General features: G+C 36.7%; 8 protein-coding genes across 11 annotated transcripts; 6 read left to right on the top strand and 2 right to left on the bottom strand.

Annotated features, from left to right (window-relative positions):
• The first annotated feature begins 10,690 nt into the window (after nucleotides 1-10,690).
• Nucleotides 10,691-20,797, top strand: nmur1a (neuromedin U receptor 1a). Of its 2 annotated transcripts, XM_028026922.1 has the most exons (3): nucleotides 10,691-10,786; nucleotides 16,904-17,845; nucleotides 19,563-20,797. In XM_028026922.1, exons 2-3 carry the CDS (start codon nucleotides 16,930-16,932, stop codon nucleotides 19,949-19,951), a joined length of 1,305 nt encoding a protein of 434 aa, XP_027882723.1. In that variant the 5' UTR covers nucleotides 10,691-10,786; nucleotides 16,904-16,929; the 3' UTR covers nucleotides 19,952-20,797. The 2 variants fall into 2 exon arrangements, with proteins under 2 accessions (XP_027882723.1, XP_027882722.1); XM_028026921.1 differs by lacking the exon at nucleotides 10,691-10,786 and having other exon boundaries at nucleotides 16,636-17,845.
• Nucleotides 20,798-31,663: 10,866 nt separating this feature from the next.
• dynlt2b (dynein light chain Tctex-type 2B) lies at nucleotides 31,664-36,051 on the bottom strand. Its single transcript, XM_028028983.1, has 5 exons — nucleotides 35,892-36,051; nucleotides 35,049-35,182; nucleotides 34,492-34,561; nucleotides 32,762-32,825; nucleotides 31,664-32,672 (listed from the first exon to the last, which is right to left on the bottom strand). The coding sequence occupies exons 1-5, from the start codon at nucleotides 35,939-35,941 to the stop codon at nucleotides 32,625-32,627; spliced, it is 366 nt and encodes a 121-aa protein (XP_027884784.1). The 5' UTR covers nucleotides 35,942-36,051; the 3' UTR covers nucleotides 31,664-32,624.
• A 664-nt stretch (nucleotides 36,052-36,715) lies between these two features.
• Nucleotides 36,716-38,230, top strand: LOC114150424 (receptor-transporting protein 3-like). Its single transcript, XM_028026808.1, has 2 exons — nucleotides 36,716-36,963; nucleotides 37,521-38,230. Exons 1-2 carry the CDS (start codon nucleotides 36,812-36,814, stop codon nucleotides 37,849-37,851), a joined length of 483 nt encoding a protein of 160 aa, XP_027882609.1. The 5' UTR covers nucleotides 36,716-36,811; the 3' UTR covers nucleotides 37,852-38,230.
• Nucleotides 38,231-40,994: 2,764 nt separating this feature from the next.
• Nucleotides 40,995-43,773, top strand: LOC114151000 (5-hydroxytryptamine receptor 3A-like). The gene is made up of 6 exons (XM_028027875.1): nucleotides 40,995-41,091; nucleotides 41,365-41,534; nucleotides 41,754-41,917; nucleotides 42,024-42,234; nucleotides 42,538-42,869; nucleotides 43,465-43,773. The coding sequence occupies exons 2-6, from the start codon at nucleotides 41,366-41,368 to the stop codon at nucleotides 43,771-43,773; spliced, it is 1,185 nt and encodes a 394-aa protein (XP_027883676.1). The 5' UTR covers nucleotides 40,995-41,091; nucleotide 41,365.
• Nucleotides 43,774-45,551: 1,778 nt separating this feature from the next.
• Nucleotides 45,552-49,463, top strand: LOC114151001 (5-hydroxytryptamine receptor 3C-like). Its single transcript, XM_028027876.1, has 8 exons — nucleotides 45,552-45,585; nucleotides 45,780-45,943; nucleotides 46,040-46,084; nucleotides 46,217-46,323; nucleotides 46,587-46,756; nucleotides 48,585-48,748; nucleotides 48,849-49,059; nucleotides 49,264-49,463. Exons 1-8 carry the CDS (start codon nucleotides 45,552-45,554, stop codon nucleotides 49,461-49,463), a joined length of 1,095 nt encoding a protein of 364 aa, XP_027883677.1.
• Nucleotides 49,464-49,545: 82 nt separating this feature from the next.
• Nucleotides 49,546-52,358, top strand: LOC114150326 (5-hydroxytryptamine receptor 3A-like). The gene is made up of 2 exons (XM_028026675.1): nucleotides 49,546-49,808; nucleotides 52,232-52,358. The coding sequence occupies exons 1-2, from the start codon at nucleotides 49,546-49,548 to the stop codon at nucleotides 52,263-52,265; spliced, it is 297 nt and encodes a 98-aa protein (XP_027882476.1). The 3' UTR covers nucleotides 52,266-52,358.
• An 18,984-nt stretch (nucleotides 52,359-71,342) lies between these two features.
• Nucleotides 71,343-77,456, top strand: LOC114150353 (5-hydroxytryptamine receptor 3A-like). Its single transcript, XM_028026707.1, has 9 exons — nucleotides 71,343-71,469; nucleotides 71,621-71,781; nucleotides 72,134-72,178; nucleotides 72,375-72,481; nucleotides 72,662-72,831; nucleotides 73,021-73,181; nucleotides 73,852-74,062; nucleotides 74,765-74,971; nucleotides 75,635-77,456. The coding sequence occupies exons 1-9, from the start codon at nucleotides 71,409-71,411 to the stop codon at nucleotides 75,952-75,954; spliced, it is 1,443 nt and encodes a 480-aa protein (XP_027882508.1). The 5' UTR covers nucleotides 71,343-71,408; the 3' UTR covers nucleotides 75,955-77,456.
• Nucleotides 77,457-77,906: 450 nt separating this feature from the next.
• On the bottom strand, nucleotides 77,907-101,761 carry rubcn (rubicon autophagy regulator). 3 transcript variants are annotated; one of them, XM_028027792.1, is made up of 22 exons: nucleotides 101,479-101,761; nucleotides 99,107-99,260; nucleotides 98,563-98,646; nucleotides 97,433-97,592; nucleotides 97,211-97,317; nucleotides 96,813-97,062; nucleotides 95,117-95,539; nucleotides 94,529-94,576; nucleotides 93,201-93,296; nucleotides 92,338-92,453; nucleotides 92,034-92,232; nucleotides 91,683-91,790; nucleotides 90,877-90,951; nucleotides 87,589-87,649; nucleotides 87,091-87,223; nucleotides 86,814-86,959; nucleotides 86,372-86,436; nucleotides 85,678-85,916; nucleotides 84,397-84,458; nucleotides 84,145-84,298; nucleotides 83,375-83,468; nucleotides 77,907-80,029 (listed from the first exon to the last, which is right to left on the bottom strand). In XM_028027792.1, the coding sequence occupies exons 1-22, from the start codon at nucleotides 101,517-101,519 to the stop codon at nucleotides 79,893-79,895; spliced, it is 2,952 nt and encodes a 983-aa protein (XP_027883593.1). In that variant the 5' UTR covers nucleotides 101,520-101,761; the 3' UTR covers nucleotides 77,907-79,892. The 3 variants fall into 3 exon arrangements, with proteins under 3 accessions (XP_027883593.1, XP_027883595.1, XP_027883594.1); XM_028027794.1 differs by lacking the exon at nucleotides 90,877-90,951; XM_028027793.1 differs by lacking the exon at nucleotides 94,529-94,576 and having other exon boundaries at nucleotides 101,479-101,760.
• Nucleotides 101,762-104,855: the final 3,094 nt, after the last annotated feature.

Raw genomic sequence — 104,855 nt, forward strand, 5'->3', positions numbered from 1 at the left:
GTTTACGTTTATGATACTTTCCAATTATTCAATTTCTACATATTTATTGGTTCTCAGCCATCCAAGGACATGAAACATGAAAAAATTTTTAAACCATATTTTACGTTACATTTGACTGTAACTTTGCCGACCCCCCCAAAAATTGTTCTTAAAAAATGTCCCTGTTTATGGTTTCCCCCAATAATGAGATGGGATTTACGCCCTTGACTTCATCTTTGAATTTTTAAAGTGTACATAAAAAAAAATCTATCCTTTGTGGCATATAGACAGATATACTCTTATTGTGCTGCAATGCATGGATGGTTTTAAACAATGAATTTATTTATGTTCAAACTTAACTTTACAGTTTTAATTTATCCTTATTAATTTCTGGCTAAAATAACTTTTTAACACTGTAGCAGCAGGCCCTTTCCTGCTGCTACTTGCCCAGCATGCAATAAGTTAAAGTGGCTGCCTCTGATATAATCAGAGACAGTGTTCTTTAGTTTGATGAATCTGCTTTATGGTACTGGGGTGACATTATAATTTGCTGCTATAATCACAAACCCAGCAAGTATGCTGCTTGTGACAAGCGGCACAAGAGGCACATTAAGATGGAAATTGGATGAGAGCAGTCCAGCTCACATTTAATTATATTTTAAAAATCTGATTGCGTTTTCACAAACTGTTAAGGCATCACAAATGATGAAAAGGTTTTAGCAAATGATACAGTGGTTTATGTTTACTTATAGCTAAATAAAAGGTAGCTTTGTGAAATAGAGGCAATTTTATTGGTCTAACTCATTCACAAGCTCTTCCACCACAAAGGGAAATAGCTTAAAACATCTTGCCTGTGCATAACAGTGAGTCTTGTCTTTGGCTGTGTGTGTCTACATCTTTTGAAGTGCTTTGCCAGATTTGGGTAGGGTGTGTATGCATGTCATGCACATTTCAGTGATTGGCAATGAGGTTCATTGCCCGCAGTCATCTTCGACAACCTGTCACAAAGCATTCTTCCTGAACAACAAGAGGCGAGGCTCGAAAACTGCGTCAGTTGGTTAGGTCGAGCTGGAGCTTTTCTGGCAAAGCACAAGTCTACAGTTCATGCCACTGAGGAAGAAACCTTCATTTGGGAAACATAAACAATGTTGCAATTTCTGAATGAAGACGGATTAATTTTTCAGTTCTAACGACACTAACAAAGTTTTGACAAGACCTTAATTTATTGTTTATGTTGTTGCTGTTTGCACCACTTAGATGCTACTGTGATGAAATAATGTGAGCCTTTAATGCTCATTTTTATCTTGCTTTTATAAAAATGAAAGTTTAGTGGACTGCTCTTTGTAATTGAACCCCCTCACAGAGAAAAGAGATGTGCTCATAATTAACATGCAATGTGTCTCTAGACTCCATCTGCCTTCTTCTCCATATTTATGAAATGGCCTTTGGCTTGTCTATCCAGCCCCATTATACTCTCTCTTCTGCTCATGACTTGATCAAACACGGCATGAGCAACACACGTCTAAGTTGGTAATTGTAAAACAGACACCGCTGAAAATCAACTTTGGTCTCTTGCACATTAATTTGTTCCAGTAATAAACAAAAGCAGAACATTGATCGTATTTCTTGACATCGAGGATATAGCTTACATTCTGCCATGCCTAATTTAGTGCAGCTTCAGCAACGTTTCCACAAGTAATATGACCCACACCTCAATTAAAAAATCTCTAGATTTTCATTTTCAAGTTTTCTTTAAAGCATTTTTCTGCTTCCCAACAGGTAAGATACATAAAAAACAGTCACCAAGTTAAATTGAATGTTAAGCAAACAGGAAGATATTACTTGCTCTGAAAATCAAAGTTCCCTGCCACTGATGAAAATTGCTTGTTTTAATAGGTCACCTCCACAAGCCCAATTAATAAGTTCAACCATTTCCAGGAAATAGATTTTCTCTAATGTTCAGCTCTTGCACCAAAACATAATTTCTGCAACACAAAACCTGTCTCTTTACTAAGAACTGTGATGGCTGAACACCAGTGCGGTCAGGGGAGGCAGAGCCTCACCTGTTATCATGGAAAAATAATATATAATGATAAAATAATTTATATTGCTCTTTTCACCCTGTGCTTTGCACTATAAAGCACCTATTTTTTATTTACCTTAACCAATTCTGATTATTTTTTCTTCAAAATCGCCAAATTTTCGCATTTTCCCATTCAAATGCTCAGAAGCACAGCCGGTGGGATGTTAGCTGTAGCACTGAGCTGAGCCTGACCTGAACCTCTCGCTAACTGCACTGGCTGCCATTCTATGAGAACATGTTCCTCCTGTCTGTATGCCGCCAATAAAATTGTTAAAAAACTTTTAATGTATGAACTGATTTCACATAATTTAGCTTATGTATATAATGTACAGTGTTTTTTTGTCACTAACTGTGTGTGTAACGTGTTTCGTGTGCTGAGGAGTGATCAGAAACGGCAGAGAACAGATTCGAGGTGAGGCAGGCAGTTCTCTTCTCTGTTTTCTGTTCTCACTGTGCTGTAACTTGAGTGTTGAAATCAAAGGCACATTTTGGAGCAAGAAATAACCAACACTGATTGACATAGCTGGGAGCACTTACACTTAATCAAACAAAATGCACTTTGATAAATTCGTACATATATCTCATCTTCCCTTAACCGCAAGTCCAGACCATTTTTCCCTATATTTATTTTTATTTACATCTGCAATGGTAAAATATGTTTTTCTGATGTGGCACCGGCCTGCAATAGAGGATTTTGTAAAGAACGACCCAGGGCTGAACCCAAGAATTGTCTGTTCTAATTTGGTGTGAATATGACACTGACCCAGAAAGCCCAACGCCATGGAAACAGCTCCAAATGCTGTTAGAGATATTTTGATTGCTCCGCTTGAGCTTTTTTTGCTGAAACTGAAACGTAAACATTTCATAAATCTAGCTTGTTTCGCAGCTAGCTGCTTGTTTCAAATTGAAAACGACAAAGTCTTTTAAACCTGCATAGAAAATTCCTAAAACTGTTTTCACAGTCATTTTTATATTCCGTATAGCATCCACTCTGCTTTTGCAATAAGCCTGAAATAACTACACCTTTTCTGTCAAACACCGCTCAAGCTTATGTGAACTAACTAACGTGACTGTGGCAGTTAAATTGCTCCTGCTCACAAAGAATTGATGAGAATGTATGAAAGAAATACGATTAATCTGAAGTGCATCTCAAATAAAAATGTCAATGCACTTGCTTCTAGCTACAAAACTAAACGTGAGGAGATAAATTATAAATTAATATTTTCTTCAAAACAGAAAACTGTTGATTTCTAAAATGTGTCAGTTATTTCTGTTCGTTGTATTTGTTAGAAACACATTAAGAATATACATATCACCTGAATACAACTTCTGACTTTACCTAGACTTTGCAACAAGTCAAATGCATGTTCATCCCACATCAGAACAGTATGGCCACAGGGACAAGACTCAAAGCATAATAATAGCAGCTGCAGGTCACTAGCTATAACGACTAATAGGTGCTGCCAGATATATTTCAAGGGTTATGGAGGCTGCTGTTCATCAAATCACTTGCATGGCGTACATGGCTTGGTTCAGCTTGTACTGCCTCTGATGCGGTTATTGAAACTGGTAAAAGCTACCAGGAGCTGCTAAAAGAGACAAATCTGGTCATGGTCGACTGAGGCAGAACCAGTAAAAGCCGCTCCTGTGGAGCAGTGGCTAAATTCATATGGTCTGCAACAATGCTTTGATCAGTGGTACATGTCATATATATATATAGAGAGAATATATATATATATGGGCTTGTTATATATATATATATATATAACACGCCCAGGTGTTACAATTGCGAGGAGTGTGCAAACAATTGATTGGTGAAATCAGCATTGTTTTTGACAAATTTTCCAAAGCTGAAGTGTGGTTGCGTTAGCAAAAACATTTTGTAATGTTATTTCAAATTTCAGCCTTTCCTTTCTGTTTTCTGGCATTCAAACAACCTGGCCTGTAGAGGGCCTAATATTTATAGAAACAGCTCAGTAGTTATTAATTAAATCAACAATCCCATTGTTGTATTAATTGGTGTACCTATAAGAACTATAGGTAACAAAACATATAAAAGGCGTGACGATAATGAGGTGTGGGCTGGCAGTAGGTCCATGGTGATGCTTCTCACTGATTAGCCACTAGAGATGGGCGCCAGTGGCACTGGTGACCTTGACAGAATTAAGCAGGTACAAAAAATGAATGAATAATTTAGTTGTGGCAGCAGTAGTGTCAGCAGATATGAGCTGAACAATTTAAATGGCTTTGCTTGATTCGATGGTATTTGTGCCAAATAATTTCGTATTCTTGTCTGAAACCACATTATTATCCCCATTTATTGCGCTGCCATTCTTATGCTAGATTATGAGACTCTCACGCAAGATTATTGCCTTATCAGTTCTATATAAATCTACCACACAATCCAGTTCTGAAGAAAAGGTAAAAACATGAAGTATTCACAAAATGAGTTTGAAATGAAATGGGATGTGGTTGGATCGAGGGCACCACAATGTGCCATGCATTGTGAAACCATCATTCACTGAAAACGATGAGTGTAAGAAGAAGAAAAGAAGGGTGATCGTGTATTAACATCCATCAGGGCTATGGAGCTTTGGTTATTTTCTGTTCCAGAAAAGCATGAATGCCATTTCATACCTTTATATCAGGAATATTATTCACTTCTTTTGTCTGCCTGTGTCTGACCTGAAATGAGGACCACCACGTTGTTAAAATATAAAATTGTAGGATTATTGCCAAACAATCTGGTCCTATCATGATGTGTGACTGCAGATATACATTTATGAAAGTAATGTGTGACATGCATTGTGTATATCTCTATTGTAAAATCCTCTAAGCTGTTTTCCTTTCAGAACGTTCATATTTTGTGCAGACAGTTTAATCAATTGAACTGATCTTAAGATGAAGAATCACACTTGAAGGATGGAATTAAAACTGGAATCTTGAATTATATTTCATGTTTGCAGTAATAAAAATGTAATTTTTATATTTATACTTAATGTAGTTCAGTAGCCTGATGTTGGCAGTAGATATATCAGCTTTTTTCTCCCTTCTCACAGTAGGATATCAACAAGTCATTTATTGCAAAGTGCTGATTCAGCCCATCACTTTGTGTTATTTAAAGTGATGGGCTCTGGCACTCGAACCAAGCTAAGTTAAACGTTTTCTTGTTAATCCGTATCAGAATCTACCAACTATAAATGCACCCTATCACTGAAATTACACACCTAACTCATTCAGCCTGTGTGTGAAATTTGTATTTTTCATCCTTTTGGTAAACATTACAACATGCAACATCACTTTACAACGCCTAGCAAATGTATTCATACCTTAAACATTTTATGAACAACACAAAGTGAAATGTTTTGTAAACAAAAAGCTTTAAAAGTGGCGTAAATGAGAAAATGTATATCAAACTTGATATCCGATGATATTCTTAATAAAATTCAGTGCAACATGTGGTCTTCAGAAGTCACAGAACTTGTCTATCTGTATGTAACTTAGGCCAGTATAAAGGTAGCTGTTCTATGAAGGCCTTGGAGGTTTCCTGGAGAACATTAAATAATAAACAGCAAAGAAACACTACAAGCAGGTCAGGAATAATGTTTGGATAAGGAGTCGCCCAAGTGGGACAACTGCAAACCTACTAAGACCTGGTCATCCAGCTAAAATGACTGGGAAAGATTTTTACATTACAGCCAACATTGACCAAAACTCACAAACACATGACTACAAATGTTCCAAACTTGAGTAGAAGAAGACAACAGAAGTCAACACTATCAAAATCATATTTACCTGTGGTTCAAATTTAGATAATTTTAATTTGCATTTCTTTTTTTATGGCGATGTGGGACAGAACAGAAATATGAAATGTCCAAATTATGAGAAGATATGCAATCACCCCCAGTTGGTTCTTCAAATTGTCAATTTTGGATGTTTCCATGAGAGTTTGAATGGCTTAGCTTGCTTTAGTTGTCTTGAAATATTCTGTGAGCATTACCTACGTAAATTAACATTGTCCAACGAAAACATTAAACTGTTGACTGATGTACTTCTCTTCTAACCCAGCAAATATAATGTCTTTAAAAAATCTTGAAAACCGCAGTGCTGGACATTGTGAGAAATACGTTGCATTTGCGATGAAAAACAACTGTCTGTGCACGTGCAAAGTATTCTGACAACATTCTGAGCAAAATCTGCAGTAGTTGTGTCGGTTTTAGAGCAGAGACATCAGGAGACAGATGAGAGCTGAATGATTTAGAATTTAAACCTGATTCCATCATATTGCTTTTCTCAACAAGTAATTGCATTTCTATTGTCTGCATGACTTCACATCACATAATGACTGATACACACAAGGATAAGTATGGGGAGAAATCAGTAAAAACATGTCACTACAAACTCTAGCCCTTATTTTCAACAGTTTGTTCTTGGAAGTAAGTTACAAGGTTGACAGGAAAAACAGTGTGATTATCTCTGTTGTGAGACATCATTGCCTGAAGATGCTGCCAACAAAGACAGAAAAATGAAATAGGTTCTGAAAATGTGAGCCAAATTAAAGATACATCAGACAGAGACACGTATCAAGGTTCAAGAGTCTTCTGGAGAAAACAAATGAGAGCTGAAAGTAGTTTGTCACATACATTCAATTTTGATCACAAAATATTGGCTACACAATGTCCCTGTTACTTGCCTTTAATGGAGCAAAAATGAAAACAATGCTTTTATTGAGGGGTGGCGTGATGAGGGGATTCTCCCCATGACTGTGTGGATTACTCCAGTGTTCTCCTGCAGTCAAAAGCATTCATGCTAAGTTCATTGATATTTCTAAATGGACATTACTAGGGTATGAATACATGTATGTTTGTGAGTTTCTTTTGCTGTATCCAGCTTCTACTATCAGCTTGGAAAAACTTAAATAATTGAATATAAATTAACTGTATGCTTTCAAAATATTTATAAATGATGATGATTTATAAAGTATCTTAGACTCTGGTAAATTCTGAAGTCTTTCCTTAAATCTACTGTGCCAAGTCAAAAATGCAGAATTCAGTCCAGAAATGAAACTTTAGAAACTATAAAATGAATGTCCTTTCTAACAGAGTCTGATGCATTTAGGAGGAAAAAGAAAAATCAACATCTATGTAACTCATAATTTATACACTTGATGTGTAAAATTACAACATTAGAAGTAAAAGCCCTGACAAACCTGGTTATGTGTTAGATATTCGCAAAATCTAACACATGAATTGCCAAAGTAAAAGTACTGGCTTGTGTCCTGAACTATGCAATCATATAACATTAGAAGATGATTCATAGTGAAGCATTCGTGTGAAAATAGTACGTTACTGACACTGGCAATGAAGTTAGTTTAAAAAAATACACCATTTGTACTCTTGACTAAAAAATAATGAAGCAAAAAGACATTTTTCCTGTAGCCACTGTGCCTTGCTAATGTATTCATGTTCTTTCTACATTTTATGACATTACAAACACAAGTTCCAATTTACAGGACAAAATTATGAAACAAAAGGAAAATGATATAGCGTTTTCAATATATATATGGGGGTTTTTTTCAACTAAAATGTAGAAATTGTGCCAGTTTCCACATTATACTTCCATTTATTCTAGTACCACAAAAGAAGATGATCATCTTCAGAGATCACCCAATTAATATTTCATGTGTAATAGAATCTCAGTATAGATTAAGTTTTTCTCTTAAGATTTTTTTAGAAAACAATGGTGAATAAATTGCACCATTAAGACCAAGGAACGCAGCAGACAGATTATCCCACAATTGATGAGCAGCAGTAGAGAAACCTCTGCTCCCTCTGAGCTTCCTCTGAGAGGAAGCTCAGCTCCTGCAGGAACTGCTGTTCATCTGTACTGGTGGGCCAAAAAGGTAAAAAGGGGTGAAGAAGTTCAGGAGGTAAGGCGGGACAAGGTCATTCAAACACTTATAAGCAAAAACAAGAATTTTAAAATGAACTCTAAAATGCACAGGCACCTAGTGAAGTGAGGTCAGAACAGCAGGGATGTTTCCACCAGTCAAAAGGCGTGCAGCAGCGTTTTGACAGTCATTGCTCTCTCGTCTGTGGATGGGAGAGCAATGACCGACTCACTCCAGCATGAAGTTCATCACAATAATCTAAGTGAGATGAAATAAGAGCAGGGATCACTGTTTCAAAGAGAAACATGTCAGTTTTGCCAGCTGTCTTAAGTGATAAAAATAGGATGTTACCACTACTTGCCATTTCAATAGAAGATCAGTGTCTAACTTAAAGGGGCGGTGTATAGATACATAGTTCTATAGTCAAGATTATTTGTATAGCACATTTTGTATGACACATTCTCATGTGTTTTTATGACTTTGTATTTTTGTGTTTTTGAACGGCCTTTTTTGCTGAAATGGTGTATACCAATAACCTTGATTGTTTGATTGAAGAGGAGCAGCAGCGTTTTGGATCAGCTGCAACTGTCTGATTATTCTTTTAGGCAGACCTGTGAGGACACTGTTGCAGTAATAAATGCAACTTAAGACAAAAGCATGAATAAATGTCTCTAGATCTTCCTGGGATATTAGTCCTTTAATCTTGGAAATGTTCTTCAGGTGGTAGAAGACCAACTTTGTAATTGTCTTTTTGTGTCTCTGAAGGTTCAGGTCTGAGCTTCCAGGCCTGATTACTAGTATCTCGCTGTAATAGCTGAAGCTGTGTGCTGACTCTTGATTGTTCCTCTTTATGTCCACAGATAATTACTTCAGTTTTCTCTCTGTTCAGTTTGAAAAAGTTATAGCCATGCCTTGATATGTTCTAAGCATCTATTCAGTGCTCAGATGGGTTGAGTCACCTGGTGACATTGTAATGTAGAGCTGTTTATAATCTGCACAGCTATGGTAGCTAACCTTATTACTTGTTATAACTTCAATGGTATAACTTCAATGAAGTGAACATTATTGTGTCAACTGTGTTAACTTATCTAACTTTAGCAAGGAATGTGAGCACATAACAGGAACCACAAATAGAAGAATCCAACAAAGAGTGAAAGAGAAAGAAACAGTACAAACTGAGAGAGTGATTAGTGGAACAATAAACAGGGGAGTTTGATTGTCTGAATGTGTTTTATCTGTGACAATGCATGAATAGTTTTTCATCATGTTGTCATAATATCATCTGACTACAATGCACATCGAATTAAATTAATCTGAGAATGCCATTTTGAAAACCACACAGTTTGTTAAAAAATAATTAAATTCAGACTTGGTTTTATTCTTATTTACACCCTATTGAAACTTCTCATGACTCCTGTTTTTCCTGACTGGTTCTTATAGCCTTTAGTCTGTAAATCTGTAAAATTCTGTTACTTTTTGCCCTGCTATTCACACACTCAAATTTCCCCATTGTGCGACAATAAAGCATTTTATTGTTATTTTGTTCTATTATAGCTTCGTACTGACTACTGACTAGGTTGAAATATATTTCATCGTTTTAAGATTTAGAATTCACTCCAACTCTTGCCAAGAGAATCAATTATGACTGAGCTGTGACCTTTAGAGCTCTCTGATTACAAACAAGTATTGTGTTTCCAGCATAAACTGCCAATAAGGGAAAATAACAAGCACAACAACCATCTCTACCTCCTCAGCTGGATCACCCATCTGTTTGTCACCAGTACAGAAAGATTTGCAGCAGCGCACGACACATCCTGCCACACAGCTCTTTTTTCAGCCACATTGACCGACTCTTCACTCAATCAGCGCAAATCTTAAGAGAGATTTGTGTGACAGTTCCTCTGCTTGTAATTTGTTGATGGTTGCATGCATATTTAGTTTGAAAGCTCACCTAACGCTGACATACTTACACTTCCAAAGTCCACTTTTTGCTCTTTCATCGTAAAACACACACAACAGTGAGAAGGAGGTGTTGATGGTGAAAGCCACAGAGCAGCAGGGTTTGGGTGTAAAGCTTGAAAGGCCAAAGGCATTCCAACAGCAGGAAGTAAATAAATAAAAGGTGCATGCAAATAAAAACAAATGAACCACCGATTTTGATTTTGAGTGGCAGGCGGATCCACTCGGGGGGTCTGTCACCTTGCTGTTATGAGTCGCTTGCGCAGTTGTTCCTGAAGCACCATGTTCCCAGTTATGGGAACAAGCCTCTGTCCTCTGCAGGGGAGACATACTCACCTCGGTAGGAGCAAAACTCCTGCACCGTAGGAGCTTCTTCTGCTTCCTTCCTGCAGCAGGCGAGTAAAACACTGCCCAAATCCCACATCAAGGAATAAAGAAAATTCCACTCCACATGTGGTGGAACAGAATAAAGTGGTAAAATATACTTTTTAGAAAAGCATTAAAACCTGATGCATCGGGGATTTCTGACATGACAAGAAGTGCCGATCAAAATATCATATTCTCACTTATAACTTCAGTAATCGCCTAAAGCTGCAGAGGAAGTGTAGTAAGAATTGAACATGTAGGTTTAAATTCACGTGTGTGTGAGAAAGAGAGAGAGAGAAGGAGAGAGAGAGAGAGAGAGAGAGAGAGAGGGTGAGGGATAAAAGAGAGGGTGTGTGTATGTGTGTGTGTATTTTATGTATGTGCATGATTTGCAGTCAGGCTTGAGGAGAGAGCAACAGACGAGGTGGAGAGTGGACTCAGATGACACCACACCACAGCCTCTAATCTCTGTTTACAGCAAGGACCCTCAGCAAAGCAACTCATTGCAGGTAAGGAGATTTATGTTTTCTGAAAAACATACATTCTGAGTTCTGGGATGAGTTACTGTAATGGATAGCCAAAATCTACAAAAGATATATATATATATATTTCAACCTTTCAGTTGATATCCTTCGTTGATGTGTGGCATATAGAACCTTGTGTCTATCACATTATAATTGAGCAAATAATATCCAAAAACCACATTTACAAGTCACAATTTACCATATTCCTGCTATATGATAAAATTACTAAGTCAAAATTCTGGTTTCCTTTGGTGTATTTAAATTGATTTATTGCACTATTTTAAAGTTAGAATGAATTTACTTGGGTTTATACAAAGACAAACTGACATTTTATCTTTTTTATTCATAAAGTAATAGGTTGAGACATTATATAGGTTCAACAATAGGGTTGTAATATAATGCCTGCCAAGTCTGTATATCAATAATATGAACAGTGGTATTATGTTAAAGTCAACCATTAAAGCCCACAGAAATCTCTTGAATAGCATATAAGCATGATTTTGCGATTAAAAACTGGATTTTATTTTTGTCTCTGTACCTTATTTTGATGTTGCTGACTATAATTGCATTATCGAACAAATTAACATTAAAATAAGATGTATTTGTATTATGTTTTTTCCTATGTAGTTGTCCTGCTTTAGAGTAAGGTGCTTTGGAAGAAAAAATTATAATGAGCAGTGAAGCTGTCAGAAAAGCCTCGCTTTCTGTTTGAGAACAAGAAAACTGGAAATATCTAAAGAAAAAATATATATGTGGTTCTATTATTTCTAAATAGAGAGGTAGATCTGTGCTGTGTCCTCCGCATGCTTAACGGACAAGAACTGCTTCTCATGCAAATGAGTTCTTAAAATGAACCACCATAAAAATGGAAACTTCCTGTTTGGAGTAATGTCCTAAATCTATTTTGACCCTGAACAATGGACACTGTTAAAGAGACAGGTTACTTTTATATTTTATGATGGGTTCACTTCTTTCAAGGCAGTCAATTATAATTTCAACTGCTGATTTTGATTATTCATAACTGGATGTGAGAGAAAGAATGAAGACAAAATGCATAAAACGTTCAAACTTAAATGGATTAAATACTAACAGTTACATTGTTATGTATAATTGCAAAAGAGAAAATGTTGCTTTAGAGGATATCAGATTTTCTTTTCTCTGGTCTTCTCCCAAACTAGGAAATCAGTTTCCTTTTAAAAATCATTAAAACGGGGTAAAGGTTGGTTTGTTGGAAAAATATTCACCATCGGCAGATCAGGTGTGGCAGCTGCTTCATGTTTTTTCAGAAAATATTAACTTTCTTTAATCATTCTTGGTTACTGATCAGGTTTTCCTGGACTTGATTTAGGTAAAATGACTCTTAGGGGGAAAAGAAAATTATTGTCATTAAACATGCTGGCTTGCTATAAGCCCAAAGTAATTTTTTTTGTTCTTTCAAGTTAATATACTTATTTAAATGTTACAATGTTACAATGAGTAACTGAAATTTTAATCCTTTCACAGACTGCTGTTTTATGCAGAATTTCAAACCTGCCCACAGGCCATCTTGGTAATTACAATCTAAACAAATTAAAATGTTTTGCTAACTAAATACACTGCTCAAAAAAATAAAGGGAACACTTTAAGTGTTAAACACCTGTTTAAGTGTTCCCTTTATTTTTTTGAGCAGTATATATTCCTTCTATAAAATGCTACAAGACATTATCCTATTTGCTTCACACAAACACATAACTGACCTCTTCCTTTCCCAATTTCATGCTCATGCAATTTCAACCTCCGCAGAGTGGATGCTGTCATATCAACCCTTAGCTTGTGCCAATGTGCTCTGCCAAACAATATCAGTTTATTGTTCTTGGTAATTGAATCTTTTTGTTTAACTATGAAGATAAAACAATCATAACACTGCTGAAATTATATGCAAAACTGTATTTATTCTTTGTTACTTTTGAAGATTTTATAGAGTACCATAACACTATTAATTGTAATTTTGTTTTCTGAAATATGACCGATTATGCAGGATGACTATGTTCTCATTCCACACCAAGGGCTTTAGTCAACAAGAACACACTGTTCCAACATTATAAGGCTAATGGAAAGAAAAAAATCCTCAAACACATGAAAATGAAAGGAAACTGTATTCCTGCTATATGATAAAATTACACTTTTCTGTTGTTTACAAGTAAAATATTTATTGAATTCCTTTTAAACTAGAAAAAGTAAATGCTATCTATGCCACCAATCCAGAAAAGTGAAAATGTTCATGTTAATATTTCCATATTTGTATTAAAAAAACTCAAAAATCTGTACAAAAGAAAAAAATGAAAGAAATTGTTACCTGTTCATATGAAGAATCGAACATCTTTTTAATTCTTTCCAAAATCATTTTCTTATATAGATGACCAATTTTCCAGTGATTCACATCCAAATATCAACCATTATTTGTACTCAGTAATTAAAAGTTCATTTTTCAATCTTTATTTGTGCATTTTCAATTAGATTGTTTTTTGTCAAAGATTTCCAGATCATGCAGTAAATTTCATTCATTCATCTGTTGTCTATACTCACTTTTCCATGCAGGGTCACAGTGGGGCTGCGGGAAGAAGCTGGAGTACCCAGAGAAAACCCATCCACATTAAGAACATGCAAACTCAAGGCTGGGAGTTGAACCCAGGACTTTGTGCTACTGTGCAGACCCATGCAACAAAACAGAAACTTTCTTCATAAGTGTCTCTTTTTGAAAATAAAGAAATAGAGTAAGAAATAAATGCTTATTTTAGGTTTTAAAAAAATCTCTAATTTCAGTAACAAGAACTGAATTGGGATTGCCCCGTGCTGTAGCTGGTGGCTCTGTTACCTTGCAGCATGAAGGTCCTGGGTTTGAATCCAAGCATAAAGTCTTTCTGAATGGAGTTTACAAATTCTCCCCATCCACGTAAAGCTTCTTTCCAGGAACTCCTTCTTCTTCCCACAGTTCAAAAACATGACTGCTCAGTTAATTGGTCTCTCTAAATTACTGTTAGGCATAATTGCGTACATGCATGGTTGACTGTCCTGTGATGGACTGGCGACCTGTTCAGGGTGTACCCTGCCTCTTGCCTGATGACTGCTGGAGAAAGCAGCTCTTGTATAAACAACAGATGGATGGATAAATAAATTGAACTGGAATGAACCCGCTCCAATTTTTATGATGGGACTTGCGAAACACGCTGAACAGCTCAGTGTGCCAGGAAAACCTGCTCTCTTAATGATAACACTGACAAAGAGTTCTGGACGTCATAAATAAGGACACAAACAACTGAGAGGAGGTTGGATGTATGGAATAATAATACAAAATTATATAAATCATTGTTTAGACTTAACAGCTTTTTAAAGTAACAAAATTTTCTGTCCTCTACTGTCCAGCAAGCTTAGATAGTTTGTTCACTTTCAAACTATAAAAGTAGATCCTGCTGAGATAGTGGCAGCTCAGGTGTGACGTCAATACCCTTCCCCACCGTTGACTTCTGGAGTAAACAGATCCCAGTATGAGTCCGTATTTAGAAATGAAGTCAGATGGTCCATTTATTAAATAACCTTACATGCCATTTGCACAGGTGATGGTAGACCGGCATTGTCATTAATACACTGATCTTCAAAGGCCGTCTGTGTGTAATGGAAACAAGCACAAAATCTCTCTAAGAGCTCTTTTTGCAAACCCATCAAAAGTTTCCACCAGTAAAATATTTCCATTAATGCTTTCAGTTCAAAGAGGTAGCAAACAGATATGTTTGTTATTGCATATGTTTTAGATCTAAAAAAAAATAAATAAATCCCATTAACTGACCAAAGTTAAAGTAAAGCACAATTTTTGCCTTTTCTTGTTCAGTCACACTTAAAATCAAATATTTACATATTTATACCCAGTGAGTGAATGCATTCATGTTTTTGTTCTCACAGACATTAAAAACTTTTCATGTTTTAGGTTTGTTTGAATTACAGGTATTACTTCTATTTAGTAAAAGACAGAATATTGAGAGATGGAACATTTTATTATTTTGCATATAATCAAAAGTTTACAAAGTTATTATCCCTCCAAGCAATTTGAAAAGTACAAGAATATAAACACAATATGCACAAGATCTTGTGAAGAGGATGGCAGAAGCAGCTGAAGTCAATGTCCACAGTTAAGTGACTAATTTACTGATTTTGTCTGAAAGGGCACTCTGTGAGGCAGAAGCCATGACTCTTAAAGAAATTGAAAAACTCAAATCCTACATTTTTGGTGAGATGTCCTGTCTGTCCAAAATTTGACAGAGAAACAAACTGAGACAAAACTGAATGCTAAATCTGATAAAATTACCGAAACATTTTATCTGGAAAAAAAAAAGGTTCTATTCATTATTACTTAAAAAATATATATTTTTAAAAACAGCATCTTTTAGAAAATATCAGATTTGAGTCTCTTCTTGCATCCCTTAAATGTTTACATCACATCCACTGACATCAACCAAACAATGACTCCCATCAACTTCCTGTGCAAATGAGCTATGAATATGCTTGTGCTCACTGAATTGTAGTCTCAAATTAGTAAGATTTCTGAACCATATGGCTTCCTAAACTAATTCAATCACTCACTGTCAGGAGTGAACCCCCTGATCAGAGTAGACAACAGTGGATGCTGATCAAATTCAAAATATGGAGAATAACATAATGAAAAGAGTAGAAAGATGCAAATCAACCAATTTCTCAATGCAGTGATGGTTGAAACCTGTTAAATTCTAATTGTGACTCTATTTTTGTCATTACCAGTTATTCTTTATTCTTAATCAAGCATGTTAAAAATACCTCTGATGAGAAGTGATGCAATTAGTTTTAATGAATCATTAGTTTCTTAATTCGTTCACAGTAGAGGAAGCGGTACAGCACACTGAGCAATATCTCAATTTTCCCTTTTTTTCATAATGAGTTTAATGCACAAGCTTAATGAGACCTTCACTGGTTACACACAGTTCACAGTTACAGTTGGGACAAGAAAACAGTGGGATTTTAAATAAAATCAACAAATATAATTAAATCTATGTCTCAGTTTGTAGTATTGCTTGACCTGTGTATGACCAATTTCCCTTAGGTTTGTGGTTCTTGAAGTTTTTTGATGTCCTTTTGTAGCGTTAAGAATATTAAAAAGATAGATTTGATAGGCTTTTTTCAATAATTTTTCTACTTAAAAACCAAAGATGCTACAGAATCTTTAAAGAAAATATGAAAAAATGTGGTTAGTCTTGATTTTCAGCTGCATCGAGTTAATGAACCAGCCTTTCCACTTCATATTTTCAGATATGCAGAAATTTGCATTTCTAGTTATTTACATTTTTGCCCCTTTCTCTTTGCAAAACAGCTCAATCTGAAACCTAACTTACTCTTTTTATATCTTGCCACTGATTTTCAATTCAGCCCACTCTTGTATTTTGATCTGGCCATTATGAAGATGTTTTGAGTGAAATAATTGCAAACTAACTTCCTTGTACCCGGAGAAGGAAAGCTTTCCCATGGTACAATGCTACCACCACCGATGACAGGTTTGATGTGTGCATCCCACATGGGGCTTTTCTTGTAGGCCTAAAAGTTTAATAATATCATAATCTTCTATGAGCTCGCTTCAATCTGTACATGTGTCAAAATTTAGACTTCTTGAATTCTACTTAAGCTTATTACTAAAGATATGCATTTCAGATTGGTAGTTGTAAAAAATATAGAAAACAATTTAAACCTTTTGTTTTTTACTTAGCAGACAGACATTTCTTGGTGTTGATCTGTCACACAAAGTTCCAATAAATTACATTTGAAGTTTGCAGATGCATTGTGTAAAAATGTAGGAAAGTAGCATAAAAGCATCGACGCAAGTGCAGTCTTGAAACAAGTTACCACTCTGTGACATTTGATTCCCGCTTTCCATCTCTGCACAAACACAATATCTCCCCATCTACAATATTATTTATGTATCTGTCAAACTGATTTGTGACTTATGATTGTTCCTGTTTCCATATCGTCAGACTTGTTGTTTTATAATCTATTGTGAAGTAATGCAAATGTCACGCTTTTACTTTTGCTTTTCCTGTTTTCCAGATCCTGAGTCCGATCACATCCTCACCATGTCAGATAACTGCTCTTTTGATCTAATGCCTGGGAATGAAGAGTGGCTTTGTCCTCCAGGACAGCAGTGTGTAAATATGACTACTGGCATGAATGGCAGCCATATTGGCATGGAGGATTCATGTTTGACAGAGGAAGGATATCTAGAAAAATATCTGGGGCCTCGTCGATCATCTGTGTTTGTGCCTGTTTGCCTCACTTATTTGCTCATCTTCTTGGTTGGCGTTATGGGGAATGTGCTGACGTGCACCGTCATTGCACGCAACAAGGTCATGTGGACACCAACAAACTACTACTTGTTCAGCTTGGCGGTGTCAGACCTGTTGGTGCTAATGCTTGGTATGCCACTGGAGCTGTATGAACTTTGGCAAAACTACCCATTTCTCCTGGGAAAGGGAGGCTGCTACTTCAAAACCTTCCTGTTTGAGATGGTCTGCTTGGCATCCATCCTCAACGTGACTGCGCTGAGCATCGAACGATACATTGCTGTGGTGCACCCACTGAGAGCAAAGTATGTAGTAACACGTACTCATGCCAAAAGGGTCATCCTCACTGTGTGGGGCATGTCGGTGCTGTGCGCTGTGCCAAACACAAGCTTGCATGGGCTCTTCACCCTCCATATTCACTCTGCCGGTCCTGCTGGCGACATAAGCCTGGAGATTCCTGACTCAGCAATCTGTACGGTGGTGAAGCCACGTTGGATGTACAACCTAACCATCCAGGTAACCACCTTCGTGTTTTTCATTCTGCCCATGATCACGATCAGCGTTCTCTACATGCTCATCGGGCTGCAGCTGAAGCGTGAAAAGATGCGACAGGCACTGGAAGCCAAGTCTGGCTTTGGAAACGACAGTTTCTGCAACATCCGCACTCAGCAGCAGAAAGCACGACGCCGACAGGTCACAAAAATGTTGTGTGAGTTCACGTTCTGTCTAATAGATGACATTTTTAACTTTTTGAAACATCTTTATACTGGGTCATTTTCAGTTTTTCTTGTTTTTGTTACACTTTAAGATGCCACTTGAAATTGATTTCTTCTTTTATAAATATAATGAAAGAAGGTGCATACACAGCCTTTAAAACATGTTGTCTAGCCTTTCAGCCATAAGCAGAGATTATTTATTTTTATCAGGGGAGAAGATAACACCAGCTAATGTGTGTGCAAGTCGTAAAATATGATTTCACAGCTTTAATTAAAACAGAGAAAATATAATTACGGTGTTAACAATGTAAGCTGTTTTTAGCTTCTGACAGTTAAGCTGAAAATGATTCCAACCCCTGGAAGATTTAGATTTACATCTGCTAGAGTAATTAATCATTAGCCTGGCAGATTTAATTAAACATGCTGGTAATTGATAATTATACCAACTTGTTTCTCCTGACTAACCGACCCAGACTTGAAGCTGCTCGATAATTTGTGTAGGAAGCTAAAATTAGGGTGATGGTAACAAGACCTTCCAACCTCACAGACTTGGAGTTCATCACCAAAGATAAATTGTCCAAATACCTGTAGAAACTATTGAAGGGTTTTGATTGTTGAAATGCAGGCAGGCCAAAATTGTTTCACCAAATATCAAGTTGGGTAAATAATTTTCAGCATGCCATGTTTTCCATAAAATGTAAATAAAACAGATAACCTTATATTCCTTAAATCTGTTGAATTTTAGATTTCTTTTAAATTGATGTAGTTTTGTACAGACATTGACTTCCTCACCTAAGCTACTTCTTGAGTCTGAAGGTTTTCTTAGTAGCAAATTTTGTTTTGCTTTATAACAAAATTTGGTGAGTTTTCAATTAAACTAAATCTCCAAATTGTAGTATTTTGAATTTTAAAAATGGTGGATTCGTATGGTCTCTAAACCGGAATTATGGAGAATTCTCATTGCTTTTTTTAAGTTGAAAATTATATCTAAATTACATTTATATATATAATCTCAGACCTGAGTTCGATAGCAAATGTATGTGAACATATGTAAGAGAGAAGTATACAAAGTACAAGAAATTATGACGTAAAATATCTTTTTTATTTCCCCATTATAGAAATGCTTCTGGCAATCTTGTATTATGAACTAACAATATCATGTTTCCAGTAACATTTATGATCAAGTGTTTGTGCTTAGTGACTCTTTCTAGAAGAATATTATCAATTGCAATCTTTAATTTGATTTTGGTTTCATGTTTTCCAAATTCTTTTAATCTGTTAAACAAAGCCAGCATTCAGAAAGACTTTAAAAGTGCATCGGTAAAGGTGCAACATGAGGATAGCAGCTGTTCTGTTGTTAGTCAGCTTTTGGTTTTTAAAGCTTTCCAGTCCTGATGTGATTTAATCCTTCTGCTGAGCTCTTGTACGAGAGCTTCTCTAAAACCACAGGAGGGTTTGAGGAAGAGCTCTAGGGCCTCCATGAGAGGGATAAAGTGCACATTGATGCACTTTCTGTTCTTAGACATCTTTTACTCTGATGTGAGGGATTAAAACAAGTCCAGAAAAATAATAAAATGTTTCATCATGGAAGCAAAAGCCTCAGAGAGGCTTCATATTTGAGGCAAAATATGCTGGCAGCATTAATCATTGACTTACTTTCAAGATCCTTGCCACACACGTCTAATACTCTTTCTCTTCCCTTTCTTTCAGCTGTCTTAGTGGTGGTTTTTGGGATCTGCTGGGCCCCGTTTCATACGGACCGCCTCATGTGGAGCTTCATCAGTGACTGGACTGATAGCCATCATAAAATCTTTGAGTACGTGCATATCATCTCCGGCGTGTTTTTCTACCTCAGCTCAGCAGTCAACCCGATCCTTTACAACCTCATGTCCACCCGCTTTAGAGAAATGTTCAAAGAGGTCATGTGCCATCGGCCGCATCATATCAATCCGAGAAAACACTCTCTGAGTGTGACCCGGGTGACGCTGCGCAGCACCCTGAGTGATGCACCACTCAGCAACGGCGCTGTTGTTGCTGAGGCTGACATGGTGGCAGATGGGGAAGGAAAACAGAAAGATGAGACCAGTTTTTCATGTTGAAGAAAATCCTGTGGGGCCATGTGAAAAGGGAAGAGCCTGTTGTTTAGAAAAACAAGCTTGTTCTTAATCAATGCCTCCATTATCCACCATCAGCAGCAACGTTTCATGAATATGACAGGAAAATGTTGTCTGTGGAGAGGAATTATGTGAAAACAGCACAACTTTCTGCTAACTGATGGAAAAAATTCCTAAAATGTGCTAAATGTGTTGTCATGCTAAAATGTAAAGAGTTGATCAGTAACTCATCTATCACCTATACGACCGCTAAGCTCATCTGAACACATCAAGACATGAAGAACCATGAATGTATTTTAGAATGTCTGTTTCAGGTTCCCCAGATTGAAGCCTGTCTAAAATCAGTTTCACAGCACTTTAAAAGAATAGTTTGTCTTATTTTAAATTTCTTTCTTTTCATAAGTTGAAAGAACTTGAAAGTATTGTTCAGGATTTCTGAAGTGCAGCTATAATATGAACTGCACATCAGAAAACCTGGACTATCCCTTTAATGCTGTTGGAAGTGTAACAAATGTTTAAATGGGACACTTATTGAAAATGTTGTATTCTACAGCTTCTATAAATGGGGTGAAACAATGATTAGCAAGAACTCATTTGAAACTGTGACACTGTATTTTCTCTGCATCTCTGTATATGCCGGTGTAATAATTCTCATTATTATTAAAATACCAACAACCATGACAGATTAGTAGTATTAGTAGTATCAGTAGTGTCAGTACAAAATAGTGAAATATTATGGATGTTATTGTGGAGGATTAATCATCAAATTTGTGCCTGTATCCAATCAGTTGTTGATATGTGATGGTGTTGTTTGGTTCTTCTTTTAATCATTTCTGCTAATGTTTTAATCTTTTTAATTGTTTGTATCTTTACTTTAACAAATTAAAATGTGATCATTTTAATCATTATTGTGTTTTTTCTATCGGAATAACCTTCTGTTATACATTATATATATATATATATATATATATGAATATATATATATATACAGTACAGACCAAAAGTTTGGACACACCTTTCTAATTCAATGGGTTTTCTTTATTTTCATGACTATTTATAAGGCAAGAAATCCCACTTATTAACCTGGCAGGGCACAGCTATGAAGTGAAAACCATTTCAGGTGACGACCTCTTGAAGCTCATCAAGAAAATGCAGAGTGTGTGCAAAGCAGTAATCCCAGCAAGAGGTTACTACTTTGAAGAAACTAGAATATAAGGGGTATTTTCAGTTGTTTTACACTTTTTTGTTTAGTGCATATTTCCACATGTGTTATTCATAGTTTTGATGCCTTCAGTGTGAATCTACAATGTCAATAGTCATGAAAATAAAAAAAAACTCATTGAATTAAAAGGTGTGTCCAAACTTTTGGTCTGTACTGTATATGAATGATTTTGATCTGGTTTCATTAAAAGTATATTTAATATGGAGGTTGTAGGTCAAATACAGACTCAAATAAGAAAAGAATACTGTTTACTAAAAGCCCAATATGAAGCCATTATGAATGTAAGAACACTTACTGAGTTAACATTCAAAAGAAATGAAATCTCCTGAAGATCTTTTACAGAAACTGGAGTCAAATAACTTAAACCTGTTAGGCATTTTCTAATGAAAAAATGAATAAATTCAGCTGCCTTGACCTGCAATCATTCCTCAGGCCACAGACAGTCAACAAAAACACTTAGTAGGAGTCTCCACAAATTCTAGGAAATACAATTTCTGCTGCTTCCTCCTTGAAATAAGGGCATCAATTGAGGGTCTCAGCTATACTCCATATAAGTGCAATGCAGCACAGCCAAGGCTTCATTGCAAATTCAATCCTCAACAAAAATCTTGTGTAATAATATAATTACTGAGGTGGTTTTACATAGAAAAGCTGGAGAATTTATTCCATCCGCCTGTCTGAAGCCGCTTATCTTTGCTGGGTCATGATGGTGAGGCGATCAGGAAGGCCTGGTGACTAACTCAAGGAAAACTTCAGACTCAGAGTGGATTAGCTGTTCTCACAACAATATTTTTATTCATAAATGTCTTTTTGTGATTAATTAAGGATTAAAAGAAAACAACAGCTCATCAAGACATTAATAAGCATGGTCAGTGTGGAGGAGAGAGACAGGGGAGGATTTCGCTGCAGCGACGCCAGCAGCAAGAGGGCGAGAGGAGCGAAAAGAGACATTTAAGATAAGTTATACACACACACACAGCTCTGACACACACACACACACCAAAATTGCCACTGCACTGAAGACTGCTTGAACTAACCCTGTTAGACCATTCTAAGCAAAAATATTGTTTTGAAATAAAAGTTTTAAAATAAATAAATAATTAAAAAGCTGAACCATTATAGGTTCATTTGACCTCTACCTAAATGCAGTGTGTGAAGTCTTCAATCTTATCAAATCATCTGAAGACTGCTGCACCGCGACCATGTGTTAAACCATGTGAGCCTTCCATGTGAATGGAAGGCTCCTCCCCATGTAATTCATGACACTGTTTCTCAAAACCAGTATCCACAATAAGAAGCTATAAAAATTTAAGCGGTGCGCATAATACAGATTAGAGATTAATCTAATTTTCCTAGGAAAATGGGATTTTGCAAAGTAAAAATCTCTTTAATCTTACATATCAGAGAAAAGCGTTTGGAACAGCTGCAGTTCATGTTCTCTCTCCTTTCTGTACTGCATGCTGTGTTCTACTTTGTTCATTTTGTAGATGTGTCCAGCAAAGGGTCCAGCTCAAAGCACTTAGATAAGGTGCTGAGAAAAACACTGCAATTTCAGCAGGCGAGCCTGCATCAAGTGCCATCTTGCAGCATTTCCAGCAGTGACAAAACACCTGAAGATAATTTCCTGTTGTGGAGTGCTGGTGTCAAAAGTTCATGGAAAAAAAAAAGAAGCTTCAGTACTATAGAAAAGTGAAGGTAAAACTAAAATACCTTGCCTAAGTTATCATTTCCTTTTTTACATTTTGCTAGATTGCAACTTCAAACTTCAGTTTTTGGAATTTGATTGATTTTAGGTTTTTAAATGATGACCAACACAAAGCAGTGCAGAATTTAGAAGTGAAAGGAAACTCATAAATGGATTTCAATCATTTTATTTGCAAGATGAAATGTGTGGTGCATATGTGCAAAGACACTTGACTCAATACTTTGTAGACCTGCTGTGATTACAGCATTTTACAGCCTCCAGCAGGTGTTTCTCCAGGATTTACAGGTACATCTGTTTACCATGGGTATCACAGAGTATCAAAGGCATTGAACAGATTTTACATTGTTTAAAAAAAATCATGAACGCTGTGTATCATGTTCCTTCCACTTCCAAATTAGTCACTACTATGTGTTGTAAAATATAAAATAAATAAAATAGAGTTTGGGTTGTGATTTCACAGTAGTAATGTGAAAAGAAAACATTTATGAGGCAATGAAAACATTCATTTCTGATTATTTGTACTGGAGATTCTGGGACCTGCACACTCCTCAAATGAACAACACTAATCCTTTTGCAAACACATTTATTTTTCTTCCTTATAAATTTGGGGTATTACAGCTGCCAGCCTCTTAAAGAAATGCTGAAACATGCAGCAGGAAATTGAAAATTCATCTCAAAATCCAACCATGGTGTCTCCATGCTCAGGGTCAAATAATTAGATTAATTACAGTGACGCTTGACTAAAACTTTCACCTTTTGTGATTGCTTAAAACCCTCAAATTACACCTTTTAGATTAATGAGACTTTAAGTTCTCTCTCCAACAAAATCTTATGGTTTGAATATGAAAACCGGGTGTGAAATGGTACTGAATAGGGAGCTGACTGCATCCATCTTTAAGATGAAAAGACCATCTATTCACCTTTGACTTCGCTTGACAGGACTATTGTCTGTGCTTCTCGTGTTCCAGTGAGCAACTGCTCAATTTCTGTGCTCACGTGAATTTAATCTACATGAAGAAACCAAACATTCTGAGCTGAAAAATAACTTATTTTGCAAGTAAATTATGTCCTTGAGAACTAGAAATTCAGGTTTAGGCTGTGGAAAGTGACAAAAAGAAAAAACAGTAACCCATTTACCTCCTTACACACACAGCTTTCTTATACATACACCCTCCATACCTATAAGCACCCCTGGCTATGTGAATGAATTAATTGATTGTTTTGCGGGAGGGAGATTATTAATTGATTTTTACATTGAACAGTCATTGGCCTCCTTAACCATTTCTTTGTTTATATTTGTCACACTTAAATGTTTGTGATCACCAATTTTTTTTCTCTGGACAAAGAAAACCAAGTACATGGAAAAAGTAACTTTACAATTATTTCTTAATTCAGAATAAATCACATATTTAACCCAAACATTATGATGTATGAAAACTGTATCAGAGTAGAACATTTTTTTATAAGTATTGCACTTTTAGCAGGCTGGTATTCAGGGAGTTCAAGACCTGCTAAAAAAAAATTATTTTCATTTTTGTGCTCATTGTTTCCTTCTAAGGTAGAACACAAGGGTATATGGTGCCTATTTGGTGAAGCTGGTGTTTGACATTTGGATTTATTTGTAAAATTAACATACATATTAATAACAGCCTTGTTATCACAAAATGATCAACTGTATGCAGCAAAAACAGTTTTATGAGACTTCTTAAATAAACATCTTTAAGTCACACAATCTCTGGCTCTGCATTATCACTCTTGTAATTATAATGTAAATACTGCACCCAAAGAATAATTAAAATACCATTAAAACACACAAAAAATTAGTTTTAACTTACAAAAATGTAAAATAGCGTATGAAAAATGGAAAATTATTTGAACCGTTCATTACTACTGTCTGCACATTTTTTAAGGCTCCTCAGTTTGCTGAGATGATTCAAAGGCTTGCATGTTAGTTTAATTGGTGATTCACAACTGATTGCAGTTGTCAGGAAGAGTGTGTATGGTTGTTTTTCTGCCTGAACCAGCTCTGCGTTGAACTGGCAATCTGTGCCTGGCAAACTTTCCCTTCATTTAACATTGGTTCTTACATTCTCCATCGTCCAGTGATGCTGGATAAGAAAAAAAATTATGAATTCATGCTTGGGTTGTTTTGCGCTTAGATTCCTTCATCAATGCACATCTTTTCAGGACATCATGTGATTAGAGTGGAAATGTCCACTCTGAAAGCCTGCAACCACTGTAACCCACTCACGCAGGATGAATGTCATTAATAGGCCATCAGATACAACGGACTGAACCATAATCACAACCAAGATGTCAGAACAATACTGGCAGAGTGATATGTTAAATTTTCTAGATTAGCAGGGTGGTGGTGTCCTCCTGGATGCTTTCACATGCAATTTTTTACACATTCTCAAAAATTAAGTGCCACTATCGTGTTGGGTAGAATAATGTGTGCAATAGAGTAAGAAGTGACTCGATGACATGGTAACTTACAAACAAAAAAAATATAACTATTGGTGTTGATTCTAGAAGATCACTATTATTGTTTTTAAGGTAAGCATAAATATGTTTAGAAAGTTCTGGACATATTAACGGTGTGCATAATGAAAGTAACAAAGTTTATTGAAATGACTTACAAAATGGGACTTAGCTACAGTCCTGCCATAAAGACAACACACCCTATGTTAATCCTAGGATTCAAAATAGAAATAATCTGGTTTTAGTGGCTGCACAGAGCAGCAGCTGCTCGCCTTGCAACAAGGAGGTCCTTGATTTTTAATCCTGACTTGAGGTCAGGATTCTAAAAGTCATGTTAAAAAAATTAAGAAATTCAATTCAATTTATGTAATTTTAGACATAAGAAATAATCTGACCATAGAAGCTTCAAAATTATACATAAACGCCACAATTTTTTTATACAGCTTATTAGCAAACTGGTTTGATTTTGAAGTGAAAGGCAGTAATGCCTTTAACACTAACTCATCCTTTATTAGACAATGGAAATAACTGTCAAAGTCTGAACTTAAGTTATGAGTGATTTTAGATGATAATTTCTAATTCAGGACCACTAGAAACCATTATGCTTTAGACAAGCATCACAAGCGCTCAAACAATTACTCGAGGATCTCAAATCTGAAGCCGACAATTTGTGATGATGTGAAGAGTGACCATGTTTCACAAGTACCGATAAGCACACAAAATGCGACACTAAACATCAAATAATTGACTTTCTCAGAGGATCCAGCGAGACTTGTTGTCACATACGGTGATTGCTGATGAACAAAGAGCAGCGACAGACCCACAGTGTTCAATATCTGATAACAAAAGCAGAGAAATCACTTTTAAAGGGCCAATTACCATGCTATGAAATCCTATAGAACAAAGGGAACAACACACTCAAAGAACACACACACTGCAACCAGCCATTTTCTCTAATTACACTGACAGCTATCTATTAATGGCCAGCTTGGCAATTATGGTACCACTTTAGGGATTGTGAATCATACAGTTCAACAATTATAGTTAATTTATAAATATAATTAGAGATCAATTTATAGTGGCAGCTGGATTCCTTGCATCACATGAGAATGAGTGAGTCCTATAGATATTTTTATGAAATCCAAAAATTGCCTTTTTGTGGTCATTTTGTTTTTTCATAAATGGATCTGCTTAATCACTACAAAATTTTATGGGAACTACTAGCATATGATATGATAAATGATATAATAACTACGGACATTTGTAGTTTGCTTGTAAACTTCAAATAGCAAAAAGGGGAAAAAAGGCAAACTAACTCAGTTTTCTTTATAAGTTTGATAGCATCTCATATTACAAGTGACAGGCGCTTGCATTTAAAATCTTTCTGTTTTCATATTGGTATTGTGCCTAATAGTATTAGTTTAAATTCTACAAAATAAATGTAAACATTCTTGCTAGATAAGAATTGCAATGCCTTGAAACTGCTTTGAGTAAAGCTCATAAAAAAAAGGTTAAAGAAAAGCATAACTATGATTTCCTCTTGATTTTTAACTTGCACCTACACATTTTCATTCTCCAACTATTTGCAGTCTAATGTTACTAAAGATGGCTCTCCATGTCTTCTATGTTATTCAAGTAGTAATAAATAATAGTATGGATAGCATGGAACTCTGTTTGTGACAGCTACTGATTGTATGAATAGCATGTAGCAGGTCATGTGGATCCATCAACTTTTGGAGTTCTAGATGAATTTAAACTAAATAGGCCCAAAACAACACATGTAACACACAGGACAAAAAGCTCACAGAAATGGGCTGATTACGTTCCTCATCTGTTGCATGAACACAAGCATTGCACAAAAACACAGCTTTACAAATTTGAAAGAGTGCCCATTTTTGTTTTTAACTATAAAGCTCTAGTGTAAATTGAATACTACTTTTGGTCTAAACGTTTGGGGAAAAGAGGATATAATATCAAAGCTTTACACAGAGAAAAGCATGTTTCTTTTTATATCTGCATATCAGATTATTCCAATTTTTAGGTGTATCTATAGACGCAGGCATACGGTAATATTGCTTCCAAAAAACTTAAAAAGGAAAGATTGAGCAGGATATGACAGAGGCAGCTGTTGCCATGATAACAGACCCAAGTGGAGCAGGACCCAAATGTCAGCATCTGTAATCATGTATTCACAAGGAAACACATCTAAAGCCCTGCTTAAAATGTAAAGAGCTGTTTTTGAGACTCAACAACGAAGTTCTAAAAGAACTTAGGAATTAAAAATACATATAAGAGATTTTTTTTTTCCTTTTTATTGACAAATGACAGAATTCAATGGGCTTACTTCAACATAACCCTATAGGATTACAGGACTATTTTTATTTATTTATCATCTCTATGTTTGTTATTTTTTTACCATTCAAAGAGAATAAAAATTTTGTTTTTTTTAAATATTTGTCATCAATTAAATTTTCCAACTATATATATTTATTTCTCAATATTTAGACAGTTTTAATGGGGAGTGTTTTGTTCTTTTCTTTTTCAAAGAAAAGAGAATAATTACAAATTCAATTTTCAATTGCATTTATATTTGGATTCAACCAATAAAAGCTTTGAAATATTTATATCTGTACTATGCATCATCTACATTTATGTTTCCGTATAAAAAAGTATTTAACAGATTAGACGTTCATTTCTACTTGTTAGTCATCACACCTCCCCTCATATCATTTTCTTCATTTGGGTTTCCTGCAACGACCCTGGATTTATTACACCTCAGTTCACTGAGCTGTTTTGATGGTTGTTGAGGCCTTTTAGATCTGGAAGAAATTATTTCAGGTTAATTTATTTTGCTTGTCTCCATGACTGCACCAAAGAAATGTATGCCCATGTCATAATTGTCATCCCAGGGTGTCATAAGGAAATTAGTCCCAATGTTATCAAGCAATCAGCACAGTATTACAACATCAAAACAATTTTCTGAAGAGGAATATTATCAATATTTTATTTATAGTTTCTATAAATGTCCAACGAAACCTATAGAAGAAAAATCACCTTTCAGTCAAGTTTCAGAATCCAGAAATAAACCTGCAAGATCCTCCTCAGGCAATGTGTATATGTAATGAGCATATAGGTAATTTGCCTAATTGACTCTGGGGGTTTCATCACTTCACTTGCTCAGTTCTCCTGTCTTGTTACACTTCATTCTCAAATGCTGCTAGATTTTCCGCAGGGGCACTTTTCTGAAGTCAGGCAGAGAAGTTTATGCATAAACACAAAAACAGAAATGTCTGAAAGGTACTCTACATCTGATTTAAGACAAGTCTGTTTCCTGAACAAATTAGGAAAAGAAAGTTGACAAACTGCTGGACTGTGATCCACAGATAGGTTACTGAAGTTCAAGTTCAAGGACAGGCTTGATTTCTGGATACAAGTGTGGATGAGGATTAGGATTGTTTATTTTGTATATATATATATATATACATACACACACACAAAATAAATACAATATATATTGTATATATATATACAGTATATATACTGTATATATATATATACAGTATATATCTATGTGTGTTCTTATAGATATATATACTGTATATATACATACATATACATGTATACACACACACACACACACAAAATAAACAATCCTAATCCTCACCCACATTTGTATCCAGAAATAAATAAATAAATAAATAAATAAATATATATATATATAGAGAGGGCATTTGACTTGGCATGTTTTACAGATGAGTATCGAGCCAGCAACAAATTAAATTGACTACATGACAGTATGCTTATCATCAGCTTTCTCACATTATTTAATAGAAATATTACTTCCTAAAAGGTAAACTAAGATTTTTTTCATTACTTAATTTCCATAGTAACTGCCGTCATAGCAACTGAACAGGCTTTTGTATGGATTCAGGGAGAAGAAACCATGGGAGACTTTGCTTTTATTGGCCTGCAGGAAAATGTTGTCCTAGCTCAGAGTCAAGCAGCTGAAATGAGTACATTTTAAATGATCATAAAATGATATATTTCACTTTAAAATTGTACATCTCAATAATTTGGAGTATCAGATTTAATTTAATCATTAATTTCATTTAAAATGTGTACCACTTTGATAGATTGATATATTCCTAGCAGTTATTTCTGTTTGTTATAATTATGGCTTTCAGCAAAGGGGAACATAAAATTTAGCTGGATTGACCAATTTTTAGTACATGAATATGTCACAAAGTTTATATTCTGACTTGAAATTAGTCCAGCCATGAAGGTAAGCCTCAATAGGTTGATGGTAAAAGATGATGGCTGTTCAGAGTAATGTATGCAAGAGCAATTAAGTGGAAGGAAAAAGTGATGTGGAGAAAGATGCATGAGAACTTTTTATTATTCTTATTTTATTGTTCTGACCAATTTTTGCATATTTATGAGCTGTAAGCAGCTGTTATGAAATAATTAATTGAAATAGTATTAGCTTCACTTTCAAATTTTACTACTGAAATAATAAAGTTTTAATGATTAATTATATCATCTATTTATATGCAAAGCACATGAAGTAAAGCATGGCGCAATAATGTCAGATCCTCAGTGTAAATTATAAACAAATATAGAATGATGTCATAACCAAAAGCTAAATGTAGTCCTTACAGCACTGGACATATTAATAGAAAATAATCCAAGATGCAGTGTGTTCTTAAAGCTCTCAAAATGTTTTAGGAAATACAAAAAACGTTGGTTCTGAAAATAACTGCACTTCACTGAGTAAACTAGGACAAGTAGTAACATAGGAGAACCAATATGAAAACTAAACATTTGGCCAATTACTGCTCTGGAGCCTTCAGGTGTGTGATAAAATAATGACAGCACCAGCTGCAATTACTGACAAAACCAAAATACCTCCCCCTCTACTTAAAAAGGTTTTTAAGGTCATTTTAAAACTATTTGAAATCTGTTTTTCTACTATAAGACGGATTACTCACAAGCAGAAATGTTTAGGACGTAATTTTCTCAAGAGACCACATAAGACATAGTCCACCTATATGTCAGTCCATATAATGCAGCAAAAATATTGTCCATAACCTCAGAGTCTGCAGGTCTCAGTTAGAGCTTTAAATGATATGATTGAGGACAGTTAGAGGAAAACTGAACAAGTGAGGCTGGACATTTAAATAGGGACACTGTCTGCCTTCAAAGATCAACAAAAGACCATTTTAAAGAGCTGCTGCACATGTAAAAACTTAAAATGAAAAACATTGTTTGAACAGACAGAAAGTAAGATGTAAATACTGTAATAGAAATATTACAACAGAAGACACATAAGGTATTGAAAGAATAACAGTGAAGAATGTTTAGAAACTATGAAATGGAGAATCACTGAACAGCAATTTATCCTGGAATAAAATTAAAGGCCCTAAGGTTCAATAACACCAACTAGTTCAATAGCACCAACTAAACCGTACATGCATTACGACAGTGGCCAGAAGCACAGCAGTAAACAACAAAATCTGCTGAATAAACATAACCCGGGGATATATGCACAAAATTATTTGCCAGTGTTTCTAATTTTGAAACTGTTGATTTGATCTGCTCCTACCTTAGCCTGACCAAAAAACATCCCTATGTGCTGATGTGGTTTGCTCACATTTAAATGGGTGATTATGCATTTAATGTAAACATATTAAATGACTGATAGCAGATTACTGGGAATTCTCCTAGACCAGGGCTGTTTACATTATGTAGTCTGCTAAAAAATAGAAGTAATATAAGTAGAGGAGAAGAACATTTCTACAAGCTCGGGGAATCCTACCTACCCACAAACCACTGAGTTATAGTGATGTTTTTGCTGCAGCAGACATCCTTCATTATGGAGCAGTCTTAGCCAAAGGTATGGTCATGACCAAAGAATGATTGGGATATTGTTCTGTCGCCAGACTCTGTGCTTACATCAGCAGATAAGGTATCAGTGACAAACACAGCATCCAGATCAAAGCCAAGAGATAACAGAATGTGCAGAGATAAAGAAGACAGGAAAACAAATTAATCAGTGAGTTGGATTTTTAAAACATTAACTAAGAAGACAATTGATTTAAAGCTTCGCTGTGAACGAGAAGACAACAAAATGTGTATTTTCATTTTAACAAATGATTACAATAGAAGAGTATTTTGTAATTTCCACATTAAGCAAACCTTCAGTTGAACTCCAGGCACTCAATTTGACAGCAACTATCTGTAAAATATGAAGTTTATGTGGAAGTTTAGGAAATGAAATGGTTAAAAAAAGTAGATGTTGAATTTTATTGGATTAATTTAGAGGGAAATGTGAGACAACTCAGACATTGTAGGTAGAAGATGTGAGTCATTTTGTAGGAACAAAAACCTCTTTTCAGTCATAAAAAAATGAAAAGTCCCATGTGTTTAGCCTACTCTATTTTGTCAGCAGCATGTAAGGATATAGTTTCATTTTTCATCATTAACATCTTCACTTGGCTATTTTTTTCAGCTTAAATTTGATGACACTATTATTTTCCAAATATGAACAGTTTCTTTAACCCGTTATAGAAGCTGTCTGTGTAGCTCTAAACATTTAAATTGCTTAGACATAGAGAGTCCAAAAGGACATTTGAATATTCCCAAAAAACTAAGCTAACGCATAACTGTGAAGGAAGTACTAAAATTTGTAGAATACAGAATAAAATAAAGTGGTAATAATTGTAATGCTATCCAGATATGTCCAAATATCCAGATTTGTGTTGTCTTGTTCTATAATTATAAAAGTTGATTATCATTTCTGTCATGATTCTGACATTTTCTGATACAGCAGCTCCAAAACATAAACAATAACATGTGTTGGTTAAGATAATTTATTTTTATTGAATTATCCTTTAAAATAAAATGAATTTGGGAAAGTTCCTTTGCCCAGCTGAGCTGACACCATCTTTTCAGCACCTGGGAGTCCAGGCTGGCACATCATTAGGTGCAATCCAGAATTAGCTGTTCAAACAGCTTCTGTCATCAATCTCTATCTTGTCAAGTCAGGAAATTACATTGAGAGCATTCATTATATTATCACTACATCAGCAAAGGTCCTATACAGGATGTGTGAGAATCATACTTCTGAAAGAGACAGAAATGACATATTTCCACTCTCCAGAAGCTGAAGAGCTGGCAGTGTGCCGTCTCAGAAATGTTCATTTCATAACTCTATATATAAAAGGATTTGAGGTCATCCATGCTTCAAGTCTTCAGTAATAATAGCTTCCAAAAACTGTCACCACACAGAACAAGCTGTCCTATGGGATAGAAACACATGGTTTAAAAAAAAAAGAAACATTCTCAAAGAAACCTTTATTGTGTTGATTAAATCTGACGGAGTGCTTACATTCATGAAAACATCTTCTGCATAGTTGTCCGTGTCTGCGTCCCACAAACACCTAGCAGACATCCTGAAAAAAAATTTATCAGGAAAGTACATTCAAAGCTGCAGAAGGTAACTTTTATGTTTTAACATATTTATTAAAACTGTCATTCTGTCCTAATAGTATGAGACGGATAATTTTTGAAAAGCTTGAGCTCCTTGTTACAAATTCTGATGAGATGCTAGATGCTGACTGTCACTTAAAGACTTCCCTTCCCTTCTTATGTACCATTTACTTACATAGATACCCTGGAACTTTTAAATGACAGCCGTAACATCAGTTTTATTGAAATCTTTTGTAAAAGGCATCATTGAGAAGTGGAAGAAAAGTGATTTGTGATTTTAACCGTTTTTAAACAAATAACATTCTGAAAAGTGTGGCATGCATTTATTTTCAGCCACCTTGAGTCTTTACTTTGTAGAATCTCATTTTGTTCCAATTACAGCTTTTAGCTCAGATTTTTTTCAGAACAGGCTTGTAATTAACTCAGCCTCTTTCCTTATCCTTCTCCCAACTGAAGAGCAGTACCGCCACAGCATGATACTGCCACTTTTACAACAACAATTGCATTTTCAGGATCATATGCAGTGTTAGTTTTCTGCATAGATAGTGTTCTACATGTAGGCTAAAACATTTTATTTTGTTGCCATCTGCAAGGAACCTTCTTCCACATGTTCACTTTGTCACCTACATGACTAATACCAAACTGTGAATTGGATTTTCTGATTACTTTCTTTTAAAATATATTTCTTCTTGTCTCCCTGTCACAAATTTCTGAAGTCCACAACTATTCAGCCTGAGCTGTGGATCTCTGCTCGTCTTCCTGCATTAATGATCTTTTTGCTGGCAGGCACATTAGATGATTAGCCATGCTTTTGTTGGCTTGTCAAATTTTGGGATATTTTTCAGATGCTTCTTTGCATAAAAAAAGAAAATCACATATCCATTTTTTTTCACCTCAGAGTTATGTGATGTGTAAGTAAATCAATTAGATTTCCTACTTGTAATATGATAAAAAGTGAAAAAACCACCCAGAGAAAGGAACGGAAATAATATGACAAGCATTTTTTTACATTTCCCTGGAACACAATTAATTTAAAAATACAATTAGAATATATTTTACTTTGAAAACTTTGCAGTGGTATTAAAGTGTTTGTGTCACTTTGGTGGCACCAAGTTTAAGTTAAGTACTCAAAATCAAAAAAATGTGCAGAATATGTGCAAATGTTTGACAGTCTGTCAGACACTGCTTAGCTAGTAGTCTGTTTTCTTTTACTCCAGTTAAAGAGTCTATGACTCCCGCTAAATACATATATTCTATAATTTTCTTCTATTTATTGCTCTTTGCAGAAGGCAAAGTGATGGCCTTCCCATCACTTTGCTATATAAGGCAATATTTTCAATGATGACAAATATTGTATCTCTTAAATGAAGGGAGAAAAACATAGAAAAGATACAATAAATGTCTTTTACCATAAACTTTTACCATTCTCGCTCCATTGCTCTGTTATGATATAGATTCAAAGTTGATGACAGGCACTTTATAGTAACACGTGTTTGTTTAGCGTTGTGCTTTATTCCATTCCTTCCTAATGTTTTTCTTTTAAGAATTAAGGGCTTTCTAAATTGACTGCATGGTTTTTAACAAACAACTCAGTCTGTTTTTTGTTTATGAGTAATGGATACAACTTACTTTACTCCTTGTCCTCGTTGTTCTCCAATGAGCACCTGCACAACAATCTTGTATCTGTCAAATTCTGCAGCTGTGCACAAAACAAAACGAAGTTTATTTTAGTGGTTTATAAAGTACAAGCCATAAATTAAATAAAAATAAAGTATGTCAGAGCTTGTATTACATTTATAAGATGCACAGACATAATATTACAATGTTGCATGACTATTTTTCTTTTTCATGATAGATATTTTGCCGGTGATGTAAGTTGTAGGCTACAAAAAGTAAGCTAGTATATTCATTTTGATTTTATTTATTTGTATCTACTGTTGTCTTCTCTCAGTTAAATAAATTGAAAGCATGAGCGGAATATTTGGTTTACATTTTATTTTGCTTGTTGTGTGTTGACACTGCAGAAATGTCACATCTTGCTGAAGTTCAAAACATTTTAAGAAAATATCAACTCATGTTGTGGCTTCAGTGATAAGACAAACACTACTGGTTAGGAAATTGGTCTGAACATTGTATTTTTCACAGCGTGCTCAGGGTAAAGCCCAGGAGGATAATGCAGAACTAACTCTTCACTTTGTCCTTTACGCTCTCTGCCAGTGAACGGGTCAGCTCTGCGACAGTCTCTGGTTCGTACTGCACATCAGAAAGACGCTCCCTCACAATATTACGGATGTATCCCTTTACGACGGCTGGTTTAAACCTGAAAATTTAACAATTCATAGAAACACAAGAAAAGAAACTTTAGTCTCAGCAGAGGTCAAATATTAGCATCTATTTTTACCTACTATCCAACATATAACTAATCTATTTGCCCCAAGTAACATTAATATAATATTATTGTGTATATTGAGTTTGACATGATTGTGAATTCATCAACTTAGTGAAACTCTCATTCATGGTGACACAGTGAACACTAAACTCTATTCTTCATACACAGAACTAATTGCAAGCAAAGACCAAAAGCTTGTCAAATGCTTTGATTCAGATCAAAAGGCAAATTAGCTAACAGTATTAATTTAAAACGTCCTTCAAAATTACCCAGTTGTTTAACTATTACTTGTGCTCTGATAAGCTGCTTGCTTAAGAGCGTATAAATATCAATTTACTCAAATAACTGTACATAAATATTCCAGTAAATACACATACAAAGGAAAAGAATGAAACTAAATGGAAGTTTATTTATTTACAAAATTGTAAGCACTATCGCTTTACCGAATGTAACCTGCGATGCAATAAGTGTTATCTTAAATTAGCACAACCAGGTTATATAGTAAGGTAAACTTTGTACAACAACTGGTTTATCAATGGTCCGACTTCGAAAAGCTGTCGTTAGCCAAAATCTCGCTAGCAATGCTTGATATTTCAAAAAGAAAAAAAACAACAACATGAAACTACTTCAGCAAACTCACTTGAACCGATGGTTAGGTCGGATGTGGTACGTATCTGATTCCTCCATCATGTTTGACTGAGATATAGGGTCACGAATATAAAAAAACAGGCGAATGTGTTCACACGCTAACTTACAAGATTACATCCGTTGCTATAGTGACGATTGACGCCCATTTCCGGTTTCAAAATAAGAGCACGTACCAGCGTCATAGAAATGGAAAAAGAAAATAAAGCTAGCAGGCTTTAGGGTGCTTTTTTTTATTATTGAATCCATACTCAAGTTTTTGCCCTCCACTTTTCTATGGAATCAGTAAGCACTACTCCAGTTTGGTTAAAATCACATAACTGTAAATAAAAAAACCATCAATTATCAGTTGTTGTTACCTTCAAAAGTAATGATGCTCTTTGATTTTGTGTATGCGTTTCACTAAACATATACATTATACCACTCTTTTAAGGTTGTATAACATGCCAACACAAAGTTGCACAACTGTGAAGTGGAAGATAAAGGCCACAAGGTTTTCCAAAACAGTCAGAAATAAAAATCTGGAGAGTGCGGCATGCTTATTCATTCAACCCGAGTGAATATTTGAAACACTGTTTTTCTGTAATCACAGCTGTGAGTATTTTGTGGTATGTAGGTTTCCAACTGTATGTTATTCTAATACATGTAGTTATCACTTTGACCAGCAGGTGGAAGTGTTTCTCTCAGTTTTATCACCTTTCAGTTTCGTTTCTGTATCTACATTTCATAAATTGTCTTATTCTGAATAACTGAAACTTAACGCAGTGTTTGCCCACTTTTAAGTTTCGTTTTCCTGAGTGGCGCATCCCTCCCTCTGGACAATGCTGAGTCACATTCACAAGCTGTTTGACAACTGTGCAGATCAGTTGTTCCAGCTCTGACTCTTCTTCAATCATCTACTTTTAAAAGATAAAGATGGAAGAACAGGAATGGATCCGCATCTTTCAGATGGAAATTGAAACACTTAACCGAAAAGAACACACTTGGCATTTGGAGTTTGATGAAAATATTGACCCTGATAATCCAAACATGGGCTGGAAGAAGTACTTCAAGAAAACAAGTGCAAGGTTAGAACTATACTGTTGATTAATTTCTTCTGCTAAATTTTGGATTTCCAAAAAATTGTAGTAAATTTATCTATCTAAATGTTCACACATTACATACATGTTGAAAGTATTTTGCACTAGATCCATAGACAAGTGCTTAGACAATTCTTACCTCATTTTTGTATGATGAATTACTGTCTTTAGAAAGTTAAACATCTTATTGTCTGGCATAAGTAATTTACTCTGCTATAAAATCTCACTGTCTAAAGATCATTCTAGCATTTTCACTCAGAAATTGAACCTGTTGATCCAGTGAAATCAGATAGTGGTTAGTGAGGAAGATAAAAATAGATTTACCATAAAAATCCACAATCACATGCCTTGTAAATCAACATAGCGCAGCAACAGTTGTAGCCTCCAGTTAAAAATGACAGATCTTTCTGATTTCGAAATCAGAACAAATGGCTCTGTTTATATATATATATACATACAGTATATGGCTGGAGGAACAGCATGCATGCTCATCTGGCTTCAAAAGTGTAAACTTCTTATTGAAGTGTCTTTTTTTTCCCTTAAAGATTCAGCTGTACCTCATGCAGGAGAAGTTGGCCTTCAAACCGGGTCATGGTGGTTTTCCACATGCGTCTTATGAACGGGCGGGGCACCGTCAAGGTGAGGCCTTTGCGCCAAAACTGCAAGACATGTTCCAATGCACAGATGGTGAAACCAAGTGTGGAGTCCGACAACATTCAAGTCCTCATGGAGACCCTGATGGAGAAAATAAGAATTAAGTGCTACCAAGAAGATCTTGGAGAACAGAACAGGAGGCCCAGAAGCCTTGATGTGAAGAGTCCCCATGAGCCTGCTCATTGTGAGGGATGCAGGCTAGGAATTTGTACAAAACAATGACCTAAACACAAGTTCTCTCTTTCTCTTTCTCTCTCTCTTTTGCTTTCCCTCATATTCAAATGAAATGTGTTTCTTAATATATTAATATATGTAAATATTACTATATACATTATATTAAACACATTTTTGTAAAGGCATGTGTCAGTGACTTGTCACTGTGGTAAACTGAAGAATAAATAAACATAAACATAAGAATTTTTTTTTTTGCCTAGATGAACATTAAAACAAAATTTTAAACATTTGATTTCTATATATTGTAAAAAAGAAACAATTTCAGAAAACTTGTAATGCATTGTGTACACAAATACGTAAATTTGTCTGGATTATTGTTAATGTGGTGAAACATGCAAATAAAAAGATGCTGATTTTAAAAATGAAATAGTCACATTTACTTTTGTCAACAAAATGTGTGCAGGATTTTAGGTAATTATAAGCCTTTGGTGCAGGCCCCTTGTTGTCTTAATTATATATAAAATGTGTATTTAAGAAAAAAAATTATTTTACCCTTTTCTTTTAAAAATACATAAACATTTTAACAGAAAGCTTTTTGAGGCAAAGCTATCAGGGTCCCAAATACTGTTAAAAGATTTATTATCTTTTGGCATTTGAAGATCTATTATTCTTTCCAGCCTCACCTGCATTATGCAATCTCAGCGTCATGCACCTCAGGTGCAGCACATCAGCATGAGACCACGCCTCATTGTAACCACTCAAGTTTTAACTCCAACTCCTACGCGCCTTCTCCACCCTCCTTCTCACGGCTCCATCAGGCATCCACCCACCACTAGTTTATGAGCCCCGGGGGAAAGACATCTCTAATCCTCATCCTAAACTCCCTATCCATGTTTATCGCAATTTGCAGCCTCTACGTGTGGTGCCTGTCCATAAGCTTTTTCAGTTGCTTTTTTGCCTTTATGAGTTTCTTCAATTTGAATTAATAAAAGCTACAGTTTTTATCCCTGTACACGTCCTCAAAGAAAGCATCATCTTGAGAATTAATTCGAAAAGCAAATTTCAGCGATGACAGCCTCGTATACATGGGTAATCCATTCAACCCAGCAAGACCCTCACCTAATTTGTTTGTTAAATCTATAAAATGTTGGTCTGTAATTATTTCATGCTTTTATTGTGACACCTAATAATAGGTGTCTCTGCAAGATTTCTTTTTTGAAGCTTTTTGCATTAGAAAAACTGATATATCAGAAAGAAAATGCATTAGACAAAGGTTGACGAATTGGAAAAATATTGATCTTTCAAGTGGAAATTCCTCAGTTAGCTGAATGGAAGCTGCTAGCTTTGCCTCTTTGCTTTTACATCCAAGCACTTGAGACCTCATAACCCAGAGAGGTCCTGACCCTTACAATGGAAAGCAGCACTCTAAGGCATCATTATTTAGAATATTTATTAAAGAACAAAGCTAATGAATCACATCTAAATAAGGATAGATGATTAACATGTGACATAATGTGCAAGATGTTTGTTAAATTAATGAAATGGTGCAGAAAGGTTGCATGTTTGGCCAGAAGCCAGACACTTCTCACATTCTGTCTGCTGTTTATTTGCCTATAACCAGCAGCGCTGGTGTCTGACAGCGCTGTGGTCAGTCTTAATGTCATGCGAGTCGAAAACCAAGGGGCATCATGTTAACTGTGGTTTTTGTTTGCTCGTCCTTGAGTTTGGTCTCTCCAACATTATTTGTATAGATGACCATCCCCTACTCTGGTTTTACATGATGTTTCAATTTGTTTTCCTATTCCAAGATAGATAAGAGGAGAAGAAGCTTCATCCACCTGACAGCTACTAAAATTCAAGCGTCATGGCGTCAAAGGAAACTACACTCAAGGTAAAGCATATTCTCCTCCTGCACAATCTGGATATCACAATTTGTCAGAAAATAACTTTTTAACATTGATTTACTCTCAGATAGTAAATATCAATCAATCAATCAGTCAATTAATCAAATTTGATCTGTATAGCACCTTTGAAAGCAACACGGCATTTCAAAGTAATATACATAAAATACAAAATTACAAAGTCATAGAACACACAGTCAACATTACGTTTTGCACATCAGATTATTGATTAATGTTTCATGATTAGGTTTCAAAAGCAACTCTAAACAGCTGAGTTTTTAGTCTAGATGTAAAGGAACTCAGTGTTTCAGCTGTTTTGCAGTTTTCTGGAAGATTGTTCCAGATTTGTGGTGCATAGAAGCTGAATGCTGCTTCAATTCTCTATTGAATTCTTTTCTCTTTTTTAGTGGGTTTTCCCATCAGCCACTCTGGTTTTTCTCGTTCTTATGATGCCAGGTGAGTCTTTTAATGACAAGTGTCAAAGTTAGTTTTTTGGGGGGGTTTTGTGAGAGCAGTTTAGAATCTGAGACAATCCAAAATTAGTAGTGCTAATTTCAGATGTATTCATATTTTGGAAAAATTTAACATATGCATGTTTAAATGTTCTGTTTTTGCACAGTTGTAATGACTATAACACAGCCTACAAATGTGGCCTCACTTGCCTATGAATTGTCCTCATCAGGTTTGTGCAGCTCATTTAAGGTTAACTGCTCCAAACCAGACCAACCGAGCCTGCTGGCAGCTCTGAGCCCTGTCTTTGACCTGATGGCTATCCGGCCCGTAATGAACCAAACCACACACACAACCATCACCATGTACTTCACTCTGTACGGGATATTAGGAGTGGTATGTTCAGTGTCATATTATTTCTAATATAAAATATGTACTGAAGGATTCATTTTATAAAAAGAAAAAATGCCAGGCTCCAAGTTAAAACCAAAGTAATTTTATAATGATTGCATCATTCAATATAATATATTTACTCATCAATGTCTAGTTTACTTTTAGTGAGGTCTTAATTTTGGTGTCTATTTTCAAAAATGCACAAATAGAAAAAATTCTATTTCAACAATTTAATGTTTTGTCTTTCAGGATGAAAAGTCTCAAGTCCTCATCACTTACCTTTGGATGCACTTCGTAAGCAGAACACTATCAATATCATAATCAACCAGCTTGATTTTTATAGTAGTAGATTTGATTTCCTTACTCATTTTATTTGTGACAGAGATTTCATGAGCCACTCTGCGTACTACTATCATCGCTCTTTTCTTTTCTTGCAGTGGTGGACGAGTGAGTTTAGCAGGTGGGACCCAGTTCAGTGTGGCACGAACAACATTTCAATTCCCAAAGAGAAGATCTGGCTTCCAGATATTGTCATCAATGAGTTGTGAGTTGATTCCTAATAATCAATACACTTGCAAGACACCTCTTTGAAAACGTGGATGACTTTCTAAATTTGTTTGTATGACCACACGTGTTTACTCACCCTGTGCTATTGGGAATGCACAATAATATAAACTTACTGAAATACTTATCTTTTTAATGAAATATGAGCTGTCTTGAGCAATATTTACCCACAGAAAAGCTTAAATCAGTCAGAATTATTGCTTTTTATAAAGATTGTAATTATAATTCATATTTGCATGCTTTGCTCTTTTAGCATGGAGGAAAACAAAGCACCGTCTATACCATACATGTACCTGTTCAGTGATGGTAGGGTACACGAAGCTCTTCCACTCAGAGTTGTTAGCTCCTGTAATCTCGACATCTATGCCTTTCCCTTCGACATACAGAACTGTTCCCTAACTTTCAACTCCTACATCTACTATGGTGAGTCACTGCAACAAAATGTTGCATCTTCTATAAAAAAAGGAACCAAACCAACTCTTTAATTATTAAACCAAAATTTAATCTACTAATTATTTCCAATAATGCTGCCCTATTTCATTCTAAGTTCACATGGTCTGAATCATTTCATAATATTTAAATTATACTGTTTCTCTTTGTGGGTTTTCACTGATCTTGGTTGTTTGTGTTGTTTGCTCCCAGCGATTGAGCTTAAAATAATTCTTGGACGAGACGCAGAATTAATGACCGTATTCTCTAAGGACGTAATGACCACCATGGGTGAATGGACACTGGTGGACATCACTGCACAGAAAATAGAGATAAATGACAAGTCGGGTCTTTACCCAGACATGCTTGCATTTTACGTAAGTTTTTAGCATGTAAAAAAAAAGAACTGTTAATTATATTTAAATCTTCAAGGTGTGCAAAAGTATCCACCCTGGATGAATCCTGATTATGATCACTCTTCAGATCCGAGTGCAGCGCCGCTCCATCATGTACGTAGTGACCCTGCTGCTGCCCAGCTGCTTCCTCATCACGTTGGACCTCTTCAGCTTCCTGCTGCCTCCTGAGAGCACAGACAGGTCCTCCTTCAAGATGACCATCATCTTCGGCTACACGGTGTTCCTGCTCATGATGAACGACCTGCTGCCCATCACCGGAAACACCATACCTCTGATAAGTCAGTCTGAGCTTCAGATAATTACTGTACAGTGCACAAGGGATGTCCTCTAGGGTCCTTGAACCGTTATATGCATCTCTATTTCAACAAATCAAATGTAATTTAAATAACTTTATCTATTTAAGCACAAGTAAAACAAGTATGTTCAGGTAATTCTAGCTAAATTACTTTTGATTCAGGCATGCTGAATCAGGGAAACTTCTAAAAATTACAGCATATTTTCAACACTCTTTCTCTAATGTATAAAGAAGTCCTGTTATAAGTCTTAGCTAAAATGTTGACATCACAGTTTTCTGTTCCTAGATGTGTTCTTCTCTCTTTGCCTGGTCCTGATGGTGGCCAGTTTGCTGGAGACCATCTTCATCACCAACATATTGATCAACTCATCCGACTTCTCTCCCGTCCCTCGATGGATTCGGATTCTTGTTCTGAATGTCCTTGGCTGTCTCGTTTGCATGCTGCGAAGGAGAGAGAAACCAGAGGGTTCAGGTACAGAAGCTGCAGTGGCTAAGGCAGCTCCATTTGTACGCAGGATAATTCAAACTGAAAAATTGAGCAACAAAATACATGGAAAACATAATACACATTACATAAAAGCAAATACCAGAAGACATAATCACAAAAGAAAGATATGGTAACGTAAACAAATAAAACACAAAGACAATTTAGAAATAATAAATCAATTTTTGGCCTTTATGGATATGCTGCAGCACAAAGGCAAGGTTTTCGGTCCTGATTTAAACAGCCAACAGCTAATCTAGAGTATAAAAAATAAATGTTGCCTCCCCTGGTCTTCACTTTGTTTCTGGAATAATCCAGGAACAAAGTGAAGACGTTTCTGGTGACCTGAGGGGTCAACATGATTCACACCTGACCAGCAACTCTGAGTTTGATTTAGGTCCAAAACCTTTACAGGAAATTAACAAGATTTAAGCTTTATCCTTGGACAAACAGAGAAGCAGTGCAATGATCTAACGCTGGTTTGATGATCTAGTTTTCTATTAGTCAAAACTCTGGAAGCTGTATTTTAGATCCACCTACATTTTTGGTTGGTCTGTGTTCCTTAGCCAAATGAAATCTATTTAGAGTTAGATTTTAACCTTGCATTTTCAGGACCAAATCCGTTCTAGTTAAGTGATTTAAAAGAGAATAATCTTCGTTCTAGTTCAATAAATATCAATAAGAAGGAAAGTAAATTAATCAGATAAAGAAAATAATCTTGACTAATTTCATAAAGTTCAGTCTCATTGCTTCTTACACACAGATCCAGGAACAACAAACAGATTTGATGTAAATCCTCTTGAAATGGGAGAACCAGCTGAGGAAGACGAGGCTCTGATGGAGCTGAAGAGCCTGAGCCTCGCCCTGCAGGCCATCCGCTGTGAGGTGGAGCAGCAGCACAAAGGGAAGCAGAGCTCTGAGGAATGGATCCAGGTGGGTCTCATCATTGACCGCCTGCTGTTTGGCCTCTACATCGCCTTCATATCAGTCAGCTTCATCACCATCATCATCCTCTGGGTTAACTCCTGCAGTCAGTAGAATAATGCATGTTAGAGGGACTTACTTTTACTCAGAGGGTTTTTGCAGAATTTTGTCCAGAATGTTGTAATTCTTTGGAGAATTTTAAACATTGACTTATTTCAGCAATGATGTGATGCAATATGCAATATATTAAAAAGTTACACAATTGTTTTGAATAAATAATGTAATAATTGATTTATTGGATCTATATTTTGCCTAATATATTAGATCGCTGAAGAAACACAGTAATAGTATCAATGACTTCTACACAATACATAGTTATAGTTAAGTAACATTATGTTTTCTCGATTTTTATGTAATATATTCCACTTTTAAATGCTATTTAATGCTATTCTTTCATAGAATACATTACATAGACAGATTGAAAATGATTTGTATTGATATTGATTTTGAATCATGTTTGTTTCTCTGTATTTTATACTGACTGTTTTACATTATGATAAATGATATGATTATGATATGATATGTTAAATTCCTAAATACTTTGAGTGTTTTGATCTCTTACATGTTACTGAATGTTGACTGTTTAAAGGTGTAAAGTTAAATGGGAACCTGGACATTCTTATCTTGTTTGTGTCTTCATATATACAGTATATTGTTTATATTGTAATCATCAGGACTGGAGAAAATCTTTAATTTGAAGTTGAGTGTCTAAAACTGATTACACCAGCTTCTGACTCTGACTTTAAAAATAGTTGAAAACCATGATTTTTTTTTCTCCTTCAGAACTATGCACTTCTGGTTTTTAGTCCTCTCACCAGAAAAAAGAATATTGAAGCTGCAACATTACGGAAGATGAACACAGCAATGATCTGCAGCTGTTTGAGTCATAGACAGTCTTTTTTTTGTTGCACCGTGTCAGGGAGAAAAGTCAGATCCAAAATATTTTCAAATAATTTTTTTCTGACAAACACAGCATGAGTGGGGTTGAACTAATCTGAAAGTTAACATAAAGTGATCACCTGTGGATGAAATCTTTTGTCTACTTTGACCTTTTTGGTTTAGACCTCCATGTACAATGCCAGACAGTTTTGAAAATATCATTTAAAACTTTTGCATTTACTCAGGTTATCTGTGTCTGGTATTGCAAGTTGTTAGTTATTATTTCTTACAAAAATAATGAATTTTAGCTGCATTATTGGCTGCAAGTTTTGAGAAAAAAGAGAAAACACCTGTTCCTTGCATGGTGTCCACCCTTTATTTTCCTATAGCCATGAGGTGTGACTGTGACAGCGCTGTGGTCAGTCACCACAGTCACACACTGAGGTGCAACCCGTCTGCTGTGGTTTGTGTTTGTTTTAATCTGAAACCAACTACAAAGAGAGCAGCTACCCTGTTTTGTGTTCTACTCTCCCACATTATTTGCAGGGGGACGTGTCCTCGTCTCGCTCAAGTCATAGTCATGTTGTTTATTTCTCAGCAATCAGAGCCTAAATGTAGCAAGGTGAGTTGCAAGAACACTTCACTCTTCAGTAATACTTGATCAGGTTTCAAATTGAGGTCCAAACATTTTTTTTTTCTCTTAGGCCTGAAAATATTTAACTGACAACAGCTAAAACTGAACTTTTTCATTTCCAATATTATGAAATCCAAGGAATATGCATCAAAGGTAAAGTATCATCTCCCATTGCACAATTTGCATGTCAGACATAGCCTGTTCTACAACAAAAAATCTGTTTATAACTTATAAACTATTTATTTAATATCAAATAACTCAACAAAAATTGATTGCTCAATGAATTTTTATTTTATTTTAGTGGCTTCTTCCATCAGCCATGTCCACTGTGGCAATTCTAATCATCATTCCGGGTGAGCTTTTAATTGAAACTATGATTATTTGTAAAGTTTAGTGACGCATAGCAAAATGGAAGTGTAGCTAATAATTGAACTCTATGCTTTCCCACTTAATTGCATAAAATGTTTAACACATTTAACATTAATTCTAATTGAAATTGGGAAGTACTTAGATTTAGATAAAGAAGCCTCACTATTCTCCTCATTAGTTTTCTGCGGTGCCGTTGAGGTGAACTGCTCCCAGCCGGACCATCCCAGCTTCCTGGTGGCTCTGTCTCCTGCCTTCGACCTGAGCGCTATACGACCCGTCGAGAACCAGAAGACCTGCACCAACATCAGCGTGCACTTCACTCTCTACGGGATATTAGGAGTGGTATGTTGAGCTTCAAGGCATTTACAAATAAAAAAAAACATTAATGAAGAAAAGTGGTGTACAGATTAATGTTTTAATGTTGTCTTTATAATCTAGGATGAAAAGTCCCAACTCCTCATCACTTACATTTGGCTCTACTATGTAAGCTATGCAAACATTTATTACCATTTATGTGTCAACTTTGTTGCTGTTTCTTATTTTTATTCAACTGATTGCTTTCTATGCATGAAGTCTGAAAACTAACTGAGATTTTTTTTTGGTTTTTTGTTTCAGTGGTGGAAGAATGAGTTCATCAGTTGGGATCCAGTCCAATGTGGCACCGACAAGATTTCTCTTCCCAAGGAAAAGTTTTGGATTCCAGATATTGTAATCAATGAGTTGTGAGTGGTCAACCATTTTAAACTGTAATGTTACAAAAGATTTGTTGACAAAAAGGTACATTTTTTACCTTTAAACCACACATGTTCAAGCGTTTTAATTAGTTAAATTTTCTTAAATTTTTATTTTTCTCAGCTACAATCTTGACAACATATCTGTGCACATTTTTGTTTTCGTCTGACAGTATTTTCTACCAAATAAGCAAAGACACTTTTTCCACATGAATGTTCTTAACCTTGTCATGCTCTGATTTTTGCTCTCTTAGCATGGAGGAAAATAAAGCGCCATCAGTTCCGTATCTTTACCTGTATAATGACGGTAAAATTAAGGATACATTTCCTGTCAGAGTTGTGAGCTCCTGCAACCTGAATATCTACACTTTTCCCTTCGACATACAGAACTGCTCTCTGACTTTCAACTCCTATGTGTACTATGGTGAGTCTCTCCCATTAAGTCTTATTTACTTTCTTTAAATTGAAATTGAAACTCAAGTATATTTAGATCAAAATCATTGATCTATCTGGAAGTTCAGATGCAACACAATCATTCACAAAAAGGTTTAAAATAAAAAATATATATTTAAAAAAAATTGCCTAAGACAGAAGTCATAGATGAGTGATGATTCAAACTCCAATGCCACACAATAGACCGACACCAGCTACTGAAGTTGAGTGAAGCAGAGTCTCATGAATGAAGCACAGAGTACGATCCCCACTGTGAGCATCAGAGAAACCAACGAGCTAAAATACAATCCAGACACAACCGTCCTTGAGATGCTTGGCAATAGCAGTAGTAATTGCGACCTTAAGAAATCACTTCATTACTGCGAGAAAGTAAGGCAGATAAAAACAAATACATGCCACACTCACACAGTTCTAAGCATTGCAAAAAAACATAAATGTTTAAGGATTGGAAAAGTGAAAGGTTTCAGTATAGATTCTTAAAGCGGAGAGTATCATGTATTGTTCATGCACATGGCTCCTTTTTATAGAACCAGCAAGTAAACTATATTACCTTTAGTTATTTTTAAAAAGCATAACTGATAAGAAATTTGGCTTCGCAATTTGATGCATTGAAATTGGTCTTTGTCTCTTAAAGCAGATTCTTTTCTTTCCAACACTCCACCTTCATGCCTTCACAACAATGTTCATCCATTATGCCACTCACAACCGTTCTTTGCAGCGTTGCACTGAGAAGTAGTCCCTATGATGAGCTTAGCAGATGAGCAGTTCCACCAGAGTTTGCCAATTGAAGCTGCTGCTAGTCTTAAGGAGATAAGTGGGAGAGTCAAGGGGAACAATGCTCTATGGGTTAGAGGCTTGACTTGGGTCTGCAAGTCTAAGGAGGATCTTTGTGGAAAAAATTGGCACTTGGAGAGGCCAAGAATTAGGCACCTTGTATTCAAAAAGTGTTAGTTTTATGCCTCAAATTAACACTACAGGTATGTTATTGACATGGGTGTAACATTATAACATGATATAAAGTCTAAAAAAAAAAGTTGATTATACATAATTTGCCCTGGCCTCGCTAAGCACTGTGACTTTTAGCAGTAACTCAGCTATACAGGTAGCTAAACACTTTCCCATCCGTCCACCAAGAAGCACTCCATTTGGTTCTTTAGCAGGGTTTAATGAGAATCGTGTAAAACTGTAACACACAAAGGTACAGAAAATGAATGCCAGCTAGGCTAACACATTGCGCTGACACAAGTAAAAATGTCTATCTTCACATAAACATGTCAACGGGTTACAAATTATGATTTATATGACAAGCAAATTAGAACAGTACTTACAGACTATGCTGTTTTCACTTTTTCGCACTTAGATTAAAGAAAACACAACAGAAAGGGTTTCTTTCAGAGCACATGGTTCAACAGGCCTTCTTCCTTTCTGGTAAACAAGTTGTAGTAATAAAAGTGACCACAAGACGGCATCAGTGAACCAGCAATAGACAAAATTATAACATTTGCCACCAGGTGGCCTCAGCAGATGAACTTAACATTGAATAACATTAAATTAAACAGGTTTCACTACATAATTACTCCACTTTAAAAAAATGTTATTCGGACTGTTACAATGGAAAGAATTGAACCACTTGTGTTGGAGTGAAAGACCAACACAATGAATTCAAAATGGTTTTGTCTGCACTAATTTTTATGTTTTATACTGAAACAATTTTTTTACATGAATATATTTGAACTGTGCAAAAGATCACCATAGTGGGCTTATTCTTAAACCTATTGTTTTTCCTTTTCTGTCTCCAGCTCAAGAGATCAAAGTTTTCCTCGGGCGAGACCCGAAAACAATCACAGAGCTCTCGAAGAATGTGATGACCACCATGGGTGAATGGGAGCTGGTGGACATCACGGCACAGAAACTAGTAAATAATGATGAGTCGGGTCTTTATACAGACATGCTTGCATTTTATGTAAGTTGATATAAAAAGGTGCACCGTATCAGAGTTAATGACAATTATCCAAATCTAAATCTTTAAGTTATGCAAAATCCTGAGCATGTTTTCTGTACAGGTCCGAGTGCGGCGCCGTGCCACCATGTACGTGGTGAATCTGCTGCTGCCCAGCTGCTTCCTCATCACTTTGGACCTCTTCAGCTTCCTGCTGCCTGCTGAGAGCACAGACAGGTCCTCCTTCAAGATGACCCTCATCCTGGGCTACACCGTCTTCCTGCTCATCATGAACGACCTGCTGCCAGTCACTGGAAACACCATACCTCTGATAAGTGAGTCTGAGCTTCAGGTCATTGATAGTTATGCTTGCTGACTGTGGGATTTTACTACTTTATTTTTTTTGGGAAAGGTTTATCTTTATTCTTACATCATCATGTTGTTCCTTTTCATTATTAAGAACTTCTAATATAAAGCCAGACTGAAATTCTGACACTTCAAAGTTTCCTTTCCTGCATCCTCTGCTCTCTTTCTACCAGATGTCTTCTTCTCTCTCTGCCTGGCTCTGATGGTGGCCAGTCTGCTGGAGACCATCCTCATCACCAACCTGCTGAGCAACTCGCCTGACTTCTCTCCTGTCCCTCGATGGATTCGTATTCTCGTTCTGAATTGTCTCGGCTGTCTCGTTTGCATGCCGCGAAAAACTGAGAAGCCCAAAAATTCAGGTAGGGTACCTTAAATATTAAAAATGAGAAATGAAATAAATGAAATCAGTAATAGGTAAATGTCTTCACTGTTTCTTGAAAATAGACAAGAGGACGATGTCAGTGGTCGCAGAAATGAAAGCCGATGAAGGAACAGGAACAGAAGGACCAGCTGAGGAAGACGAGGCCCTGATGGAGCTGAAGAGCCTGAGCCGCGTCCTGCAGGCCATCCGCTGTGAGGTGGAGCAGCAGCAGAACGGGAAGCAGAGCTCTGAGGAATGGATCCAGGTGGGTTTCATCATTGACCGCCTGCTGTTTGGCCTCTACATCGCCTTCATATCAGTCAGCTTCTTCACCATCATCATCGTCTGGATTAAATCATACAAGCAGTAGACCGCTGCATGTTGGAGACCTGCAGTTACTCAGAATGTGCTTACAGAATTATGTAATTTCTTTTAAAAGAACAATAAACATTGATTCATTTTGGCAACAATCTGTAGGCAATTTGTATCTTATGCAGTTGTTTAGAAATGACACAGTTCACATTAGTTTGTTGTGCTTTAAATGCTTTCATGTAATTCTGTCCTTACTCATTTTTTTTCATTAAACACATTATAAATGTTTTATGTGTTTAAAATAAAAAAAATTTCATTTTTAAATGGAGGAAAAGTTTTCGTCAAAAATAAAATGTACTTGAAAATGTCTAAAATCTGTTCATTTCATTAAAATGTATTCCCACTATAGAGAGATGTTTTATTCAAAATTAAACAACTATGCAAAACAAAAATCCTGTTAATTGTTGTTAACTGTAGATAAATAATTAATAAATATCATATCAACTAAATAAATGTCCCAATGAAGTAGAAACCAAATAAAGGTGAAGAAAAGTGATCTGTTCTGGGAAGCTTCTTTTCTCAATCAAATTCTATTTATTTATTTGCTTGTTTGTCATAATGGTGTTATATTTTCTAAAGATACTTGACGACAATCATGAAAAAGAATTAAGCTTCTCTAACACAATCATGCTTGTGTTAGTAGTTCTACTATGTTCTACTAACACAAGCGTGATTGTCAGCGTTAAGACCCGCCTCTAGCTCAGATTCAATATTTCTGACCGAGTGCTGTAATTATGCAGATTGCAGTAGGACCACAGGAAGGAGGCAAAGGAGCTTGATTTGTTTTTCAGTTTATATCTGTCTTATGCTATATATATGTTACTGAATGACGCTCAGTGGACATTTTCGTCCTTGATGGCACTGCCATATTCCAGGTTGATGAACATCTAATGGGCTCAAATTGGGAAATGATTGCTCAGTTTCTCTTGATTGAGAAAGTGTCACTTTTAAACTGAGGATCTTAGTGTACTTTTACACACCTAGCTTTATAGATTTATAAAATAAAACCAGTGAATTGTTTGGTCAGCAAGTGCTTTCAAAAGCGCACATAAATCCTCAAATATTGTGCATTGTGATGGGGATATTTAATTTCTGATCATAAAACTTTCAAAGAGGCTTAATGACAGGAGAAATAACATTAAGAAATAACATAATTTTAAAATAACAGCTTTTTGATTCTTTTTAAAATGTAATTTAGAAAAACTTATACTATATTTTATCAATTTTGCCAATACTTCTCCTTTTTTCTGAGAAACAATTCCATGTTGAACAAAAATTCGACAAATGATTACTTCAAACAAATATCTTGTATAACATGTAAAAAAGCGTTGATGAGAAACCAGACAACATTTGCTTCTCGTCTGGACTCCACCATTTATTTGCCTACCCCCATCAGGTGTGACAGTGATGGCGCCTCGGTCAGTCTTCACCACAGGTGAGTCGCACAGTGAGGTTCACTGTGTCAACTGTGGTTTGTGCTTGTTTCATGTGGAACCACCTGCAAAGAAAGCAGCTGCCCTGCTGCCTGTTTCAGCTCTCCCACATTATTTGCAGGAGGATTTATCACATTTGGGTTGTACTGGTGTTGTGTATATCTGGGCAGTCAGAGACTGAATCCAGTTCTTTAAGCGTTAGAGAGCCAGGAAGTATACCATAACAGATTTTTAAACTGAGGTTCAAAGATTTCTATTTCACTTAGAAATAAAGGACCGAAGAAGCAAAATTAAAACTTATTCACCCTCAGTGTTATGGCATTAGAGGAAACAACAGCAAAGGTAAAGCATCAACTCTATCAACATTTGAAATTATTCACACACCTGGCAGATTCAGATTTTAAAAAATTATCATCCAACCCAGACACTTTATTTTTCTTAATAGAAATAGTAAAACAATGTAACAAGGACTGATCATATTTATTACAAATGCATTTTTAAATAGACTGTTAAAAATTATTCAGACCTTTCTCAATATTAAGTAGATTTTTTTACTGTCATTAAAACAGTCAAACTTTTCTTTGTTAAGCAGCGTTTTGAATTTTTCTTCAGATCATCAATCTGTGGTGTTGAGCTTCAAGTCTGCAAATTTCAACTCGAGACTCTGCAGCACCTCAAAATATCATTACACCCATTCAGAACAAACACATTCCTCAATTTGCTTTAAAGTTTCTTCTGCCGAGGTATTGAATTTAACGTCAAACTATTTAACAAAAATCTAGAGATAAACTGAGTTTTATTTTATTCTCAGTGGTTTCTTCCACCCACAATGCCCTCTGTGGTAATCCTCCTCTTCCTTCTGCCAGGTAAATGTTTAAAAATAATTGATTGATTAATATTGAAAATAGTCATTCTTAAATATTATTAGTAGATTGTTTGCACAGTTTAAAGGTTTAATCCTCATTGTTGCCAATAAATTCTCCTCATTAGTTTTCTGCGGTGCCGTTGAGGTGAACTGCTCCCAGCCGGACCAGCCCAGACTCCTGGCGGCTCTGTCTCCTGCCTTCGACATGAGCGCCATCCGGCCCGTCGAGAACCAGCTGACCTACACCAACATCAGCGTGTACTTCACCCTCTACGGGATATTAGGAGTGGTATGTTGAGGTTCAGACCCTTTTAAAATAAAATATGATTTCTTTGATAAAATAAAGAGTCTACAGTTAAAATTTTTATTAAATGTAAGTTTTGTTCAGATTAAAGCTGAGTGTTACATTCATATTCCAGGATGAAAAATCCCAACTGCTCGTCACTTACATTTGGCTGAACTATGTAAGCTGTGAAAACATTTGTTGCTGTCTCTCATTTTTATTCGACTGATTACTTTCTATGCAGAAACTCTGAAAGCTAATTGAGATTTTTTTTTTTTGTTTCAGTGGTGGAAGAATGAGTTCATCAGTTGGGATCCAGTCCAGTGTGGCACCGACAAGATTTCTCTTCCCAAGGAAAAGTTTTGGATTCCAGATATTGTAATCAATGAATTGTGAGTTTAGTTTCAGCACTTTAAATTTTGAACAATAATGTTGCAAAATAAGTTTGTTAAAGGCACAAGGTGACAAAAAGATACTTTTTTGGAATTTAGTATATTTTGCACAACTTTAAAGGCTTTGAGTTGTCCTTTAAAGTCAACTCAAGTTAAGTTTAGCACATTTCAGCAACAAGCCAGTTCAATAAAATTGTAATTGTTTTTCAGTGGCTCTGAAGGTTCAGGTCTGGGACTAATCACTAGTTTATCTCTGTAATAACTGAAGCTCTGTGCTGACCCTTGATTTTACCTCTTTAGGTCCAAAGGTAATAACTTCAGCTGAACATAATTTTACTGATCTTTTCTAAGCATATGTTCAGTGCTAGAACTAGTTCAGTCACCTGGTGACATCATAATGTACAGCTGTATGTCATCTGTGTATTTCAAGATGAATGAATGTGCCAATATTTTCATTTGCCAATATTTTCTGCTAAATATGGTCAACATCAATATGGGTTTTCCTAAACTTGTCATGTTCTGATTTATGCTCTGTTAGCATGGAGGAAAATAAAGCGCCATCGGTCCCATATGTTTACCTGTTTAATGATGGAACGGTGAGGGATTCGTTTCCTGTCAGAGTTGTGAGCTCCTGTAACCTCATCATCTACACTTTCCCCTTCGACATACAGAACTGCTCCCTGACTTTCAACTCCTACATCTACTATGGTGAGTCTCTCCCTTAAAGTCTTTCTTTAAGTTGAAGTTGAAACTCAAAATAGGTTTAATATATTTCACTGGGATCACCTGTTGTGCTCTAATCAGGATGTAAACTACAATCAGAACAATCAAAGGGCAAAACATTTTTATGTCAAACTGTGTCCAGGCTGCTAGCTGATGACAGTCTCTAGTCATTTAGTCCTATTGAGATGCTGTGGCATAATTATTACTATTTTATGTAAGAAATCAACATGTCCAAAAAGTTGTGTTAAAGGCAAGAACACAAGGTTCAATTCCTAACTCAGTGAATTGTGAGTCTCTAGAGGGAAATTGATATTATATTTATTGTATCTATTGACTTGTAATAACATATTTATACTTGCCTGTGACCTACCAATGACTAGGTGATAATTACAAACAAAAACTATATATATTAAAACAAAAATTATATATATTAAATATCTTTAATCAAAACTGTCAACCCTCATACTTACTTTCAAAAGCTTGGGTAAAACTTTTCGAAGTATGTTTTGCAATCTTGTGTCTAATCAGTAAAATGGCACAGTGAAGTTTTTAATAGAACCGTCACCTTGTACAATACAACGTTCCATCTTTTCTGCATTAATTATCATTAAATAGCACATTGTGAAGGACATAACTCAAAGTGATCATTTGTCAAAAAAGTGCATGCAACAGTTACTTATCTCATTTCAAAACTAATAGAAAAGTTTTGACTGGTGTTGCCAGTCACTGGAAACAACAAATTACATTTTTTAATGTTCCATAATTTTCGTAGGTATTCCAAAACTGCAAAATGATTAGATGTTTACTGTAACTGTAGAGAAAGAAATTCTGTCAATATCAGGGAAATCAATGTTTGCCTTTTTTCCCCTGTTATTCTTAAATATTTTTTGAACTATGAAATACAGTAGATGACCATATGTTAGAAGCAAGGGCGTAGGTTTGGTCTAAGTTTTGGTGGGACCTTACAACTTACTGACACCCCCCCCCCCCCAACCCCGGCCATTTTTGACCAGTGCGGGGAAGGGGGGGGGGGGGGGGTCACTACATTGGCTTATAGCCCCCTCCTCCCAACCATAACCAGATCATACATCTTGTGTATGCAACCAGATACAGTCATACTCAGCAGATCAGTTCAAGAACACTTTACTTTTTCCTTTTCAAAATTCAGCAAACATTACAAGTAAGATCAAAAGAAATATCCTCTGGATCTACTGATTATACAACAAACACAATTGCAGATAAGAACAAAAAATGACTTCAGGAAAAAGATCCAATTGTTGAGATATTATGCATTTAAGAGGAAAAAAGATTCATAAAATTGCTTGCTCTGCTGTCTGAGCATCCTATGTGAAAAACAAAATTAACAGACCTATTCTACCTCACATTCAGTGCTGACCTTACTAAACACCGGACTTTACAACAAATGCTTTGCGTGATAGATATCTAAATTATGGGTCCACTCACTGTACTTACAGCCGAGGTAGCGAAATAACTTCTAATGTCTGTCGTCCTTTTCTTTTTTGGTGGCGACATGGTCTCGGAGACTCATAATAAATGTCAAACTCAGAAGGAGACGCGTTCACTTTCAGCACCATGGACCAAGCTTCCGGGGCTGCACGGTGGCGCAGTTGGTAGCACTGTTGCCTTGCAACAAGAAGGTCCCGGGTTCGATTCCCGGCCGGGGTCTTTCTGCATGGAGTTTGCATGTTCTCCCTGTGCATGCGTGGGTTCTCTCCGGGTACTCCGGCTTCCTCCCACAGTCCAAAAACATGACTGTTAGGTTAATTGGTCTATCTAAATTCTCCCTAGGGGTGTGTGTTGTGTGTGAATGGTTGTTTGTCCTGTATGTCTCTGTGTTGCCCTGCGACAGACTGGCGACCTGTCCAGGGTGTACCTCGCCTCCCGCCTGGAACGTAGCTGGAGATAGGCACCAGCAACCCTCCCGACCCCATTAGGGACAAGGGTGAACAGAAAATGGATGGATGGATGGATGGACCAAGCTTCCGTTCCTGCAGCTAATCAAAGAACGTAGATCCACGTTCTTTGAGCCAATGGCGGGTCGTCATAGTTCAGAACAGCGAATTTTAAAATGAATGCTACCACTGCGTAGTATATTGAAATATTAAACTAATCAATGTAGATTTTCGTTTATTTATTTTGTTTTTGTTAAAAAATACATGTTTTTTTTTTTTTTTTAATTAATATGGCAAAAATTGGTCGGGACTATTTTATATCCCTTGAATATTGGTCGTGACATGTCACGACCGTCCATACCCAAACCTACGCCCATGGTTAGAAGGGTGGAGCTTTTATTAAACTTAATGTGCGTCCTTTTCTTTCTCCAGCCACTGAGATCAGAGTTTTCCTCGGGCGTGACGCAGATCTAATCACAGAGTTCTCCAAAGAGGTGATGACCACCATGGGTGAATGGGAGCTGGTGGACATCACCGCAAAGAAACTAGTGAATGATGATGTGACTGGTCTTTATACAGACATGCTTACATTTTATGTAAGTTAGTAGTATATTTTCAAATAATTATATATCATTGAATTACATATGATAGTAAGTGGCCTTTCAGTTTTAATCCTATTCTCCGTACAGATCCGAGTGCGGCGCCGTGCCACCATGTACGTGGTGAATCTGCTGCTGCCCAGCTGCTTCCTCATCACAGTGGACCTCTTCAGCTTCCTGCTGCCTGCTGAGAGCACAGACAGGTCCTCCTTCAAGATGACCCTCATCCTGGGCTACACCGTCTTCCTGCTCATCATGAACAACCTGCTGCCAGTCACTGGAAACACCATACCTCTGATAAGTGAGGCTGAGCTTCGGGTCATTGATAGTTGTGCACATCTGGTCGTTGTGTAGACTGCTTTTTCACTGACTGTAGGGTTTTATTCTTTTCTTTCTGAGGGATTTTCTTCATTTTAAGAATAAAATAGCCAATCTTCACACAGCAAGTTTTGATGAATTCGATTCTCTTTTTAAAGGTTGTTCATACTATTAATTGCTATGCTCTACGTCCCTGTACATTGATGTCACACAGCAGAACACTGTTTATGGAGGTAATAATGAATGGAGCCTTTTATGGGTCAATTTTAAAGTATCATCACAAGATGAGGGATATTTGTTTTGTACATGACAAAAGCTAACCAACAGAAAGCACAACCAATAGCAAAAGCCTATTTGTGGAGCATTGACTGACATTTCTGTAGATATATACAGTATATATACATATATATACGCAGCCTAAGACAATCTATCATTTCAACAATGATTCTAATAAACCAAACCACTTCAACGTTTCCTTTCCTGCATCCTCTGCTCTCTTTCTGCCAGATGTCTTCTTCTCTCTCTGCCTGGCTCTGATGGTGGCCAGTCTGCTGGAGACCATCCTCATCACCAACCTGCTGAGCAACTCGGCTGACTTCTCTCCCGTCCCTCGATGGATTCGGATTCTCGTTCTCAATTTTCTCGGCTGTCTCGTTTGCATGCCGCGAAAAACTGAGAAACCAAAAAATTCAGGTATGCGGGGAACATGAAATAATAAAAATCAAGTGAGAAATGAGATAAATGCAATCCGTAATTGGCAAGTGTCATCACTATTTCCTGAAAATAGAAAAGAGGACGATGTCAGTGGTTGCAGAAATGAAATCCGATAAAAGTCCTGAAGGAACAGGAGGATCAGCTGAGGAAGAGGAGGCCGTGACGGAGCTGAAGAGCCTGAGCCGCGTCCTGCAGGCCATCCGCTGTGAGGTGGAGCAGCAGCAGAACGGGAAGCAGAGCTCTGAGGAATGGATCCAGGTGGGTTTCATCATTGACCGCCTGCTGTTTGGCCTCTACATCGCCTTCATATCAGTCAGCTTCATCACCATCATTATTGTCTGGATTAAATCATACAAGCAGTAGACCGCTGCATGTTGGAGACCTGCATTTATTCAGAAAGTGCTTGCAGAATTTTTACCAGAATATTGTACAGTGATTTATTTTAGCAACAATGTCAGTGGGATATACTTAAAAAATTGCAACTGTTTAGAAAGTTAATGTACACAATGATTTATGGGGCTTTAAAATCTTATTTATCAATTTTATTTATCACGTATTTAATATTTATTATAGATAATTACAACGCAACGTCTAATGTAACATTGTGGAATTTTAAATGGAGGAAAGGTTTTCTGAAAAATAAAATTTACTTGAAAAATGTCTAACAGCTTTTCATTGAATTTTCTTTCCAACACTTTATTTTATTTCCAACTCCATTATTTTAATTTAGAAAGGCTTTTACTGTGAGATATATAGAAGTCAAAGTTTCACCAAACATATTTAGTGATGTTGAATGAGACACTGCAGCTGCATTTTAAGGTTATAGATAACGATGTTTCTCCAAAGCAAAATAAACTCAATTTCAACTCAATCTGAATTTTAGTAAGCTTAAAGATGAGTGTGAAAAAATATTTTGCTTCTAAATGTGGTGTTTATTAAACATGTGATCAATGAAAATTGTAAACGTTTTAAAAATTTAATATGATATTGAAAATAATTCCAATCCCACCAAGTCTGATCATTTTGTGTTTTACATCTTTAGCCTCCAGGTTTTAAATGGCTTTGAATTAATAGCTCATCCAGATCAAATATTATTTCTTTTTTTCCTGATGTTATGTTGGGTTAAAAATCCTAAAAATAAATAAAAATAAAAAAACAAACAAACAAACTGGGTAATTGAAGGGATTTTCAAAACAAAGTGCAAATCATTTTCCACAGAAAAATAAATAACTACTTTTTAAAAAACTTTTTTATAAAGAACACCTTCAAATCCCGTGCACAAATCTAACAGGACAGCCCTCACCACTTACACATCACTCAGTCTAACAACTACTGCTGACCCAGTGTTAATGTTTTTAGTGCTGCCCGCTGAAAGTCAAGCCTTCTAAGCAACTATTCATCCTCATCTCTCTGCTGACTCTGGGTAAGTCCAGGACTTATTTCTTTTGACCTGGTTGAGTTTATGCTCTTGCAGTTCTGTTTATAAATAGGGAAACTATACTTTGAGTAAAAATGTAAGTACGCCCTATATGAACTCTATCAGGGTATAATAAGACCGACTTGCTCTTCCCCAGGTTATGAATTATTTCAACCTTGAATGTCCAAAAACAGATTCTACACTGTATGCTAATATAATAAGCAAAAACACAAATACTGTGTGGAAAAAAGTAAGCACATCTCATAAAGCAATGGCTTGTAAACTGCTTTTGTCAGTAGTTACTTTAAAAATGAAGATCAGTGTCTAGCACTATTTCAGAGGAGTTTGTGGCCCCCTGATACAGCATTATGTGATGCGGTATCAGTCTGTATGACCCTCAGATAGCTGAGAGTGATTGGTTCTTTCACATGTTGTTACCATATAAAGTCTCCAATAACTCAGGTAAGGAGAGCTAGATTTTACGCTAGTCGCTTGTTTTAAAAAAAGCCACTACAGGAGTCTGAAAAGTCTCTAAATATAGGGACAAAGTCATTAAATTGGCAACAGAGCTTCCCTCATCCTGACCACATCCCTGCTCATTCCCACACTTGATCACTGCTGATGTTTTTCCATCGTTTTAAACATTTGTATGTCCCAGACAAGTGAACTGCTGACCTTCTGCTTTTGTAGAAAAGGTCACACTAATTATTGCTCAACTAGTGAAATGATTTACTCAGAAACTCCTGACTTACCTTCTTATTTTGTGTTTAAACACCAAGGATGTATTTAGCTTTATACTCAAATTTGTATTTTTGGCTTCATCTTTGTTTTATAAACAATCAAAGTCTGGAATCTGTACATCTAGGGTTACTGTAAAAACTCTATTATGCCCTGAAACTCTTCATAAAAATCACATAAAACTCCAGAGAGGAAATAGCTTCCCTATTGAAGAAAATGTGTGTTATTGATACATTAAAATATTATATTAAATTTTTTGTCATTTGCAGCCCCGTTCAACTCCGCCGTTCTGAACTGCTCCCAGCCGACTCCAACTTCACTGCTGAGCTCCCTAAAGCCAGTGTTTGAGCTGAACGCCATTCGACCTGTAATAAATATGTCGGTCCCAACCCAAGTTACAATTTCCTTCACTCTCTTTGGCATTTTGGGAGTGGTAAGTACAACTTTTTCTGTAGTTTTTTTTTTTTCTCTCATTTTTTTCCCTTTGCTGTTTTTGTTGTATCATTGGCTCTATTTTGTCACTTTTACTTGATTTTGTTAAGATGTTTCTTAAAGGTACAGTAGGTAACTTTTACATTTTTATTTTACATATTTGTGTATGCATGATTGGTTGTTTCTGACCGAGCGGTGTATTTCTACAGACAGCAGTAGGACCACAGAGAGGAGGCAGCAGAGCTTATTTACCTGTCTTGTGCTGTAACGTCAAGACATACAGTTAGTTTTAACAAATATGTAAAAAAAATATATATATATATATATATATATAATGTTTTTGTAAAAGTTACCAACTGTTGCTTTAAAAAATAATCTGAAAAGTTTACTGTTCTTTTCAGGATGAGAAGTCCCAGGTACTGACAACTTTCATTTGGGAATCTTTAGTAAGTGTTTTCCTTGAAATCCCTTTCATAAATAATCTATCAGTGATTCTAACTTGTAATATTTAGAGAACCAAACCTTTTGATCACACTGAATCTATCACTGTGCCTAATGATGTAAAGTACAAAGCCTGTTGTTGCTGAGGTAAATTCTGGTATTTAAATTTAAAACATGTAATTATGTGTGCAGGAGTGGAAAAACGAATTTACTATTTGGGACCCAGTGGAATGTGGTGTTGAATGGATTGCAGTTGCACGAAACCTGCTCTGGGTGCCAGATATCGTCATCAACGAGTTGTAAGTTTTTCTTTGGATGTAGATGAATAACTCGGGGCATAAAGATCTCAAGGTTTACACAGGAGATGACTTTAAGTTACCTTACATATACTGTATATATTTCACTATTATTACCTACTTTGTGTGTGTTTGTTGCATAAATTTTGTAGTTTTGATGTAAGAACATTGTAAAAGGCATGAGTGTTTTAAAAAGCCTCAAGAATTGCCAATTATTGCCCCAAGAAACATCAGGTTGCTGATATTTTCCATTCTAATTACAGTGTTCTTGTTAGTTATTGAAATTCAACCAGGTGAAAATAAGTTATGTGCTGTATGTAACATTATTTGTGTCTGACTTTCTGCAGCATGGAGAAGAACTTAGCACCAAGCGTCCCGTACACCTACCTTCATTTCAGTGGTGTTGTTTATGATAGCTTGCCTGTCAGAGTTGTGAGCTCCTGCAGTCTCAACATCTACCTGTTTCCATTTGATATTCAAACTTGCACTTTCACTTTCAATTCCTACGTACACCTCAGTAAGTACAAACTATGTTGACTATAAAGCAGAGAATAGATGGGTTTTATTATCATTATCATTATTTAAAGGCATCTGCTAAGCTAAGTTCATTATACGAGCTACTTCTCAGTGCAATGCTGGTAAAAAAGTTATTGAAAGGGTTAATAGAGGAACGGAGTTGGATGACTTCCTGAAAGAGGAGTGTTGGAAAGAGCAGACGTTTTTAAAGAGACAGAGACCCAATTTCAAGGCTTTAAATTATGAAGTTGCATTTTTTAAAGTCATGTTTGATATGTACAGCATTTTTATAATAACTGAAGGTGACATAGTTATTTGATTGTACTACAAAATGATAAATATTTTCCAAGGAATACATAATACCTTTCCTTTAATAAAATATTCTCCATTTGCTGAGCATCTTTATCTGGTCCAACATTTTATTGTCCTTACAGGTGATAGTATACAACTTGAACTTAGAGACACAGACCAGGACATATTTCAGGCATCGATAGACGAAATGGCAACGATGGGTGAATGGCAGCTAGTTGGAATCAAATCAGAGAAGGTGACAGTACCAATCCTAGAGGGGTCCTCTTATGATGAGCTTCACTTCTATGTAAGAAAATTATGCAGTTATTTGATGTTTGATGTTAACTAATTATGAACTAAGTGGAAAACATCAGTAAACTTACAGAAAACACATAAATTCTTCATTTAATCCATCAATAAAAAAGGAGATGCTAAAAAAATAGACAATTTTGTATTTGCATTAAAATTGCATTTACAGCATTATGTAAAATTAATACTGTAAATACTTGTATTTACAGCAATGTAAATACAATACGCAAAAAAATTAAATTTACACAAAATCAACAGAACCCCTTTTTTTTTTGCATGATTATGCATTTATTGCAAATTTTCTTTAAAATGTTCAAAAATATTGGGTTTAACTCCCATCAGCAGGTCGAAGTCTTTCATACTTCTACTCCACTGCTGCCTGAGCCTTACTTGAGGTCAAATTATAGTCCGTGATTGATATAACAACAAAAAGTCACATTTACCTTCCCACATAAGCCCAAATGTTGCAAAATTCCTTGCAAATATTTCCAAAGTAGCACCACAAAACTAATGATTTTCCATGCAGAGAATCACAAAAATAATTGCAACATCCTGGAGGAACTGATTAGATTAAAATGTTACTTTTCACCACAAAGTTGTTTCCACAGTTTTACTGATTATGATTTTTTTTGTGTGCTGTTTCTATTGACAGTAAAGTTTTGTATCTGTCTCAGATTTACTGTCTGCTTACATGCATTATTCTGCTGCAGGTCTCTGTTCGGCGCCACTCTACCATGTATGTGGTGAACCTCCTGATCCCCAGCTGTTTCCTCATCACTGTGGATCTCTTCAGCTTCGTCCTGCCCATCCAAAACATTGACCGGTCCTTGTTCAAGATGACCCTCATCCTGGGCTACACAGTCTTCCTGCTTAGCACCAATGACCTACTCCCTATCACTGGAAACACCATCCCTCTCATCAGTCAGTTCTTAGAAGCTCTGCTGGTTTATTTTACTGCATGTGAAGAATGTATCTACTGTAGTTGTTAATGCAAAATTAAGGCAATCTGATAGACACAAACATTGCATGGGGAAAGTGTTGTAAGTCTGGGCTGCAGACATTACAGAACATAAAATGAAACCTGAGATATTGCTCTTAAAATCCACAGAAACAGAAAAGTTTGCATAGATTGAGAAAAACCTCTTCTTATAAAATGGGAATGCTTTCATGAGCCAAGCACAGTCAACAAATCAGTATTTGCACAACTAGACGAACACCATTTTTAGGACAATGTCAGTCTGGTCGTTTTGCTGGGCATAAAATGCTTCTGTAGCAGAGCAACACTTGGAAGCACGTTTGCAAAAACCACCTCCAAATGTTATTATCTACGTAATTATCACGAATATAACATGTCAACCTTTTATGTGAGTCAGGTGATTAGCTTCAAGATTCACTATCTTATTCTAAAGCAAAATCTGTTAAATAAATTAGATTTGTGTAAATCCTAAATATTATTTTGGGCTGTTGTAAAAACTTTACAGTCCTAAAACTGCATGTCCAGGAAAACATGCTCCTTTTAGTAGATAACACTCCTACATTGTCATTTTCATCACTACATATTCCAGAACATATAGCTAGATAACCAGCAAAGCCAGTTAAAAAAAATTATTCTATATCAGCATCACAACTTTGCCATGTAAATCACGCATACTACAACTTTAACTAATTTGTTTATGAAGACAATGGTAAACAATGCAGATGGACATACTGCATTGATGAAGGTTCAATCACTTCTGCATGCTGAATGCTTGAAGTGGCTCCAGCTGATGCCAGCCCAACGTGATGTCAGATCATTTCAACTAATATTTTTCATTAAATTTGAGGCACATATAGAGCATGAAATCTATCAACCCAAAAACCTTACCTTGTGTAAGGTAAGTTTTTTTTTACCTCACACAAAAATATGTAAAGTAAAAACGTTGTAGTGAAAATAACATAATACAGCCTGAGGCAGCTGAATGCTGGGAATTTTACACTTCTGATTCAAATACACATTCAAAAAGACTAGCTAGCGTATTCATGTTTCATAAGCCTGTGTAACATAACAGCGTGAGAGTAGCTTAATAAATAGCTACATAATATAAGCACAAGGCACCATTTCCAGTTTTACTTTTCATGCAAAATCATGCAATCAAAATAAAGTGTAAGTATTTATATTAATAGACAAAGCTAAAGGCAGAATGTGTATCTCAAAAAGTTTAATTTCTGATTTTGTTCTTTTTGGAAAACAACTACAACGTGCTAGAGCTTTTTCTCATCACTGCTCCAGATGTGTTCCTGTCTCTCTGTCTGACTATGATGGTTACCAGTCTGATGGAGACCATCTTCATCACCAATCTTCTGCGGGGCTCGACTCACTACACTGCTCCTCCTCTTTGGCTGAAGGTGTTTGTTCTTCGCTTCTTGGGTCGACTTGTGGGGCTTCCACCAAAGCCTGAGCCACAAGAAGACCTGGTGTTTAAGAATCCCGACACACAAGGTTGGCCACAGACCCAAAATATGGTTTTTATCTCCATCATGATCTATTTTGCTCATTTTGAATTGATAATAATAATTTGCTTTCTCTGGGACAGAAATGGCAGATATCTCCACAGAGTCCAAAGAGAATGAAACGATAGAGAGAAAGGAAACACTAAAGGAGGCTGAGACCCTCCAGGTTCTGAAGAACCTCAGCAGGGATCTCCAGGCCATCCACCGCCATGTTGTCCAGCAGCTGAAGGGAAGTCCCAGCTCAGAGGACTGGATCCAGATCGGCCTTGTCATCGACCGCCTGCTGTTCATCTTTTACATCTTCTTCATGTCAGTCAGCTTCGTTTCCATCATCATTATCTGGGTCGCCTCATATTACTCTGCATAACTTCTGGTTCGTTTTACTGCAGTTTTATTTAGAATTTAATATGTTCTATTAAATCACAGATGTTATTTACTTTAGAATATAATTACTTCAAGTTAAAATCAAATCAATCAATCATTGACTTACACAACCCAACTGCCATCTTCTGTTTCTTGCAACTTCAAAAATATGAATGTCCTTGTTATCAAATGTTTTTCTCATGATATATTTTCAAGGCATGCTCTATCACTGCAACATATTAGATTGTGTGAAACTAAATTGAATTATATACATTAAAAACATTTAATCCAAGTTGTAGTTTACTTATCACTTTTAGATTATAATGTTACCTGTACATTTGTTGATCCTCTTGAACATAACCATAAAGGATGGCATGTAATTATCAAATTGTAAAGTTAGTGACATTCAGTTTGAATCTCAAGATGAAATAAATCAATAGATAATAAAGTATACCCAAGAGAAAAGACTCATGCAAACATGAATTAAAAATAAATACAAAACATTTGACAGAAGTCAATATAAAATTAAATAAAACGTTTCTTATCAGCTTCAACCCACTCTGAGACAGTCAAAGAAAATGATCAGCACATCTGAGAACCCACAAAGAAATCCTGAGGCTACAGCATTTTGAAAAAGCAGCAAAACATCCCCACATCATCACACTACCACCACCATACTTTACTCTTGGTGTGATCTTTTTATAAAATGTGGTGTTACTTGGTGTTAATGGGACACACACACACACCTTCCAAAAAGTTCAGCTTTTGTCTTTGTACAATTTCTGTACAAAGACAAGAAACTTTGTACAGTTTCTTGTTTTTGACAGAACTGACTTTCTGTCAGTTCACAGAAAGTCCTTCTGGAAAAATGAGACGATACCAGGATATTTTTACTTCTTTCTAATGGTAGAGGCATGACCTCTGACCTTAACTGGGGCAAGTGATGCCTGCAGTCCTTTGGCTGTCATGGTGGGGTAATGTGACCTCCTGAATCAGTGACCGGTCAGGTGTGATAAACCACAGTTATGTTTTAACAAGGGGAAATTTTTTTTCTCAAAGAGCCATGTGGGTTTGGGTTGTTTTAATAAACCCCTTTATATAAAAACAGCATTTTGTGTTTATTTGAGGGAACCTACATCCTTGAGACCTAATTAAAGTTTATATATTTGCTGATCATGACGATAGTCGGTGTCAAAAAAATTGTGAATAATTAGTTTTTTAAGCCCACTATAAATCCCAGATGAGCCCATAATTAATCAATGCAGAACTGGAACAGGATGTGATTCCCTGCAGGTGGAGGTGCTGAAAAATAAAATGGGTGAATGCTCATTGCAGGTGTGAAATAACAACTTGTTTCTGCCCTTGTTTTGTTTTTGGTCCATAATTATTATTATTATTATTATTATTATTATTATTATTATTATTATTATTATTATTATTATTATTACAATTAATATGTACTACTAAGAATTAAATGCATTGAAACTCTGTCAGTGTCTGTATTGATTATAAAATCTACTTTTTGACATAATTAATGAAAAGGAAAATAGAAAATGCAAGCACAGATTATGTGTATAATGCATGAAATCAAAATCTATAAGGAATTTTAGATCCAACATTTTTTTTACAAAACCTATAAATGAATTTTAGGTGAGTAATTAGATGTAACTTTGATTAAATACTTGGCCAGTAGATATGGGTATGGTTTAGTCTCACAGGATTTCCTTTCCACGGCGATGTTCAAGTAAGTAACAAAAACAGGAGTCTCAGTGTGTGCGCGCTCAATATTAGCAGGAGTTTTTCAGTGCATGCTATTAAACCCGTGTTTGTAGCATGATTCTGCTTCAGCAGAGACTCAGCTTCACTTCAGGGTTGCTCTTACTGGCAGGTAATTAAAACCTCATTTACTCCTTTTTTTGTTGTTTGTCACAAATTATATATTTTCTATTAAATTGATTTTAAAACATCTCATGTTGTTTGAGTTGAATCTTTTCTGTATTGTTGGTTCAATAAATGGGCTCAAATTTCAAATCAAAGTTCTTAAAATAAATTTTTGTGAATTTCCACTTAGGGAATAATATTGATCAACCTCTTTATTTTAGTTTTAAGTTGAACAGTGTGTGTTTATAGCTTTATTGTTTTTCTATAATTTAGCCTTGATTTACTGCTTTCATTCTTACTCTAAAAATAGAACGTAAAATTTTTATAAGTTTTTTATAAGTTTTTTTTTTTATAAGTGAGATCATAGACAGGTTATAGACAGTTTTATTTATTTCTGCACAGTTACAACATGCTATGGTAAACTGGTGTGTGAAGAAGGCCGAAGTGGTCCGACTCATGATTCCATGCAGGCTGTGTTTGACATGCAGCCCTTCAGGCCAGCTGTAAATCTCAGTAACCCCACCATCACCAACATCTCCTTCACCCTGTACGCTGTCCTTGGAGTGGTGAGTAAATACATGCAAACTGAGAGGAAATTAACCAATAATCTAATAGGATATACCACAATCATTCATTGTTATTTTCTGCTTTTCAGAATGAAAAAGCTCAGTTACTCACTACATTTTTGTGGCTCAGACTGGTGGGTTTCATAGATGCATAGATAATTCATTTTACACTGATTAGGAAGTTCACTGACATTTATTCCTGTTTGCTGGCTGCAGTTCTGGCGCAACGAGTATTTGGTTTGGGAGCCTGAGGAGTGTGACGGTGTCGCCAGGATTTCTCTCCCTGTAAAAGAGCTGTGGTCTCCAGACATCATTGTTTATGAGTTGTACGTTACCTGTTTTTTTTTTTCTTGATTTACTTTTCAGCATGCATGGACCTTCAACATTCATTTAGATAGTAACTGAATGTCATGACATTTTTATAAAAAAAAAAACATGCTGCCCTTAATATGTGTCAGTTGATAAGGAGTCATGCTGCATACATTTTGCTGATTCAGGTAATCCTTTGGCTACATTCAGGTCCTACTTCATTTAGTGAGATCAGATAATTTACTTTTTATCAACTTCAGTATATTCAAAGTAAATTGGTAAAAGTTACCTATCCTTGGACCAATCACTCATCCTGAAAAAGCAAGAGGTGATAGTGGAGAGGAAAGACCCAATTTCAACAGCAGAAACCAGCCTCATCTGTTACCACCAACTGGGGCAGAAGATTTAATACTCAAAATCAATCAAACTAGGTTTTTATTTTCTCATTACTGAAATTCTACCCTAACAATTTAGTTTCCACCAGAAAATATTAGGAAATTACTGTGCTAACATTATTTTAAGGAGCACGTCACATGGGATGTGTTTTCTCTATGGTATTTACAAATGAAGCGGATGTTGAATATGCTGTATTTCTCATGCACGCAGGGTAGCTCCCTTGTTTGCTTCCTGACAGTGAATTTTGCATTTCAAAATAAGGTGGATCTATTCCTGCTACTGTTACTTGAGAAAACCTGTATTTAAAAATGTCAAAAAGCTAAAAGGTTAATCAGACGTGCAGCAGAGTGATAACCAGGGAGTGCAGACAAGCATGGAGAAAAGGGAATTACATCTCTGGCTTGAGTTAGAGCTGCAAATAGGCCTGAGATGAATTAAAACCATCTACCATTAGAGTACAACTCTAATGGTAACAAAATATCAAACTACTAAACCTGATTTTGCTTGGAGAGACTATATGTCCTGCTTGGGTTGGGAACGTCTGGGGATCCCCCAGAATAAGCTGGAGGAAGTCCCTGAGGAGTGGGATGTCTGGTGTTCCCTCCTGGATCTGCTGCACAGATCAAACTCAGAGAGTTTCTCCAAAAACACAACAGAAACAACTTGAATGTTTGCACCTCTCATCTGGTGCCTTATATTAAAGAGGTGTGCAGTTCATCGTAAAGATATCCAGATCACACAAATAAAAAAACACAGGCATACATACGAGGGCCATGCAGTAAACAGACGTTATGTTTTCTGTGAAAATACATCTCCTAATCTACTTCATTGTCCTCTGCTGTTTCCTCCTCCACTGCCTTCCAAGTGTGGATGATGATGTTTCCCAGGCGTGTCCTTACGTCTACGTGAACCACACAGGACGCATTCGCTGGGACAGGATGCTGCGGCTCGTCTCAGCCTGCAACCTGGAGATCTTCAGCTTTCCTTTTGATGTGCAGAACTGCACATTCACATTTGGCTCCTACATGCATACAAGTAGGAAAGCTTTCTTGGTGTTTTAAAATAAACAACGGGGAGCCAATATCAACATTCTTCTTATTGCTGCACTCTCTCACACTGCCTGGTAATTCTTGTTCGCAGTACGTGACGTGAGAGTCAGTCCAGCTTTGACCTTTAGAGAGATGTCAGACAACTCAAAGCAATACCTGGAAGCCAGTGGAGAGTGGGAGCTGGTGAACATACTGGGGGAGACGTCCATCCTGAAGTTTGGGGTCGACGAGTGGGACATCATCACCTTTTGGGTTTGAGAAATTAATTTTTACTGATTTTACAAGATTTAAATGTATAAATCCTGTTGCTAGGGAACTGTGGTTTGTTGTCTGAAAGATTGGATTGAAAGCAAGTGACTTAGAAAATCTGGCATGTTGACAGTATACTAGTAAAAATTGTTGCCTAGGAGCAGCATTACTTATGATTTTTGCTCCTTAATTGAGAGGACCAGTTCAATATCCAGCAATAGATTATCTTTTGAAAATACTCAAGTCATTTGCGCTTCCGTACAATCAAAGTGGCGGCAGAGTATCCGGGTGTAGGAAATGTGACGTCACAGCTAAAAGGTCATGAACTTCCTTTAGGATTCAGCATAAATCAAAACCACAGGTGTGTAAATGTGCATAAATTAAAATTAGCACACTTTAGGCTGACTATCTTTCTCTTGTCCATTAGGTGGTCATAAGGCGGCGCCCAGTGCTCTACGTGGTCAACCTGCTGATCCCGAGCTCCTTCCTCATGCTCATTGACATTCTGTCCTTCTACCTGCCCCCCCACAGTGTGGATCGGGCCTCCTTCAAAATGACCCTGATCCTGGGTTACACCGTTTTCCTGCTCATTATGAACGACCTGCTTCCCAGCACAGCTAATGGAACGCCCCTGATAGGTCAGGCCTTGTGTTAAGGGCATACTGTTATAAAATAAGGTCTGTGTTGGTTAAAAAGTGTTTGTTACCAAACTGCTATAAGATTTTGTATCATAGTCAAAGTTGCAGAACTTACCTTTCGTAAAAAAAAATGTTTTTATATATTTGTCAAATTTGACAATATGAGAATATAATATAAGATAATTTGTGAAAAAGTTGAGGTTTCTCCCAGAACCTGCAGAAATGCACCACTCAGTCAGAAGTGACCAATCAGAGCCAGGAGGAGGGTTTAAGTGCTGTTAATCACTCTTGTGTTCACCGTTTTGCTCTTTGCTTTTTGAAAGGCCATATTTTTAACGTGCTGCGTGTTCATCTTCATCAGGTATCTATTTCTCTGTGTGTCTGGCTCTCATGGTCATCAGTCTCCTGGAGACAGTCATCATCACCAATGTCCTCCATCACAGCTCCATGAAGTATCAGGAGGTTCCAAACTGGGTTAGAGTCGTTGTCCTCAAATATATCGCAACCATGATCTGCTACCAGTGGCCCGAAGGTGTTTCTCCCACTCTTAAAACACGGGAAGATAAACCTGAGAGTTCAAACGGCAGCACAGGCGCGTGGGTCATCCAGCCAGTCAGCCAAGCAGCCGACAGGCACCGAACCTACAGTGGAGGTAAGCAGGGAATTAAAATGTACATCAGATTTTTTTTTTACCTTTTATTAAATCATTACATTTTTCAGAGATAAATAAAAACTGAATTGGAACTATCAGGAAATGTATATTTTTATTTTGTAAGAAGGGTGTCCTAATCTTTTTACATTTGCAATGTGCAAAACTGTTCATTTTGAGGGTGAAAATAACACTACTCTGGATTCCGTCTCCTCTGTTGTAGACACAGTTTCTCTGCCCGAGCTGCAGCTGATCTGTCAGTACCTGAAGGACCTCCATGCACATCTTCTGTCGGTGCAGAAGGAGAGCGAGCTGCTGGACCAGTGGTGTCACGTAGGATACGTCCTCGACTTCCTGCTCTTCCGCATCTACCTGCTTCTGATCAGCTGCTACGCCATGGTCATTATCACCATGTGGTGCATCTGGATCAGTCAGACCTAACTGAACACGGATCAAATGTGTCAAATAATCACAACCCGATGTAAGGTGTATTTATGCAGATTATTTATTACAAATATGCCCAGACTTGCATTTTAAGATACTGTGGTTTCCTAAGATAGTGATGGAGTTTGTGTTTGTTGTTGAAGCTGTATGTATTTTGTGTTTTAAAGTTATAATATGTCCAGCAGTTATAAAAAAATATACATTTTGATTAACAGAAAATTGTGATTGAAGTCAATTTCACATTTGTTTTAAAGTTTATTTTTTCAGAAAGTTCTTGACTGTTACTGTTTTTTTCTATTTACTCTTATGTACCATCCATATTTTAGCAAACACATTTATATGTATATCAGCATGCCATATAGAGATCAATCAATTATCGATTTTTGCTGTTAATCAACATCATTTAAATAAAATATGACAATAATATAAAATGAAAAGTCAGAGCTTCAATTATGTTATTTTTTTTGTATGTGTGTACTATAATTTTAACCTGAACGATTGCATAGTTGTATATTTATTATTGTGTCTTGGTAGTTTTTTTTAAAATTGTCCATTATTTTTAATGGAAGACGTTTGCAGTTTGAATTAGTGTGTTCTTGATTCATATCATGGAAGTGTATCCAGAAAGAATTTAAGAAGCAGTTGTAAATCCAAACACTATCTTTATGCAAATACAGCCATAAGAGCTCTTATTACAACTATCGAGGCAGTAAAGGCCTTGAGTCATGCACCAGTGTCCCAAATTGAAAAGTCAATATTAGCTGCTGGAGGAGGTAATAATTACGGATGAAATCATGTGACAAGAGCAGAGACATCTCCGGTCGATAAGCTAGTCTACAGAACATAGTGTAAGGAACCTGGTGTGAAAATTATGAAGATTTCAAATATCAAACCTTTTGCACTGATCCTCATCTTTTTCTCTCTGTTTCATGGTAAGACAATCTTTTGACGTGTACATTCTGTCTTGTTTTTATATTTCTACATTAAGTCTTGTCTCAATAGGTACATGCAAATAGCATAGGAAGTAGAATTTTATTTTATCTGCTATAAATTATGTTTTAATTTTCTGTCTCTTTTTCAAAGGTTGTGTAGCAGCTTTAAACTGCACCAGTCCATCCCCCGAGTCCATGTTTAAGGAGCTTGACGACCAGCTATTCCGTAAGAACCTCATCCCACCTGTTGCAAGCTTCTCAGAGCCGCTCAACGTAACAATCAGCCTCACTGTGGTTGGGATTTTAGGAGTGGTGAGTCTAAACTATTCATACACCGAAAATAAATTTTGCCAACAATGTAAACGGGCCAGCATGTGGTGAGAATGGATGGTTAATTACGTCGAGTTGCTAACTTATATGGTGACATAGAAAAAAAGATCAACTTCCTTTAAGAGAGAAAATCTCCAGCAGAACCGGGCTGTACATGCATGGGGTTTTGAAAAGACAGAGCACACCCACAGGCCTCGAAGTAACTATTGTTCTTTAAGATACATATTTACCTATGCATATGTATTTTTGAGCTTTCTGTATGTATTCAAAAGTACTGATCAGTGGTCATATTCATAATCATCTTGCAGTAATTTAAAAAATGTTTCATTTCTAGGATGAAAAAGTCCAAACACTGACAACTTTTTTATGGCAAGTTCTGGTAAGAGAATAATGATCTAATTGATACAAAGCTCAATACAACAAAGATCATTTCTGTAGAATGTCGACATTTTCTCTATAAATAAGTTTTTTGTTAAATATACAACGTGAAATTTGATCTAATTTTCAGTTGTAATGATGATGAACTTTTTAATGTGATTAACCTACTGAGCAGGGTTTTGTTTGTAATGACATAGGAGTGGAAAATAGCAGGACTCAGCTGGGATGAGCAGGAATGTGGAACTGAAAGAGTCTCTGTACTTCGGGAAAAGCTTTGGGTTCCAGATGTTCACATCTCAGAGTTGTAGGTCTAATCTATTTTCATTCTTCGGTGGGGTTTCTATTAGAAATATTAAAGAAGTATTTTTAACAACTTTATTTCACAGTAACTTAGTATTACAAAGGGAGTTATAATCAAAATGTTTTTAGAACAGCCAGGAACAAAGCTGAATTTATTTTGTCTTGCTTTTCTTTTTTATTTCAGTATGGATGAGAACAAATCTCCTCAAACTCCCTACGTTTACTTAAACAACACAGGTCATGTTTATGATGATAAACCCATTAGAGTGGTCAGCTCCTGCAAGCTGGAAATCTACAACTTTCCATTTGATATCCAATCTTGCTCGCTGACGTTTGGGTCACATTTACACTTTGGTGAGACAACTATACAACATTTCCATTACAAAAGAATAATATCTGAACTCTGCAGTGCTTCATTGTTATATTTAGATCTTAAAGCAAGTTTTTACCTATGAAATGTTATACATTTATATTGTAAGTCTATGTTTGACTTTCAATGGTTATTGACTGACTGCTGAGCTCTGAAAATGAATGTTTGTCAAGCTTCGGAAATACGGATGCTTCCTGGCATGACAGGAAAAGAGATTATGAGTGAATCCAAACGTGTGCTGGAGACGAACGGAGAGTGGGAACTCTCCGACATAAAAGTGGTTCCATCCGAACTGGAACTAGAGGCAGGAAACTATTCTGTGGTCCAGGTTCAGGTGGGCTTGGTTTTTACTATTATACGTTTCTTTTTTCTGTAAAAATGTATGCATATCCAAACTGCAGTTGCAGTAGTTTCAGAATCAGCATCCTCCTCCCTGGAACAAAAAACACTTATTTAAAACAGGGACAAATGTATTACTAAAACAGATTCTGCTTTAATTTTAGCTTTCTATGGAAATGATTCTTCTTTGAGGAAAGAAATTGACAGATTCAGAATTACAGCAAAGCAAAATATAAGATTGTCCAGCATAAGATATTATTCTGCACATTATGTGATGGCCTGGTATAGTATAGTATAACACAGCATAGTTTAGCATATTATGGCGTAGTGTGGCATAGCTTACTGTGGTATAGTGTAGTATAGCGTAACATAGAATAGCGCTGTGTTGAATACAATAATACATTAGCAGAGTAGAGCATAGTATAATTTAGTATATTATAACATAGTGTGGCATAGTATAACATGAAATAGCACACCATAGCATAATATAGTATAGTGCTGCTTTGCATAGCATTATGTGGTTCAGTGTGGTCAATATATAATATAGCATTGTGAATAAAGTTTAGTAAAATGTAACATAGTGTGGTAAAGTACAGAGCCGTATAGTATAGATGAGCACAGTACACATATACTATCGCAGTGTCCTTCCTGTGTATCATCTGCAGCTGATCCTGCGCCGCAGACCAATCGTTTATGTGGTGAACCTGCTGGTCCCCAGTTGCTTTCTCGTCACCGTGGATCTCATCAGCTTCCTGCTGCCTCCTCAGAGTGTGGACAGAGCCTCTTTCAAGATGACCCTCATCCTCGGCTACACCGTCTTCCTGCTCATCATGAATGACTTGCTGCCGGTCACAGGAGACAGGACACCCCTGATCAGTAAGAGACACCTTAGATTTGGTACATCTTCAATTTTGCATACAATACAGCTGAATTGTTACTCTAAAAGGTGCATGTCAGTTACAGCTGCAAATACAGTCAATGATATTTGACAGAAATAGAGACTGAAGTATATTCAAAATCTACACAACAGTATAAGAAAACTCCAGTAAGAAAAAGTACTAAAGAGGTGCAATTAACAATCACAAACAGAGGCACAAAACAGCAAGTCTTCAATCAATGGCATTATGATTGTTTCTTTAACCAGATAAAGTTTCCCCTTCAGTCTAAATGTGTTGGCTCAGCCTCACACTTCATCCATGTTTCTACTGAACAGCACACCTCATCAATAGCAACGTTAGCACAGGCATCGTGTTTATTGACTTTAAATACCAGATCTTATAAGGAAGTTCTGATCTAAACAGAAATGAGTCAGTGACTTTGCTCTCTGTGTGTGACAGACACACCTCTAAGATCAAGTCAACCTGCTGTCTATAAGGAGATGAGCAGCAGGTTTATCTGGTTGTTATCTAAACTTAGTTTCCTGATCAGGTTTCACAAATAAATGAATACAAACATACAAAAAGAAGCGTGATGCATCCTCCAGCAAAATATATTTAACAAACAATCTCCTCATTGAGGATAAATAAAGTCAGATTTAATAACTTGTGTCAGTCTTAATCGCTCTGATGTTTCCTACAGACGTGTTCTTCTCCATCAGCCTGGCTCTGATGGTGGCCAGCCTCCTGGAGACGGTCTTCATCACCAACATCCAGTTCAGCTCCAGCCAGTACAGTGCTGTGCCTCACTGGCTGAGCGTACTGGTGCTGCGTTATCTCGCCGTTGTTGTTTGCATGTCTCCAAAGAAGAGCAACAGAGTTACAGTCTGCCTCAACCCGTCTTACAAAGGTAAAGTATCTTGTGAAATAAATAAGAAGCACAGCAAACGCCATATTTGTTGTGAAGTTTAGGATTTGAAGAAATTCTAAGTAGTAGATTAAATGCAGGTTTCATATCTCCAACAAAGAGCATTTCAAGTTTTAAATATATATATTTATTTTCCCTTTATTAACAACTTTTGTGCACACAGAAATATCTCCATACTGTATATAAAACACCAGGCAAAGGTTACAGAAAAGAATAAGGACAAAGACCCTCTGCATAGAAATGAAACTCACAATTATTTTGAAATGAACCACCAGATAAAGTTTCAACACTTTTGCTGGCGTTGCATAAAAAGTGCAACACTGGCACATTTTTTGTCTCAGATGTATTTAGATGTTTTCAGTACAGAAAGCAAATAAAAGAAAGTGCAACCAAAAGCTACCTTCTTTCATCACAATAAATATGTATTACAGAAATCAAAAATGAATTTAGAAAGGCTTTAAACCAAACAATACACACATTAAAAAAAACAGAATGACAAGACAAGTTTTTTTCTTCCTGAAAAATGTTGTTAAAAATTAACTTTTCTTTGCCTGTAGACAGATTTTATGGCCAGACTTTTGGCTGTTTTCAATTGCATGTATCAAAAATGATTTAAAGCCATCAGAAATCCTCTTGTTTCCTCAGATTCAACAGCAAACATAAACTCCGTCACTATCTCAGGAAGCCAGGGCATCTTAAAGGAACCACATCCAGTGAAGGCGCCCACCTCTCCTGCGGCTCCCCTAGAGCCGGCTCTGGAGGAGCTGAAGAAACTAACCATTCATCTCACAGCCATCCGTCTCCAGGTGGACAAACACTTCCAGGGGTCCAAAACCGCAGAAGAATGGCAAATGATTGGAATAGTAATCGACCGTCTGCTGTTTTACTTGTACATAGTCTTCATCATTGCAAGCTTCATCACCATCACAGGTATCTGGATCTGGAATAATACATATGCTGCGTAAGTTACATCTGAAGGGATAAAAACACCAAGAGTTTAATGTTTTTATTTCTATTAGATCTGCTAATTTCCATAAAACCAAATCAAACAGAGGTTAACTTTATTTAAACTCAGTTACATACAATTAAGTGTCTCTTCAGGTAGATTCTATGTAGAGTGGTGAAAAATTTCACAACAGATTTTTATGATTTTATTCATAGCATCAAAATGATTATAATACTTTATGTGAAGTAATGATTTTATTCTTCTTCATTTTCCTGAGCTTTTTGCACCAATGTAAATTTTGTTTGTAAGACATTAAAAGTAATATATTACAAGATTAGAAAAGCGTTTTTGTTTGTTTTTGTTTTAAAGCAATGATCTTATAAAGTTAAACTCAGTGAAAACATAAGTCTGAGTAGTAGAAATAATCAGCATATTTCACAACAGCTGTAGCAAACATAGTTTTTTGCCTAAAAACAACATATTTATGGCTAAAAACGATACATTAATGTATTTGGACGAGAAAATTGCCTAATATAAAACCATCTGCAAAACATTGACTGTTGTTCCATGCTGACATTTTGTCATACATCTGTGAATTTAGAGGTGAAAATGCTCTCATAGGATAAAGTGAATGCATAGCAGTAGTGAAGAAAGCAGAGACCCTGCACAGATTTTTTACACAGTCGTATTCAACTCCAGTCCTCTACCTAGGCTTCTGTTCAGGTTTTGTTGTGATGGTTCTGGTCTCATCTTACTGACTGTGTTCAGCATAGCAGTCAGTAACTGTCTATACCAGTGAGAATGTTTATGGCTGCTTGTTTTGACTACCTGTCTAAGTCAGGGGTCAGCAACCTTTCTCAGCTCAAAGAGACACATTTCACAGTAGTTTGTAACCGCTGCTACAATATAAAATGTATCTAGAAAAACCAAAAAAAGCTTTGAAAGCTGAGGAAATTAAGTTAAAATGTATAAGTAATTAAACTTTTTCAAAGAAGGAAATGGGCCAGCAGAGTGAGCCCGTTCAATAAATATGGAAAATGAAGATTTACAACCCATTTAAAAATGTAATGAAAATAGTTTGAAGCTAAAAAAAAATATTTAGCATACAAAACATACAAATCAGAGCTGCTCCAACATGCTGCCACAATGTTGATCCAGTTCATGCTATGTAGATTAACAAAAACGAAAAACACAGTCAAGCTCCTCTTAGTTTTAAGAGCCATATCTGACTCTGGAGTCACCTGGTTTCATTCTATAGGACAGAAGCGTCATCTAGTGGCCACCCTCTTGTCTCTGACCTTTACCTAGCTTGTTTATGGCTATAAACATGCTATAAAAACCTGCAACATGAGGACATTTTGCATAATTCAGATTACTTCTGAATTACACACAAGAGGCTGCTCTAATGTAAAACTGGTCATGTTATGTTTGAATTAGGAGTTTGTAAAAATGTATGTTAAAACGTTTACATTCATTTGATTCCATAATGTTTGTAATAAATAAAAGTATATTTCAAGGTCACACTGCCACCACTAGATGGCACCACTGTCTACAAAATGTGCTGATCATTGTTAATCATGATAAATAAAATTTAAAGGATGACTCTCCATCACACTGATTAAGCAACTCTGGGTTAAATGGATCTTTTAAAAAAAAACAGGCATGTTGCCATGGAGAGCTGGGAAGTCATAAGAATAAAATTTGAGTCCATTTTAATGTTAAAATGATTATTAAAGTACTTCAGTCAGAAAAAGCTAAGCAGTCTGACATATTACAACTTAATAGCCACTATTTATTCTCTAACATTTAACCCAGTCTTGCATTTTTGTACATGTTTTACATGCAGAAAAAAAAATCTAGGATATCAGTTAAAGCTCTAAAATCTGGAGGAGCTTAAATGTAATAAAACGCATTAGTTAAACATAACCTGAAAACATTTTAAACTTCAAAGAACACCGAGTGACACCCGTGTTTAACAGTCTTGCCAGTCATTTATTGTGAACATCATTACATACTCAAAGCAAATCAAGAACAACAATTAACATTTTTAATAAAAAGTTCTTAACTCTGTAGTGCACTTTAAACCTCTTCACTCCTCCATAACAAAGGCAGGTCCAAAACAAAGCTGATCAGAGGAGCTGGGCGGATACTTTGTTCAAAAGCTTTAAACTGAAAAGTTTCTTTAGTAAAAAGAAGAAAAATCAAGTGCATAAATAATGGATGGATCCATTTTGAAGAGATTAGCTGTTAGTAATGAGACTAATTAGATGTACTATTTATCCAGTTAAGACTAATTTTGCTGATCTAGTTTATAACAAAAAGAAACATTTGTTAGCTATTTGAAGCCTCAAGAATAAATATAACATAAATTTCTGCTAATTTACACTGGTCCACAAATGAAAAATATGAAAATCTAATCGTTAACATAAGTGCAAAAAACATTTCTAAAAAGTCTAAAATGCAATTTTTCACCTAATCTCATTTCTTTAGACAACACATGGAGTTACCTGGAAAAAAAAAAAAAAGTCACACAACCCCCAAACATGAACGTGGCGATAATTTTAAACCTCACCTCTAATGCAGTAAGCCAATTTGCTAAAACGTGAGTAAAAACTGTTTAACTTAAGAAAGTGATGAATTATGTTATTAGAACATTAGATCAAAACCGCTTCATGCATCATTAGTCAGTAACATTTCAAGCTCAAAGTTCATGTTCTTAAAACGAACATTAGCAGAATTACATCCAAACACACCGGATCAGGGCAAAGAACCAAACACGCGGCTATCTCAAAAGCAGCAACAATAGAAATCAGCAAGGGCAGCAGGTAGATATGCACACCAGCACTCATTCAAAGTCCACCATCCACACACGCACACACACACCCACACCCCGAGCAGCAGGACAACTGATCATTTCTAGTTTTACCGATAACGTTTGCAACAATGACTCCTGTTCCCATTCCTGCAAATTCAGCTTTGCTGAGAGACTCCACCATCGTTTCCATTACATGCTCATTGGTCACAAAAGAAATGTCTAAAACAGCATAAAACACAAAACATAAGGCTCAAAAAATAGAAAAATACATGGTAAATATTTTCTTAATATTCAAAATAAAACAAAACTGAACCTGAAAGGACCATTTATACTATTATTATTCGTCAAATCTTAAAAGTTATGCATTTTTAAACTTCCAGTGTTCTTCTCACAAATAAATTTATCCTACCATGCTAGGTGTCAACAAAATGTCAAACTAATAAAATAAGCATCTTACCAGTATGTGTAAAGAGGGAGATGCCTCACGGCTAAATGAAATACTCTTATTATGTTGACAGATTGGTTGCATTTCACAACAAATGTCACAACAGTGCTGAAAGTTAAAGATGGTCTTTGGCTCGTGTTGCACATAAAACTGCAAAATTATTAACGTCAAGTAACTGTGCAAGGCCGCAGGTTTGATCTCTCATGCAGAGCTGGTCTATTTGTACAGGAATGATTCAGCACTGTTGAGGGAAGCTGGTAAGGAGGAGAAGAGTTACACAAATATAATAAACTAAATATTTTTTTTTATCAAAACAATTAAACTCAACAGATTTTTGAGAAGTAAAGGCTGAATTGTTAGCTTGTTATGTTTGAGAAATTAAATCTGCAATGTGTCAATTTTAAAGAATGCCTTATTAGGTTTTTTTTTCCACATTGTGGAGAAAATTAAATAAAATTTGCATAATCTATATACTTTTCAAGCATTAATAAAAATAAAGTGCATCTCTTGAAGGGGCTTGTAGAAAACATTCATCTCAAAACTCCACTTCCATACGTGGCAATCTGGTCGAAAACAGTTTTCTCTGGTGATCTGAGAGGAATGAGCTGAAGACGGGAAGAAGGTCAGAGACTACAATCATCGTCGATATGTCCTCCACTTCTTCTTCTTCTTTCCTGAGGTCACCGTATTGCCGGCACTAAGTCCCTCCTCCTTCGTCCTCTTGCTCCTCCATGTTTCTGCGCGCCATCCTCTCCCGACGCTCCGCCAGCCGCCTACACCGGGGGCAGTCTTTACCTGTCCTGAAGCAGCTCTGATGGTAACAGGCGTGGCACTCTGAAAGGGGAGGAGGAACATAGGAACATTAGCAGGCGTAAAGACAATCGCATGTCGGACTGCATGCAAAAGTCAGCCGCAAACAGGTTCAACCAGTTCGCACACCATAAGGTAAGTTGCACAAGAAAAAAAAGTAGCCAATCAGAAGCAGAGCTGAGGGAGGACGGGAGCATAAAAAGCACAGAGGTGAAAGGCAGCAAGGCAGATGGGAGGAAGCAGTTCATGCCCTGAGAGCCTCAACATAAAACTGCATAGACTCGTCCTGACTCGTCCTCAAGCTAATGACTCACTCATTAGCAGTGAAAGCAGTTTCAACCTGTGCAGCACTTAATTCCATTTGCCCCCATACGAGATAATGTGAAAAACAACATGTCTAAGATGATGGATTCATGAGATGAAACTCAAAGTGAATTTAAAACATGTTTATTTCATGTTGAAATGAAGATTTAAAAAAAATAAATAAAAAGCCACAACTGTACAAAGCATAAATAATGTCTTCAACATCACAGATGAACTCTAACAGCAAACCAACAACTAGCAAATAAAGAAAATCAAATAGAGAGCAACGCAAGTGATCAAACTAAAATCTTCCACTTGCTCAGGCAGAAAAACATAAGTAGAAACCAACTCTGACAGGCGTCCATTTTGAAATTCAGAACCAAAAGGAGTTTAAAACTGTAAACACAATAGAAGGGACGCACACCCTCTGTGACGTCATTTAGCAGCATTATTTTTCTAATAAAGGCAGCCATTCAAAGCTAAAGAGAAGAAAATATGACAGCTATACCTTCTGGAACCAAAACTAAAATGTCCACCACCATCTGGCAAAATATCTACCCACCACCAGCTGTGCAACCAGAACAGCCAAAACCAACACCAGCCCAGTAACATCAGGAACTCAAAACACTAAACGAGGAAAAGGTAAAGATTCCTACACCACAAGAAGATCATAAGGGTGCGAAACAGCAGTGATAGATGCCTAAAATGGTTGAGAATATTTCCAAAAGACCATGATGCCCAAGCTACTGCTCCACCCATAACACACCAAATTACAGTTTTATACACCTTTAGAGTGGATAAAACAATACATTAAAAAATTACTAATAAAGAGGCTAGGGATGTCCTGATTCAATCAGTTATCGACTGTCAGTCAATTTAACATATCTAATCTAACATTCTGAAATGTACATATTAAGTGTGTCTAAACGTGAGGAAATTATAGGGATTTTGTTGAAAATTAAGCACCATCACATCTATAAAGACAGGACAGAAACTCCTGATACAATCCCATACTGCATAGTGTATGTGTATTTGGATCAAGGGTGTGCAATTAACAGAGCTAAACAGTGCCATGAATGCACATTAAGAATCGACTGACCATCTGTGGAAAAAAACTAATCTTTGAGCCATCGGTTTCATGCAGCTAGCATGCCGATGTGAGTGAAACATGATCTGTGCAGACAGCACACCGTAGCACAGGATTAAGTAATGCTGTTGTTAGTCATATGGTGTGATATGACAGTCACAGCTGCATCACTTCTGTAACAGTGGCACACATGTAGTCCAAGCCTGTTTATCGCCCTGGGCGAACCACCCAGGACAACTTAGTGTTGTTTCTATTACAATATCCTGCCATCAATATGACGATCTACCCTCAGGTCTCGTCTACACAGAGTTCATTTCCATATCAAAATAGAGAGCAAATATTATGGCTGTTAGTGAAGCATTAGTTAATTGGCTCAAGCTGTTAAGGATAAAAATACAATTTTGCAATATGATTGACACAGAAGCTGTGTCAAGATAAATGATTAGAAGTAAATAACAAAGATATGTTATATTAGTAGATTTTCTTTGTTAACCATGTTTAAGAGCTTATTGAATCTGTCCAGTAGAGATTCTGTCACTGTTAAGAAAAACATAGGAGAGGACCGTCCAGAAGATTACTGGTGAGCGAGTAAAATGCTACACATTCACAGGAATGCAGACAATGCAACATTGTAATAGTGTGGCATTTACTGCACTGTAATGCTGCTGAGTCATAACACACGTGGAATTGGTTTTAAGAAAACAGCAAACTGGTACTCTGTTTTGGCTTTATCTACTCAAATTCACATTTTTTAAAAACTGAAAAATCTTAATCAGGACATCCCTAGTTTTAAACCCATTTTCTCCAATTAAACATACAGCAGGACATGGCTTAGAATTGAACAGATTTTCATAAGGATATTGCTCTATCTAGAAAAACCAGTCAAAATCTCAGCAGTCAAGTCTCTAAATTGACCATTGAAAAAAAAACAGTAAAACAAGAGAGATAATGTAGAAAAGTATAAAATGTGTAATAAATGGAAAAACAATCTTAGATAAAAATATAACAAGTCTTAAAACTGTTTTGCATACGGCTCGTACTTTTACCTGGTAGTTATAACAAAATAGTCCTCTCTAATTTCAAGAAACAGGCTTTATTAATCTTTCCAGATAAAGAAATATTCCTCAGCATCTACTCTTGACCTCCAACTCCTTCATCTCCATCCTCAGTCTCTTTGTTCTCCTCTGTCGACGCTCCATCCTCCCCTCCACTCACCCTGCTCTTCCTGCCTTTATTTAATCTCCTGGCTTTGCGGGTTTTTCGATTTCTCCATTTCGTCTCGGCTGCATCTGCTGTACATTCTTGCTCTTCCGTTACCACCTCCGTATTTACCACCTCCGTATTTACTACCGCGTCACTTTCGCCGCTCTCTCCTTCCTTCTCCTCCTTGCTTTTGTGTTTGGAAAAAACACTTGCTAGCTGATGTGGTTTCAGTAGCTTGAAGACGGAAAAGTTTTCAGTTTTAACTGAATCTGTGTCTTTCTGAGCTTTCTCTTCCTCCTCTGTTTTTACCAGTGATCTTTTTATACACTCTTCATTTCCTTCTTCCTCTTTCGATTCCATTTCTTGTTCATTCTTATCTTCTCTTTTTGAGAAACTCTTTACTCGATTACTCCTGCACCCTTTCCCCTCCTGTCCTGCTTCATCCAAACTCTCAAGGCTGCTGCACTTTTCACTTGTACCTATCTTCCCCTGTTGATTCTCACTTCCTATAATCCAGGGAACTGAGTAAACCATTTTCCCAGTACTAAAATGCTGAAGCGTTCCCTCTCTCGCGGATGAATCCCTGGAATCCGCCTTCTGTTTATTTCCTCCATCCTGCTGCTGTCCGCTGTTCACCTCCTGATCTACCCCCAGCTCCTCTCCACCCTCCCCTTCTTTCCTGTCTCTGGAAAGCGCTCTCGCCAGCCTACGAGGGGTCAGGATCTTCCAGTCTCTCCAATTTAGTTGAAAGGAAATGCGGGGTCTTGAGGGCTCACCTTCGCAGCGCTGGCACTTGCTGAGCTGGAAGGGGAAGATGATGTCTTTGTCGTTGTTGCAGAACTCGCAAACAAAGCCCTTCGCCTGACACAACTGAGGGAGAGAGAAAGCAAAAATGATTAAAAACATCTGGGAGAAGTACCTGACAATGTGAAGTAAGGCTGGAACGATTAATCGGGTTCATTGTGATGAAGCGATTATTGAAGTAATCGTCAACTAATTTAGCAATCGATTAATCGTTAAGCTGAAGTATGCAGGCTCATAAGAAGTCCTTTATGCTAAAAGAACTTCTTACTCAGAGCAGTAATTAAACTGAAACTGTACAAAAATATAAACATTTTGCCAAAAAAAAAACTACATCTGTAAACATGTTCAACCCAGAACTATTAGAGTAGCATAGTTTTAGCTTCACCTGATTTAAATTCTGTAAAAAAAGATGTAATTATTAATCAATTAATTCAAATAATATTCAACCCTACACTGTATTCATGTTAAGGCAAGCAGAAAGGGCTGGACTTTTAAGACACTCAAATACACTCAAGGAATGCTGTGTTATTGCATTTTTTCCATTTTAAAGATGGAAATGAAAAAATAAATTCCTCCTTTAAAGTATTTATTATATTGTCAAAAAGGCTTAAGTGTTTAACTGAAAAATCTGCAGAATGTGCCAATTTATATTTTTATCCAGAAAATCATCAGAATAAGCGCTAACTATAATAATCAATAATTGCAGGACTAATATGAACCAGTTGTCAACCAGTTGTCTTACCACGCAACCAGCTACATGCATGGTACCAAGCTTAAGCAGCTCTTTCAACCGAGGAGCCAGTTCTCCGTTGCGAACAGCAGTGAGATCGTTGAGCGAGAAAAGGTGAAGGTCCTCGGTCAGGTGACCTGGCACGCTGTCCAACTGGTCAAGAACCCTGAGAGAAAAACGCAGAAGCAAACAGGTGATGTTCTCCAGTCCAGGAGCTTTTTCCATCCCAAGCAGGCTTTGGTTAATGTGAACAGAGAGGCTTACCCTCTGGCAAAGCGACAAGTCTTGAAGAGATTTTTCATGTGAAAAAGTTGCACTCTTAAAACCTGAAGAAGAAAAAAAAGTTATTCAAGTATTCAATAGAAATAAAAATAATACACAAATAGAATTAAACAGTTTTAAAGAGCTTCTGGCCTAGAGCATTGCTGAAATCCAAATCCAACCCTTTTCCATTCAGTAAGTGCTACAAGCTCATGTTATCCACAACACTCTTCAGTAAGGACACTACTACTGAAAGAGGAAGACTCAAATTTAGCCATTTCCACCATCACAAACCTGAAAACAGCTAAAACTGAAATCAGAGGAAGCAGAAAAGTGATAAGAAGCCATTTTAAAAAGGTAATTTTTCACAGAGACACATTGACTGCTCCTTTTAAACAAGGGGTAAGACTTCAGCAAATAATAAATTATCTGAACAGGACCAAAAGAGAGTAAAAAAAGAAAAGCAGCAAAAACTTTGAAATATGTCCAAAAAGCCTCGAGCTACTCATAAAAAAATTACCATAAAAAACTTCAGTAAAGTCTGGCTCCTGGGAGTCTAAACATCATTATGCTTTCCTTCAATCGGTTCATCTCTCAAAGAAAAGCCTGAAAGAGTCAAGTGATCTAGTCAGCTGAATAATGAGCTTTAACTTTAACTAAATGTTAACAGCCAAGTCTAAATCCTAATGATGAAAAATATATATTTAGAAACAGCTACAAAAACAGATTTTTAACACTTAAATTTTGTCAATTTATTTATTGAATACGTTTTGAGCTTTTCTTTTTATTTTGGCGTAATTTCTTTTTAATTATTAGGCATAAACTTTAGTGCTGAGAAGTATAGGTTGCCTCACTGCAGAATATATTTACTTGAAGGTAAAAACACAATAACATAAACCTTAGATATTGTTGGTGGTTTAAAAAAAAAACGTTCTTTAGGAAGAATCTGTTTTCCATTGAGCTGCGTGAGAAACATTCAAATCCTGTTTCTGGCTATTTCTTTACTCACACTGCAGCTCTGTAAAGCTGTGTGCCACTGAAGCAGCACTTAGAGACTTTTTTAGCATCATTTTAACTGCAGCTGATAAATGCTGAATGTCTCTATTCATTCCAACTCATTACTCAAAATGCAGCAGGTCACAAGTTTGCTATTTCACTCTTTAAGGACTTGATAGTCCTCCCTCTGGGATGCTTGTGAGGGGAAGAAATGTCTCCTTTCGCTGAATGCAACCCGTGAATCTTCGTAAACATCAGCATGGAAAATGTCACCGCCTCTGAACTCACCCTGACAGACTCCAGAGACTTGATCTTCTTGTACAAGCCGTTGTTGATGTCACTCGGGTTGAACAGAGGGTCTCCTGAAATCTTGCTCAACAGGTCTCGGGCAAAGTTGCTGACGTAGTACTTGCTGAAGTCCCACTTTCTGAGAACTCGGCCGGGAACGATCGCCTGGGCGTTCTCGTGGCAGCACTGGCAGAAGTAGCGGCCGAGGTACTCGCAGTATCGCAGTCGCTTGATGTAGTCTGAGGCGAGGGCAGCCAGCAGAAACACAACAGGAGTAGAGAAGACGTATTCAAACAAAAAAAAAATATCTAATTGTCACTTTTTGTATAAATTTGACCAATGAAGACAAAAAAAAGGGAGTTTGATCAATCTGACTGACTCAAACTGGTGACAAACTGACAACTATAACTAATGCAAAATCAAAAAGAGCATTTTTAGAATCAGAGAGTAGTTATTAAAATAATTGAGATGAGGAATGAAGCTATTAAAAGCAAATAATTTTTCAAAGAAATGTGAAGAAAAAAAAATAGAAAGACTATAAATGAAGTGTCAGGCAGTCTATTAAGCAGGACATAGCAGCAGATGTTTGATGTCTTAATGTGTTGGAAATGTCAGAAAGGTAAAACCCAATTTAAAACCATCTTGCACTTTATTTCCAGTTGTGCATTAGCATTACTGTGACTGCAAGTTATACCTGGGTCAATTCTGGTGCCACATCCAGCACAGCGGTAGTTCTGCTTGGCAACAATGATCTTCCTCCTGAAATGAAACAAAACACCAAACAATTTGGCTATTTAGATTGCAGTGATATTATGCAAACTGACATCTACAATCAATTTTCAAATAATTTTTAGAAATATCTTTAAATGTGAACACAAAGAAGACAATATGGCATAACTAAAAATATTTGCTTGTTAGTGCTTGACTTTATCTCGTGTTAAAAGTTTAAATTTCAACTATTTTAAATAAATCCCCAGTGTTTCTTACAGTCTTATTTGGCAGGTAGCTCCGAGAAAATGAAGCCCCACATGTTGCAACCAAGTCAATACATTTTATGAAAAGCTTTTCAGTAAATAACGATTAAAACAACATATTTAAAAAGGCAGCAAGATGAGGAAGAACTTATGTTTACGGACTTTGGTGCAGGATGAATGTTGAAGATGATTTGTGGTCTCGGCGGCGCCCACTCAAGGTTGCCTCGAACTCGAATCCTCAACTTGTAGATATCTGCGTGCTCTCCATCATCAGGAGAGATGGGCAGAGAGTCGGGAATAGGCAGCAGCTGGTCGGAGACGAGAGTAAAGCTTAGATATGCTCCACTGCTTTTCAGAACATGTTTGCAAAACACAAAACCTATAAATATTGTACGAGGGACCATCATGTTTTAGTTCAGATTAAAATGAGATGTTGCACCTTCTGTGGAGCATCGTGCTCTGGAACCAGCCAGTCGAGCTCTGAAGCTGCAGGAAGCTGCAGGCCCTCGAACTGCCTGAGCAAACCCATCGCCACCGACTCAGCTGAGTTAGACTGGAGGAAGGAGGGAGAGCTAAAGAAAAACAATAAGAACAACATATAAATACCTCTTAAAAAGGAAAAAAATTGCTTTAGCCACACCTGTTATTTGCTAATCAACAGAAGCTCAACAAAACCCCAAGTCTGGTTAACGGTGCAGAAAGGTGCAAATTGATATAAAATGGAAGTTCCTGAAAATATCTCTGGAGGATAGATGAGGGGTTTTCTCTGGTTTCATTGTACCAGTTTATTTTATCTGAGAGATTTAAACTTCCAAAATACAAAAAAAAAAAAAACACTGAAGAGAATAAAAATAATTGGAAAGATCAAAAAGTACCAAAATTCAAGAAAATATTGGAACAAAAAGACATTGAGTTATTGCACACAGATGTAACTTACATGGACTCTGAGCTCAGGAAGGACCTGCCACTGGAGCTTACACTGCGCTTTATATCTGCATCTAAAAACACAGCGAGAACAGAGCGGTTTAATGAGAGGACAGCAGAGGTTTACAAGTTTTAACCTCCTAAACAAAGTATCCTCACTTTTTTTGCACCACTGGTAGAGATTAGTTAAAAGCAGTAAAATAAATTAATCTTGGATTACAGTACAATATGAAACTGTTTTTACAAACTTAGATACTGCCACAACCAGAGAAGCGCCTAACAATTCCTAATAAATGGAATTGTTAGGAAATGAATCTGAAGCATTTTGGTAAATTTAAATCTAATTTAAAGCTGACCAGAGTGTTGAGAAACTTTTAAATTAGTAAAAACTGTGACTTGTTTCCCTGGGGGAATAAATATAAAGTGAAATAAAATTAGAATTTTTGTATTGTCATTGTGCAAAACCACACAACAAAATATTAATAGTTAGCAACTCCCAAAGGCAGTGTAAATAGATGAATAGTAATCCAATCTTCAAAATGGGAAAGATAAATGAACATCTCATTCAAGTAACAAATGGTGTTTAAAGGCTGAATAAAGAACTCAGTTTATTTTGCCACCATTCACAGCAAAGCATATCAAATAAGAATCTTCTAAATTTTATTTTATTTATTTTACACTAGTACAGATCTCTACCAGAGGTGCTACTAATTGTAAAGGGTGTTGTACCATTTAAATCAAAGTATCTCAGGGATTTAAAGACTTCAATGCTACAAACAGCAGAAAAATAATTCTACAGCAAGTTAAAAAGCAAAAGCTGGAAGAAGTTTCTCATTAGCTTTGTTTCCCCCCATCAGGAAGTTAAAAGAGAGAGAATTGGCTACAGGAAGAGCACAAATAGCCATTAGAGACTTTAATTGAAGAATTATACCATTTAAACTTTACAAAATAAGGAATCTACTGAAAAAAAAAATCATTGATTATTAAATTAAAGCAGGAGTGTGCAGCAGACGCTTGACAGATTTTTCTACATCACCAAGGAAAGGAAATAAGTAGAACAGGTTTGGCAGAGCAGGAGAAGGCCTGCAGGGGATTTTGCTTCATATCAGTTTCTCTTTATCGCAGGATCAACATTTCGGCTTGTTGTCACGTAGCACAGATTACACTCTGAGCCTTTCACACGTACAATACAGGTAGATGTTCTCAGCAGCAAGAGCTGGTTATCAAGTCAATAAAAAGGCTTTTTAGCTCTGCAGAGGAAAACATCTGCATAATTAGAGAAACAGTTTGATTTGGCTGAGTTAGCGTGAGACGACGGCTCTGTTTGCGCCGATTATTCAGGCAGGTTGGTGATTGAAATTTGACACATGACGATTTTAGTCTGTGGCAAAAAGAGGAGTGAGGTGCAATCATAGCAGAAAAATTAGGAGGCTTTTTTTTAGGAATCTACCATCTAGGTGAGGGATGCTTTAAGTTGCGTGAAGCAGAAAATAACTGCAGGTTATTATTATTATTATTTACTTTTTTTAAAGAAAAAATAAACAGTAAACACTTAATATGTTGCTTCCTATTTTAGATATTGAATCCCTGTACATACAAGCCACAGTGATTACTTTTATTGAAAAAAATAAAGAACAAAATGTGCAGGGAATGTACAAGAGGATTATAAATACTCACTACTATAAAACATAAAATAATGAAGTGGATGGATTATGATAATGGAAGAAGCTACAGTTACAGCATGACGCCGCTCGTTTCATTCATCTCCTCCTTTAAAGCCGACAGATACAAGCACACCCGTCTCCTGCACCACCAAAGCCTTGAAGTAGTGGAGTAAGAAGCACACAGGTCAACTCAGGTGAGGAGGCAGCTGGCTCGTCTCCAAACAAGACAGAGTAACGCAGCAACTAATCTCACCATTAACGGCTACTTCTACAGAAAAAACCCCAAATCACTCTCTAATTATGATGTTGGTCGGAATATTGTAGATGTTCAAATATGTCTATTTATTACCAAATTATAACACAATTTTGAGCCTGATGATCAGGCGTTTTACTTCCAGTAACTATTCTTTTAGAATAAACAAGACATGGCCATTGTTAATTGAATTAAAAGAATAGGCATATTTATTTGTTCCTTACTTTTCCTAGAACCTTCTAATTGTTGTGCACAACAACAAACTACATCACAAGTCCAGCAGAAAAGAAATACCATCACATAACAATATCCTAATAGAAATGTGCTTTAAGATGAATTTATAGTAACTTTCAAAATAACTCATACCACTTAAACTTTTTCACTTTTTCTCATGTATTTAATACAAAATAAAACCTGGTGCAGTTGAAGAAAAATTATACTTTTTTTTAAAACAAAAATCTGAAGAGAGTGGTGTGCAAAAAATGTTAAAGAAGGTTCTCTGATCAGGATTATAATCTTGCACTGTAGAGCACCCTGAACATGATTCCCTAAGCAAAGATGGTGGTGGCAGCATCATGCTTTGGGGACGCTTTTCAAAGCAGGAACAGTGAAGCGGAACTGAGCTGATAGTGAGATAGATGGCCATGCAACAAGAAAATGTCTCAGACTCAGCAAAAAACTCGCTACTGGAGTAAAGCTTCAGCTTCTAAGTCAGACAACTAGCCTAAAGACAAGAGCTACACTGTAATGGCACATGGCAAAGTGTAATCATCCAATTATGAACCTGTGGAAAGACTTGAAAGCGGGTCTGCGCAAATTTTATTCAAATCTGAAATTAGACGTGACAACCTATTAGAGACAAGCTGAGGTTGTCGTACAAACTGTTGTACACCAATTGGCGTACGCCATTTATGTTTATGTTATAATCTAGCCCTCACTGTTCAGTATATCGTCCTTAAGTTTACATTTTTTAAATCTTTGCGTTAAACTACATGTCTCAATGTTCTGTCACTTTGCTGCTGTTATACGTAAATTTCTGAACTGTGGGACATTAAAGGTCATTTCTATTCTACTCTATTGATTCTAAAAATGTGTCAAACTCCCAGGTTTCTTTAACAAAATCTATGCCACTTTCATTTCAGTTCACAATTACGGTCCATTGCCTGTTAAAATTTCAAGTACTTTCTAAGTAGATATAAATTTGTGGTTTGAACATGTCCAGCGGTATGAATACTTTTCAAAGTCAATATAAATTACAAACTCTTCAAAAAGTCCAGTGAAGTTTAAAGCTGGTCATTTTTTCCAGTTTGGATCAGAGCCACCCGCTTTCTCTCTGTATATAGCCGTACAAAGCTGCGTCGGCCGCGAGTCAGCCAGCAGATACCTGAGAAGAGGGAGGCGAGTGACAAGGAGAGGCCGCTCTGAGACACCGCCAGCAGGGACTGACCCTCACAGCCATCTGAGAGACAGAAACTAACACTCAGCACTGTCACTGCCCACAGGAGCACACCCACTCAGACATTTCACCCCTGGACACAGAGGTGTGTTAGTGTTCCAGCCAAACATAGTCTGCACTGAGAAGGGAGCTGTGAACGCCAAAGGTTAATAAATCAACAGTACAGAAAAATGTAATGAAACACACAGAGGTTTAAGGAGCACACATCCAAGAGAATCATTAATTATCGACATAATGCATGTTTAGATGTAGATGTTCTGTTAATCATCTCATGTTTTCAGATGACAGGAGATTTTATGAAGCTTTTACACCCCAAGGTCCTATACAAGCCCCTAATGGGCTCATCACGTGTCACCAGTAGGAATATTTTACATCCACAATCAGCAGACTGGCCGCTGTACTCTGACCTACAGGTTATAGGAGATGATAAAAGCTGATTGGTGAGCACCCAATGATGTTATGAGATGATGAATCATGAAGAAAATGGAGGGAAAAAGAAATCATTTCACAAAAAGAGCTTTGGGAAGGACATAAATTAAAGAAAATATTTTCTATTTGGATTAAAGTAATAAATTTAGATCTTTGAAAGCAGCCAGAAGTGAAGTCGATCCCCTGCATTATTAAATTACACCTCACTATACTGATGAAATTGATCAACTTTTTCTTTTGTAGAAAATAAACCATCAATTAAATTTGTAGTTCTTTTGTTCTTATCCCTCGTTCCCTCTCTGTACCTTGCAGTTCACATTCCTCCACCTCCTCGGCCGAGCCGGAGTCAGACAGGCCCTGGTAGGAGTCCTGAGAGCTCCTCCTGGAGCCTCCGCTGTCAGTGGAGTGGAAATCTGAGCACAAGGAAATAGTTTCAACATGTTATGCAAAAATATCACAAATATGACTTTTTCTGAACATGTGCGGATGATTACTGGTAAAAAGACTGTTAGGTTTTCTCTCATGTTTTGTCCCACATCAGAAAGTTAAAGCTCCCCCTTACCAACAGTCATTTACAGAATTTAAGTTTTATGTAAAATGCTAATCAGTTGAATATTTTAAGAGAGAACTGGGTGTTGAGTTGTAACTTGGCGTACGGTGCTGGGAGGTTGTGTAGGGTGGCAGACGGCTGCGGCGGATCTGCTGCCTCCTCAGACGGATCTTTTGTTTGAGCTGCTGAATCTCGGAGTCGCTGTCTCCCTCCTCCTCACCCTCTTCCTCCTGGCGCAGCATGTTGTATTTCATCAGCTCAATGGCGGCGATGAGGGACTCTGAGATGCTGAAATGAGCATTTTCCTGCAAAGCATGGATATTAACCCAACATGTTATCTCCCAAATTAAACTCTTCACATTCCTTTGTAATCCTGATAAACCGTGACCCGAGGTGAATCAGGACTCTACCTTTTCTAGGTCAGCACAGCTGCCAAAGTCCTGCTCTGACAGATAGCTGATGAGGCTCTGCCCCTTCGACGGCTTCCTGAACATCCCATCCGGCACACTGCTGTACTGGGGCCCATCTGATGTCAACACAGTATGTACAACTTTAAGTCAATATGCAAAACATACAAACAAAGGAAAAGATTTTATGTTTGATTAAGCTTTATCTTATTATATCTATGAATTTGCTCAAAGCCATTTATAAACATGTTTTTTTTCCTGCAGAATAAAAAGGATGAATTTTCCAAAACTTTTCACTGTAAGATTTTACTTCTGAGATAAATTAAAGTGATTTATTTTAAGAGTTTTTCCAAAACCTGCCAAAAAGGTTGTTTTTCTTAATCAACAACAAACATGTTGGGGTAATGCTATGGGCAACATTTAGGTCATCCAAACAGCAGTAGCTCAAAATAAACATTTATTTTGAATTTATGGAAGTAAAAACTTGCGTCAGCAAGTCATTTTATAGTCACATAAACAATAAATGTTTTTTTCTGCTGGGAATCTCATGTTTTCTTGTCAGCTTAAAAAAGAAATTAAAATCTTTTTCTTCCAAGAAAGATTTCCTGAAAAATTCCTTTTATGGTTTATTGTGTCACTGCAGTGCAAACTTGGAGCTCTTGATCTGAACTAAAAGAAAAATTCAGTAAAAAAAAGAAAAAAAGTACTTAGTCATACCCGATACATCAATTATCGGGTATGTGTTTAATTATGTGTTGTGTAGTAAAATAAAAACAAACTTCTGCTTCTTTCAAAAGCAACAAAATACCATTAAAACCTGAACATGAAGAAAAGACTAATCTTTTCTGACGGGATATGAGACTCACAGGACTCCATGTAAAGGGAACTGGGTGTGCTGGTATTGCTGCGCTGAGGAGAGAAGGGACTGTAGTCCTTCATGCTGGAGTCTTCGCTTGCTGATTCTGAAAAACAAAAACACAAACATTTTTATAAACTATAAAAATACCTTATTTACTGGAATTTGAGCTGCATTCTACATCCTTAATGGAAACATGTATGAAAAAGTGATGGAAGACAATGAAATGCTTAACTTCTTTTTGACCTTTGTTTATATAAATCATGTGCATTGCCTGCATGGAGAAACATGTAAAATAATTTAAAATAAGCATTGAACATCAATTTTCCTCAATAAATACCTTTCTAGTCTTTCCATTGACATGATATTCACATCACATGTCTGTAATAAAGAAATTTGTTCCTTAAAAAAACACCATGCAAGAAGTCCAGTCTGCAGGTGGGAGCATCATAGTGTGAGCTGTCTTTCAAAAAAGGACAGTTCAGTCCTTTCTTGATAACGAGTGTGGGTTTCCAGGATAGATAGGAATCCCAAGCACACGGTCAAGGAAGCTCTTAATAAACAGAACGAGTCAATCATCTATTTTGACTCCAACTGAAAATCTATGGAAAGAACTGAAGACAGTCTGTGTGGAAGAATGGGCCAAAATCACTCCTCAGCAAAGCATGTGACTCAGTTTCCCCATAGAGGCCTGGAAGTTGTTTTTAACTAAGCCAGTTTTGTTTCACTACATATTTATCAAAAGCCTGTGTTAAAATCTGTTATTCCACCCATGAATTAATGTGGGGATGAATTTGCCTCGATTGAATTGTAGGTGAGGATATCTTGAGCTGTTGCCAACATCTGGTGGGAATTTCCAGTCGCTGACTCCATTAGAAATATCTAAACTGAGAAAAATGTGTTCAATACTTGTTGTAACTGAAGTAGATACTATTATACTTGGACTATGGAGTAAAGTGTTTTAAACTAAATAAAATGTTGGACTTAATCATAAAAACTACTGAATTCTTGATTGTAAAAGTTCTTTGCCTCACCTTGTTGAACATAAAAAAAAGTAAAATTAAAACTTTCATAGTCCTGCAATATTTCCAATGAAATGCTGGGACAGGAAATAGAAACCAAATATGTGCATGAAGAAAAAAAAAGTCACACTAATTTGAAACAATTTATCAAAATTAAAAAATAAAATAAAATACAGCTCCTGAGGAACAAATTGTACGCTGAGCACAAGACTGGAAATGAGAAGGGTAAAGTTCATAAACATGCAGTAAAACAAAAATTAAGGGAGGGTGAAATGGGGTCAAAATGATGGGAGTACAGGTAAACTGCACTGCCAACCTGCTACTGGATCCTCTATTATTATGGTGATTTTTCTGTGGCCCCCTCCTTCGCATAAAGAGTGAAAAGAGAATAGAGAGATAAAAGGATAAAGACAGTTTAACTGGAGCTGAAAGGGAAAACAAGTCTGAGCAAAACAGAGGAAGTTAAGTCAATTTTCTAAGGCTTTCAGGCAGGAAGTCACAAAGTCAGGGTTCCTACATATTTTACATGTTATCAATCATGGACAAACAGAAAGACAGACAGACCAGCACAGCAAAAGAATGGATGGAGAGCAATATGGATAGACAGATAGATGGATATAAAAAAAAATTAGGGACCAAAGTCTGAATATGAAAACATTTTTCCAAACTTTTTCATCCAAATCTGAAAAACACTCCAATCGAATTCCAGACTTTCCCAGATTGTGTAGGAACCCCGCAGAGGACAGTCGGAGCACCTCTGATAAGGAATCCGCCTCATTTTTACTGCAAGCTAACTATTCAAGTAAAACAGCTCAACATTACATTGTGTCATCAGTAAAACCATTACATTATTTAATATATTTGAGCATTTAGTCGTCTGGCACATTCAGTCCTCGTCACTCACCATTCCTGAGTTTTTGACTGATCCCCGTGTCTGAAAACGAGCGGGTGTGTCCTTTGGCCCCCCTGCCAGGACCCCTCTGGCCCTCTGAGAAAGACGAGCACCTCGGCGGGGTCGAGGTCTGGGAACTCTGCTGTGTGCCAGGTTCCTTTGTCTGGTCCTGCTCACTGCTGTGGATGGAGCTTCGAGAATCACAACGACTGCGTTGCCCCAGGTTACCGATAGCCAGATACTCCGGTCCATCGTCGGAGTCACCGTCGCAGGAGTCCCCGGCCTCGGGCTGAACGGAGGAGGATGGGGACTCTGACAGGGAGATGTGAGGGACGGAAATTGATCCAGGAGACGGCGTCCCACCGCGCTCACCGTCCCCCGGTCTGGATACGATCACCCACGGAGTTTCCACGCTGCTGGCTGAAGAGGTAGTGTCTGCATCACAGCATCAACAAAATTATTACCACAGAAAATTGCAGAGAAACAGAAAAACATGTTTACTTTGGTTATTATATTGTGCATAAAGGTGAACTCTGCTGCGGTTGTTACTGATGCCAAATTTCAGGAAGGGGAAGAAAAGCTGTACAACACCACATGAAAAGAAAAAGGAGTGAAGAAAATTACATAAAAAATAAGAAACAAACATATTAAGTACTAAATAATAAAGAAATGTTAGAGTTAAAAACAAAATACGATACTAAACTGAATGTAAACTTTGACTTTTATGGGTAAGTTGCAGTGAATCTCTCGAGTCCCAATTTAAACATGACATTAAACAACATTAGTTTTTGCACAGCTCAGGTTTCTAGGCAACTTGTTCCAGTGTTGAGCTGCCTCACCTCATCTAGCTCTGGCTCTGGGACACTGAGTGAGGAGATCTGATGATCTGAGCGCTCTACACGGTCAATGCCTGAGAATCGACTCCAAAACGTATGTAGGTCTGAGATAATTCAGTGCCTTGAAAATTTATGTTTTAAAATCTCTCATTTCACAAACAGTAAGACTTCACTTCTCTGGTGTTTGTTGGGATTCTGGCTGCAGCATTGTGTACTAGCAGCATCTGCCTGATTACTTAGAAATACAAGAATAATCTAAATTTAAAAAATTTGGACTATTCTAAATTTTAGAAAATTCTAGCTTTTCTGTCTTGATGTATAAAAGAAACTCAACCTGATAGTAACTTGATGAAGAGTATAAAAAATGTCATTTCCTGCTTGAGAAAACATCGAAACAGTTTCTGTTCAGTTGTGTTCAGATATTGGGTGGCTGCGTCTACACATTCCTCAAATACTGATCTCATCCGCAAACAATTAGCCTTCTGTATGTTTAGTTCAGTCAGTCAATTCACAAACAAACTGTTGTGAATTCACAGCAACATAGCCAATATGTTTACTAACATTTGCTGAAAATTTGTGTGAAAAGACGACCATCTACTATTAGTCTAGCGTAACATCATTGACGAGTCAAAAAAAGTGGCATCAGAGAAGGAGAAATAAGGATGAATCAATAACCTTTGTTCTTTTGTCAATCATTGGGAAAGACAATGAACTCACCCTCCAGAAACCAACAATAGATTTTTCGCCTATTTAATATTTACCCTAATAACTACAAAGAAAAAACATAAATGAACAGGACAACCTTGTAATAAACCCTTTTGGTACATCTCGAAAACATGACTTAGATATATTCAGGGACACATAAAACCTACACTTGGTATTGATGCTTTCCTCACTCATGTTGTTGCCTTTAACGGATCTAGCTGCTGTAGTGTTTGCTGGCCTGTGGTTGGCTGCGACCGCTTCTCGCAGGGAGCAGTTTGAGGTGGTTAGTCTGCGGTTCAGAGAGTCTCCTCCAGGGGCCGTGTCGGCATTCCTCCAGGTCCCCCCGGCCCCTGGCAGCACACACAGGCTCTGGCTCTTCAGCAGACTCAGGCACGAAGAGCCTTTCAGCGGGGAAAGCTGAAGGAGGGAAATTAACACTTGAGGTGATTCCTTTTTATACTCCCTACAAATTACACTCAACCTTTGTTGACTAATGGAGGATAGTGAACTAATTTCTTCCAAACAGAGGCAGTTTGAAGCACATGTGAAAGCTTGAGTAACCCACCCCAACAGTGTCTACTTGGGCCAGCAGTTTGGGATTATTCTGCTCCACAGCCTCCAGACACTGAAACATGGCCGTCACATGAGGCTCACTCAGCAGGAAGGCGTCGTCTGAAGGGCACGGACACAAAAAAAACAAAAACAAAAAACCATGTAAACAGGAACCACTGGAGAACATAGAAGGAGTAAACAGTGTTTGATTTTCACTCCCAACCAGTGCGCTCACCGTTGTAATATTTCCGTGTGTTTCCCAAATGCCTGAGCAGAGGTTTGAGCTGAGCTGACAGCTTATGAACCTGCAAGCTGTGCAGCAACCAGCGCTCGGCCTTGTGGCTCTCACCGGCTCTGTGCACCCCGCTGCTCAGAACCGGCTCCAGGTGACTGAACTGAAAAATGAAAACAAAAAAATATATATCCAAAGCAAAATTATTTATTTTGAAGCTCTACAAAACATTAGAAATCAACCAGAACACTTTGGTAGGTGCACAGCTGCACTTAACTTGAACTAACAAGAACAGAAAGCAAGAGATCACATGACTGTTATGTCAAAGTTAAGCTCTGCTGATCAGCAACATCAGCAAAAATTAGGATAATTACATTTCAGCTAATAATAGTCCATCTGTTGCTTAAAAATCCCACAAAAACAAAGAACTGTTTCCACAGCTGGGGATTCATTTCATTCTCCACATGACATAACAATGAAACATGCCTATCACATTACATAAGAAGATTTAGGATGCCTGACATATTTTTATAATTAATGATTTTTGCCCCTCCAAATGCACTTTTCTTCTAAAGCGGATTTTCATCCGTTTTCCTACGTGAATTAATTCACACTACAGAGAACACATTGGCATGATTGCAATTTATTATCCTTTTTATCCTTAGTGAACTAGATGCTATAGTAGCCCTCATCTAATTGATGAATCCCTGTGCATCCTGTATTACGAAATAAATCGTTTTCCTGTCTTAAATTACCAAATGAGGAGGTATATCATCGCAGCAAACAGTCCTAATTTGCAGTAAAGATATGTTCAAAACCTAGAAAACTACTTTGTTGTTTAAACAAATACAGAAAAATTACCATCCTTTTCTTGGCTAGAAAGGATAATAGTTTTAGCCATTATCCTTACACATTATCATCCTTGTTGCTTAACCTTCTCAAGAAACTTCCAAACTCATCAAGCAAGAAACTGACACAAAGTTTCTAGGTCTAGTAGTATGCACATTAGAAATGCAGAACTGAAAGAAATCACCCTCTCTTTTTCTAAGTTTACATTTACAGTAAATTTCCCCCAAAGATTTGAACCTGCTGCTATGATTTCCCTTTTGTTCCCCTCTCTGAGAAGCTCATACCTGTTCAACGTGCATGGCAAGGTTGGGGCTGATGTAGCGAACACACCAAACAAAGGGCCAGTAGTCTCGCTGCTTGTAGTACATCTGCAATAGTAAAACAGTTTTTAAAACGCTAAGAAACGTCAGTTTTCATAAATAACAAAAAGCAATTATAAAGAACACCGCTGTAATAAAGTGTGGGATGTTACCTGATAACAACAATGCTGATTAAGTCTAAGGTAAAATGGCCAGTATCAGTATCACTTTATTATTATTATTATTATTATTAGGGCCTCCTTAAATTCTAGTGAGGTTCTTTGGTGAATTACTAAGAGAAATGTTTTGTAAAATGGCTAAAAAAAGAAAAAAATACTTTCCCCATGTTATATTTTCAATCATATCACTTGTCAATGTAATAACGTTTCAGTTGGCTAGCCAAGTTGACGGATAGGTCAAAGTTGACCAAAAAGCTGCAACTTCTGCTCAAGTGTGAGAACGCAAATTGATGAAAAATGAAGTTCATCTTTAAGAAAAAGAAAACTGAAATAAAGCTGCATCCCCTGACCTGCTCGTTCTTCAGTCTGTGACCGAGGATGTTGTTCATGTCCTTGTGCAGCCTCTGCAGGCCGCCGTACCGCGACCAGACGTTGGGGTTGTTGGTTGACACGAGGCCCTCCACCGTGGTCTTCAGGCTGGACAGCAGCTTCCATTGCTCCCTCCTGGAAGCACAAAAGGGAACCGGGATGGAGAGGGGGGGAGGGGGGGGAGAGACGCAGGGTGAGGAGGTTAAGGAAGGAAGTATAGAAGTGCTGGTGACAGCAATGTGGTTCAACAGATCAAAACACATTCCACACAAAAAAAGTATGTCTCAGCAACTTAATGAATACAGCTCAGAGTCATGCTGGTTTAAATCCAGTACTTTCTTTTTACCCTCTAATGATACATGGCTGAAAGAGGAGAACAAATCTGTAGATGGTATCTGGAGGGGACAGTCTAACTTTGTGCTTTTGTTGGGTTATGAAAAAGACAGAAAGATATGTCACACAATGTAAATCTAAAATAGACTGGATTTAACATTTAATGGATGTTAAATTTAGACACATTCTATCAGACTAGAACTGATAACTCTGATAGAGCAGAGGGTCACATTTATGAGAATAAATCTTATCGGTGTGAAATAGCTTGTTGTGGTCAGCCACTAATCAAATCACATCATGTAACTGGCTTAAAGTTAGATAACATTCGTCACATACTGCAGAGCCTTCTGAAGTTAGGCAGCAACAGAGGACTAAGTGTGTCTAAAGGCTTGTATAGGAGCAGAGAAATCTGTTTTTTGCTGGAGGTGGAAAGAAGAGGAACAAAAAACTAAGGAAAATCACTCCTGGAAAGTCCTCCTGCAGCAGTAAATGAAAGTCACACAAAAAAATAGCCCAGATGATGTGTCAAGAACAAGCTGTAGGAACTCCCAAACCATTCTCCCAAACTGCAGAAATACTCAGATAATTCTGCAGTCATCAGGTGTTTCAGAAATGGACGAGAAGTTAAGTACAGAGAGCAGGTGGATCAGTTAATGTCATGGAAACAATCATCTTATCTTGAATTTGAACAAAATAGAGGAGAAGATTGTACATTTCAGAAGAAACAGGGTCAGGTCAAACACTATTTCCATATTGGGAGAATAAATGGAGGTGGGGGGGAAGTAGAAATACCTGGGGGTTCAACTGAAGAACAGTGTCTACACAACAGCGTAGCAATTTACAAGAAAAGACAGAGCAGACTGTACTTTTTAAAGAAGTTTAGGTCCTTCAGTGCTTCCAGGAGGATGCTGTAGCTCTACAAGTCTGTTTTGAAGAGTAAAATCTCTTCTGCCATCATATGTTGGGGAGCAACATCAGAACCAGAAACTTAAAAAGGTTTAACAACCTGATAATGACGGATGGTTCTGTTCTGGGGACGACTATTGAACCATACAGCAGAGTTTCAATCACAGGTTTCTTTAGATTTGCTGTAATACAGAAAGCAACAGAAGTCTAAAGCCATTTACAACAACTCTTTAAATAAATTGTATAAATTAAAACATTTAATTTGCCTCTGGAGTTAATAAAGTACTTTTTAATTGAACTGAGCTACGTTCTTGCAGCTCTGGGAGAGAACAAATGTCACTGTTTTTGTGCAGGTTATAAATACCACAAGTGTTAATCTCTTGTGTTAAAAATCCAACTCAAAGAGGCGGTTGACATTTTTCAATAAATTACAGCGGATTGTGTATTAAAGCATGCATGTAGAAATTTGTCAAACATTGATAAGAGATTTTACAGTTAAAACATCTTCTAATATGTGAACTGACAGAGAAAACCCAATCTGCTTAAGAATACAACTTAATTAGTTGGGGGGGTTTTGACATTACCATTCACTGGAATCATATTTGTCAAACTTTGGGGAAAAAAGTGTGAGTAGTAACATAACTGTCCGAATTCGTATGTCTAAAGGCAACAATATCACGGAGAGCCTGCAAAACTCTATTTGACAGTTAGCATTAGCTGCTAGCACAACTTGTCCAGGATTAGCATTTATCTATGAGCGCTCAGTTAATAATTGGCAATAATAAAGCTAATGGATAACTAGAACTCATTTCAAATAGATAACGTAGCAAAACTGCCAAAGTAGTCAAACAGAGTCTGATAACAGCTTCACTTTTAATGTCCTGATAGAAATGTCCACTAAGCCTTAGCATCACAGCTAAAACGCACGCTAAATGCGCTTCTTTAATAACAACAACAAAAAAACATTTCTTGCCACCTTTATCTAAACAGTCAACAAAAAAAATAATCTCGATGTGTGTTTTAGTTGTGCTGTGCTGTTTATCTGGCGAAACCCATACGCAAACACAACCCCGGCTATCCGGAGGTAATGCGCCCAGCCCAAGCTGTCACTTGCCTGCGCTCCTCCGCCTCTCCCTCCGCCGTAACCTCCATCATGTCCTCCAGGCGGAGCCGGCTGCCCACCAAAGCTGCCAGCTTCCCGCTCACACCAGTGATATTACGCTCAAAAAAGTGTTAACGCTACTGCAAAGGTTGCTGGAGGGAGTCAGCTAAACTCCGAGTCTCCCGCCGCCATGTCTGTGGTACCTGCTATACCCGAGCCAACAATCAAAACACAACAGGCCGCATATCAGCTCTCATCGGCGGATGCTCCATCAGCGAGTGGGCGGTGCAAACGGCCGCCGCCCTGCCTACTTTTCCACTGAAGAAGGAAAACTTGTAAAATTAGATAGTGGCGGTTTTGTTTGGTATAGTCTTTTTAGGTGGATGTAAATCAATATCTTTAATTGATTTCAGCAAGTTTTCAGTTTATCCAGTAAGAGGTTTTAAAGTAATCAGTTACCGGTTAGCTTTCTGGACCTTTCTATGCAACTTCCAAACGAACCTTTGGTATGTACTGCCCCCTGGTGTTTGAAAATAGCAATGTAATTAGTCCATCAAAATAACACTTATGACGGGGTATAACTTAGCCATTAGCATACGTATTTTTATGCTTCTTACAAAACAATTTAATTTATCAAGGTTGAAAAAGCTGACTTAAAAACACTCCATGATGCAACAGAGCTGTTTTGCACTATGTATACATTTTGTTTTAGTTTGTCTTTTGAATGTCAAATTGTGAAAACGAAAAATGTTGCAACATTTCTTTACACTACATCCATAAACTCAGATTTTTTCACTTGTTCTCATTCACATAGAAAAAAGTCCTAACAACTGCGAACCACGTATACCTTTCTTCGTGTTCTTAAAAAAATATTATAGATTCACTCATTCTGTTCTGGTTAAAACATTCCCAGAAACTGCAATCTAATTATTTATGAGAAGACAGAAAAGTCAACATGTTTCCTTTTTGTTTGTTTGTTTGTTTTTTAATTCACATCAGAGAGGTTACTGCTATGTTATGTCCACGTGATGGCGCCATTGTGCTGAACTGGACCAAACTGTTTGGCTTAAGAAAAAGTGTATTTCTATCATTAGATGGCAGTAGTGTGTAAGGACCAAACGCTTTATATTTATTATACCGCTACAATAGAAAAAAGACGCCATACTCTTGGGTTTTTAGGGCATTGATACATATTAAAAACCACCTGTTCTTTACCACACTCTACAATTATTTTAACATAACCTCAAAAACCACGCAACAGGCTCCACGCTCTCATTATTTTAAACTAAATCAAAATAGAAAAGCTGTGTGGACAAACAAGACATCCCTGTTGGTCCTATAGTATCTGAGGGGAAAGTTAAATTAAAATACTAAAAGCAGTTTGCAGCTCTAAAAACATACAGGTGTGTTAGAGCAATGTCAAAAATAAACAATGATCAGCAATGATCTTACAGTACATCTTGTGATAAGAGTAAATGGCAGCAATTGCACAAACATCTCATGCCAACTGTGGAGTAGTAATGATTGCTGTCAGAAGATCTTGGCCAAAGTTTGAACTTAAATCAGGTCATGAAAGCAGTTAACCTATATTGTAAAGAAGAGCTGCAATAAAATCTTCCATAACAAAGTGAGACACTGGTGAAGAATAACAGAAATTTATAACGTCCCATCATTTCCATGATGTTGAATCACATGCTGCTTTTCTGGGGGTGTTTTTTCTAGTAAATAATTAGAGGACAGCTTTCACGTTGTCCTTTTGACAATGTGAAAGCTGGATGAAATGTTTGAACTCCAGCAGACATTTTTAAATCATCACAGTATGATGAATCTGCACATTTTAGTTTAAATCATAGACTTGTTTTTGTTTTTGCTGTTCCTCATTGTCAAAATCACAGCTAAAGGGTTTCTGTATCATTTCAGCTGTGAAGGGATACAGAAACCTATGTTTTCTCCTACATATTATGTTGTTTTTAAGTTATTTAAGTGCCCAAAGGTCTGTATTATTATTATTATTATTATTATTATTATTATTATTATTATTATTATTGTTGTTGTTTTCATTGTGTTTTTATACACTTGAAGTCAGAATTAATATAAGAACATAAAGAATAATTACACAACTGAAAGTGGATGTAATTTCTTTTACAGGATGTTTATTAGGCAAGACTGCATATGACCGAATGAGTGACTGTGCTTGCATAAAAAACAAATGAACTCATGTATTTACAACACAGAACAATGTCAGCAGCACATATGACGAATTCGTGGATTGACTAAGCCTTCCATTGTCTTCTGACATTACATGAAACCAGAGACTCCATACTGCTTTACAATCACTCTTTGCAATCTCTCAGAAACTGTGTTAAAATTCTTATGTAACAAAACATTTTTTCTGGGCTGAAAACCAATGCCATAAATCTTTTATATATTTTGCTCCAGATCAATTGATAATACACAAAAGACAGATTTGCATTGTCTGCCAGCGGTGTTTAATGTGTCACATATGAAAAATGAGCTTCAGGAGCCAGAACATGTGGAGACAAAGAGACAATAAAGCTGTAGGGCAGTGAAACATTCATTCATTCATGGTATTAAATATACTGAAGCACTTTGCTCATAGTGACGTTAAAAACACCCTCCCCTAATCTTGCACAATGCTAGTGGGGCCTAAGTGACTCATCACTATGAAGTGCCGCTGCATGAACACACTTGATCTGTGGAAAGTATGTGAAAAGGAAGGTCTGCCACTGTGACGCAAAGCCTGGCTGATCCAGTTTATGACAGCCTGCTGTTAAGAGCCTGATAGCGCTGCTTTTGGAGTTTGCTCTTTCACAGTTGTGTTTGTGGCGGAAGGTTGACACAACCAGGTCTACGTAACCCCAAATGAGGCAAAGCATGCTGTTTAATCAAGTTACAGAACGGATCAATTTTCAGCGCATTGTACAGTTCAGTTCTCCTTCTTCCTGTTGCTCCATGCAGAATGCTGCCTCAGGATTTAACGGCGAACAAGTGCTTGTTTGAAATGGAGCTTTGGATTTCACTTTTATGCCAAGATGGTATCTATGATTTAGGAGTGTGTCAGAAAAACTGAGCTGGATTTATTTCAAATAAATGTCATCTGCAGAATAAAATGTTCTGGTTTTATGAGGCTCCCTTCCACCATGTTATGTAACAAAAACTAAATTAATCAGTCAAACTCAGAAAATGTGAACAAGGAAAGAACTCAGTGAAAATAAAAGTCTACTGGGTCATTCCAAAGCAAAACAGCAACAAACTCAATAAAATAAGCTAAACATCATCCATAGAAACTAGAAGGCCATCCATAGGTCAGTAGAAACACTGGCGCAAAAATAGCCTCGAGGCTCATTCCTCCTTTTATTGGATCTAAA

This window comes from Xiphophorus couchianus, chromosome 9, assembly GCF_001444195.1.
Source record: "Xiphophorus couchianus chromosome 9, X_couchianus-1.0, whole genome shotgun sequence".
Lineage (NCBI taxonomy): Eukaryota > Metazoa > Chordata > Actinopteri > Cyprinodontiformes > Poeciliidae > Xiphophorus > Xiphophorus couchianus.

Bases quoted from the DNA above. Each gene is read 5' to 3' on its own strand.
- nmur1a (XM_028026921.1), top strand. From the start codon at position 16,861: ATGCAAATGTCACGCTTTTACTTTTGCTTTTCCTGTTTTCCAGATCCT. The intron at 17,846-19,562 runs GTGAGTTCACGT...CCTTTCTTTCAG, and splicing joins ACAGGTCACAAAAATGTTGT to CTGTCTTAGTGGTGGTTTTT.
- dynlt2b (XM_028028983.1), bottom strand. From the start codon at position 35,941: ATGATGGAGGAATCAGATACGTACCACATCCGACCTAACCATCGGTTC. The intron at 35,183-35,891 runs GTGAGTTTGCTG...TTAAATTTTCAG, and splicing joins CGACCTAACCATCGGTTCAA to GTTTAAACCAGCCGTCGTAA. The intron at 32,826-34,491 runs GTAAGTTGTATC...ATTTTTTTTCAG, and splicing joins CAACGAGGACAAGGAGTAAA to GATGTCTGCTAGGTGTTTGT.
- LOC114150424 (XM_028026808.1), top strand. From the start codon at position 36,812: ATGGAAGAACAGGAATGGATCCGCATCTTTCAGATGGAAATTGAAACA. The intron at 36,964-37,520 runs GTTAGAACTATA...TTTCCCTTAAAG, and splicing joins TTCAAGAAAACAAGTGCAAG to ATTCAGCTGTACCTCATGCA.
- LOC114151000 (XM_028027875.1), top strand. From the start codon at position 41,366: ATGGAGGAAAACAAAGCACCGTCTATACCATACATGTACCTGTTCAGT. The intron at 42,235-42,537 runs GTCAGTCTGAGC...TTCTGTTCCTAG, and splicing joins AAACACCATACCTCTGATAA to ATGTGTTCTTCTCTCTTTGC. The intron at 42,870-43,464 runs TAACGTAAACAA...CTTGACTAATTT, and splicing joins ATCACAAAAGAAAGATATGG to CATAAAGTTCAGTCTCATTG.
- LOC114151001 (XM_028027876.1), top strand. From the start codon at position 45,552: ATGTCCACTGTGGCAATTCTAATCATCATTCCGG. The intron at 46,324-46,586 runs GTGAGTGGTCAA...TTGCTCTCTTAG, and splicing joins GATATTGTAATCAATGAGTT to CATGGAGGAAAATAAAGCGC. The intron at 48,749-48,848 runs GTAAGTTGATAT...TTTTCTGTACAG, and splicing joins CAGACATGCTTGCATTTTAT to GTCCGAGTGCGGCGCCGTGC.
- LOC114150326 (XM_028026675.1), top strand. From the start codon at position 49,546: ATGTCAGTGGTCGCAGAAATGAAAGCCGATGAAGGAACAGGAACAGAA. The intron at 49,809-52,231 runs ATACAAGCAGTA...TTGTTGCCAATA, and splicing joins ATCATCGTCTGGATTAAATC to AATTCTCCTCATTAGTTTTC.
- LOC114150353 (XM_028026707.1), top strand. From the start codon at position 71,409: ATGAAGATTTCAAATATCAAACCTTTTGCACTGATCCTCATCTTTTTC. The intron at 72,482-72,661 runs GTAGGTCTAATC...TTTTTATTTCAG, and splicing joins GATGTTCACATCTCAGAGTT to TATGGATGAGAACAAATCTC. The intron at 72,832-73,020 runs GTGAGACAACTA...ATGTTTGTCAAG, and splicing joins TGGGTCACATTTACACTTTG to CTTCGGAAATACGGATGCTT.
- rubcn (XM_028027792.1), bottom strand. From the start codon at position 101,519: ATGATGGAGGTTACGGCGGAGGGAGAGGCGGAGGAGCGCAG. The intron at 92,233-92,337 runs GTAGAGTCCTGA...CATGCTTTGCAG, and splicing joins GCTGTGCTGACCTAGAAAAG to GAAAATGCTCATTTCAGCAT. The intron at 90,952-91,682 runs GTACAGAGAGGG...TCTGTCTCTCAG, and splicing joins GGAGGAATGTGAACTGCAAG to ATGGCTGTGAGGGTCAGTCC.